Below are 144,179 nucleotides of genomic sequence, written 5' to 3'. Positions count from 1 at the left end.
CGAATTTAGCCAGGATGCCGAGGTCACACCGTTACTCTTTTCGAATGACATCCTGGAATTTTTAATGACCACAGAGAGTCAGGACCTGGGTTTAACATCTCATCCGAAGGACGGTGCTTGTTAACAATATAGTGTCCCCATTACTACACTGGGGCGCTAGGACCCACACAGACCACAGGGTGAGCACCCCCTGCTGGCCTCACTAGCACCTCTTCCAACAGCAACCTAGTTTTCTCAGGAGGTCTCCCATCCAGGTACTGACCAGGCTCAGTCTTGCTTAGCTTCAGTGGGAAACGGTCTTGGGCTCCAGGGTGATATGGCTGCTGGCAAATTTAAATAGTGTCTATGCATTCATTTGCAATCAAGTCAATGATATTGTAGATGTAGATGAAGTGACCCCAACTAAGCAAGCCAAAGGCAACAGCGGCAAGGAACCAAAACTCCATCGGTGACAGAATGGAGAAACGAAAAACATTGGGAGAAACGAGGCTCAGTTGAGGGGCCAGTTCTCCTCTGACCAGATGAAACCAGCAGTTCGATTCCAGGCTGCAGCAAAGTAAGATTGGTCTGGATACGTACTGGATCCAGGTGACTGCAGTGACCCTCTGATCTGGATATGGACTGGATCTGGTGGCTACGGTGACCTCGGAATAAGAGAAACAGACTAATATTAGCGTAGATGCCATTCTTCTAATGATGTAGCAAGTAAATCGGGTGTTATGGGAAGTGGTCCCGGTTCCGGTTTACCTAATTAATGCAGCCTTTGAGCCCTGCTTGGAGCGAGTCGTTGCTGCTGCTGCTCTTGTTAAATTTCAGCCTCGGGATCTGAATCTGGATCATAAATATACGGCTGAATCTGACTGTTAGCCATGGTTTGTTTTGGATGATGGTTTTTTCCTCAAGGTAATGTCACAGCTTCCAAACGCTCTCAAAGCAAAAGCCTACTCGCGCTCGTGATTCTTTAGCTCCGCCCACACTTCACGCCTCCAGTCGGTCGTGTTTTTCCGGGAAAAATCGGTACAGACTATCTTTCTCTTATAAATATAATAAAACTAAAGACTTTTTGGAGTTATGAAGGATGCAGTACTACTCTATAGGTACTCAAGATTAACAGGATATTGAGTGAAAATGAGCATTTCACCACCCTTTAATCTCTCGAGTCTTTGGGTTTTTCGAGTTGTCCGTTCATCACGTGACAGACCCATAAGCATAATAACCAATGCAGTCTTGAGCCGAAAAGAGAATTGATAATAATAATAACCAACTCCTTAGTTTTTTGTCCAGTTAGAAAAAAAAAAACAGAAAACAGTACTTCACATTAGTACAAGTATAATGTACTTACTTACAGTCCACCTCTGTGTTGCAAACATATCTACATATAATCACCATGGTCAGGACAATAAACTATATAAAAATTACACCTTTGTAAGGTATCAGTCAGCATTAGAACTGCTATGTGTGTGAGTGTGTGTGTGTGTGTGTGTGTGTTTATTTCTTTCTTTAATGGAAAGGTGAAAAAAAAAAATTTCATGACTGTACTCCATGTAGCCTAATAGTTAAGAATATCTTGGTGTAGGCTACTTGGTCCTATTGATAGATTTTGAGCTCAATCCGTCGAAAACCTCTTCTCAAGTATACAATTGATTGTTCATCAGAAACAGGTTGGGGAGACAGTGATAATTGTACAGAAGAAAATTCAAGAGAGACAAACAGAGCTTCAGAAGCTGAGAAAGTCTGCACAGAGTCACAAGGTATGTATAAGAGAAAAATAACTGTCAGAATGAAAGGTCTGATAGTGATTCTCTCTTTGTGTCATAACAGCGCTCCGCACAGGCAGCAGTGGAGCACAGTGAGAGGATCTTTACTGAACTGATCCGCTCCATTGAGAGAAGATGCTCTGAGGTGATACAGATGATCAGAGATCGAGAAAAGGCTGAAGTGAGTCGAGCTGAAGGACTCTTAGAGCAACTGCAGCAGGAGATTGATGATCTGAGGAGGAGAAATGCTGAGCTGAAGCAGCTTTTACACACAGACAATCACATCCATTTCCTACAGGTTTATAAAGATTTTATTATCACAGGCTGTACTGCATACTCTTTAATTGACATTTGATTTAAGACACCATTAAAGCTTTTTTTATATAATTGCCAATTGTTCTGATCAGTGCAAATGTTGTCAAGAGTGTGTTGTGATGAATAAGCCTAGCACTTATACTTTCATCTACTGTTTGTGATGTTTTAAATTTCTTGGACTGTACTAATTCCCTAATTCCCATTTCCATGATAATTTACATATTTGCTTTTGTTGTCTTCTTATAAATGTAGAGTTTCCCGTTTCTTTCTGTTCCTCCTGCATCTTCAGAGAGCACCACTGTCAGTTCTCTACTCACTTATGATGATGTGAGAAGCTCTGTCTCTATAATAAGTAGGAAATTTGAGAATTTCTGCAGAGAGGAGATAGAAAAGATACCTGGTGGAGGTAAAGTACAGACCCATCTTGTAAAACAGAGTTAATACATGAATGAATTTATATTGTGTGTCAATAAAATAATTATTATTGATGACATTCAATACATTGTTAATGATAATTACAACTCTGTTGTTATTAGTAGATTATTATTTGATTGATAGTAATATTAATAGATGAATATTATTAAAATCACACTTTAAATATCTGTTTGTTTCTGTATAGTGAAATACAGTATTATTCCCAATATCAAAATCCTCACACCCATCACTGAACCCAAAACAAGAGAAGACTTCTTACACTGTAAGTGTTCTAAATAATAATACAGATAAAGCAAACACAAGACAGATTTATACATATTTAAAGGTGACGTGTTAAATGTATCAGTGTCAAACAGTATTGCGTTAGGATTGTTTGAGTTGCCTGACAGCTTGAGTTCAGGGTTTGGAGATGCTACAAACTCCAAACAATGGAATTTTTTATAAGTTTTAAATACATTTTGAGAAAACCATTTAACCCGAAAACTTAATAATAGATCAGTGATCTGTTCTTGCTATACTTTTATATCTTTGATGGATTGTTGCTTTACTTAATGTTTTGACAGTTAAGATTTCTTCATTAAAATGCAGATTGTCTTTTTTTCTATCCATCAGATTACCATCAGTTTACTCTGGATTCAGAGTCGGTGCATAAAAACCTCTATCTGTCTGAGGAGAACAAAGTGGCTGCTTGCACTGCTACAGTGCAGCCGTATCCAGATCATCCAGACATGGTGATAATGATAATGATCAGTCCTGGAGATTGTTCTGCTCTCGCTCTGTATATATATTTAGTTACAATAACAAAAAATCTGAACTCCCTGTATTCCCCAGCTCCTGTAGAGTAGGAGTGTATGTGGATCACAGAGCAGGAATTCTGTCCTTCTACAGAGTCTCTGACACAATGATGCTCATCCACAGAGTCCAGACTACAATCACTCAACCACTCTATTCTGGGTTTGGCATAACTCAGGACTCAACTGTGAAACTGTGTCATACAGCAGTATAGATAAAGTAGAGCTTCTACAGATCATTACAAAATGACAGTTATGGAGTAAGAATATTTAATAATACTTGTGAATATATCGTGACAGTATCATTTTGCATTTTTATGTAAGAAATTTAACATTAACGGTCCTATAATACACCCGGCGCAATGCCACGCAAGGCGCAGCGCAAGTGTTATGCAATGTGATATGTATAAAACGTAGATAAAACTTACATAAAATAATTTCTGTAGCAAAAAATAACCAGTATATGTGTTATGCACATCAACATTCTGGTGTCAAGTGAAAATACTATTTAAATAAAAATATAAATTTGAATTATTGCTATGGGGAGTAAGTGTAGTGTAGTCTGTCATTGCTCTGAAGAATTACACTCAGTCTGGGGTATTGTTTCCAGAAGAAAATACTTTATTTCAATGAGAATAAAGCAGGAATATCAAGGAATATCTCACAAATTTAAAGTGGTCTCCTTATATACAGTGTTTACAGGGCGTTTTCCATTTATTTAATATAGTTTTCCTTATTTTTACAATTTGATTCCTCTCTAGAGAGAAGGGGCCGCCTAGACTTGTTATAGTACAGAAAAAGGCCCATTTGTATGTTTTTCCAGATGTTTCTCATATGAGGGTCTGTATATTTGTGTGGCAGGCAGATTCTTTACACCAACAGGCTATATGATTATATATGATATATATGGCTAGATTCATCTTTGATTGCTTGATTAATCTCATTAATAAATCATCTTCTACGTAAGTCAAATTAAATGAAACTCTATTTTTAATTACAATCTATGATTTTCATTTAGACAAATATAAAAATGCACTTTAAATAAGTGACAGTCTTAATTTCTTTTCAGTATAGCAGTTGTAGCAGTAGGCTACAACTGTACTTTACTTCCACCAGGTATCTTTTCTTTCTCCTCTCTGCAGAAATTCTCAAAAGTGCATGATATCATACGTTGTGTTCTTATAGTATTTCATAGTATTTTACAGTATCTAAAAGTTTGAACAATTTCAGAAGACAACACAAAGATGAAAAAATTAAATAGTTGCTAGCACTATTTTTCTTTGGATTATTGAGAAATTTGACTTTGTTTATTGAAGCACAAATACAAGCATGAAATGACTTCTAAAATCAGTGTTCTTAATGTTAAATAAGGTTTGATCGATAGATAAATGAAGCATTAATGCATTCAAGTCAATTTCATTACAGGTTTCCTACATATTTGTCAAATTCATTTATCAACCTGTCAATATTTTCATTCATGTAAGGCCGGAGTAGAACATGTGCTCTTCTCTGAAAAGAAAGCTTAGTTTGAATGTGGTAGTGTTGCACAGATGCCTTTTATCATTCTTGTAGATTTACTGAAAGCATAATTTGTTAAGCAACATCATGATAAGCAAATTTTTAATTTTACTAATCGTCTTTAAACGATTTAGATTTCATTTTGTTGAGGATATCTCTTGGCTGTCAAGGGAAGCACTTGCCTCCTTTTGATTGTATGTTTCCTGATTGTGGTGTGACTTTAAGGCACTAACAGCTTTTGTCATTTTCATAATTTTCAGTGCAACAGTTTTCATTCGCTTCTCTCTCTCCACCATGATTTTGTTCTCTTTTTCAAGCAAATTTCCCCCATTAGCAATCTTTTCCATCATAATAGTTTCTTTTTTCATGTTCTCAAGTCCAACAATGCGGTCCTCAAAGCCAGGACTTTTTTCCTCTTTCTCGGTTTTTATCAGGATTTCGAGATATTCGGCTGTGGAGAGAGATTTGGGCTTTAGTGCAATTTCATCTAGCCTTCTTAAGCAATCAGAGGACAATTTGATCAGTTTAAATAGTTTCTCCTCAATTCCATGGAATTCCTTTTCAAGAGCATCAAGCATTTGCTTTGTGTCCATGAACTTTCCTTTAGCTGTCATGAAGTTGTCTTTTAGCTCTTTAATGGATTTTGTCTCTGTTATTGTTTCATATGTCCACATGAAATTTTCCCTTGAATGAGCAGAGTGATGGCAGTTTGCAGGGCAGATAATGCAGTGGTCATTCTCCATCACAGCACAAGTTTGCACATAGTCTCCTTGAGGGAGGAAGCAGTTGGAGTGACATGTGAAGAAGCAGTTGTTGCAGTTCATGGTAAAACAGTTTACAGGGGTTCTTTTTGCTTTCACCACCTCTACCTCTTGTTCGAAATTCTTATTTTGTTCCATGTTCTCACTCTCATTTTCCAAACATTGCTTGAATTTTTTGATCTCACTCAGTTTAGAGAGACCAGCAGTTATTTGAGGGGTCAGACTTGTCATGGCTTTCTCAAGGCGCTCTCGTTCCTCTAAGACCTTTATAGTCATGGACAGATCTTTACTTTCAATGGTCCCCAGTGTCTTGAAAAAAGCCTTCATCTGTTTAAAGGTTTTGTCCCAGACGAGCTCAGTCAATTTATCTCCTCCATCATCATCATCATCATCATCATCATCATCATCATCTGAATCATTGTCAGAGGTTGTCGGCTCTTCTATATTTTTGTCTGCATACACAGCTGAATTGTTGAACTTGAAATGGGTGGGCTGTCCCTTTTTATTCTTTTGACAGGGCAGATCTGCTGCTTTGATGGCTGCTAGAACTGGGGTGTCTTTACCATCAGCAAATGTCACCAAAATTATGATATTCTCCATGACATCTTTGCCAAAAATGGATAAGACTGAGTCAAAGATGTACTTCTGGGTGGCACTCAGGCGGGGAAGAGAGGATTGGACAACGATGCAGATGGCATCAATGTGATCGATTCCCAAAGGGCTACAAAGAAAGCTTTTGACCTGCTCTGTAATAAGTTTATCATGTGCGAATCCTCTTGTATCACCAAATCCTGGCGTGTCTACAATTGTGAGAGAATAGGGAATTTGAAAGCCAGGCTGATTGTACAGCTCGTAAGATGAGACGATAGATGTCTGACTCTCAGCCTGTGTGCGATTGGTCACTTCATTGATCAGTTTGAAGCGATGTTTATCTTGCCATTTTACACCTAGTATGTAATTGACCATCACATTGATGAGCGTGGTTTTTCCTGCACCTGTTGATCCCAAAAGAAGAATTACTTTGTTTTTCACATCTTCCACCTTTCTTCCAAAAACTTTCTGATTAAAATTTACATTCGTTACTATTTTTTCGTGTAGCTTCAGTGAATGGATTGACGGATTGCCCTTTTTTATTGGTGAAGATTGATTCAAGAACAACCCACTCCCATCCTTTTTTGATTCTTTAACCTTAAAACTGGCCGAAAACAAAGCTTCAGGACTGGGTAGACTCTCTCCATCATTTCCACAGTTTGCAAAAACTCTGACTGTGTAAATTGTGTCTTCTTTCAGTGGCTGAAGAGTGCACTCCCTGTTTGTAGATTTCACAGACTTCCAAGGCCTTCCACTTTCATGATCCTTTGAGCATTCTCTGAACTCCAACACGTATCCAGTGACCAGAACATCCTCACCCACAGATAAAGGAACATCCCAGACTACAGTTGCTGAATCAGATTCTACTTTTTTTACTGTAGGTGCTCCAGGAGGAGCACATGGACGAGTCCTGAAGAATGATGTTGTTTCACTTGTCAGACTTACTCCTGGACGACACACAGCCTTGCAGGTAAAACAATATTCTTTATGTGGTTTTAACTGATTGACAGTGACTTGATCAGAAACCCCATTAGTATACACATCTGTCCATTCAGAGCTCTGTGCAGACTGACATGAAATACAGTACGAGTCTACACAGCTAACCCCACGGTCAGGAGGTTTGATTTGCAGATGTATGCAGTCATGCTCAACACTCAAGCAAACTGGCATTGGTGGTTTTGAGGGAAGCTCATACTGTGAACTGATGAGTCTACCTCTTTCATAAACGTGAACTGAAGAGGCAGTGCTGAGTTCATCTGGGATTGATGCAATGCAGAAGTCAATGCTCTTTCTTCCTTTATTGGCTTCTTTAAAATCTAGGAAGGCCTGTATGGTTGCCCTGGTCAATGTAGTTGCATCTCCTGATGAAAACCATTTCTCCGTCTTCTTTGAGGAGTTTTGATCAAGACTTATCTGCTCTCCATTGTTACAGGATTGTGTCTTCAGGTAATTCTCCAAGTCTGAGAGGTATGGTTCCTTTTTATTTAAGGAGGTGAGTGCAAAAGCGATCACATAGTTATTGGATGCTTTCAAGACAACTTTATCCAAGTCGTTGCTGGATGAAAGAACAGGGACATCTTTCATGATGTCAATGTACGATCTAACAACATTCATCTCTCGCTCTCGCTCACTTAGATACTTGGTTATTAGAGCACCCTTAAATGGAGATCTTTCTTTGTCATTAAGGGCATCAATAAGCTCCTGTTCTTCTTTTCCTCCGCCCCTTATGGATGGAAGAAGCCTGCAGAGATGTTTCTGAAAAACTATTTTGTACTCTGAACAGAGGTCTTTACATTTCCTGATCTTAGCTGCGATTTCAGGGAATTGAATGGAAATGTTGTCCCTCATCATATCTTTACATTGAATGTCACAATTATGCAGTTCATTCATGATCCGTTGGGCACGTCGTAATAGGCTAACACTGATCTCCCTGACTAACTGAGCGGCTGCTGAATCTAGTTTTCTCAGAGGGTAAAGCCACACTGTCATGGGCACAGCATTCTCTCCATGTTCACCCAACATTTTTGGTAGCTCTGAGTACACCTTGATGGCATCGACATAGGAGACTGGATTATTTTCCAGAGCAAAATCTCCATGAAAAGTGCAGCTGAACTTGTCAATTTTTTCTTGTTCCATTTCATTCATTTTTAAAGATGCCTGACCCTCTACTGATATTAAAGGTATATTTTTGATCAATTCTTGGAGGTCACCTTGTATTTTTTGATGGTTTTCATTGGACGAAACCTCACGATCAAAAATAAAGAATGCTTGAGCTCCATAAAGTAGAGCTGTAACAACATGTGTGGCCGAGCTCTCCTGAAATACATTGCAGTGCTTTACGTTCCCTGCCCCAAGATGCTCCATAGTCAACTGCTCAAAGCGTGAGGTTGTATAATACTGTAAGGTGACTCGAGACTGATGTTTTGATGACTTCTTGTTATTTAAATAGTCTGCTGATCCTTTCACACTGACTAATCCACACAGAAAGCTGGCTTCAAGAGATGCAGAGACATTAAGAGCTTTGGCTTTGTCTTCACTTGAATCTGTGGCAATAATTTTGAATTCAGTATTTGGTTGTGGCCTTACATTAATATTCTTCTGCAGCATCTCAGTGTCCCAAAGGGTTATTCCTTGAGGGAAATTGTATATTAATCATTAGTTAGCCCAAATATAAAGCATAAAATTAATAAAATAGACCATTCTGATTGTTTCCTCCCCTGTGTCATCTGTTAAGTTTGTCCGTTTTGCTTAAATTACCTGGAATGAGGACATCTCTACGGCAGTCATAAAGCATTCCCAACTGAAAAGGTCGGCCAAGACAAGCCAGTTCAGTTGTCTCAAGGTCAGACATCTTTCTAGTGAAAAAGACCTGGATTTATTATATATTAACTTACATACATATGACCGAAAACAATATTTTATTAACTACAAAACAGAAATTAAAAAAAAGTTCTACAGCATTCATTGGGTTATCCTTAAATATGAGTAAGATAATCTAGAGACAGTGTTGGTGAAAAGATACTGGCAGCTTTATATTTCAGGAAATATGGATTCAACCACTGTCTCAGGAATTTTGAATGTTGTTTGATTTTGCGTTCTACCAAAGCTTTGGTGTGAAGAGAAGATATTCAGTAAGTGTAATTATGATGATGCTCTGAGGTTACATAAGCAGTTCCATAACAAAATTGTGAAAAACTGCTTGTAACATTTTTTGTTACATAATATTTGAGTAAGTCTCATGTCATGTGTCTGGTGTATTTAGATTCCTAAAGACAGAGTACAATTATACATATTTTGCCATGGTTGGTCAATTGCTTGTCTGCCATCTTAAATAGTTTGGTGAATTTTTTTCAAACTCAGACAATGTTTGTTGGATCTTTACCAGAAATGTGTTAGAGCTTTTCATACCGGTGAAAGTTTAATCACAAGTTTTTGATTTACCAAACAATGTAATGCATTGAAAGTTCTATAGTAAGGTAGGGCTGGAAGATATGGCCAAAATATATATCACAATATATTTCTTTATTTTGGTCTATATAATATAATTCTGATATCGATACGAACACTATTAAAAAAAGCCTTGTAAAAAAGGGCAAGAATACCCACAGCAGATGTCTGTGTATTAAAAATTATATATAAAAAAAATTTGGCAAGTCAATGACACCTAATTTAAAACCATATAATATTTTAGAAATATAACAGCACAGAAAAAGTTTTTTTTTTTTTTTTTTAGCCTTCATAAAAACAATAAATGTGAAATTTGTCAAATAATAATTTCAGACTCACCTATTAATGTTAATATCTTTAACTTCAAACTATAGGCTAATATACTCTACAAGTCAAAAGTTTTTGAACATTAAGATTACAGTAACATTTTGAAATATTAAAAAAATATTTAAAAAATATATATTTGGAAATATTTTAAAATATCATTTATTTCTGTGATTTCAAAGCTATATTTTTAGCATTATCACTCCTTCTTTCAGAAATCATTCTTATATTCTGATTTGGTGCTCAAAAATAATGTATTATTATGTTGAAATCAGCTGAGTAGAATTTTTGTTCAGGTTTCTTTGATGAATAGAAAGTTTATAAGGACAGCATTTATCTGAAATAGAAATTGTAACATTATAAATGTCTTTTGATCAATGACAATGACAGATAATCTTTGGATCTTTCTATTCATCAAAAAATCCTGGGGGAACTGTTTTAAATATTGATAATCAACATATTAGAATGATTTCTGGATTATGTGATACTGAAGGCTGAAGTAAAGATGCTGAAAATTCAGCTTTGATCTCCAGAATAAACTACATTTTAAAATAAAGCAGTTATTTTAAGTAGTAAAAATATTTCAAAATTAAATCTGTTTTTTTTTTAATTAAATTGTTTTGTTTGTTCTGTAATTTTAATCAAATAAATGGAGGCTTTGTGAGCAGAATAATTATTTAAAAGAAAAACATTACAAAAAAAAAACATTCTTACTGTTCAAAAACTTATGATTATTCTTACAGATTGAAACAAATGTCCTTTAGCCGTATAAAGAGTATGAAAAGTGCTCTGAGTTGCTGCAGAGAAAAAACATGTTGCTGGAGAAGGAATTAAATGCAAACTGATTGTCTGCCAGCAGGAGGCACTGTGAAAGCGGTAGAACACGTTGAACTAGCGGTTCTTTGAACTGCGTCCTCTAGGGGGCGCTATGGGGAACACCTCACCGTGACCATGGGGGCAGGGTTTAATATTTTATTGAAGCAGCCCTGGGCGCCACCATTGGCCAGCGGACCCCCACCTGCTGTTAGCATTCCATTGACTCCCATTCATTTTGGCATCACTTTGACAGCGAATAACTGTCAAAAGGCATTTAAAGACTCAATTTGTCCATTAATTGTATAAAATGTGTAAAAGGCTCCATTACCTTATCTTACGTTATGGTCCCTTAGAAGCAGTTTTTGTAAAAACAGGCTAACGATTGCGTCATAACCTGCGACTCTCTGTTGCACAGTAGAGAAATTACTGTATGGACAGGAAGAGAAGCTCACAGACAATCTTTTACTGTGTATGAGGCAATCAGGGGGACGTGAAGGCATAAAGTCAAGGGAGATCATTAATCAGAAATCTAAATTTGCTCCTGTTCACATTCGCCTTCTCTGCAATATTAGGTGGGTGATTCAGATTTCTCTTGGCACAGCTATTAGAAGACTTGCAATTATCAGACAGGTTGCTCACGTGATATCTACGCCATTAAGCTCAGTTTGAGTCTGCGCAGTACGCCCGACCCCCAGGAAGTGCGTGCTTATAATTGACTTCACTTGTATCCGTTGAATCCAATGAGGTCGCTGTGTCCATTTCTTTTACTGTCATGACCCATGTCTGAAGCATACATTGAAAAAACACCATTTTGTTGGCCGGCAACAGCCTCTGACATCACTACTGGCGCGACTATAAACACGTCATTCTCTTTTTCGTCTTCACTGACTATTCTGTTTGAAGCGTGCATTTGAAAGAACCGGTAAGAGCACTCTTTATCTGTCTATCATTGTGACTACTAGCAAGCGTTTAGACATTCGTTACTCTTTCCGAGGAAAATAAGGAAAAAAAGCGTCCATCTGCTTCCCGCAGTTCAGGACCTGCCGCTGCTGAGGCACAGAGGAGAATGAGCTCGTGACAATTTCAGTTGGATCTGTCTGAATGGTTTAAAGAGGGACTTGTCACTTTCCTTTACGCGTTCGTAATGGCAGTGGACGAGAGAGAGCCTCGTGAGGATGATGTTATATTTTTAACACTTTCTGATACTGAGTTTAGTGCTCTGCTGGATTTTTACCCAGGAAAAGCAGGGGATGGTGAAGAAGCTGAGGCTGAGCCTTCTTAATCCTCCTGGCCTGCGTATGTAGAACTGTTGGAGGTTCTAGATAATGCCACAGCAAAGTTGGACTTGTCCAGAGATGTATAAAGTATTAGAGATGCAGACTTGAGTAAAAGTACAAGTGCTCTATCAAAAAAGTGACTTGAGTAGAAGTTGAAGTGCTCTTTAAGCACCACACTTAACCTGTTAAATGTCACCCCGTCCCGTATACGGGACGCCTACGTTGACTATACTATATTACAATCAAATCTAATCTAATCTTGACAAACTATATATCGTTGGAAAGGTCTAAGGCCTGGTTCACACGGGACGATTTAAAAATTGTCGGCCGACTTTCCAAATATGAGAGACCCCACACACAGCGATAAAAAATCACGGGTCTAACAGTTTTGGTCGTTCCATGTGTGGTGTGCAGCCACACGGCAATATCAACACATCACACATGAACCGATTTGACTCCCAAGCATTCCCAGGTCAGACGGGAAATCTCGCAAAATCCCTCGAGATCAAACGTGACTTCAGAGTAAACAATCATGGCGGACGAAGAGGATGCAGTGGCCATAGTTTGTGCTTTGTTTTTAACGGAAAAAAAACATAAGAAAAACAAGAAAAGGCGATGGTCAAAAAGGGGGAGACAACGCGAGCATGGACTATACTTGCTATATCATAATATGAAGATAAGTTGTTGTTTTATCTCATAGAAATGTTGTTACGTACTACACAGATTAATAACCGTTGAAATAAACATTCATATATTCGTTTCCATGTACTCTGGTGGACTGCAGTTGTGGATGTAGTTATGCCCATCGACTTTATTTGTATTTGTTATATTATATACGCCGGCTGTTTTGATTTTGTTTCCCGGTACTATCACTGCCTCGTCACCTCGCTTTCTGATTGGCTACACGCCACAGTCCACAGGCTGCGTGATTGTTTGTCCTCGGGGGACACCACACACGAGAAGAAATCGGGCCAAATAAATCCAACATGTTCGATATCCCCGATTTGAGATCAGAGCGGTCCCGAAATTCTTCCGAGCAGAGGAGAGCAGTCTTAACACACCACACACGGCAGGAATATTTGATCAGATTATTTTACGATAATCACGGCATCCTAAGTTTGTCGGAAGGGGTGAATCGGGGCTAAAATCGGCCTAATTATCCTGCCGTGTGAACCAGCCTTAAGACTCCCAAATATATATTTTACCAATATTTTTTGTTAAAAATTATGTAGGAAAAGTAATAGATTAATTTATGACAAGAGTGCACCCTCAGAAATCTACATTACAAAAGGAGCTTTGACCTTTGTTTAAAAAAAAAGACTTCCTCATTGCCTTTTTCTCTATCACATTTTAGAAATCATCAGAAGTTATATATCACTAGAAAACATAAAATCTCAAAATTCATCTTTTAAAACCCATTTTAAAATCAGACATTGCATTACCATGTAAATGGCACATCAGAATCATGTTACAAAATGTTTTCAGTCTTGAATTATAAAAATTTAGGTTTGTATCATGCACGTTCAAGTCTATCTTCAAAATTGTGAGTGACAATTAACAGGTTAAGTAGAAGTACTGAAGTATTCAACATTTTTTGTACTTAAGTATTGCAAGTAGTCTATTTAAAAATGTACTACTCAAGTACTGAAAGTAAAAGTACAAGTATTGTGTTATGTAGTTATTAAAGAAAGTAGTTAAAAGTTTGAACATATTGATGTTACTATTTCAAATGATTAACCTAAAGGACAATCACAATTCCTTTGACTGTAACTTTTTGTAAACAAAAAACGGTTACTAGTGTTAGTTCACCCAATTTGCAAAATTATGTCATTAATAACTTACCCTCATGTTGTTTCAAACCCGTAAGACTTCCATTTTTGGAATACGGTTTAAGATATTTTAGATTTAGTCCGAGAGCTCTCAGTCCCTCCATTGAAGCTGTGTGAAGTTATACTACTGTCCATATCCAGAAAGGTAAGAAAAACATCATCAAAGTAATGTGACATCAGAGGGTCAGTTAGAGTTTGAAGCATCGAAAATACATTGGTCCAAAAATAGCAAAAACTACGACTTTATTCAGCATTGTCTTCTCTTCCGTGTCTGTTGTAAGACAGTTAAAAATAAAGCAGTTTGTGACATCTGGTTCGCGAACGAATCATTCGATGTAACCGGATCTTTTTGAAACAGTTCACCAAATCGAACTGAATTGTTTTAAACGGTTCGCGTCTCCAATACGCATTAATCCACAAATGACTTAATCTGTTAACTTGTTTAATGTGTCTGACACTCCCTCTGAGTTAAAACAAACCAATATCCTGGAGTAATTCATTTACTCAAACAGTACACTGACTGAACTGCTGTGAAGAGAGAACTGAAACCGAGCCGAGTCAGATAATGACTCCTTCACGAGTCAAGAACCGTTTCTGTCAGAATGCGTCCAATTGGTGACACGAGGAGCTGATGATACTGCGCATGTGTGATTTAGTGTGAAGCAAACCGACACACAGAGCGTCTGAACTGAACTGATTCTTTTGGAGATTGATTCTGAACTGATTCTGTGCTAATGTTATGAGCCAGGGTAAACCGAAGGCTTGCAGTCAACGCCAATGACACCATTACGTCGAGCGCAAAAGAATCGGTGAACTGTTTTCTTCAACTGGTTTATTGAATCTAACTGTCAGAAAGAACTACTGGTGATCCGAAAACCGATGCAACCGGTTCTTGACTCGTGAACGAGTCATTATGTGGCTTGGCTCGGTGTTCATCTCTCTTCACAGCAGTTCAGTCAGCACGCAGTCTTCTTAATCGCTTGATTCGCTCAATGATGTGCCAGCTTCATCAAACCTGCCATCTACAGTTCTGGCAGTGGTTTGTAATGGAATTATTCGTAACATTTTTATAATTGTAACGAGTAACGATGCAGCACATAAAAAAAAATATCGGAGTAAAAGTATTAAACTCAGCGAAAATATGTACCGAAGTAAAAGTGGAAGTAGGAGAAAAAAATAATACTCTAGTAAAGTACAGATACCTTTTAGTACTTAAGTACAGTAGTGAAGTAGTTCTACTTCGTTACTATACATCTCTGGACTTGTCATGAAAGTTCGCTAAAAAGGTGACGCCGTGAGGCCACCTCGATGAGCATTATATTTCTGACCATAGATCTCCAGCTCAGGTGAGCCTTCCATTTTTGCCTGATCTCCATACAGAGATCAAAAAGAAATGAAAGAGGCCATTTCTTCTCACATCCATAGGTTTCGACATTAGAGTAAAATGTGCCGACATCGAGGAGATGCAGGAAAATGGAGAGAAAATGTGAGGATGCCCCCTGTAGAAAGAGCTTTCTTTCTGAGGGGGAGACATCCTCTCTTAATCTCCCTCCTTGCCATCTAAGCTCTTCAAGAAATACATCTCACTTAAATGGCAAGCATACACAGTAGCAGGTCAGGCAATGGCTTTATTACACACGATGGTAGTGCTCAAGCATATCATACTGATCTACTAAGAGACCTGGATAGAGACAGGGGCCTTTCTCCTGATCAGGTAGCCGAGCTGCGCTGCACCACAGATCTCTCTCCATGCTACCAAGTATTCCGCCTTCACCATGGGCAGGACTATGGCGGCCATAGTGGTAGCGGAGAGACACCTGTGGATGAACTTGGCAAAAATTGGGAAAAAAGAAAAGGCTTTCTTCTCTATGCTCAGGTTTCACCTTCTGAACTTTTCTGTATTTCTCTTGAGACAGTGATCGAGAAGTTCAGGGAGACGAAGGCGCACTCTGCTGCTTTCAGAGCCTTCATTCCACGAAGGTCCAGGTATGAGTCTGAACAACAAAGAGGTCCTGGCCTTTCTCGATCTGAGGATCAAAAGAGGACACAGAAGGCTAGTGTCGTGACTCGTGCTCCTCCACTACCTGCAGGCAGGGGTAAGAGGAATTGTGGGTCACGGGGAGGTAGGCAGAACCTAAGGGATGTGATCCAGATGAGGTAGCTGAATCAGAGCGATACCGAGGTATCTACTTGTTCTCGCATAACAGTCTCCTATGCTGGACCTATAATGTTTTTGGCTGGGTCTATGTTCATAGCAACCACCTTACTGATGGTCCGGACTAAAAGGAAGTGCCCCTTGAGCGGGGCTCCAGCACAGGAGGGTGGGTGAGTATGTAACCCTTTCTGTATATACTTATGTGTATTAAAATGCTGGTGGTTATGTGTCTACTAATAAACTCTGCGAGTTTCCTTTGCAGTGCTCACTTACAGGGTTTCCTAAACACTCGTCAGCACCAGCCATTCAGCTTCATGTTCCGGTATTAGGCGGCTGAGATTACAGGTTTATGTGGGAGCCCCCTTGATCATCAGGCCTGGCACACCACTGCAGGGAGAGCGGGAGAGAAGGAGTCGGTTTGAGGTAACCCGCCTGGTCGTGTTTTGCGGGACCAGGGGAGGTCGCCGAGGAGTGAGTGGTCGAGAGGAGGTTCAGCATGCTCTCCACCATGGCCCCCCTTCGACCCGGGGCACGTCTGCCGAGCCAGCGCCACTGCCCATGATGGCCACAAGTCCAGCGCCACGAGGCAAGATGGACGCCAGCACAGCTCCACAGCACAAAGTGGTCACCAGCCCAGCGCCACGATGCAAGATGGCTGCCAGCCCAGCGCTACTGCCCAAGATGGCCGCTGAAACATTTTTGGATGATTTCTCTATGCTGTCCAAAACCATAGAGATTCCCAGGAGTGTTCACGTCACGTCTGCTGATCCAGAGACTGGTCACGTCTGCTGAGCCACCACAGTACAAGATGGCCACCAACCCAGCACCACTGCACAAGGTGGCCGCCAGCCCGGAGCCACTGCAGAGGATGGCAGCTACAGTGGGCTTTCCAGAGTCGAGTAGGGTTCCCGTGGACCCTCCAGAGTCGAGTAGGGTTCCCGTGGACCCTCCAGAGTCGAGTCAGGTTCCCGTGGACACTCCAGAGTCAGGGCTAGTCACCGTGGACCCTCCAGAGTCAGGGCTAGTCACCGTGGACCCTCCAGAGTCGAGTCAGTTTCCCGTGGACCCTCCAGAGTAAGGGCCAGTCCCTGTGGACCCTCCAGAGTCAGGGCCAGTCCCTGTGGACCCTCCAGAGTCAGGGCTAGTCACCGTGGACCATCCGGAGTCAGGGCTAGTCACCGTTGACCATCCGGAGTCAGGGCTAGTCACCGTTGACCATCCGGAGTCAGGGCTAGTCACCGTTGACCATCCGGAGTCAGGGCTAGTCACCGTTGACCATCCGGAGTCAGGGCTAGTCACCGTTGACCCTCCGGAGTCAGGGCTAGTCACCGTTGACACTCCGGAGTCAAGCCAAGTCACCTGTGAAATTCATGGACAAGGGCAAATCACTATTGTTCTTCATGGGCAAGGTCAAGTCACCGACTATCTTCATGGGCAAAGGCAAGTCACCATTGATCTTCATGAACAAATACAGGTCACCAATGATCTTCATGAACAAAGGCAAGTCACCATTGATCTTCATGAACCGATGCAAGTCACCATTGTTCTTCATGAACCGATGCAAGTCACCATTGTTCTTCATGAACCGATGCAAGTCACCAATGATCTTCATGAGCAGAGTCAAGTCAGCATTGATCTTCATGAGCAGAGTCAAGTCAGCATTGATCTTCTGGAATCCAGTATAAACACCATGGGATTACCAGAGTCTCGTCACTTCTCTGTGGAACTACCAGAGCCTCCCCACGCCTCTGCTGAACTACCATAGCCTCTCCACGTTTCTGCTGAACTACTAGAGCCTCTCCTCATCTCGGCTGAACTACCAGAGTCTCTCCTCACCTCTGTGGAACTTCCTGAGCCTAGTCACATCTCAGCCGAACTCTCTGAGCACTCGACTGATCCTGTCGTGGCCACGGAGGCTACCCTTAACTTGTTCATGTTCTCTGTTTCAGACTTGCCCAACCAGACTTGCTCTCCTGTCAATTCGATCCCACTGTGGTGGTCTTCGGCGCCACCCTGGTGGGCTTCGTCTCGACCACACGGATGTGGTGGTCTTCTGCTCTGCCTCTGGGGGTGTTCTGTCCTGACCACACGGACGTGGTGGTCTTCTGCTCTGCCCTGGTGGGCTTCTGGCTCGACCACACGGATGTGGTGGTCCTCTGTGCCGCCCGGGTGGGCCTCTGTCTCGACCACATGGATATGGTGGTCTTCTGCTCCACACTGGAATCCTGTCTCGGCACTGTCCTGGGTCCCTGAACGCCCTGACCCACCCTGGTCTCCTGTTGTGTTGTTGTGGTGTTTTTTTTTTCACTTCCTGTCCCTGTTCCCCTCTGTGAGCCTGGCCCTAAGTCCCTCCCCGTTATCCTCCGCCAGTCCACCTCCCTCCTTGTCTCTCTGTTTTGTGTTTGCACTTCTGGTCTCTGTTCCCCAATTAACATGTTCCTCTTATCTCTGGTTTCCCCATTTTTCCTGGCCCTCTGTCCCTCCCCCTGAGCCTCCACCTGTCCACCTCCCTCCTGGTCTCTTGTTTTGTCAGTCTCGTCTTGGAGCGTCTGGTAGCCGCTCCGTAGAGGGGGGTATTGTCACAGTGTTTGGTTTGTGTTCCCTAGGTAACCACTAGATGTCCTCCTTCCCCAGGGTGTCTGTCACTTCATGAACCACATTCCCCACGATCTCGGTCTAATCATTGCACTCAGCCAATTCCCCATTAGCATTGTCATTTCCCTGTGTATTTATACCCTGTCTATCTTAGTATGTGTCACGGAGTCCTTGTAGTTTTCGAGCTACTTCTAGTCCTGTCCTTGCATGATTGTTTTCTGTTTGTTTATGTTTGGATTGCTACTCTGGTTTTGACCCCTGCCTGGACTGGATAATGATTTGGTTTACCCCAATAAAAGACATACCTACACTTGGATCTCTCTCTGTGTTTTCCTGTGTCCCGATCAGGACATTAATATTAGAGTGATTGACAGAGATACAGTAGAATATACTGTATGTGTGGTTTTCTTTTAAACAATGAACCAGATCATGAAAAATATTTATTAGCCTTAGAGTAAGGGAAGGTTGGGAAATGAGCCCATCCAAGGAGTGTGTGAAAGCTATGGATGTATTTTGAATATTTTGTAATGTTCTTTAATGTAATCTATAGTTTTTTTGTGGCTATTTTTTTTTTAAGTATAGGTTCTTTAGGCACCAGAACCATTTTAAAAGTATCGAAATGGCACCGGTATCGTAAAAAAACCCAATTGATACCCAACCCTAATTGCTTCACATGCTGTTTAGTTGTACATTATGATAATAGGTTATAAGTCACATTTACACACATGCTATGCAAATTCTGTAAATATAAATAATGATATTGTGATATTTCTACTGTGTTTTCTAACATGAATGTTTAAAGGATTACATAGCATTTTTAAGAAATATACAAGATGGTAAAGTGGGTACAGTTGATACACCCTTTATAGGTCGCCATGTATACAGTAACAATTCGATCAGAAAATAAAATTGTGTATGTCTGTGTGTATTGAGGTAAAAAGCAGAAAGTGTCTTAACTCTGCTCAGTCTACCCTTATTGCTTTGCTTATAAGCTTTTGACACATCTGTAGGCATGGGCCAAATACCGGTTCTAAGGTATACAGCGATTTGAAAATGTCACGGTTTTTAAAACCACTAAAATGTTTCATTATACCATCCCTGTGGTATGCACTGTTTTTTATGTCACGTCAAAGACTGAAAGTGTAGGAATCCCTCAGGAGTAGCATGACCCCTTTCCCTTACTATTGGTGCGAGCAGTCAGTCGTGTGTGTAGGACGTCCGAAGGAGGTTTACCCCTAAAACTTACACAATTGACAAACGGACGTTTTTTGTTTTATTTCAGACACTCTCTGTTCTGGACTTGCACAAACTGCATTGCAGCCATTTAAAAAAATATCACTTGTCTGAAAATATCAAGTTTGTAAATGGCCATGGCCAACAGAGGCCAGAGACACTGAAGACAACATATTTACCATAAAACAGCTTCTCAGATCATTCACTTAGATACCTGCAAAAATTATAATAAATAAAATGCCAGGGAAAATAGAAAAAGAATAGAGCAAACTAGTGTTAGAGGCCTTTTTGCTTTTGTTAATTGTACAATAAATAAAAAGAAAACAAATATATAGAATGCAAAAAAAAATTAGAGAAGTAAGTGTTAAGTTTTTTATATTTTATTTGATGCAGTTAACGTCTACTATGATGCAATTGTCACCTTATGGGTTTCTTCCAGCAACAGATATTTTAATTAATTTAAGTGTATAATATAACAGCATTGAAAACATGTAACAGCTTTATAATAATAATAATAATAATAATAAATAAAAAAATACTGGTGTCCTGGGAATGCAGATCAAAGGTGTGATTAAAATATCTTCATTATAAATTTGACTTTTATCTAAAGACTGTTAACAAATAATTATGATATTTGAATTTTGTTTCATAATTGACAAAAATGGTTTTAATTTAAGCAACATACCTTTTCACCGTGCTACAATACTCCAGAATGATTTGTCCCTTCAGGTTGTGGTTTTATATAATGATTCAAGGCCACTCCTTGCAACACTCTAATTGGGTAGGCAACAAATCTCACTCAGTACCTTCTTGCAGAATTTAGATCTGGAAATAAGCAAGCAGAAGCACAATATTACTACACTAATTTCTTTCATAAAATGCTTTCATAAAAAGTACTGATGGAAAAGTGTCTGATCATGTCATAGTAGTCTTCCAATAAGAGCAGGAAGATAACTAAACAATAGCTTATGCAACAGCAGACTTTGGTAATGTATTGTATGAACTCACATCCCAAAATGACAGAGACTCTCAAATGTCATTGCAACTGGTGTCTTATGATATGTTGCTTCAAAGTCCTTTGTAAACCCATATACTTATATTACCACAATCCTACCTTCCATAAAGGATAAATGAGTGATTGATAATTAACAGATGAACATTAAAGAGCATGGCAGTAATGACAATACCTGTGTAATGTGACTTAAATATGTCCTTTGACGCAATTTTCAAAAATACATCCGAGTCAATGTAATTAATTTCATTCAAGATTCAATACTTAAGATTTGTATTCGTCACATGCACGATTAAATAAAGTTATATAACCAGCAGTGAAATGTAAGTCAGGTCCGCTCCATGGACATTGCAATTATTAAAGAATACAACACAGATTCAAATATACATAAATATAGGTATAAAAGAATGAAATACAAACCCAATTCCAAAAAAGTTGGGACACTGTACAAATTGTGAATAGAATGCAATGATGTGGAAGTTTCAAGTTTCAATATTTTATTCAGAATACAACATAGATGACATATCAAATGTTTAAACTGAGAAAGTGTATAATTTTAAGGGAAAAATAACATTCAATTTCATGGCATCAACACATCTAAAAAAAAAAGTATGGACAAGGCCATGTTTACCACTGTGTGGCATCCCCTCTTCTTTTTATAACAGTCTGCTAATGTCTGGGGACTGAGGTAACATGTTGCTTAAGTTTAGGAATAGGAATGTTGTCCCATTCTTGTCTAATACAGGCTTCTAGTTGCTCAACTGTCTTAGGTCTTCTTTGTCGCATCTATCTCTTTATGATGCGCCAAATGTTTTCTATGGGTGAAAGATTTCTACGCAGCCATGATGTTGTAATTGATGAAGTATGTGGTCCGGCATTGTCATGTTGGAAAATGCAAGGTCTTCCCTGAAAGAGACGACGTCTGGTTGAGAGCATATATGTTGTTTCTAAAACTACCTTTTAGCATTGATGGTGCCTTTCCAGATGTGTAAACTGCCCATGCCACACACACTCATGCAACCCCATACCATCAGAGATTCAGGCTTCTGAACTGAGCGCTGATAACAACTTGGGTTGTCCTTGTCCTCTTTTGTCTGGATGACATGGCGTCCCACATTTCCAAAAAGAACTTCAAATTTTGATTAGTCTGACCACAGAACAGTTTTCCACTTTGTCACAGTCCATTTTAAATGAGCCTTGGCCCAGAGAAAATGCCTGCGCTTCTGGATCATCTTTAGGTATGGCTTCTTTTTTTACCTATAGAGTTTTAGCCAGCAACGGCGAATGGAACGGTGAATTGTGTTCACTGACAATGTTTTCTGGAAGTATTCCTGAGCCCATGTTGTGATTTCCATTACAGTAGCATTCCTGTATGTGATGCAGTGCCGTCTAAGGGCCCGAAGATCACGGGCATCCAGTATGGTTTTCCAGCCTTGACCCCCACAGAGATTGTTCCAGATTCTCTGAATCTTTGGATGATATTATGCACTGTATATTAGAGATCGACTGATATGGGTTTTTCTATAGCTGATGCCGATGTTTAGAGGTCAGGGTCAGCTGATGGCCAATATGTGCTGCCGCTTTTTAGGGGCGATATCTTGAAGTTTTCCCCTTCATTTGCATGCTAAAATGTCACACTAATAATAAGTGAATGCAGGGGCGTAGATTACGCAGGAGATGGGGGCGACATGTCCTCCCCACTTTTCATAAAAGGTAAATTCGTCCCCCGCACTTTTTTTATTGGAGACTTGTGTTCAAGACATGTTGAGATTTTAATGGAGCAGTGTATATAAATGCATTATGAATTAAAATTCAAAGAGACAAGATAGTCTATACACGATGTTCACGTTTCCATGGCAATCAGTTCACTCACTTGTCACGTCATCACACGCCACGGTCCCGCGCTGTATCCATTCACAGAGGTCGCGTCGAGTTCAAAGCGCCAAAAAACTTTTCACTCCTTTTTTGCGAAAAAGTCAATCAGCGTAAGTTGGCATGTGGTATCTGAATTGTTTTGCACACTGTTGAGTAACTCCGCCTGTTGCTTTTGTTGAATAATTAGCTAATTTTGATGGAAATTATAAGGAAAAAATAGCTGCTTGGAGAAACGTTCACTTATTTTCTTTGTATGTTCCGTAACTCTTTTATAACCTCTTTTTTTTTAACACGTATGTTATAAAAAGCCTTCAAATAAGAATAAAGATAATGTTCAACTGAGATTTTAAAGCGTTTACAGCTTGTTTAACTTTGCCAATTCTACATAATTGATTCAATCAAGTATCCTTGCATTGACTATCTGATAGGAACGATATTAATTTATGGGGTGCTCTTTCATTATTGCACTAATTTTACATATTTATGTGTTGTCAAGAATGAGCAAGAAACAGCCTAGGTTTGTCAGGGCAGAATCAGAATGACACACAAGAAAAAGAAACTGCACAGGTGAGAACAGATATGGCTTTTAACACCTGGCTGCTATTGCAGTTGTTTTTTTTTTTTTACATTTTATAAAATCTATTAATACACAAGTGTTTGTAATAAATCTAACAAGCAGTAAATTAAGAGTTTGAGGCAAAAGTCATAGTTAAAAGTGAATATGTGTTCCTCATACTAAAGTGTTTAAAAATAATTTAGAATTCAAATTATTTTTATTTTCTTCTGTATGTCACTATTCTCTATGTACATGCTTCAAACACTACTTTATTTTCAATAGACAGAGGCAGAAGAGAATTCAGTGAGAGTGAATGAGGCCGAAAGCTTTAGTGAGGCTTCAGACGTAAGGACAGATTATTTACAGCATTGTCTATGATAAGATATTTCTTATACATTTTAACTTAAGACTAATCAGTCTAATTTGTACTTTTTTGTAGACAGATCAGAGGGCATCTGGCATAGGGTTTGCTGCTGTAGAAGTAGGCAGGTCTTCTGTAACTGTATTAAAACCTCACCAGCCAGATCCTAAGACTGTTGTGTGTCAGGTGCTTCGGGACAGAACTCTAAAATGTCAGGCTCACTGAAACCAAGAGTTTGCATGGCTTCATTTTGAGCCTGGTATTGATGAAGCATTGTGCTTCTACTGCCACAAAGCCTTTAAAAACAAAACATCAGAAATTGCCAAAAATGTAGAAGAGTACTGTTACTTCTTCCAAAGTCAAAAATCTGGGTGCTATATTAGACAGCAACTTGTCTTTTGAAAATCATATTTCCCATGTTACAAAAACTGGTTGTCCTGCTTCTTAAATAAACAAGCTATAGGTAGTCCAAAATGGAGCGGCTAGAGTCCTTACCAGGTCAAGAAAATATGATCATATTCCCACAATTTTACAGTCTCTGCACTGTCTACCTATTAAGTTCCATATCAGTTAGAAATTATCATTACTTACCTAAGGCCCTAAATGGTTTAGCTCCTACATACCTAACTAGTCTTCTACCACGCTCATGGGCGTGTTAGTGGGGGGGGGGAGTGGACCTGACTACCCAGGGCCCCGTCTAGGGAGAGGGCCCTTTGAAATCCCATCAATTTTTTTTTTTTTTTTTTTTGTAGCCTAATTCGAATTAATTGGGCATTAATTGATGTCATTATTCATTTCAAAATATATTGATAACACCAACTGAGAGAATGAACTCAGTGCCAGACACTCTGGATCCCCCCACCAAATGGTTTAGTCCGCCCATAGACGGCAGCCGGCGGCAAACAAGTAACGCAGTGAGTCTAGAGTCTTGGAGCCTGATCATGATGCGCAAAAAGCCCAAATCGGGCTTTCAAAAAAAAGAAAGACAGGAAGGAAAAAGAAAGGAGGCAGAATGAGGGGAAGCAGCTGATGACTGCTTTCCTTCCAAAAGGTGAACTGAGTTTGCTTGTTATGCACCTATAAATAAAGTTTAAAGTTAACGTAGTCAACTCCAGACAGCTGCTGCTAATGTATGTATGCTAATGTTAAATCTTTAGCTTAGTTTGTCAACCAGGCTGCTTGTTGCTGTAAGTAAATTATAGGCCAGGCCATCTAACATCAGGTTGCCAACATTAACCAGTTTCAGAAACAACCAGTGGTTCTGACACACCAGCAGTAGCAGCACTGGCCAGTTTTCATTATGGCAGGCTTAGCTTATTTGATTGGTTTCTGAGGGTACAGTTGTCTCGTGTTCTCCTGTTCAAAAATAAATGTTTATAATTTAAAACTTGCATCAGTATCATGGATCAAAAATGTTAGTACACAAACCCGATGTAGCCTAAGGTTTAAAGGGGGGGTGAGTTTTTTATACTGTTAAAGAGTTGGATTCCCATGCTAAACATGGACAAAGTTTCAAAAATTAAGTTGTACGTTTGAAGGAGTATTTTTGTTCCAAAAAAACCTCTTCGGGTTTGTCACAAGTTTCGGAAAGTTTTTTTCGAGTATGGCTCTGTGTGACGTTAGATGGAGCGGAATTTCCTTATATGGGTCCTAAGTGCGCGCTCTTCTGCAGGAAGAACGCGCTCCCGTAGAGCAGAGCACTGAGAGAGGCTGAGCACAGCCTGATCAGAGCGAGAGCGTCGCGAAAAGTCACAAAAGAAGTGTGTTTTTGGTTGCCAGGGCAAGACAACCCTGCACAGATTACCAAAAGAGAAACAGCATTAAGGGACCAGTGGATGGAGTTTATTTTTACAGAGCATCAACGGAGTTGTGCAAGTGTTTTTGTTTGTTCCCTGCATTTCGGATTGCACATCGTTTATTTCTTAAGGATAATGCAGTCCCAACGGAAAAGGGTCACGATTGTGTGTTGGAACCACATGCGGTGAGTAAAACTGCTTCAAATATCTCTGTGTTGTTAACTTAGCTATCAACTTAGCGATGTTGTCATCAAACTGCACTTTCCACATGTACAGCTTAAAAAAAAAAAAAAAAAAAAAAGACGACATAAAGTGGAACTTAGTTATTTTCCAAAACCGCTAAGCAAATATATACAGTTTCAGTACATACCACATAGCATACTGCCTTCGCTGATGCTGCTCTTGTTAAATTTCAGCCTCTGGATCTGTGTCACAGCTTCCACATGCTCTCAACTCAAAAGCCTACTGGCGCTCGTGATTCTTTAGCTCCGCCCACACGTCACGCCTCTAGGCGCTCGTGTTTTTCCGGGAAAAATCGGTACAGACTATCTTTCTCTTATAAATATAATAAAAATAAAGACTTTTTGGAGTTATGAAGGATGCAGTACTACTCTATAGGTACTCAAGATTAACAGGATATTGAGTGAAAACGAGCATTTCACCCCCCCTTTTAAAGGTATTTGAGCACAAGTAGGCCAAATAGATTTAAACACTATTTATACTTGTTTATATTCAAATAATAGAAAAAAAAATCATTCAAAATTGCATTTTCATTTTGCTAACCTGCATCGTACAATGGCATGTGTCGGGTGCCCACTGACATTGAGAGTATACAGGGCCCAGAATTTGGTGCTACGCCCCTGACCACCCTACAACCCATCACGCTCCCTAAGGTCACAAAACGCTGGACTTTTGGTAGTTCCTAGGATAGGAAAGTCCACTAAAGGAGCTATAGAGCTTTTTCACATTTGGCTCCCAAACTCTGGAATAGCCTTCCTGACAATGTTCGGGGTTCAGACACACTCTCTCTGTTTAAATCTAGATTAAAACGCATCTCTTTCACCAAGCATTCGAATAATGAATCTCTTAAAATGTGAGTGTAGTTGCATCTGATCAAATGTGCATTTTTATTCATTAGCTTGGGTTAAACTAATTAATTTTACTTTGTTGGAACAGCAGCTATGCTAATGATGTCTCTATTTTGTTTCTATGTTTTTGCCATGGGATTTACATCCCGTGGGTAACTAGGATTTACACAAGCTCCAGTCTGGATCCAGAACACCTGAGATGAGATGATGCTGACCCTCAGAGGACCTCAGATGATGCAAACCCTGAATCAACAACAGAACTAACAAATATTGCTACAAGTATGACTGCTTCATATAATAATTATTAATTATTAATAATATTAATAATGTTCATCATCTGGCTGACTACGATTTTTTCTACAAATCCTGTCATACGTGTACAAACTGACAGTCACCACTTATAAGCTTTTACTAAATATTTATATATATACATAATTTTCTGTAAAGTTGCTTAGTAACGATTTGTATTGTAAAAAGCGCTATACAAATAAACTTGAATTGAATTGAATTGAATTGAATTGAAAAATTCAGAAACCACCTTTGTCATCTCTGTCTTTAAGAACTGGAAGAAGGCCAGGGAGAGGTTTACATTACATGCTGGATCAGAATGTCACAAGACAGCCATAAAAACACACATCTATGAATCAAGACCAATAGACGTTCAGCTGTCCAATGTACTGGCATCCCAGCAAGATGAGGCAAGGAAATGCCTATTAAAGATAATCAGTGCTGTGCAGTTTCTGGAAAGACAAGGTTTATCTTTTAGAGGCCATGATGATGAGGGAAACTTTAATCAGCTTCTAAAATACAAGTCAGAAGATGACCCTAGCCTGAGCAAATGGTTGTCCCTCAAAACTGATTATACTTGCCCGCAAATTCAGAATGAAATCCTCAATTTATTCAGTAATTCTATAATTCGTGGAATTATGGAAAAAATAAATTCACTTCCAAACTTGCAGTTTGTGTCATCATGGATGGTACCCAAGATTTATCAGGAAAGGAACAAGAATCAGTCTGCCGAAGATATGTTGATCACGATTTAATAGTCCATGAGGAATTTGTTGGCCTGTATGAAGTTTCTGTTACCACAGGAGAGAACCTGGCAAAGGTTCTGAAGGATGTACTGCTCCGTCTTAACTTATCCATCATTGGGCTGAGAGGGCAGGCATATGATGGTCCTGCGAATATGGCAGGAAAATATTCAGGGGCACAGGCCATCATCAAAGAGAGTCAATCACTTGCATTATATGTCCACTGTGGTCCACACTGTGTAAATTTAATTACACAGCATGCTTGCACATCATCTCCTGTTATCTGTGACTTTTTGCAGTGGGTTCATGAAGTGGGAGCATTATTTTGCCAGTCTGTGAAAATGAAGTCAATTTTCCAGGATATTTCAAAGTCAAATCTATTAATAATAGATCTCAGTGGATCTATTACAGCCATCAGACCTTTGTGTCCTACAAGATGAACAGTGTGCACCTCTGCCATTCGTGCTGTGCTTAAAAAGTATCATCCAATGTTACTCCCTCTGGAGGAAATGGCACGTGGTCATTCAGAGTCAGCTTGCAGGGCAAAGGGATTGTTTGATAGATTTCAAAAAGGCAATGTTTTGCTTGGCCTTTTACTTGTCTAAGAAGCGACAGAAGACCTTGAGTGTCTCAATGTTTCTCTTCAGAGACGCGGTCAGACAGTAGATGGAATGCTAGCTGCTGTCAACTGTGTGAAGGACACAATTGCAAAAACAAGGACAGAGGATGCATTCCAAAATATCTATAGGACAAAGCAACACAAATGTTTAACTGCCTAAATCTATCTCCAATTCAAATGCTCGTGTTCGAAACCCCCCAAAACATCTGTCTGGTCAGGGTTCAGCACACGTACCTACTTCTTCTGCAGAATACTTCAGGGCAGAATTTTTCAAGGTCCTTGATGTTGTTAATGTGCAGTTTCAAGAAAGATTTGAGCAAGAGAGTCTGCTTACGATCAGTGCTCTTGAAAAGGCACTATTGACAGGGGAGTCTGATGGTGGTCTATTGGAACAGTATCCAGAATTGCACAGGGCTTCACTGAGGGTGCAGTTAGCAATGTTTCAGTCCATGTATAATTTTCACTCATCTACTGAGGCGGCAAGCATTCTTCAGAATATGTTGCCAGAAGTCTGCCAACTCTTTGACCAAGTGGAAACACTTGTGAGGTTGCTCCTTGTTTTTCCTGTTTCTTCAGCAGAGGTTGAAAGCAGCTTCAGCAGTCTTCGAAAAAAAAACCTGGCTCCGAAGCAATAGCGTAGCCAGAAAAGAGACTCTGGGTGTGCATATGAAAATCTCGGTGTGCCACATTTATTGTCAGATTACTGTGCAAAATTATGGGATAGTATTTTTGTCGCACTGCTTCCATCCAACCATACTCCTAGTGGTTATTTTGTAGGTTGTGTCAAAATGTAGTTAATTGTTAAATGTAATAATTTTCTTCCAAATACGATAATTTTGAACTTCTGGTACGATACTTGGACATTTCCAATCTGGCAACACTCTCTGTTGATGTTGGGCCCGGGGAGGGAGAAACATCCTCATCAGGTGTAATGTTAAGGCCTTGTGTCCGGCTGTTCATCAAGCCGAGGTTTTTTGCTAAAAAAAAAATTAAGAAAGGAGCTCTGCGACAAATTGCAATGCAATCAAAAATTATCTGTTTATATTATAGACTGCTAGGGTCACAGTCAGCTGCTTTTTGCTGATTGGTTGGCAGTCCAAATGTCGGCAGATATATTTTAACAAAAATAATTTAATATGTAAATTACATTTTAACATTTTTAGCATTATTGCACCATATATTGGATTCTTATTTCTGTGCCCCTGAGAGTATGATTTAGAATGTTCAGTGGCGTCACAGAACTGCCAGATTCAAACAGCTTTCACGCATTGGCTGGCACTGAGCCAGAGACGGACACGCTCATCGCTTGTCATATATCACAATTAATATGCAGTGTTTTCAACCACATAATGTTTATTTTAGGTTTCATACATTTAAATATACATAATCACTAGTAAAACAATACATTTGTAGTTTGTAAAATACACACTGATGTCTATAAGCAGCAAAAACTATCTAATCAAATGTAATTTGCAGACGTGTTTTATTCATATATCAATCACACACAGCAGAACAATAAAGTTTACTCTATTCTTCATCCAGTTCAACAGCCACTTACTTTCATGTATTTCGGGAGAAACTGGGGAATTCAAGTGTTGTACGTTAAATCTGGCTGACAGGACTCTGAACTGCAGCGCTCATCTTGTTATAGATCAAGATAATTTATAAAGGTTTTTAAACGAAGAATCGGAATTTAAGATAGTTGACATGGTAATCAAGTTTGTGTATATATTTTAATAAAAACTAAATAAAACGAATACCGATACATCTGTTAGTGGCTGCGGTGTGTCACGTGACAATCATGATGCAAAAATACACAAAATACAATTTGAAATATGTAAACAATATACACACACACACACTTTTGAAATGATGGCTACGTCCCTGCCACTGTCAATATGTCAATGTGAGGTAGAGAATGAGAATGAATATATTTTGGAATGAGACAGAAAGCAGATTAAATCTTTACATTATTTTTATTTGATTTGTTTCATAATACTTTCTACACAGTCATTTAAAAAAATCATGTTCAGTATTTGATTGAAAGATTTTGTTCAGCGTCTTTTCAAATAAATGCTTAGCAGTGCATAAAGTATTTCAAATCCTCTTAAGTATAATGACAATAGATTTTGATTTGGTTTATGTTTTCCACAGATTATATTCTTGTCATAAAATCATTGATTTATTGTAAGTAAACTGTACACTGCAACTGTATTTTATAAAAATGTGTATCATGTATCAAGGTCACTTCAGCAGTGACAGAAACAAATCTGACCATTACTTATTTTAAGTAAGCATACATATGAAGGATCTATTCATCATATTAATAGTGTTTCGAAGTTGCGGTGGAAATATTATGAGTATTGATATTTGGATGCAAAAGAAAACTAATATGAGTGTACATTGCTTTTATACATCTAACATTATTTAAGATCTGACTTAAGGATGTCACAGTTTTCTTATTATCTTTGGGTTTTTAAGTTTTTTTTCTGTATGATAAATTGAACAACAGATGTCTCCTTTAACAATTTTTAATTGATGGTTGAACTGTTGGTTGAAACTTCAGTTGATACTGTCTTCTCTTTGTGAATTCTGTCTTTTTCTTTTTGTTCTCTCTTTCTGTTCTCCATGTCTATGTTCTTCTTTTCTTCTTCTCTCATTCTCTGAAACTGTTTTTCTTGATTAAGTCTACGAATCTGCTCCTCATATGCTTGTTGTTTTCGCCAAGCTTCATCGCGTTCTCGTTCTGCTCTTTCTTTTGCTCTTTTTTCTTGGTGATTCCCCATTTTCAGCGTCCTTCAGTTGAAATACTGCTTTATTTTTAGATAGGTGATGCTTTAAATAAAAAAGACAGAGAACTTTTGTCACAAAGTGAAGTAATGATTTTCATGTTTTTTTTCTTTTTTGACTGTTGTTAATATATGTTCATGAGGTTCAGAGGCATGCGGTGATAATCTGAAAAAGTAATAAATAATAATAAAAAAGAAGATTACTCCAATATAAATGTATTTTACTTTTTTCTTCCAGTATTTGATATGTAAATGGATTCTGGCAATGTGGAACAGCATTTATATCATTAACTGGAAAACAGTGATGAATATTTTATTTATGTACCATTTTTGTATATCAACCATTTACTTTAGCAAAAACTTTAATTACTTTTTTTTTTTCAAATTAAAGTTGCATCAAAGTTTCTTACATTGCTTAAAAATTAATTTTAAAATAACAATAATGTTTTAATATCTAGAATTTACTGTCAAATACTGTATTTGTAGCTTGAAAATCAAAAAAAAAGAAAATACATTTACATAAATTTGTATTAACACTTTAAGCAACATACCCAATTCTCCTTGATACTTTAGTAGTTTTTCAGTGTCTTTGCCCGTTCAGCACTCAGCTGGACTTTATAGACAGAAGACTGCACCTTTATAGAGGGGTGTGGTCTTGCAGTGCTGTGATTTGACAGTTGAGAGGTCTGTCACAGACTGACCAGTAGAACGGCAATGTTAAGGGACTTAAAATTAAATAAAATTTTTACAAAGGAGAAAAATCATTTGACTATTATTTGTGTGTGTGAGAGAGAGTAAGTGATAGAGAAAGCAAGAGAGAGTATTCAATGTCAGGCTTCTTTTTGCCTACAATTAGATCTCAAAGACTCAAAAAAAGAAAAGAAAAAACATTTTGTTGTTGTTTTAGGTTGCCAGTATACTAAACTTTAGGGTAATTTAGAATTTGCATTTTGAGAAGAATGGTATATGTCAAAATATTTACCTCTGGTCTCAGTGCATGTCTAATTAAAAAAGATTGTTACATGTAAAGGGAGCTTCTGATTTTGTTGAGCTGGATTTATTGTCATGCACTAATGTTGACACACTGCCATATAAAATTAACTGCAGATTAATCTTTATACCTTAAAAGAGATATGATACAAAAGAGCCTTGTCAGGACAAAACATCACAATTTAGCATCATATGTCATGGTTTATTGCCAGTGTTATTTTTCTGCAAGGAGTGTGTAAAATGTTAAACACACATATACACACACACTCAACTCAATTTGGCTCTACAAAATTATATACAAAATACACAACCCCAAAAGTGTACAAAATCCTTTATTCTTCATCACTTCAAATAAATGTTGCCTGTAAATTGCTTATAAGATTTTGTCACCTCTCTGTAGGCATGGGCCAATTACTGGTTCCAAGGTATACAGTGATTTGAAAACCATGTTTTTTAAAACCACTAAAATGCTCTATTATTCCGTTCGTGCAGCTGTGCTGTTTTTCATGTCCCTGAGATTATCAGGAGGACTATTCCAGAGTTTGGGAGCCAGAAGAGAAAATAATCTCCCTCCTTTAGTGGACTTGGATATCCTGGGTACTACTAAAAGTCATGAGTTTCATGACCTTAAAGAGCGTGATCAGGGCTGGATTAAGGTGGGTGCTATTGATGCTGCAGCATTAGGCCCATTCCTGAAAAAGGCCAAGATGAAAACAGACAAGAATTTTCCAGAAGCTGAACAGTTTTACTTTGCTATATTATATTAACCATTAACCAACAATTCTGAATGAAATTAGGAGTCCGAATTTCAGACGCCTATACACAGCGTAACTTATTATACAGTTAGCTACTTTATTCTATATTCTTTGCACCATGACATTACTGACGTAACTAGGGATGTTAATTTTGGTTATGTTTCCTAACTGTCAACGGAAGCTCATTACCAATTATTAACTGTTAACTGACAAGATTATATTAAATTAGAATTTAATTTAATTTAAGAAAGGATAAGTGTCTGTGACCTGTTAAAAATACAAACTGAAAAACATAATAAAGCTAGGCTATATATAGGCCTATATTATAAATATAACGAATAAATAGGCCTACACCAGAAATATATTTTTACTTAAATCATAAATTATTATAATTTTTTTTTTTTTAACTGTGCAAAGAGTAGCCTTGAATGCAGAGATTCTGTTCATTTTTGTGTTGTGCGAAATGAACCCAGACGGCAGAAAGTAGTATTCCAATTTTTCTTTAGGCTTATTATACAAAAGCATAAAGATTTGTTTTTATTGTGAATGTACACAATAAAAGCCTACCCTTTTACAATTCGGATTATCTTTATGAATAAAAAGAATCATAAAAAAATCAAGTGATTGCACCAGCGCAGCATGCAGCATTGCTATACATTGACAATGCAGCCTGTTTATTATCATAATAAAATACAGTCACTCAAACATGAATAAAACACACACACACACACTGCTCAGTTTAAATATGTAGTAATAGTCTTTCCACTGTGATTTTATGCAAAACATTTAGTTTTACGTGGATATTGGAATGTGAATGAAGTAGCCTTTATAATAATTTGGCATTTAAACATTGCAAATATGGAAACACTTGATTTTTCTGTCGAATGAGAGACCCAACATTGGTTTTCAGTTTCGTTTTAGCCTAAATGAATTCGTTTTGGCTTGTCATTTATATTGCTAGCTTCCTCTATTTTAATTTTTGTTCTTTTCTAAATAATGTTAATGGAAAGGATTTGTTGTGGAGTGAGGGGAACTAAAATAGCCAACCCAGAAAATAGCCTAGCTATGTTTACAGCGTTTATTATAGCCTAATGTTTGTAAACATTTTGCATCAGCAATAGGTATATATATATATATATATATGTATATAGCTATGCTTAGCGTATTTTAACCATATGCAGCAAACCTTTTAAAATATTTTTTTTTATAAATTACTGAAAATCAATAAATAAATTACTGTTTAAACGGTTGCATTAATCAGTCAAAATTAGCTGATAAAGTATGCTTCCTTTATGCGCACTCAGAAACCAGTGACTGTGAACAAATCAGCAGAGCTTACCATGTAAAAGTTTTTTCATCATTTAATCTTTTGGTAACACTTTCTATGAAGTCTTTATTTATAATACATTATAGGGGCATTCGTTAGGCATTATAATGAATGCATAATGCATTATAAAAAAAACTTATAATATGTTATATCATCTCATGAATATTTCATGAATTAAAACAGTTTTAATATATTATAAATTTTACTTATTTGTGGTTATAGCTTTTAAGAGTATGATTATTTATAACACAATAAAACAAGTTGCATCCACTTTTTCAATGGATTATATTTCTCAAAGTTATAATGTATTATAAGTCGCTTATCTTGCCATTTGATGCTACTTTACTTAAAGCGGTCAAAGACCACTTATAAGTAATAACAATGAATAAAATAAAAAAAAGTCTCTCAAACAGCCATAAGATCAGATATCAGATCAGATGAATGTGTAATATGACACATTTGCTTTGAACTATTTTTATTGTATTATCAGTTTGATTATTTTGATGACACTCTTTAGACAGCTGATGAAAAGGACCTCTGCAACTACATATTAACTAGCAGTCAATAAAGTATTAGTAGGTCTGCTACTGTAAATGTATGCTAAGACTTTATTTTGATGGTCAACAAACATAAACTGAATATAAGTGTCTTTGCAAGTACATCAGCAAATTCTACCATATAGATTCTACTATTCTTGAGCATACTACTCTAATGAGAGTTAAATGGCATGTAGTTGCAAAATTTCTTAAAGATGAATTAAGGGAACCATCAATATAAAATGTAACCATATAAAACATTTCATTTTTTATTTTTATTTTTTAATTGGAGTATTAGGCTCACATCAATTAACATTAGCTCCACAGGCAGGGACGGACTGGGACTAAAAAACAGCCCTGGACTTTGACTAGGCCAGGCCCAAAGCAATCGGCGCACGTAAACTCGACAACAACAACAATAACACCTGACATGAGTGTCACAAGACTTTAATTGTGGCTCATGATACTATACCATCCAAATTATAGCAATAGCACTGACGTTGACTAGATGTTGAGCTGGAGTGTATGGGATTATTTTCCCGCCAAATGTATTGCAGTCACAGATCGAAAAATAATAAGCATTAATAAAATATTTAAAAACACGTGTAAAATAATAACGCACAAAAGCGAAAAACAAATGCAATTTTTTTTAAATAACAAAAAGCACAGTCATGGATCGAAAAATAATAAGCGTAAATCAAAAATGTAAACGCATTTAAAATTAATATTGCACAAAACTGAAACATGAATTCAACATTTTCCAAATCTCAAACAAAATCAGGTTTCCTGCTCATATGTTATTTTTTTGTGTGCTTGTGTTTTTTTCCCCTTTGCTTTTGTTTCCACGTTCTGCGCTTGCGTTTCTAAAAGTTGCAGTTTGAGTTTCATGTAAATCAGGGGAGGCTTCAGCGTCAGCATTGGCCACAAGTTGTAGATTGACAGCTGCGCCTCTAGCCAATCAGTTCAAGGGGGAGTTGACGTCACTCCAATGCGACTTGTGGCTGCTGTGGCAGGTGTGTGTGTGTGAAGTAGAGGGTGATGGTGACACGGGAGTGGATTTTCAAATCTCTCCCGTCCCCCTCCCGCAAAAAAAAGATCCCTTCCGTCCCAATCCCACGAAAAAAACTGGGGGGAAATCCCGTCCCATTTCCCGGAATGACTCATGATCTCTCCCTCTCCCATGTTGTATTTATTTATTTTTTTCTGCCGGAATATGTCAGTTACAGTGAAAAAATACAACACAGATCACAGCATGCCCACTTTAGTTAAATAAGTTTTTGTTATTTTATTGAACTGAAAGCAGTCTTAAACAATGTACATTGTGCATTTCACACACATTTTCTATTTTATTATTTTTCATTTGAGCATAGACATTGCTCTCTGAGAGTGGCACTCTCTATAGATTTATTTTTCATAGATGGAGTTTCTCACTCAAGTTCACATTTTAAGAGCAAGTGAGAGCACTGGTTCCTCCATCTGTCCTGCTGTTCAGTGTCCACACACACTTCAATAGCGCACATTTATGTAGGTCAACATTAGATTGAACGGCCATATAAAGTTATTACTACATACATCTTTTCGATGAAAAGCTATATTTGAGGACTATGAATGATAGGTGGGCTTTTGGATGTACTGCCCGATGTAGGCAATTGTATTACTACATAGACCAGCCGTTACCGATCTCTCCTTTATCAGCCACACCAGAGCAAACAGGAGGACAGCATAAAGACACAGGGCGAGTACAGTTGAGTTCAAAATTAAAATATAAGCCTATAGTTTATACTTTATTTATTTAAAAGGTAGGCTATATTTGTGTAGAAAGTTGGGGATCAAAGTGTTATTACGATTCCAGGTCCCACCAACATTTTTTCCCGTCCTGTCCCAATCCCGTGATAGTGATTTTGTTTACAATCAATGTCAGTCTCTAGTGTGAAGATGGATAACCAGCGTCAGCAGGCAAATCCCGGACGATCTCAGGAAATTGGTCTTAAATATTTTGTTAGTGGGTGACAGAAACATTCCCTTCGTGTGATATATAATGCGCATCTTGCCAGTAAAGCCGGTTGTGTAATCAGCGGTAAATCTCCATCACCTGCGCGCTTTCACAAGGAACATCATTAACGTTCGACTTGAAGCAGCTGCACAGAATGATCACTGCAGGGTTGCCAACTCTCACGAATCTGACTTCAATCTCAAGCTGAAGTCCAAGCATGAGTGTCACGCCAGATGCATGAGAGTTGGCAACCCTGCACACTGTATGACATCAAAGTACCGCGCGAGCGATCCGAATGCATTGGATCCATGTGCTCTCTTATCGCTCGCGCAGTAGCTACTTTATGTCATACAGTGATCATTCTGTGCAGCTGCTTCAAGTCGAACGCTAATGCTGCTCCTGGTTAAAGCGCGCAGGTGATGGAGATTTACCGCTGATTACACAACCGGCTTTACTGACAAGATAAATTAAATATTGCGTGTGATTTATCATGCAGCCCAACTGCCTAAAATATAAAGTATTGGTAAATAAACCAAACTAACAAGACACGTGTTAACAGGATATTGGCCTACTCGGACTACATAGTGATTGCAGAAAATATCATAATACACAAAGGGAATGTTTCTGTCACCCACCAACAAAATATTTATGGCTAATCACCTGAGATCATCCGGGATTTGTCTGCTGACGCTGGTTATCCATCTTCACACACCTGCCACAGCAGTCACGAGTCGCATTGGAGTGACGTCAACTCCCTGGCTAGACTGATTGAGAACTGATTGGCTAGAGGCGCAGCTGTCAATCTAGAACTTGCGGCCAATGGTGATGCTGAAGCCTCCCCTGATTTACATGAAACTCAAACTGCAACTTTTAGAAACGCAAGCGTAGAACGTGGAAGCAAGAGCAAAGGGGAAAAAACCACAAGCACACAAAAAAAATAACATATGAGCAGGAAACCTGATTTTGTTTGCAATTTGGAAAATTTTTAATTCATGTTTCAGTTTTGTGTAATCCATGACTGCCCTGTTTGTTATTTAAAAAATTGCATTTGTTTTTTTCGGTTTTGTGCATCATTATTTTACACGTGTTTTTAAATATTTTATTTATGCTTATTATTTTTCGATCTGTGACTGCAATACATTTGGCAGGATTCTAATCCCATAGGAGTGGGTGTATTTCTCTGCTCTTGGTCTAAACTCAACCTGAATAAACAAACGATGGAATGGATAAATAAAAAAAAAAAAAAGCTTTTATTCCAAGATAGCATGGAATAATTTATATAATATGCTGTTATAACAGCATATTATACAATCTATTCCATGCTGTCTTAAAATGAATTTTTTACTTAATAATCTTAATTTATGCAGTAATTAATCTTACTGCACAGATAATAATACCACATCTCAATGAAAATACACCATTACAAATGAAACTTCTGTATTCAAAATCTTCAAAATTTGTAACTATTAACTGTAATGTTAATTTTAAGCACAACATATTTCTTAATATTAGCTACTGCATGTTACATTTTACAGCTAAAATGTTGAAGTTTAGCTGTTTTAACTAATGTAATCATTAAAAATGTAGCAACCTGAATATCACTTCCTAACATCAGCCCTAGCAAGTAACTTTCTTTCTCCTCTCATGTTCCATACTTGGATCTGGATTTGCCTGTGGAACCAGCTCATCTTTCTGTCCCTCATCATCATCACTGGTGGCATGTTGTTGCATAGCTGTCTGGCTGCTGGAAAATATTGCTATATATTTCAGTTAGTTTGGGACATTTAGCGGCTTCGGTATCTAAATTCAGCATTTTTTTTTCTCGCCTTCTCAGCCCCAGCCTTTTCTTTCCGTTTTTTACCCGCGGCTGTGTTATGCATATTGTTTGTTTATTTCTATGCTTCTTCTATCTAACATTAACGTCTTTGCTGTTCGTTTCTTCCTACTCTTCCACTTCTTCTTCTCTTTACTTGGCGGCCACGGCCAATGCAGCTGGCATCCAATTTAAAGGTGCATTGCTGCCAACTACAGTACTGGAGTGTGAAACAGATTAGTGGGGGAAAAAACAGGTGATGACTGCATGCTTGGCAGGTGTAGGGCAAGCCTGCCGGCCGTCATGGAGTACCGGCCGATCTGTGATTCTCCAGATCACACAGATGGCCAGTCCGCCCCTGTCCACAGGAAACACTCAAATAACACTCAACATCTAACCACTCATAAGCTGTAATAAGATACTGTGCAGATCTTAATTAAACAATGTCAAGGTATGATATAGTCCATTATTCTGTAAACAAAGATTTTATTGGAGTTTATTATGTGTTATAAATAATCATACTCTTAAACTTATAACCACAAATACCTGAGTATCATGATGTATCATAATTGTTGTCATGATTATTAATGAGTTGATATAACATATTCTAAGTTTTATTTATAATGCATTATGCATTCATTATAATGTCTTAAGAACAGTGTTTGGAATAACGGCGTTTAAAAGAACGGCGTTAACGACGTTATTTTTTCAGTAATGGGGTAATCTAACTAATTACTTTTCCCGTCGTTACAACGCCGTTAACGTTACTGAACGTTAAATGCAGTGCGTTACTAAGCATTGATTTAATAAACTATGCAATCCGAACGCCCCCCTGGCTCACACTCTCACACACACAGCGAGTGAGGAGGTGGGTTAATAACGAGATAAGCGATTTTTAACACACATGCCGGCACACATGCCGGCACACGCGCCAGCGGCGCCAAACACACACATACACACACACACACACGCAACAGCTACACAGAGATTCACAGCAGTAGCAGAAATGGCGAGTCAGGAGCAATCCGATGAAAAGTTGGCATTTTCAAGGTGGAGATATAAGCACTACTTCAAATTCATTGTGGTCAAAGGCAAGAACGTTCATGTAATGTGTACATGTAATGTGTGACACACGCATCTACGTTACAAAGCTAGTGGGACAAGAACACTTTTCTTACAAAGATAATACTTGAAGTGCAGGATAAAACTCTTGCGTCTGTTGACGTGCAATTAATATTGAAAGTTATGTACGAACACCTGTCTGTTCTACTCATTTCAACTTGACTTGTGAAAACTGCAAAAAAAAAAGTAACGAGTTACTTTTATTATAGAGTAATTCAGTTACTAACTCAATTACTTTTTGGAACAAGTAGTGAGTAACTATAACTAATTACTTTTTTAAAGTAACGTTCCCCACAGTGCTTAAGAATACATTATAATCAGTGCCGGCCCGTCCTACAGGTGATACCAGTTGTCGCCTAGGGCCCCCCCTTGATTTGTGGGCCCCGCGAGCGATATCAAAAATATATATATATTTTTTTCACACTTGTCCACATGCAATATGAGTGCTCATGTGACAATTGTAACGCATATGTAATAGTGATGGGTCATTCTTTAATGATTCATTCATTTTAATAGACTCTTAAATGTGACTCTGGAAAAACAAGTCGTCCCGGGGAGCAATTCTGTCATGGTTTTCGGTTTCTCTTCTATCTTTCCGAGTCCCTTAATGCTGGGACCATTGTCCCCTCCTCCTCACCAGCTGGTGCAGGATTTTTCTTTGTAAAGAAAAAAGAAGGGTCTTTGCATCCTTCCATCGACTATTGTGGGCTCAATGATGTGACCATTAAGAATCGCTACCCCTTTCCGCTCATGTCATCCGCCTTTGATTTGCTACAGGGGGCAAAGTTCTTCACCAAATTGGATCTTCGTAATGTGTACCATCTCATTCGTATTAAGGAAGGGGATGAATGCAAGACTGTGGTTAACACACCGTTAAGGCACTTCGAATATCGGGTTCTTCCGTTCTGACTCGTAAACTCTCCGATCTATCAAAAAGTTTGTATATGTGTATCTTGACAATATATAGATTTTCTCTCCATCTCTCCAGGTTCACATACAGCAGGTACGTCGAGTCCTTCAACGCCTTCTTGAGAATTGCTTTCCGCAATTCGCCAGCGCTTCTAGTGGCCCACTCTTGACCGTGACTCGCAACGTTTTATTGCTTCATGTACGGTCTTCGCGCAGACCAAATCTAGCAGTTCTCTGACGGCAGGCCTTTGGCAGGTTTTGGTCAATCACGTCTTTAAGATACACGGTCTCCCTACTGACGGGATCTCGGACAGGGGACCTCAATTCATGTCCCAATTCTGGAAGGAATTTTGTCATCTCATTGGCGCATCTGTCAGCCTCTCCTCTGGGTTCCATCCCCAACTAATGGCCAGGCTGATCGCACCAATCAGATCGTTGGCCGCCTTCTGCAAAGCTTAACCTTTCGCAATCTGTCTTCTTGGTCAGAGCAATTACCATGGGCAGAATATCCCCATAATTTATTATACGTCCACTATCGGTCTCTCTCCATTTAACTGTTGAAAAAAGTTTGACGAGACTAGGTGGTGTTTCTTCTCATCATGGCTAAGTAGCAGCAGGCAGGCCGAAGCACGCTGGAACTGCGCTCAAAGAACAGTGAAGACTAAAAGCATGGCTAGAAGCAAAAGCTAGGAAGCAAAGCTACAAGCTAAAAGCTAAAAGCATACTAAAAGCATGCATGACTAATAGCAGAAAGCATAGCTAAAAAATAAAAGCAAGATTTTATGGTGTCCTAAGTATTTAAACTGGCCTGTTGGCCACACCTCAAATGTTGTCTTGACCAATCAGATATTGTCTTGGCTCGGGGGTATCATAAATCATATGTTATCTTATCAAGCATGTGGTCCGAATTTTCCCGCTCTTGCAGGGTCTAATTTTGGACATGATTCCTATAACAAGAATATGGTACATTTAACAAATAACTGATGGTCATGACTGTTTCAAGCTAACAGATTCGAACACATACATATGAAACATGAATATGTATCCTTAAGCTATCCAATAGTTATTAAAAGACATACACAATAAGTGATTATAAACATGATAGTCATATGTGTGGGTTACATATAAATGAATATGGAGTGAAGCGATGGACTGATATTCATATTCAAGTCTTTTTGAGTTCATTTTCGTCCATATATATATGTAGAGAAGACAGTTTCTGTGCCATTATCAGACAAAGATTTCTGTGGAGACCAAAGGTTAAAAGGCCCCCCTTAGGAATTTCAGTCTGGTTCTGCTAGGCGGGGGAAGTCAAAGGATCTTGTGTAGTACTCTCATGGGTTTACACGTGATGTCCGGCATTGCCTATGAATTACGAACAACAAATTTGACAATCTCTTCTCCGAATTGAAATTGTCAATAATTGTTCTAGTGGTGTTAATGTTGAAAGCTGTTCTGTGGTTGGTTGGTTGGTTGGTTGGTTATCTTGCTTGGGACTTGTGGCACAGAAGGTTTTATGACTTCTTGTTGCCTTACTGAGGAATTCGGCTCGTGTTTCAACCACAGTCCTAATCGACTCTTTAATTTGTCTGATTCGAGTCAGATCTGCTACAAGTCATTCCTTAATCATGTGACAGACCCATAAGCATAACCAATGCAGTCTGAGCCGGAAAGAGAATTGATTAGTTCATCTTATGTCTAGTTGCTGTTTTTAATAGATGTATTTCTAATGTACGCAATGCACATTTATGCTATTTTAATTTGAAATGAAATGGCATCCAAACGGTATCTTTCCAGAGCCAATAAAAGGAAGAAAAGAAAAGCAGAGGAAGAAAAGCAAGCTCAAAGTAAAGGTATTTATTAGTGTAGTATTAAGACGTGATTTAATAAATGTGATGATGCCTATGATCACAGACATACTTCAGTGATATGTGAGAGAAAAATAGGCACATTCAGCAGGTTTCATAAAAAAATCTATTCATTATCCATCCCACTAATTCATGGTAAAAAAGATCTCCTCCTCACATATTTCATGGTTGTCACTCTAAACAGCAAGTCCTGATAAGCACTCCTCAGCCATTGTGAATCTCAGAAATGTTTTGATTAATTTGAGCTTTGAAAAGCTTATTTCTGCACTGGCTACAGTAACAGGTAAGTTCAAAGCAATTCGAAGAGCCATCCAGAGATTGGGCAAGATTTCTGTCAAATGCTGAGAGTGAATAAATGACAGGAGGCTTAGCAGGGTCATACTGGTTGACTGCAGTTGCATAACATACAATATGTGAGACTGTGTCATATGATGAGGTGATTAAAGATTTTGCAGCCAAGAAGGCACGCAATGTAAAGATCTAAGCAATCTGTACCCTTGAACCTTTGAATAGCCAAAGCAACATTTCTCAGTTGTAAAGTTTTATTTACCAGAATGGAAGCACAATTAACATGTTTGCTTACATACATAAAAATAGTTAATATAACTCAAGATTCGGTGTCATGTCAAATACCCTTATGTATATTTTTTAAATATTTAATTTATTTGTATTTTATTTTAATTAGTTTATGTAAAATTTATTTTTATGATGTTTTAATTATTTGTGTTTCAAGTTTAGCTATTTAATTTAATTTCTCAAACACACTTCCACTTTCATTTGCAATATTTTACAATACTTTGCAGTACTTGCAAACGTATTTAATCTGATTAAATATTAAATTAACATATTAACATAAATTAACTGATTAACATATTAAAACATGTGTTACATGTTTAATTTGTTACAGGTAATAAAAATGTATACACTTAAATATTGAAATTGTCTTTTTTTGTGCTTTCTTCTCACTGTTTTTACACCAGTGGGCTCTATTTTTTTTTATCTCACCTAGGGCCCCACAACCCTTCTGGCCGGCACTGCTTATAATGTATTATAAATACGGGCTTCATAGAAAGTGTTGCCAATCTTTCTTAGACATTTCCAAACATCGAAATAGGGTTGCGAATCTATCTGTGCATGATGATGTCCAATGCCTCCAGCTAGCAGAGCTTCTCAAAGTTGGGAATAGTCAAAGAAGAGCTGAGGTCCTCAATGGGGCAGGAAAGACTAAGCATGCTGGTGTTTATGAGCATTGAGCATGAGCTGCTACACAGCATTGACTTCACTGACACGTCCAAAGAATTCTTGTTTGCTAAGGCTCGAAAAACAGCAATAGCCTGTAAGTAATCAGCACTTGCGCAGTAGTAAGAGTGACAATATGCATAGGTTAAGTTGATCTGGGCCTGGTTTCCCGATAACGATTGATCTTAGCACTTAAGAACATTTTCTACGAGTAATATTATGATCGTTCGTTATTGTTTCACGTGCGTTTCCCAACAATGCACGTAAAGCAATTGCACAGTAGCTGTGCTTTAAGTGCTATTTAGGAGTCGCTGTCCGTTAACCTAATGCTGCGTTCCAGACAGACAACTTGGATATAAAAACTATAATACAATACAATATTATATTATATTATATTATAGTTTATATATACTTTTCATAATAATATATACTAAAATTTATGTACTTTATATAATTATATATTATGTTAGGTAAAATTTTTTAGCCTGAATGCACTGTAAAAGTCGATTTGGATAAAAGCGTCTACTAAATGCATAAATGTATTTAAATGTATAGCTTGATGTTAATCTCGAGTTGTTAGGATAATATGTTATTATTGATATTCATGTTCAATAAAGGCTGGCTGGTTGCGTCACTTCTTGGTTGCTCTGAGTCAGCATGTAGGCCTACATTAAAGGTGCTGTAGGGAACTTTTGTAAAAATATATTTTTTACATATTTATTAAACCTGTCATTATGTCCTGACAGTAGAATATGAGACAGATAATCTGTGAAAAAAATCAAGCTCCTCTGGCTCCTCCCAGTGGTCCTATTGCCATTTGCAGAAAGTCATGCGCTCCCGGTAAAAAACAACCAATCAGAGCTGCGGTCCGTAACTTTGTTTGTGTTCAAAATGTAGAAAAATGAACATAATAAGCGAGTACACCATGAATCCATTTTCCAAACCGTGTTTTTAGCTTGTTCTGAATCACTAGGGTACACCTATAATAAGTGTTTATATTCGGACTATTTTAGATTGCTTCGGGGGTACCGCGGCGGAGTAACCCAATACCTTTGTGATTCTTCATAGACATAAACAGAGAGAAGTAGCTCCGGCTACAATGTTCTTCCGCAAGACGCAAGCAGTTCTGTTTATTAACCGCTAGAGCGTCAAAAGTTCCCTACTGCAGCTTTAAGTGATGAATGCACATGCACCAGTGCTAAAAAAAAAAAAAACCTTTTTGCGCTGCAGCATCAGGCCCAATTTGGTCTTAATCCGGCCCTGTCCTTACCTAACGGCAATTATATTATAACTTCTCTATTATCTAACAATAAACATTAACTATAACATGCTTCATAAAATTCCACTTCTGGACAGATTTCTGAGAGCTCAACTAATGTGTGAAAATGTTATAAAATTATGTAACTTCTTCAACATTCTGGCGAGTACTGTATGTTTGAGAAAAACTGAAATGAATGGGCTTCAATGCTGGAACTATTGGTTGTTTGGAACTATTGACTGCTCAATCCTATGGAACCCTATTGGAGTGTCACAACTCTATTTCTCAACGGCTCTGACTGATGCTAAAGTCAGAACAATCTGTTTTTGCTTGAAATTGGGTTATTATATCAAAACACATTTTTGCAAAAGTACTTTAATTAAAAGATAAACTAAAATGACCTGGTACAACTGAAACAAGTATTTTCATATTTCAACATATAAAAATATTTATCTATTTAAAATATAAATACTTTTTTATATAAATAGTTTTATTTACCTTTTCCAAATACTGCAATCATTTTGTCTTAAACTTTTTTTCCATTTTGGATGCAAATGTTATATTTTTCAGTAAAATATGACTAGGACATGTTCTTGACACATTTTGCAAGATTAACCCTTTTATATTCCTATTTAAAACATATACTTTCTATGCTGCTTCATTCTTCTCTTCTCTTGACATTGCTTCCTATTTTTTTTTCTCCCATTCCATGCTTGCTCACATCTGATCTCTTGTCAGGAGAGAATATCTGATGCATTTCAGCAGTGGATCAGATGGCGATATTGTTAATGCATTCATTGCAGACACATTTAAACTCTATAAAGTGAGATGATGAGATTATATGAAGAGTGTAAGAGTAAAAAACATGACTGCACATGACATATCTCTATTCTCTGTGCATTTTCTGTTTGGACAAATTCATTTTCTTAACGAACATCTCAGGAAACGGAAGGAAGACAGACAACATGTGACCTGACCAAACCAAAATAAATAATCTCTCAAACTCTCAAAACAAATATACACATCAAAATAGACCATTTAGTCTCTATGTCCATTGGGTTTTTCAGTTCTATGAGTTTTACATCCATTTGTTTTCTTTTATTTTGAATTCCATCTCTGATTCATCATGTGGAATTGTTCCTCTCCTCTCAAAAAGTGCCGAGCCGCTGCCATCCTGTCACGTACATTCCTCAAAATCTCTACTCAAACTGTTTCAGATTTCACAATGTCCTAATTTTGCTAATAATTAATAATCATTTGACAGAATTTTACCTACATGTCCATTAGCTTTAACATACAGTATCCTTACATCCATAAGCCAGATGGGAATAGGCTTCATGAGACATTTTCTGCCTGGTTTCCCTGTTGGCATGTAAGTTAACATTGAAAGTTTCTTGTGTTTGGTGGTATTGTTTATTTAAAAATTTCATTTTGGTGTGCCACCCCAAGATTTACTGTGGCCTCATCTGGACACCCCATTAATTTTTTCTGGAGGTGCCACTGATTATAATGGCAAGTAGCCAACTTTTTACAGTTCATATCATCTGATATTATAGTTTAAAGGGTACTTTAAAACGTGATCTTGGGTTGCGATGCATTTTGAATAAACATTGGGGTTGATTTTGACTTAAATGTAAGTAGAATAATTAGTTTTGCCTTCATTTTAATGTAATACAAAATATTTTTTGTCAGCGATGGAAATATGCTATGCTAGCTCAATAAGACTACATGCAGTAATTTGAAGTAAGACACAGATGACATTTAAATAAAATAATAATAATAAAACATTATTTGCAACAACAGATGTTGTGCTTGATGATGTACAGACACCCTTTGCGAGTTTCAAATGCTAACAAGAGACATTTACATTAACATTTACATATCATTTGTATGTCCTACACCTTTCAAAACTCACTTCAAGGGCCCTATAAGCATAGCTTCTATATATATTCAAAAAAAAATCTCAAGGGGACCTTCTAGCTTAAATAAAAATCAATAAATAAATAAAAAAAGTAACAGTACTTCGGATGGTCAGTTTCATTAGCTACGACCAGATTCTCTTATGCTCTTCAAGGACTCAAAATGCAGTTTGCCCATTATGTGAACAGGTGCTGGAATGCATTTCTAGCCATCTAATAATAGTTTGTCGCCATCTGCCAGTGCACTTGTGGTAATACATTGTATTGTGGGGGGGAAAAGTCAGATTAAATCTCTGATGGTGAGGACAACATGAGAGCTAGTTTAAGAGAGAAAAAAAACGTATTTATATATTAAAGTAGTTTATATAGTTATATAGTTTTTTTGTCAATATTATAATGTATCATCTTATGAGCTTATGAACAATATTATTTGTTAGAATATTCTGTTTTGATTTAGTTTACTTCAGAGCTATTAGCAAATGTGTGACCTGTTGCCCAGACTATAGTGGGCGTGGCAGATTATGCACATGATTATATATTATTACACTTCAGTTATATGTTGACATATTAATATATAACAATCAATATATATTTATTATAAATCTCTAATATACAAGGCAATGTCAATTTTATTAGAATATATTTATTAGATTTAATTTATTGTTATGTCATACATCATGGACCAAATTTATTTTATTTTTATTTATTTGTTTTGTAACAGGAAGTTTTCTATAATGTATTTCCATAATACTTTTTTATTTGTTTATAATTAGCATCAAACAAACAATATAATTTTATTCTCAATAATGATTGCACAGCCCTCAATTAAGTCATTAAACTAGGTACGTAAATAACTATTGAACAAAAGAAGTAAGAAGGCACATTTCCATCTTGTCTTCCATCTTGAATACCCCCCAGAACACACTTCCTTACTTATATTAGTTTTTTGCTGAAAAACAACAGTACAATATTTATTTCCTAATTTTCCACAAATTCCTCCTGAGCAGACATGGGACAGTCTTTTACGATTAAATGTTTCTCAAAGATCTTTAATTTCAAAAGTCTATGGCACTATCCAGTCATATTTCTAAAACCTGATTATCACAAATTTTTCCTTATACAATTGATGTCTGTGACAGATGCTCTGGTTCGCCCTGTAATCTTGAACATATGTTTTTCTTTTGCCCAACTCTAAGAAATATCTGGCAAACTTATTCTGACACCATGTCTAAAGTGCTCCTCAAAACCATTGATGTTTGTCCGCAGGGCCGCTGCTGGCCAAATGGGTGCCCTAAGCAGGATTGTATTGTTGTGCCCCCCTCCTATATATATATAATGTCATGTCCACTGTCTGATCACCCCGTTCTTGTGTGTGTGTGTGTGTGTTTCTGTAAATGTCTGCATTTCGTGCGCACATGGTGTTTTGTTTTGGTTTTGATCGCTCGTCTTGCACCTATCTTTGGCGTTCCTCCCTCCCCCTCATTATCACAGTTTCCGTTTCTAATGGTTTGCCCTCGCTCACCTGAATTCAATGTCTGTTCATCTCTTGCTCTATTTATTCCCGTCTGTCGCGCCTATCGGTGCCAGATCGTTGTTCGGCAACAATCCCCGTGTATCCACTTTGTCTGATCCTGTCAAGCCGTGTTCTGTCGTGCCTCTGTTTGCTGCTATTGGTTTGTTTTGTTTTTCTTTTTCCCCCCTCCCTCATTTCCTAGACCGGGCACCGGCATTTCCCAGAAGAGTTTTTGCCATAGACAGTAAAAGAAATGGACACAGCGACCCCATTGGAACTCAATTGAGACAAATGAAGCACAGTTTTAGCGTTTTTTAGCACTTCCGTTTCTGACGCGCAGACTCAAACGAAGCTTGACGACGTCAGCAACCTGTCTGACAGATGTAAACCTTCTAGTAGCTGTGCGTGAAAACTGCCATCGTTAATCTTGCAGAGACGGCGAGCTTGAGCGGGGAGTTCTTTGTCGTGAGTGAGCAGGAGTAAGTATTCTGATTAATTATTTTGTATAGTATTTTAAAATGTAACGCCAGTACGCCATATTAAGTAATTGCCTGCGAGCTTCTCCTCCTGTCTGTACGATAATGCGACAGAGAGCCGAGTGGTTATGACGCAATCGTTAGCCTATTTTTTACAAAAACTGTTTATACGGGGCCATAATGTAACATAGAAGGTAATGGAGCCCTTTATACATTGTCGTGTATCTTTAGAAATAAATAATGGACAAACAGAGTCTTTAAATGCCTCAGATGTAAAGTTATTCGCTGTCAAAGTGACGCCAAAATGAATGGGAGTCAATGGGAATGCTAACGCAAGTGAAGTTCTGCTAAAAGATGGCAGCCCCCACCTGACTTCAACTTCCGGTCGAGTTCCTTGCCCCTTGGTTTTTGCACGGTCGCTGGCTCGCTCGTGGCTTCCTCCCCTCTCCGCTATCATCGCGGCCGCGCCGTTGAGCGCCCCCTGCCGGGTGTTTTTGCAAGGACATTTGAAGTCTCTTTTTCTGTTGGACATTTTTCCTAATTTCCCGGCCTGTTTTTGTTCATTGGAGGAAGTTTTTTCTTTTGAGGTTTTTGAATAAATTGGTCCTGCACCGTAACCTGCATCTGTGTCCAGTTGTGTTCCTGACAGAACGATCTGGCCAAGATGGACACAGCAGGAACCTGAGCCCCGATGCAATAACCCACCACCCTATGATGGGGACCCCAATTCCTGCCGGGCCTTCTTGTCCCAGTGTTCTGTGGTGTTTGCCTTGCAGCCACGCACATACGCACTTGAGATGTCCAAAGTGGCTTTTGTTTTGACTCTTCTGACCGGCAAGGCCAGAGACTGGGGAACCTCCGTCTGGGAGACCAAAGCTCTCTGTTGTGCTTCTTTTAAAGATTTCCGCCAGGAGATGGAGAGACTGTTCGACCGCTCTGCAAGAGGTCAGGAAGCGGCTGACCAGCTAGCACGGCTCCGTCAGGCGGGTCGCTCAGTGACGGACTATGCCATTCATTTTAAGACTCTTGCAGCGACCTGCGACTGGAATGAGGGGGCCTGTCGAGCTATGTTCCGTGCTGGGCTAGAGGATGACATCCAGGATGAGCTGGCCACTCAGGACCTGCCACGTGACTTTGACGATCTGGTTAACATGGCGTTGCGCATCGAGGGTCGCCTTCACCGCCGTCGTCAGCGCCTGGCAGTTCGTGCACCCTGGAGGACTGAGGAGTCGTCATCTGTCTCCCCCACAGAAACCACTGAGCCTGAGCCTATGCAGGTGGGGCGCCTTCGGCTCACTCCTCAACAAAAGCAGCAACGCCTCGCCCTAGGACTATGTCTGTATTGCGGCAAATCAGGTCACTTCGCAGTGGGCTGTCCACTAAAAGTCAAGGCTCACCAGTAAAGAGGGGGATCCTGGTGAGCGCTACCCCTTTATTACATCCCCCCCTCCTCTCGCACTCTCCTTCCTGTCTCTATTCAGTTTGGTGGTGTCCTTAACTCCTGTACAGCACTGGTTGACTCGGGAGCTGAGGGCAACTTTATGGACCTCTCTCTAGCCACCCGTTGGGGAATTCCTTCCATTCCTCTTCCCAAACCTATTCCTGCCCGTTCATTGAATGGCACTTTAATAACCACTGTCTCATATGCCACTCCCCCTGTTAATCTTATAGTCTCGGGCAATCACCGGGAGGTGACCACGCTGTACCTTCTTGAATCCCCGAGTGCTCCCATAGTTCTGGGGCACCCGTGGTTGGTGCAACATGGCCCTCACGTGGATTGGTCCAACAACTCTGTCCTGTCTTGGAGTAAGTTTTGTCTTGCGTCTTGTCTGGGTGCTGCCTCTTTTCCTGTGTCTGTGTGTCCTGTCTTGAAGGTGGAGGCTGCTGATTTGAAGGGGGTCCCGGTGGAGTACCACGACCTGTGCCAGGTGTTTAGTAAGTCCCGGGCCACCTCCTTACCTCCACATCGCCCTTATGACTGTGCCATCGAGCTCCTCCCAGGCACTTCTCCGCCCAAGGGTCACTTGTTTTCCCTTTCAGGCCCTGAAAGAGAGGCCATGGACAAATATATTAATGAATCCCTCAAAGCCGGTCTCATCCGACCCTCTTCATCTCCTGCAGGTGCTGGGTTCTTCTTTGTCAAGAAGAAGGACGGCTCCTTGCGTCCTTGTATAGATTATCGAGGCCTGAATGACATCACTATTAAAAACAGGTACCCCTTGCCTCTAATGTCATCTGCCTTTGAGTTATTGCAGGGAGCCAAGGTCTTCACCAAGCTAGACCTTCGGAATGCCTATCACCTTATTCGCATACGTGAGGGGGATGAGTGGAAGACAGCTTTCAACACACCTACGGGACACTTTGAGTACCGGGTCCTACCATTCGGTCTGACCAATGCCCCAGCTGTCTTCCAGGCCCTGGTTAATGAAGTGTTGAGAGACATGGTGAATCGCTTTGTCTTCGTGTATCTTGATGATATCTTGATATTCTCCCCATCTCTGCAGGTACACACTCAGCATGTTCGCCAGGTGTTACAACGGCTGCTGGAGAACCAGCTCTATGTTAAGGCGGAGAAGTGCGTCTTCCATGCCCAGTCGGTTCCGTTCCTGGGGTTCGTTGTTTCTGCGGGGGAGATCAAAGCCGACCCCTGTAAGGTAAGGGCCGTTGCCGAGTGGCCAGCTCCTGACTCTAGTAAAGCTCTGCAGCGGTTCCTGGGGTTTGCCAACTTCTATCGGCGGTTCATCCGGAACTTTGGTCAGATTGCTGCACCTTTAACGGCACTCACCTCTCCCAAGGTACCGTTCAAGTGGAATACTGGGGCACAGGAGGCCTTTGATAGATTAAAGTCCCGTTTTATCTCTGCTCCTGTCTTGTCTATTCCAGACCCTGAACGGCAATTCATTGTTGAGGTGGATGCCTCCGATGTCGGAGTGGGCGCGGTCCTATCTCAGCGGTCGCACGAGGATGGAAAGGTGCATCCCTGCGCCTTCTTCTCCCACCGCCTGAGTCCCCCAGAACGGAATTACGACATAGGTAATCGGGAGTTGTTGGCGGTCAGGCTGGCTTTGGGGGAGTGGCGTCACTGGTTGGAGGGCGCGGCTCAGCCCTTCCTGGTCTGGACGGATCACAAGAACCTCGAGTATGTCCGTTCGGCCAGGAGGCTGACCTCTCGACAGGCTCGCTGGGCCCTCTTCTTTGGCCGGTTCAATTTCTCACTGTCTTACAGGCCCGGGTCAAAGAATGTTAAGCCCGATGCTCTTTCTCGTCTCTTCGAGGCTCCTGGGGGAGGGGAGTCAGCAGACACTATCTTGCCCAAAGGGGTGGTGGTGGCATCCCTCTCTTGGGACATCGAGAGACGAGTAGAGGAGGCCCTACTTAAGGGGCCTGTGCCGAAGGGGTGCCCAGCGGGTAATCTGTTTGTTCCCACCAAGTTGCGCTCTGAAGTCATCCAGTGGGGTCACTCATCCAGGCTAGTCTGTCATCCAGGAGTCCGGAGGTCGCTGGCTGCCATCCGTCAGCGATTCTGGTGGCCATCCATGGCCAAGGATGTCAGGCAGTTCGTGGCTGCCTGCTCGGTGTGCGCTCAGAACAAGACTTCCAACGCGCCTCCCGTTGGTCTGCTCCACCCATTGCCCATCCCTTCCCGCCCCTGGTCACATTTGGCCCTTGATTTTGTCACTGGCCTTCCGGAATCCAAGGGTAACACCGTCATTCTTACGGTGGTGGACCGTTTCTCTAAGGCGGCCCATTTCATTCCCCTTCCCAAGCTCCCCTCAGCCAAAGAGACTGCTCAGGTGATGGTTGATCATGTATTCCGGATTCATGGTCTTCCGGTCAACGTGGTCTCTGATAGGTCCCCAGTTTGTCTCTCGGTTTTGGAGGGAATTCTGTCGGCAGATCGGGGCCTCTACGAGTCTGTCTTCAGGATTCCATCCCCAGACCAACGGGCAGTCCGAGCGGGCAAACCAGGATTTGGAACGTTCTCTTCGCTGCCTGGCATCCCACAGTCCCGGCTCCTGGTGTCAACAGCTGTCCTGGGTAGAATACGCCCATAACTCCCTTCCTGTTTCTGCCACAGGTATGTCCCCATTCCAGTGTTCTGTCGGTTATCAACCTCCCTTGTTTCCCACACAGGAACCCGAGGCTGCGGTCCCGTCTGCTTTGGCCTTTGTCCGACGGTGTCGCCGCACCTGGAAGAGGGCCAAGGCGGCCTTGGCCCAGGCTAATAGGCGGACTAAAGCAGCGGCCGACCGTCACCGAACTCCTGCTCCCCGCTATGTGTGTGGTCAAAGGGTATGGCTCTCTACCAAGGACCTGCCTCTCAGGGTAGCCTCACGCAAGTTGGCACCCAGGTTCATTGGCCCATACCGGATCACGAAGGTCCTGAGTCCGGCGGCGGTGCGGCTCAAGCTCCCTACCACGCTTGGTCGGGTGCACCCTGTTTTCAATGTTTCCAGGGTTAAACCTGTGTTCTATTCCCCTCTTGTTCCATCTGCCCCAACCCCCCCTCCCCCCCGTCTAGTGGATGGCTCCCCGGTCTATACGGTGCGGAGGTTGCTAGATGTCCGACGTAGGGGTCGGGGCTTTCAATATCTTGTGGACTGGGAGGGCTATGGCCCAGAGGAGAGGAGCTGGGTTCCGGCCCGGGACATCTTGGATCGGACACTTGTTGAGGACTTCTACCGGCGACGAGGTGAGCCCCTTCCTGCGGCGCCTGGTGGCGTCCGTCGGAGGGGGGGTACTGTCATGTCCACTGTCTGATCACCCCGTTCTTGTGTGTGTGTGTGTTTCTGTATATGTCTGCATTTCGTGCGCACATGGTGTTTTGTTTTGGTTTTGATCGCTCGTCTTGCACCTATCTTTGGCGTTCCTCCCTCCCCCTCATTATCACAGTTTCCGTTTCTAATGGTTTGCCCTCGCTCACCTGAATTCAATGTCTGTTCATCTCTTGCTCTATTTATTCCCGTCTGTCGCGCCTATCGGTGCCAGATCGTTGTTCGGCAACAATCCCCGTGTATCCACTTTGTCTGATCCTGTCAAGCCGTGTTCTGTCGTGCCTCTGTTTGCTGCTATTGGTTTTTGTTTTTCTTTTTCCCCCCTCCCTCATTTCCTAGACCGGGCACCGGCATTTCCCAGAAGAGTTTTTGCACGGTCGCTGGCTCGCTCGTGGCTTCCTCCCCTCTCCGCTATCATCGCGGCCGCGCCGTTGAGCGCCCCCTGCCAGGTGTTTTTGCAAGGACATTTGAAGTCTCTTTTTCTGTTGGACATTTTTCCTAATTTCCCGGCCTGTTTTTGTTCATTGGAGGAAGTTTTTTCTTTTGAGGTTTTTGAATAAATTGGTCCTGCACCGTAACCTGCATCTGTGTCCAGTTGTGTTCCTGACATATAATGCATTTTAATTCATTTTAAAGGCTATTGGTGGCTTAGGTCTGTTTTTATAGGAACAACAACCACAACAAAATATTACAGTATATTTATACGTCTTTGTAAATTATTATTTGAAGTAACAAATCCATGGTTAATTTGCAGTAACCATGGCTACAAGAAAATGATTTGTGGTGTTATTGTTAAAACCATGGCAATTTATTTTTTTTATTATTATTATTATTTTTTTTTTTTTGTGTTCTGTTGTTGTGTTATATGTTCACCTTATGTATAATAATAAAACAGAACACACACTTACACACATACACATATCTGGTCACATGTGGGGACACATTTGATTTGATAAAAGCCATTTCTTTGAAAAAAAAAAAAAAAAGAAAAAAACCATCGCTAATTTTCGTAAGGGAACCTGAAAAAAAAAAAAAAAAAACTTTCACAGGAATGTGCCTGAAAGTGATAAACGGGCCTCGTTTTTACCTAAATGATTTATAATTTATTTTTATATATAAAAAAATGTATAAGGTGTGGTTTTAAAACAAATTAAATTTAATATTAATATAAGAGTCACCTAAAGGGGAATCCCACCAACCCGTTTTCTGAAACTAAATTCAGGCACAGTGTACATCGGTTAAGAATCAAATAAGTAACACACATAAAGTAAATAAAGTGAATGTAATACACATAACATCTTTGAATTATGTTATTTAGAAGTCCTCAAATCAAGTATTCTGAAAATGTTTTTAAATAGTTCACTGAATTATATAGCGTAGTATTAGCAAGCTAGTTTTCTAGCTAACAAACTGTTAGTGAGCAATAGAACATGTTAGCATGTTAAATGCTAAGCCTGCTCCTGAAAGAGAAAGTTCACCCAGCAAAGAAAATTCTCTCATCATTTACTCACACTTATGTCATCCCCAGTGTATAGGATTTTCTTTCTTCACATTAATACAAAGAAAGATTTGTGAAGTTTTGTGTAATCCACATAATGCAAGTGAATGGCTGCCACTCGTTTACTTGCAATATGCATAGACGCATAGAAATATATTATTTTACTAAAATTTTTGTGTTTATCTGAAGAAAGAAAGTCATATACCTCAGGTATGACAGTAAGTAGAAGGTGAGTAAATGATGAGAGAATTTTCATTTTGGGGACTCATATTTAAATACAGTTGTCACTCTGGAAACCTTTCTGTGTTTTGTGTCCATAAGCATATGTTGATTTGTTATTAAAGTTAGCCGGTTCCCGCTCCTCCTTCCCTGAACAATAAAAGCTGTCTTTTATGCATCATATTTGTTTTTATTTCCATGATCATTATACGGACGTACTGTACCATTCTACTTGTTAATGTATATTTCAAGTCATGTTGTCATAGCTAATATAGCCTGTAGCTTATATCAACATTTGTAATAAATATAAAATAATGATAATGCATAGCCAAATGTTATATCTGGAACAGTTTTAATTGTACAATTCACAGAGTTGAGAACATTTCTTTTAAAACAATATTATTACTAATAACAAAAATCATCATTATCATTTTAAAGGGCATATGTAGCATTAATTATAACAATTGCATATAAATTTAAACAGTAGTAAATTGTCAGGGAATTGTGAAAAATTAACGTACTGACAAGCATTGTGGTGATACAGTACAATGTCTACCATAACAAAAATCCATATTTCTTCATTTCAAAATGTTTTATGCAATACGAATACAAATTGAAGGAAAAACATGAAATCATAAATTGTGTTTTTATCGAATTAGTAAATTACAGAATTTAAATGTTTGCATGATTTCAGAAGACCAAACTAAAGACAATTAATTATTTTACATTTACCTGCAGTATGTTTTTCAGATGCTTTTATCCAAAGTAACTTAAAGAGCATTTAATAAAAAAAAAAGCACATATACATGTATGTCGTTGACAAATTTTACTTTATCATGAAAAGGACAAAAATCAGCCTAAAGTTACTCTTAAATTCCGTATTCTTGATGTTCTCTTTTCTTGATTAGGTTCGATCCATGAATGAAGGCTATAAGTAGTTATAAGGCGCTAACAGCTTTCTTCATTTTCAGAACTTTCAGGGCGACAGTCTTCATTCGCTTCTCTCTCTCCACCATGATTTTCCGCTCTTTTTCAAGCAAATTTTCCCCTTTAGCAATCTTTTCCAGGATAAGAGTTTCTTGTTTCATGTTCTCAAGTCCAACAATGCGGTCCTCAAAGCCAGGACTTTTTTCCTCTTTCTCTGTTTTTATCAGGATTTCTAGATATTCGGCTGTGGAGAGAGATTTGGGCTTCAGTGCAATTTCATCTAGCCTTCTTATGCAATCAGAGGACAATCTGATCAACTTCATTAGTTTTTCCTCAATCCCAAGGAATTCCATTTCAAGTGCATCAAGTATTTGCTTTGTGTCCATGAACTTTCCTTTAGCTTCCATGAAGTTGTCTTTTAGCTCTTTAATGGATTTTGTCTCTGTTTTTGTTTCATATGTCCACATGAAATTTTCCCTTGAATGAGCAGAGTGATGGCAGTTTTCAGGGCAGATATTGCAGTGGTCATTCTCCATCACAGCACAAGTTTGCACAGAGTCTCCTTCAGGGAGGAAGCAGTTGGAGTGACATGTGAAGAAGCAGTTGTTGCAGTTCATGGTAAAACAGTTTACAGGGGTTCTTTTTGCTTTCACCACCTCTACCTCTTGTTCGAAATTCACACTTTTTCCCATGTTCACACTCTCATTTTCCAAACAATGCTTAAATTTTTTGATCTCATTCAGTTTGGAGAGACCAGCAGTTATTTGAGGGGTCAGACTTGTCATGGCTTTCTCAAGGCGCTCTCGTTCCTCTAAGACCTTTATAGTCATGGACAGATCTTTACTTTCAATGGTCCCCAGTGTCTTGAAAAAAGCCTTCATCTGTTTAAAGGTTTTGTCCCAGACGAGCTCAGTCAATTTATCTCCTCCATCATCATCATCATCATCTGAATCATTGTCAGAGGTTTTCAGCTCTTCTACATTTTTGTCTGCATACACAGCTGAATTGTTGAACTTGAAATGGGTGGGCTGTCCCTTTTTATTCTTTTGACAGGGCAGATCTGCTGCTTTGATGGCTTCTAGAACTGGGGTGTCTTTACCATCTGCAAATGTCACCAAAATGATGATGTTCTCCACAACATTTTTGCCAAAAATGGATAAAACTGAGTCAAAGATGTACTTCTGGGTGGCACTCAGGCGGGAAAGAGAGGATTGGACAACGAAGCAGATGGCATCAATGTGATCGATTCCCAAAGGGCTACAAAGAAAGCTTTTGACCTGCTCTGTAATAAGTTTATCATGTGCGATTCCTCTTGTATCACCAAATCCTGGTGTGTCTACAATTGTGAGAGAATAGGGAATTTGAAAGCCAGGCTGATTGTACAGCTCGAAAGATGAGACGATAGATGTCTGACTCTCGGCCTGTGTGCGATTGGTCACTTCATTGATCAGTTTGAATCGATATGCATCCTGCCATTTTACACCTAGTATGTAATTGACCATCACATTGATGAGCGTGGTTTTTCCTGCACCTGTTGATCCCACAAGAAGAATTACTTTGTTTTTCACATCTTCCACCTTTCTCCCAAAAACATACTGATTAAAACTTATATTCTCTGCCATTTTTTTGTGTAGCTTCAGTGATTGGATTGATGGATTGCCCTTTTTTATTCGTAAAGATTGATTCAAGAACAACCCACTCCCATCCTTATTTGATTCTTTAACCTTAAAACTGGCCGAAAACAAAGCTTCAGGACTGGGTAGACTCTCTCCATCATTTCCACAGTTTGCAAAAACTCTGACTGTGTAAATTGTGTCTTCTTTCAGTGGCTGAAGAGTGCACTCCCTGTTTGTAGATTTCACAGACTTCCAAGGCCTTTCACTTTCATGATCCTTTGAGCATTCTCTGAACTCCAACACGTATCCAGTGACCAGAACATCCTCACCCACAGATAAAGGAACATCCCAGACTACAGTTGCTGAATCAGATTCTCCTTTTTTCACTGTAGGTGCTCCAGGAGGAGCACATGGACGAGTCCTGAAGAATGATGTTGTTTCACTTGTCAGACTTACTCCTGGACGACACACAGCCTTGCAGGTAAAACAATATTCTTTATGTGGTTTTAACTGATTGACAGTGACTTGATCAGAAACCCCATTAGTATCCACATCTGTCCATTCAGAGCTCTGTGCAAACTGATATGAAATACAGTACGAGTCCACACAGCTAACCCCACGGTCAGGAGGTTTGATTTGCAGATGTATGCAGTCATGCTCAGCACTCAAGCAAACTGGCATTGGTGGTTTTGAGGGAAGCTCATACTGTGAACTGATGAGTCTACCTCTTTCATAAACATGAATTGAAGAGGCAGTGCTGAGTTCATCTGGGATTGATGCAATGCAGAAGTCAATGTTCTTTCTTCCTTTATTGGCTTCTTTAAAATCTAGGAAGGCCTGTATGGTTGCCCTGGTCAATGTAGTTGCATCTCCTGATGAAAACCATTTCTCCGTCTTCTTTGAGGAGTTTTGATCAAAACTTATCTGCTCTCCATTGTTACAGGATTGTGCCTTCAGGTAACTCTCCAAGTCTGAGAGGTATGGTTCCTTTTTATTTAAGGAGGTGAGTGCAAAAGCGATCACATAGTTATTGGATGCTTTCAAGACAACTTTATCCAAGTCGTTGCTGGATGAAAGAACAGGGACATCTTTCATGATGTCAATGTACGATCTAACAACATTCATCTCTCGCTCTCGCTCACTTAGATACTTGGTTATTAGAGCACCCTTAAATGGAGATCTTTCTTTGTCATTCAGGGCATCAATAAGCTCCTGTTCTTCTTTTCCTCCGCCCCTTATGGATGGAAGAAGCCTGCAGAGATGTTTCTGAAAAACTATTTTGTACTCTGAACAGAGGTCTTTACAATTACTGATCTTAGCTGTAATTTCAGGGAATTGAATGGCAGTGTTGTCCCTCATTATATCTTTACATTGAATGTCACAATTATGCAGTTCATTCATGATCCGTTGGGCACGTCGTAATAGGCTAACACTGATCTCCCTGACTAACTGAGCGGCTGCTGAATCTAGTTTTCTCAGAGGGTAAAGCCACACTGTCATGGGCACAGCATTCTCTCCATGTTCACCCAACATTTTTGGTAGCTCTGAGTACACCTTGATGGCATCGACATAGGAGACTGGATTGTTTTCCAGAGCAAAATCTCCATGAAAAGTGCAGCTGAACTTGTCAATTTTTTCTTGTTCCATTTCATTCATTTTTAAAGATGCCTGACCCTCTACTGATATTAAAGGTATATTTTTGATCGATGCTTGGAGGTCACCTTGTATTTTTTGATGGTTTTCATTGGACGAAACCTCACGATCAAAAATAAAGAATGCTTGAGCTCCATACAGTAGAGCTGTAACAACATGTGTGGCCGAGCTCTCCTGAAATACATTGCAGTGCTTTACGTTCCCTGCCCCAAGATGCTCCATAGTCAACTGCTCAAAGCGTGAGGTTGTATAATACTGTAAGGTGACTCGAGACTGATGTTTCGATGACTTCTTGTTATTTAAATAGTCTGCTGATCCTTTCACACTGACTAATCCACACAGAAAGCTGGCTTCAAGAGATGCAGAGACATTTAGAGCTTTGGCTTTGTCTTCACTTGAATCTGTGGCAATAATTTTGAAGTCAGTGTTTGGCTGTGGCCTTACATTAATATTCTTCTGCAGCATCTCAGCATCCCAAAGTGTTATTCCTAAAAAATAAATAATAATAATTTTAAAACACACACACACACACACATATATATATATATATATATGGTAAAGCCATGTGTGACAAACTAAGGACACTCTTCCTTTAAATATAGGAATTAAAAAGTTAAGTAACAGTGAGGCACTGCTAATCAAATACCTTTGATTCACTGATCATCAGCAAGTGTAAGCACCTCTATAAAAGCAAATGTTTTGGCCGTTTGCTGGTCTGGAGCTTTCAGATGTGTGTTAACAATGCCAAAGAGGAAAGACATCAGCAATGATCTTACAGAAGCAATTGTTGCTGCCTTCAAACTGGAAAGGGTAATTACGCCATTACCGAACAATTTTTGAAGTCCATCATTCCACAGTGAGAAAGATTATTCACAAGTGGAAGACATTCAAGAAAGAAACCAATCCTCCCTCGGAAATTGCAGAGAACCAAGTAAGTATGGCATGTTTGGAAGGGTTGACAGAAGAAAGCCTCTTCTCTCTAAAAAACATGGCAGGATAGCTTAGGTTTGCAAAGTTGAATCTGAACAAACCATAAGACTTCTAGAATAATGTCCTTTGAAGAGACGAGACCAAAGTGGAGATGTTTGGCCATAATGCACAGTGCCACATTTGGCGAAAGCCAGAATAGCATATCAGCGTCATATGAAAAGTCAAGCATGCTGGTGAATGGCTGATGTTTTAGGCTAGATTTGTGGTGACAGGACCAGGGCACCTCACAGTCATTGAGTCCACGCCTGTATTCCAAAGTATAGAGTCAGATGTGAGGCTATCCGTCTGACAGCTAAAGCTTGGCCAAAATTGGGTCATGCAATAGGACAATGATCCCAAGCACACCAGCAAATCTACAAAAGAACACAAGAAAAGAATTAAGGTGTTGCAATAGCCCATTCAAAGTCCAGACCTCATCCCAGAGCCCTAATCACAAAATACTGTACACAAGCTATATTGCAATATTAGTGATAACAGAACTCCTTTTCCAAACATTTCAACATCTGTTTCACTCTACTTCCTGTATTTATTAAAACGATTGTCATGGCAGACACCCAAATCCACTATAATGTTTTTAATAATACTGTTTCTGTGTCACAGAATGTAGTTTAAAGAGTTTTTAGGTGAATACTTGTTTAGACAAATATTTGAAAATTTCCTTCAATGTTTTCGGAGATGTGAACTTCAGGGCGTCAGAGGCCATTCAGCACTCATGAATCCACCGAGAGCAACCTCACCTTGCCCAGATCTAATGGAATTTGCCACTGGCTCTGATGTCTCTAAAGTGGTTAAAACTTGAGATATAATTTGTTTTTATTAAATCTAACGGCAATCTTTGGTCTCGTTAATCTGTTATTTGTTTATCTCACTCTGACTTTTATGAGTGAGTCAGCAGTAAAGACTTTTATATTGAAAGAGATTGAAACAGTGCTGTAAACAAGGTAATTATTTTTACTTTCAGCAATAGCTTGTGATATGCAGCCTACTACATTAACCTACTACAAAGATAGCCTATTGCTTTCCTCATCAGACATTCCAACTCATGTTCTATTGTGAATATGATATTGAGCTGAAGAATGAATGCTGTATCATATGCAGGTAAACAATCGCTCAGTCATTCTCTTTGGGGAAGTCGTGGCCTAATGGTTAGAGAGTTGGCCTCCCAATTGAAAGGTTGTCCCGGGCCGGCAGGAATTGTGGGTGGGGGGAGTGTATGTACAGTTCTCTCTCCACCTTCAATACCATGACTTAGGTGCCCTTGAGCAAGGCATCGAACCCCCAACTGCTCCCTGGGCGCCGCAGCATAAATGGCTGCCCACTGCTCCAGGTGTGTGTTCACACAGTGTGTGTGTGTGTGTTCACTGCTCTGTGTGTGTGCACTTCGGATGGGTTAAATGCAGAGCACAAATTATGAGTATGGGTCACCATACTTGGCTGTATGGCACTTTCACTTTCGTCACTTTTCTCATAATACTCGACTCCACATAATACATTGCTTTTACAGCAATACAATAAGTTTTTAATGAACATTTTTCTAATTAGTAATGAGGGCTTGAGCACAGCTGTTAAACTTTCAAACTGAGATTTGAGTTTGTGGCAGAAATCAGTAGTTCTGCAAAAAAGAGGGGTTTTGGAGACATAGAGTTTACAGTAACCGCATTTATTTATCAGTGTCAGAACTGTTTAATGTTACAAAATAACATTACAAAATAAAAGCTCTCCAAAACTCATATATAACAAGTTTTGTCTGTGATTTTGTATAGCTCTAAAAAGGAAACAAATTTCCACAGAGGAGTTTCAATTAAACTGACAGTCCACCACCACAGAGTGTCACTGGTCCAATGTCAGGACTGTCTGATCTTGCATTACAAAATAAAAGCCCTCCAAACTTATCCAGGTATATGACCAATTTTGTCTTTGGTTATGGATAGCTCTAAATATAATACTCTGTTTTCACAGACCATTTTTAATTTCAAACTGAAACGAACAAAATTATTAATGAAACAAATAAAAAAGTAACTAAATTTTATTGAAAATTTGAAAACGATATTAAAATTAAAGAAAAACATCCAAGCCAGTGGCAAATTCCAGAAAGCTGGAGGAGCCTAAAAATCATCAGTGTCATTCTGTGACACAACAACAGTAGTATTTCCAAGATTTTAGTGGATTTTGGGGACTGTGAGTAAATGCAAGTGGAGTGATACAAATGGTGAAGCTGTTAACGTGGTAATATTGGGTGAATTTCAGATTGAAGGACCTGAAAGAACTGTTGTTTAAATGAAATATGTTTGAAGGCAAAGTTAAGAAAGCAGTTGCTAGCAAGCAGCAAGTTCAAACTAGACCAATATTTGGGATACTGTACAGTCATACCACTTATTTCATAGCATTTCACCATATAAATGATTATTGTGATAAAAGGTATTGATGTAAGATGAAACACTCTTAAAATATTATCGGTTTGTTAGTTATCTTATAATCAATTACAGTGTACAAAGCAATAGTCTCAAAATGGCAGCAACTGTCCCAGTGCACCAGAGAATATTATAATATGATCATGTTATTATTTGAAATAATAATAACAACAATATATTGTCATAATATTAACATAATAAATGAAATATATATATAAAATGCAAAAATATTGATGTAAATGCCTAAACTTTTTGACTATGTGTAGTTTTTGTTCATTTTGTCATGGCAGAAGAATCAGTAGCATGTTTAGTTAATTATAAATGAAGCTAATTTAAAAGATCTTGGAAATGTTTTTACCTGGAATGAGGAGATCTCTTCGGCAGTCATAAAGCATTCCTAATTGAAAAGGGCGGCCAAGACAAGCCAGTTCGATGGTCTCAGAGTCCGACATCTTTCTAAAAGTTGAAAAAATAAGCCTTAATATAGCCTTATATAACTTTAGATCATTGTTTTTTTAAATGTGTTTAGAAGTATTTAGAAGTATTTTTTTTTCTTTCAGTTGGTAACCAAACTTGAAATAATTAATTGAATAGAACCTGATATAATGAATCAACTCAGAATCGAGCAATTTTCATATCTGAAAAGTGGATTTCAATAGGCCAGTATTGTGCTCAATGGAATTTTTATTCTCGTTGTTTTGCTTTTATATTTGATTGGTTGAGGTTTTGATATAAATAAATAATATACTGGGCAGTGTGGGCAATATACAATACTGGCCTATTGAAATCTTTTCCACTTATATATTTGTAATTTCATTTTGTTACTATTAATGACTCTTTTTGTATACAATAAATGCTATACACTTAAAGGGCATTTTAACAGTAGTAAATTTAACTGTTGAGGGCATGGTGAAAAAAATTCAGAAATAACTTTAATTTAACAAGAAGAACAGTTGCTAGTTTTCAGAAAACAAATTACTGAACATAGATGGATTTTTCACCTCTATAAACACCTTCAAATATAACAACAAATCAATAAAATTATGAAGTCTATATACAGTAGCAATTATTTAGCAATTACTAGATCATTATATGTAAAGGAGACCTAATTTCACTTATGCCCCAGCATTTCAGAGATAAAATCATTTAATAGTGCATACCTTTTTTATCCAGTATATTATTTCAGAATGATTGTCCTTTTCAGTCCGAGTCTCAGTCACTGATCATTGTGAACTGATTGCTGGGGTTTTATAGAGTTAAGTAAGGCCACACCTTCAAACAATGTGATTGGGCAAGTGACAAGTCTCTTAAATACAAAATAAAATTATGTAAACAAATATATATATGTGAGTATAAACTAAGGTTTCTAGGTCTTTATATGTACAAAGATTTTTGTACTGCAGTCACAACTATATAATTTCACAAAACAACTGAAAAAAAAAAAATAGTTATGTTTAAATGGAGTAATATCTGATCTGGTCACACTTTTAATTAGCTTTAGTTGTTATTAACTTTTAAATCTCCATACTACTGATTAATGAGAGTTTTAGGCCTGTATTTGTTTCCCTTAAAAAACCTGCAGTGTAAAAATTATTTAACTGTTTGCAAGATTTTTGGTTACATCCATTGAAATTATAACGATTTCTATAGTTGATTTTGTTTATGAGTAAGTCTAGACCACCATAAATTATAACGATTTCTATAGCTGATTTTTTTATGAGTAAGTCTAGACCACCATTTTTACTTTACTCAAAAGGTACACTCTGGTTATTCGTCCTTTGGCATTTACATAACAAAACAAGATTTGGCTTATTACATTTTTTTAGTAGGTCAAAACAACAGCTACTTGATCATGCAAAATATTTTTCAGATATATGTCTTGAAGGACTTGTGATGTTGTGATGGACTGATATTAATGTGCTTTTGAGCAATATCCCCTTCCCACACTGCCCTTCAAGGTAAAGTCAACCAAGCAAGAGCTTGTGTGCAAATATTTTTCTTAAATGTCTGTATGTTTGCTGATGTATGGTTTCCTGTTTCATTACTTCTGGATTTTTGTATTATAAAAAAACTTTAATGAAGTTGGATTTAAAGTTTCGTTTTGAGCCCATGTGTCACTGTAACAATATCCAAGTTTTGCTTCCTTTTTCCTGAAAGTCATGTCAGTTATTTTATATATATATTTAGATCATCTTGCTCTGTTCCTGTGAGTACTTTTGCTTCCTTGTTTCTTGAATATCATTCCACTGATTCTTTACATTCCCAATCTGCATTCATATCATATATACTGTACACTCTCACACACAAGCTTCTGGAGGACACATATGTATGAAGTAGTGGATTAAGTTGAGGGGGTGTAGTGAATTTTCTTTTCACATTTTTTGCTTTTGTTTTTGTGTAGGCAAACATCAATGCATTAAATTTTAAGCAAGCAGCTATTGGTAGCCAGTACAAACTGAATTACAGAGATGTGATATTTATTATTTTTGGCTTATAAAAAAAGACTACTGTTGCTGCTGCATTCTGGATTAGTTGCAAAGCCTGGACAGAACAAGAGCCTGTTAAGCAGTTGTGTAGCATGTTCTGAGGGGGCCTGATCTTCCTAATGTCGTATAAGGCACATTTGCAGGACCCAGCAGTTTTAGCAGTGTTGTCTGTGCAAATCAGCTGATCATCAGTCACAACTTCAAGGATCCTACCTGTCCTGGAAAGTGTTACGGTTGATGCCCCTAGCTGGATGGATGGTTGAAAAGTGTTGGGTTGGCTGAAATCACAGGCTGTTCTGTCTTGGCAAAGTTTTATTAGCGAAAAATGTCTGTTAGACATTCTGATATGCCAGTATGGTCAGATTATAATGATGGAATTAGAGGTAAAGCTGTGTCTCCTCTGCATAGTAGTAATATGAAAAGCCATGTTTCTGAATGACAGATTCAGTGATGCCATGTAGACAGAGAAGAGAAGTGCTCCAAGAACTGAGCCCTGAGGCACCCCAGTAGCAAGATGTTGAGACTCTGACACCTCACCCCTCCAAGATACCTTGAAGGACCTATCTGAGAGGGAAGACTCAAACCACTGGAGTGCAGTTCATGAGATGCCTTTTGTCTTGAGGGTTGACAGGGGGACCAGGTGGTTAATCATGTCAAAAGCAGCAGACGGATCCATCAAGATAAGTTTTGAAGATCTTGAAGCCGGTCTTAGGGCTTAAACAACCAAGAGCAAGGCAGTCTCAGCTGAATGTCCACTTCTGAAGCCAGACTGGTTGCTGTCCAGAAGTTTGTGCTGTGTGAGAAAGGCAGAGACTTAGTTGAACTCAACATGTTGAAGTGTTTTTGCAAAGAAAGGAAGAAGGGATACCGGTCTGTAGTTTTGTGCTGGGATAATAGTGGGTTTCTTAAATATTGGGATTATCTAAGCCTGTTTAAATGTTGAAGAAAAGATAGCACTTGTGAAGTGATGTGTTAATATTCAACTGAAGGAAAAATGGCTTAAGGGGATGAAATGGAATAGGATCAAGAGGACAAGTAATGGGATGATTGGAAAGGAAGAATTTGGAGACTTCTGCCTTTGAAAGTGGAGAAGGAGGTCTTAGGTGGAGGATGAACCAACTCCAGGGTAGCCAAATCTATTAACTACTATGTCTTTTTAGGCAAGAACCAGACATGAGTGTCATGTAGGCTAATAAAATATGTTTAATGAGACTTAAAGTGTTTAATGTGGTTACAATTGAATCATTATGAATCATTGATCATTATATAACATTTCCTTCCAACTGTTATTCAAACGTTGAATAAATTATGTACAGTAATTGTTTTGTTTGGCTAATCGAAGCTGCGGTAGATTGTTTTTTCAAGCTAAAATAATTTTGTAAATGTAATCTGTAAAACAAAAACATGTTTGATTTCACAACCTATATATTCGGTTATATACTAGCTAATGTAATTTAAAATACATTAATGGTCACTATAACAAAGTTCAAATGACATAAATCAAAGCGCGATTTTGCCAGAAATATAATCAGGCTCTAAAAATAATATCCATTCAAAGTTTGTTGAGCCAATGGGATCACTCAGGGTCCTAAGTGGACCCTATTTTGAGGGGGTACTCGATTTCTCATGACACCGGAGTTGACAGCCAAGGATGGTAAAATACTTATTTCCAATCATTAAAAATAAGCAGACTGGTACCTCCACCTCTTCCAATCAGATGAGTGGTGTGGGGAAAAGAGAATTCTGCAGGAGTAGCAGTGATACATGTCTCTGTCAGGACAATGAGGTTGACCCTTGAGTGACTTAAAATCTACTTTGTTTACTGCAGACTGGCAATTCCAGAGATCTATAGGAGAAGAAAGTAGTTGATTAGCAGACACAGGCAAAATGATATAAAAAATAGGGATCTGAAAGTTCTAAGTAAAGGTCAGTCATAAAAAGTGAAATGCATGTGAAACAAGCTGCTATTTCAACATCTGCTTATATTGACTGCTTCTCTCAAAGAGAGTTCACAAACGCACAAATTCAGCAGGGGATCTAATAAATACTTTCCCGTCTCCTTCCTGAAATCACCATATACTGAGCTTACAATGCCTTGTTTTACAATGCATAACCTCATCTGCATTTATTTTTTATTCATATTCCCAACCATATGACACCATGTTTAACACCCTCAAAAGTTTAAGACATTAAGGAAATATGAAATACGGACTATAAATGCCATTTGTGCCATACGCATTTCATTGCCAAAAATCATCCAATATTATTATGTTTTAGAACAAAAACAGTGGGCTATAGAAAATAAAATTAAATAAATCACATTGTGTTGTTTTGAAGCCTGAAATGAAGATGGAAACAGCTTTTGTTTTATCCAGCTGTATTTACTCAGTGCAACTTATAACATCCGAGTGAAAGATATAACACCAACATGTCAGAAGAAAAACAAAATCACTCCGTGGGAAATAGGACAGTATTTTGTAAAACCACCGTTTGCTTTAATTTTAGTTTAGTTTAGTCATCTAGACTTTGCAATATTTGCAAATATTTGCGCCGCTCGTGGCTGGTTTAAACGGGGTAAAAATTAGGAAAGGGCTCCAGATCACATTAGTGAAACACTGATTGTTTGTTTGCTTGCTTTAATTTAATACGGATGCATTTTTAAACGATACAGTATGATGCTGGCTGAAAGTGAAATATAATGCATTGCTGACTAGAGTGGATCCAGCAGTAATGAGTGTGAATAAATGTTCTCTTACTACTATTGCATTGTGTGTTCCAGACCATTTGATACATACTGAGTATTTATACATTCTTAACCCAAATGACCCATGTTGTATATCACAGCAGCATCCATCTGTTATTTTATTGAGCAAAATTGATAGCCGATGAGTCTTGAAAGCGCCCTGCTTATAAAAACAGACCTTTCTGCAGGAGGGCTCAAAAACAGGTTATAAAATAGTCTATTAATTCTTATGATGTTTTTTTATGTAAAATCACACTAACATTATAAGGGAACCTTCGAGAACGAATTTCATCACCCCTTTAAAGTTTCATTTTGAGCCCATGTGTCCCTGTAACATTATCCAATTTTTGCTTCCTTTTTCCTGAAAGTCATGTCAGCGTTTTTTTGTATTTATATCCTCTTGCATTATGTCTATGAGTACTTTTGCTTCCTTGTTTCTTCAGATCATTATAAATAAATGTAAAAGTCTGTGAAAGTGATTTTGTGCCTCTTTGGAGTGGCACTTTTAATATATATATATATATATATATATATATATATATATATACAGTGGGTACAGAAAGTATTCAGATCCCCTTAAATTTTTCAGTCTTTGTTATAATGCAGCCATTTGCTAAAATCATTTAAGTAAAAACAATTCCTCATTAATGTACACACAGCACCCCGTATTGACAGAAAAACACAGAATTGTTGACATTTTTGCAGATTTATTAAAAAAGAAAAACTGAAATATCACATGGTCCTAAGTTTAGACTAGGGCTGTCGCGATATACCGGTATTGACGATAACCGTGATATTCAAATAAACAATTATCGATATCGTGTTAATTTAGTGTATGAGGATATACCGGTATTAGTGATAACTGCAATATTTAAAATGAACAGTGACTACGTTTACATGCAGCCAATAACCCGTTCAAAACCGGGATATTAGCAATAACCCACTGAAGCAGACAGACTGGCTAAACCGACCGTCTGCTAGCTGCCTCCCGTCACAGAGGTCAGTTAATTCTCAGCACATAGAGACTCTTTCACCTAGATATCACACTATAGAGACTGTGTCTGTTCCACGAACTAGAAAATACAAAAAACGTCCAAACCAAGTTAAGGTTAACAATTTAATTGAGGTTCAACAAATAAAAAACAAATGCAATATGGATAAACAAATGATAAAGATTGGCTTATTGAATATCAGATCCATTTCTACGAAAACACTTTTTGTAAATAATATGATAACTGATCATAATATAGATGTGCTCTGCTTGACAGAAACCTGGCTAAAACCTGATGATTACATTATTTTAAATGAGTCCACCCCCCAAGATTATTGTTATAAACACGAGCCGCGTCTAAAAGGCAAAGGGGGAGGTGTTGCTTCAATTTATAATAACGTTTTCAGGATTTCTCAGAGGGCAGGCTTCAAGTATAACTCGTTTGAAGTAATGGTGCTTCATATAACATTATCCAGAGAAACCAATGTTAATGATAAATCCCCTGTTATGTTTGTACTGGCTACTGTATACAGGCCACCAGGGCACCATACAGACTTTATTAAAGAGTTTGGTGATTTTACATCCGAGTTAGTTCTGGCTGCAGATAAAGTCTTAATAGTTGACTAGTAAGTCAATTCTCAAATAACCATTATGATGAGTTTTGTTCCACCCGCTTAAATGATAAAAGTACTTGTGCTGTAAAACCTATTAAGACTGTGTCTGTTCCCCGAATAGTGAGGTCAAAATATAAATATAAATATAATGTAGGATCTAGAAAAAATCTTATCGTAATTAAACCAGAAAAATGTAAAGTAAATGAACAAAAACAATTTTTAAAGTTTGGGCTCATAAATATTAGATCACTCACACCAAAAGCAGTTATTGTAAATGAAATGATCACAGATAATAGTTTTGATTTACTCTGCTTGACTGAAACCTGGCTAAAACCAAATGATTATTTTGGTCTAAATGAGTCTACTCCACCAAACTACTGTTATAAGCATGAGCCACGTCAGACTGGTCGTGGTGGGGGTGTTGCAACAATATATAGTGATATTCTCAATGTTACCCAGAAAACAGGATACAGGTTTAACTCTTTTGAAATACTAATGCTAAATGTTACTCTGTCAGACATGCAAAAGAAATCTAATGTATCTCTTGCTCTGGCTACTGTGTATAGACCACCAGGGCCGTATACAGAATTCCTAAAAGAATTTGCAGATTTCCTCTCAGACCTTCTAGTTACAGTTGATAAGGCGCTAATCATGGGAGATTTTAATATTCACGTTGATAATACAAATGATACATTAGGACTTGCGTTTACTGACCTAATAAACTCCTTTGGAGTCAAGCAAAATGTCACCGGGCCCACTCATCGTTTTAATCATACACTAGATTTAATTATATCGCATGGCATCGATCTTACTGCTATAGATATTGTACCTCAAAGTGATGATATTACAGACCATTTCCTCGTATCGTGCATGCTGCGTATAACTGATATTAACTATATGTCGCAGCGATACCGTCTGGGCAGAACTATTGTTCCAGCCACCAAAGACAGATTCGCAAATAACCTGCCTGATCTATCTCAACTGCTATTTGTACCCAAAAATACACATGAATTAGACAAAATTACTGACAACATGGGCACTATTTTCTCTAATACATTAGAAGCTGTTGCCCCAATCAAATTGAAAAAAGTTAGAGAAAAACGTACTGTACCATGGTATAACAGTAATACTCACTCTCTCAAGAAATTAACTCGTAGTCTTGAACGCAAATGGAGAAAAACTAACTTAGAAGTTTTTAGAATTGCATGGAAAAACAGTATGTCCAGCTATAGACAGGCTCTAAAAACTGCTAGGGCAGAGCATATACACAAACTCATTGAAAATAACCAAAACAATCCAAGGTTTTTATTTAGCACAGTGGCTAAGTTAACAAATTACCAGACGCCACCTGATTCAAATATTCCACCAACGTTAAATAGTAATGACTTTATGAATTTCTTCACTGATAAAATAGATAACATTAGAAATACAATAGCGAATGTAGATTCTACAGCATCTAACACTTCAGTTTCATCCATCGCACCCAAACATAAACTGCAGTGCTTTACAACCATAGGACAGGAGGAGCTAAATAAACTTATCACTGTATCTAAACCAACAACATGTTTATTAGATCCTGTACCCACTAAATTACTGAAAGAGCTGTTACCTGTAGCCGAAGAACCGCTTCTCAATATCATTAACTCGTCGTTATCTTTAGGACACGTCCCAAAACCATTCAAGCTGGCGGTTATCAAGCCTCTTATTAAGAAACCAAAACTAGATCCTAGTGTACTGGCAAATTATAGGCCTATTTCAAATCTTCCATTTATGTCTAAAATTTTAGAAAAAGTTGTGTCTGCTCAATTGAGCACCTTCCTGCATAAAAATGATCTGTATGAAGAATTTCAGTCAGGTTTTAGGCCCCACCATAGCACAGAAACTGCACTTGTTAAAATTACAAATGACCTGCTCCTTGCGTCAGACCAAGGCTGCATCTCATTTCTAGTCTTACTTGATCTTAGTGCTGCGTTCGACACCATAGATCATGACATACTCATAGATCGATTACAAAACTATACAGGTATTCAAGGGCAGGCTCTAAGATGGTTTAGATCCTACCTGTCCGATCGCTACCATTTTGTTTACTTAAATGGGGAGTCATCTCATTTATCATCAGTAAAATATGGAGTGCCACAAGGATCCGTCCTAGGTCCCCTTCTATTTTCAATATACATGTTGCCCCTTGGTAATATTATTAGAAAATACGGAATTAGCTTCCACTGTTATGCTGATGATACTCAGCTATATATATCAACGAGACCAGATGAAACTTCCCAATTATCTAAGCTAACAGAGTGTGTTAAAAATGTAAAAGATTGGATGACAAAGAATTTTCTCCAATTAAATTCGGATAAGACGGAGATATTAATTATTGGACCAAAAAACACTACACAGAATCTTGTAGATTACAATCTGCAACTAGACGGATGTACTGTTACTTCCTCTACAGTCAGAAATCTGGGTGTTATATTAGACAGCAATTTGTCTTTTGAAAATCATATTTCCAATGTTACAAAAATTGCATTCTTCCATCTTAGAAACATTGCCAAGCTACGAAACATGTTATCTGTTTCTGATGCAGAAAAGCTAGTTCATGCATTCATGACCTCTAGACTGGACTATTGTAATGCACTCCTAGGTGGTTGTCCTGCTTCTTCAATAAACAAGCTACAGGTCGTCCAAAATGCAGCAGCTAGAGTCCTTACGAGGTCAAGAAAATATGATCATATTACCCCAATTTTACAGTCTCTGCACTGGCTACCTATTAAGTTCCGCATCAGTTACAAATTATCATTACTTACCTATAAGGCCCTAAATGGTTTAGCTCCAGCGTACCTAACTAGCCTTCTACCACGTTACAACCCATCACGCACCCTAAGGTCACAAAACGCTGGACTTTTGGTAGTTCCTAGGATAGCAAAGTCCACTAAAGGAGGTAGAGCCTTCTCACATTTGGCTCCCAAACTCTGGAATAGCCTTCCTGATAATGTTCGGGGTTCAGACACACTCTCTTTGTTTAAATCTAGATTAAAAACACATCTCTTTCGCCAAGCATTCGAATAATGTATCTTTTTAATTGTGAGTGTAGTTGCATCTGATCAAAGGTGCATTTTTATTCATTACCTTGGGTTAAACTAATTTTACTTTGTTGGATCAGCAGCTATGCTAATGATGTCTGTATTTTGTTTCTATGTTTTGCCACGGGATTCACATCCCGTGGTAACTAGGATTTACACAAGCTCCAGTCTGGATCCAGAACACCTGAGAAGAGATGATGCTGACCCTCAGAGGACCCCAGATGATGCTAACCCTGAATGAACAAACAGAACTAACAATTATTCCTAATTGTGTGACTTAATCATATAATAACTTAATAATATTGATAGTTCATCGTCTAGCTGACTACGTCTTGTATTATTATAATTTTTAGTTTTTCTAAAATCCTGTCAAATGTGCACAAACTACTAGCTACTACTAAATATTGTAGAAACATAATTTTCTGTAAAGTTGCTTTGTAACGATTTGTTTTGTAAAAAGCGCTATACAAATAAACTTGAATTGAATTGAATTGAATTAATAGTTGGTGATTTTAATATCCATGTCGATAATGAAAAAGATGTATTGGGATCAGCATTTATAGACATTCTGAACTCTATTGGTGTTAGACAACACGTTTCAGGACCTACTCATTGTCGAAATCATACTCTAGATTTAATACTGTCACATGGAATTGATGTTGATAGTGTTGAAATTATTCAGCCAAGTGATGATATCTCAGATCATTATTTAGTTCTGTGTAAACTTCATATAGCCAAAATTGTAAATTCTACTTCTTGTTACAAGTATCGAAGAACCATCACTTCTACCACAAAAGACAGCTTTTTAAGTTATCTTCCTGATGTATCCGAATTCCTTAGCATATCCAAAACCTCAGAACAACTTGATGATGTAACAGAAACTATGGACTCTCTCTTTTCTAGCACTTTAAATACAGTTGCTCCTTTACGCTTAAGAAAGGTTAAGGAAAACAGTTTGACACCATGGTATAATGAGCATACTCGCACCCTAAAGAGAGCAGCCCGAAAAATGGAGCGCAGCTGGAGGAAAACAAAACTAGAGGTATTTCGTATTGCTTGGCGGGAAAGTAGCATATCCTACCGAAAAGCATTAAAAACTGCTAGATCTGATTACTTTTCTTCTCTTTTAGAAGAAAACAAACATAACCCCAGGTATTTATTCAATACAGTGGCTAAATTAACGAAAAATAAAGCCTCAACAAGTGTTGACATTTCCCAACACCACAGCAGTAATGACTTTATGAACTACTTTACTTCTAAAATCGATACTATTAGAGATAAAATTGCAACCATTCAGCCGTCAGCTACAGTTTCACATCAGACAGTGCACTATAGACCCCCTGAGGAACAGTTCCACTCATTCTCTACTATAGGAGAGGAAGAATTGTATAAACTTGTTAAATCATCTAAACTTACAACATGTATGTTAGACCCTATACCATCTAAGCTCTTAAAAGAGGTGCTTCCAGAAGTCATAGGTCCTCTTCTGACTATTATTAATTCCTCATTGTCATTAGGATATGTCCCCAAAACCTTCAAACTGGCTGTTATTAAGCCTCTCATAAAAAAGCCACAACTTGACCCCAGAGAACTAGTTAATTATAGACCAATCTCGAATCTCCCTTTTCTGTCCAAGATACTAGAAAAGGTGGTATCCTCACAATTATATTCCTTCTTAGAGAAAAATGGTTTATGTGAGGATTTCCAGTCAGGATTTAGACCGTATCATAGTACTGAAACTGCTCTCCTTAGAGTTACAAATGATCTGCTCTTATCATCTGATCGTGGGTGTATCTCTCTATTAGTTTTATTGGATCTTAGTGCTGCGTTTGACACAATTGACCACAACATTCTTTTGCATAGACTTGAACACTTTGTTGGCATCAGTGGAAGTGCATTAGCATGGTTTAAATCGTACTTATATGACCGCCATCAGTTCGTAGCAGTGAATGAAGATGTATCATATCGATCACAAGTGCAGTATGGAGTACCTCAAGGCTCAGTTCTAGGGCCGCTACTCTTCACGCTTTATATGTTACCCTTGGGAGATATCATCAGGAAACATGGTGTTAGCTTTCACTGTTATGCTGATGATACGCAGCTCTATATTTCCTCGCAGCCCGGTGAAACACACCAATTTGAAAAACTAATGGAATGCATAGTCGATATAAAAAATTGGATGACGAGTAATTTCTTACTGCTTAATTCAGAAAAAACAGAGGTGTTAATCATAGGGCCTAAAAACTCTACTTGTAATAACCTAGAACACTGTCTAAGACTTGATGGTTGCTCTGTCAATTCTTCGTCATCAGTTAGGAACCTAGGTGTGCTACTTGATCGCAATCTTTCCTTAGAAAGCCACGTTTCTAGCATTTGTAAAACTGCATTTTTCCATCTCAAAAATATATCTAAATTACGGCCTATGCTCTCAATGTCAAATGCAGAAATGTTAATCCATGCATTTATGACTTCAAGGTTAGACTACTGTAATGCTTTATTGGGTGGTTGTTCTGCACGCTTGGTAAACAAACTACAGCTAGTCCAAAATGCAGCAGCAAGAGTTCTTACTAGAACCAGGAAGTATGACCATATTAGCCCGGTCCTGTCCACACTGCACTGGCTCCCTATCAAACATCGTATAGATTTTAAAATATTGCTTATTACTTATAAAGCCCTGAATGGTTTAGCACCTCAGTATTTGAGTGAGCTCCTTTTACATTATACTCCTCTTCGTCCGCTACGTTCTCAAAACTCAGGCAATTTGATAATACCTAGAATATCAAAATCAACTGCGGGCGGCAGATCCTTTTCCTATTTGGCGCCTAAACTCTGGAATAACCTACCTAACATTGTTCGGGAGGCAGACACACTCTTGCAGTTTAAATCTAGATTAAAGACCCATCTCTTTAACCTGGCATACACATAACATACTAATATGCTTTTAATATCCAAATCCGTTAAAGGATTTTTAGGCTGCATTAATTAGGTAAACTGGAACCGGAACACTTCACATAACACCGTACTTTCTACATCATTAGAAGAATGGCATCTACGCTAATATTTGTCTGTTTCTCTCTTGTTCCGAGGTCACCGTGGCCACCAGATCCAGTCTGTGTCCAGATCAGAGGGTCACTGCAGTCACCCGGATCCAGTACGTATCCAGACCAGATGGTGGATCAGCACCTAGAAAGGACCTCTACTGACCTGAAAGACAGCGGAGACCAGGACAACTAGAGCCCCAGATACAGATCCCCTGTAAAGACCTTGTCTCAGAAGAACACCAGGACAAGACCACAGGAAACAGATGATTCTTCTGCACAATCTGACTTTGCTGCAGCCTGGAATTGAACTACTGGTTTCGTCTGGTCAGAGGAGAACTGGCCCCCCAACTGAGCCTGGTTTCTCCCAAGGTTTTTTTCTCCATTCTGTCACCGATGGAGTTTCGGTTCCTTGCCGCTGTCGCCTCTGGCTTGCTTAGTTGGGGTCACTTCATCTACAGCGATATCGTTGACTTGATTGCAAATTAAAACAGACACTATTTCAACTGAACAGAGATGACATCAATGAATTCAATGATGAACTGCCTTTAACTATCATTTTGCATTATTGAGACACTGTTTTCCAAATGAATGTTGTTCAGTGCTTTGGCGCAATGTATTTTGTTTAAAGCACTATATAAATAAAGGTGATTGATTGAACCCGGTCGCGCACGGCCATGTAAACACCAGCAAAAACCCAGATATGGTTTTTTAAAAACCGGGATATTATACCTGGGGTACCCCTTTTCTAACCCGAATATTTGGTCTTGTAAACGCGTTTCGGCATATCCCCATCAAAATGTTTGTTCTGCGCATGTTCTATTTGCAAGGAATCTTGGTCTTTTGAGTCTTTGGATACAGGAAGAAGAATCGGAAATGACGCATATTGCATCTTACGTCCAGACGCTAACCGTGCGTCGCCGTTTACATCGGGATATTGGCGACTGATTACACATTCCATGTATACACGAGTAACTCTCTCTTCTCACGCATGTAAACGGGTTATCCCGAATGTTTCAGAAACCCGAATAGTGACCTTAACCCGACCATAACCCGAATTTTAACAGCTTGTAAACGTAGTCACTGATGACACCACATGTAAATACTTGGTAACAGTACCTGGTTGAGTGCCCAGGTGGCAGTATCGTGACTTAACTCTGACACCTGTCACACAAGAAGAAGACGCAGCACTCGCAGCTACTCTGAGGAGAGCTGTGTTCATCAGAGTAAGCTGTTATTATTTTACTAGTCATAGACTGGGAAATATTATATAACCTATTAACAGCGGTTTTCTGTGTTCATATACTTAAATAAAGGATGATTATTTTAATAAGTACCGCGTTTTCTTTACTCGTCTTATTTTTGTATTTGCAATAAATACGGCCTGTGAGTAGTAACACTTCATTTCTTTCTTTGTTCAAATCTATGAACCGTTACACGATTAAAACGGATCTTGAAAAACTGAGCGACCACATTGCTACATTAAACTCTGTAAAATGTTAAGTTGGTCACAGTGCCATGCACTTAATAATGCCTCATCTGTGGTCATTCTTCAATAAGGTTCATTAGTTAACATTAGTTAATTACATTAGTTAACATATATAAATAACATAAATAATAATGAACAATATTTCCACAGCATTTATTAATCTTAATTCATGTTAATTTCAGCATTTACTAATGGATTGTTAAAATCACAAGTTGTGTTTGTAAACATTAATGTACTATGAACATGAACATTGAATAACTCGGTTTTTATTAACATTAACAAAGATTAATAAATTGTGTAATAAATGTATTGTTCATTGATCATTCATGTTCGTTAATACATTAATGTTAACAAATGGCATCTTATTGTAAAGTGTTACCATTAATATTTATTCATCGTACTGTTGAACTTGACAGTATTTTCTCTCTTGTTATTTCATAAGAGCTTCAAAGAAGACGGAGAAAGCCAGAGTCTTGTGCCCTGCGTTTATCAGTATCAATATTATGCTCGTTGGGTGAAAAAGAAAAACTCAATAAACAAAGTAAAAAATTATTTGACTGATATCTTCCCCACCCCAAGGTTTCTATAGATATCACGATATATCGACATCGTGAATTCTTATGGCCACAATAACCGTGATATGAAAAATCTAATATTGTGACAGCCCTAATTCAGACCCTTTACTGTGACAACTCAGGTGCTCAGGTTTAACTCAGGTGCTCTCCTTTTCTTCTGATCATCACTCTGCACCTTCATTTGAGTCCAGCTGTGTTTGATTATACTGATTGGACTTTATTAGGAAAGCCACACAGCTGTCTATATAAGACCTTACAGCTCACAGTGCATATCAGAGCAAATGAGAATCATGAAGTCAAAGGAACTGCCTGAAGAGCTCAGAGAGAGAGAATTGTGGCAAGACACAGATCTGGCCAAGGTTACAAAAATAATCTGCTGCACTTAAGGTTCCTAAGAGCACAGTGGCCTCCATAATCCTTAAATGGAAGGCGTTAAGGACGACTGCTGCAGGAACAGGACGACTGGTTGCAATCAAGGGAAAGATGAATGCGGCCAAGTATAGGGATATCCTGGACGAAAACCTTCTCCAGAGTGCTCAGGACATCAGACCGGGCCGAAGGTTCACCTTCCAACAAGACAATGACCCGAAGCACACAGCTAAAATAACGAAGGAGTGGCTTCACAACTCCATGACTGTTCTTGAATGGCCCAACTAGGGCCCTGACTTAAACCCAATTGAGCATCTCTGGAGAGACCTGAAAATGGCTGTCCACCAACGTTTACCATCCAACCTGACAGAACTGGAGAGGATCTGCAAGGAGGAATATGAGGAAGATTGCCAAATCCAGGTGTGAAAAACTTGTTGCATCTTGCCCAAAAAGACTCCTGGCTATATTCGATCAAAAGGATGCTTCAAATTTTGAGCAAAGGGTCTGAATACTTAGGACCATGTGATTATTTCAGTTTTTATTTTTTTTTAATACATTTGCAAAAATGTCAACAAATCTGTGTTTCTCTGTCAATATGCGGTTCTTTGTGTACATTAATGAGGAAAAAAAAAAATAACCTAAATGATTTAAGCAAATGGCTGCAATATAACAGAGTGAAAAATGGGTCTGAATACTTTCCGTACCCACTATATATATATTGTATATGTTTAAGTGTAATTTATTCCTGTGAATTTTCAGCATCAGTAAAGATATGTTATGGTAAAAGTGGTGATTTCTATTTGGAATAAATGCTGTTCTTTTATTTGTATTTCTTTGACTTTTTATTCTTCTTTCACAGCAGTATGTCACTGGGGCTCGTACCCCAGTCAAAAGGGTCTAGCAATGCCCCTGATTCAGATGCTCTTGCTCCGTGCAAGTGGACCAAATTTTAGATAGATATTTTATATTGTTTTGGCTTCAGTAAAGGAGAGACATATAAAAGAGATTAAAAACATGTTGAATTTGTTAAATAAAAGTTTCTTATGCATTGACTCTGTCTTTTTTCTTTTCTTCTTGTTATTGGATATATATTTTGTACTTCACAAACCGTAATCATTTTCACACTACATGCTACATACTATTTCTACCAAGTGCTTAGCAGTAGATACTCTGCTTCCAGAGCTTTTCAGTATAATAATGTTGTGCAAAAGAAAAACTGAAATGGATTGTATTGTCATTTGGCTATTGATCAGAAGCAAGTAAATTTCCCAAATAATAAAACATAACTGTCTTTTATGATTTTGAAGTGTATTTCAGGATCAATTCCTAGGTCAATGCCAAAACAAATCTGTTGATAATTTCTCATGCCTGTAAAAAAAAGTAAAAAAAAAAAAACATTCATACTCTTCTTTGGTTCTTTTTATTTTGATAACATTTTTTTAACAAAAAGTTTACAAAGTTCTTTACAGTAGACATATGGAAGAAGAAAAATAAAATCTTCACAATGTTTTAGGTGATGTGCATCTATCTTTCTGTATGATGAATGGAAATTAAAAATGTATCCTCCTAATAAACCACAGAGATGATTTAACTAACTGTGATAGTGTTTTCTTTTTGTGCATTTTGCTTCTCCATGTTAATTCTTTTCCTTTCTTCTTCCTCTTTAAATCTGTTCTCGCTGTTGATTTTCTTCTTCTCTTCTTCCCTCAATCTCTGAACATTTATTTCATTTTGAGCTTTATTGTATTGTTCCTGGAGTGCTTGTTTTTCGGCTTGGATACTGCATCGTTCCTCCGCTGCTCTTTGCTCCTGTCTCGCTCTCTGTAATTCTGTTTCTAGTTGTAATCTTTGAAATTGTCCCTCCATTCTCCTTTTTCCATCCTCGGCACCTTCAGCCCTTTTACGTTCTCTATCTTCACCAGAGTAATCATTTCCCATTTTATGTGTTTTGAAGATGGAAAGCTGTTATGCCGGGAGAGAGAGAAACATTTGTTCAATAAAGTATTAGAAATCCACAAAGTACATTCAAACATATTGATAAAAACACACACATACTGTTAAATAAGGAATGTAGATATGTACTCCGACGACATATCTCGAATTTGGCCAAGATTTGCATTGTTCATGGAAGCCCTCTGTGAATTTCTTACTTTAAAATCCCCATGAAATTAAAATGACTGTTTTGTTTTTAGTAGAAATACTGTTTTCATTTAAATTATTTTTTAATTCTAATATAACTGTTCTGAAGAAAGAAAACTGTGCCATATAAGGCATTTATTTCTGAGGTCTTTTAAAAGTGCATGTTTTACTGTTCTACATCTGTCATAAAAGTGAGCGTGTAATCTGAGATTGCCTCTGCAGTATTTTGAATATGAATATATTATAATTATTATTTATCATAAATGCACGAATTTCCATTATCAGATTGATTCATTCCAGCATTTTCACAATCGTAATTTGAATGTTATTTTTTTCTTCTCCTCAGGGTATAGAAAATCAATAGCTCGTTGGACTACTTTTTACAGTAAGAGATGTTTAAAAGATTTGTTCACTTAAATCTGTTATCATACAATAATCCAACCACTTAATACTAATGTATAGTAAGTATTTATCATAAGGTAGGCAATATAAGTTTACTATTTTATTATGAATGTTTCTTTCTTCAGGTTTTGCTTCTGCTTTCCATATCTTAAAGGAGTTGTTGAAGCTTGTGTTATGAAAAATTGGTTATATGCTAAACATCTATACAGGTGTTTTGTTCTAAAAGTAGAAGCAGCCATGCTTAATTCTTATTACTTATTATAATATCATTATTACAGTTGTCAAAAATGTGATCTGTGGATCTAGCAGTACGGTTCAAACAGTCATCAGAAACTCATTTCTAAAAGTAAAAAAAAAAAGAAAAAACATACCGGTTTATTCTTGATACTTCAGTAGGTTTCGTGTCTCGGCTCATCCAAATCTCAGATACAGCTGGTGTGTGAGTGTGTGTGTGAGTCTATAATCTTCCAGACCAAGGCACTTTTATACAGTGCTGAGGTCAGGCAAGGCTGTGATTTGACACATCTGTCACTGATCGGCCAATAAGATCACAGTGTTGTGGAGGAGGAGTGAGAGGTTGGTTACATTCACTTTCAGATCAATATTGTATTCTTTATTTTAGGTGTTTTAACTTCTAATTTTTGTATTTGCTAAAATATGTAATATAGATATATATATATATATATATATATATATATATATATATATATATATATATATATATATATATATATATATATATATATATATATATACTTAAATGGAAGTGTTAAGCACTATGTTGTTGTTACAGAGACTCTATAATAAAGTGTAATCCTTTTTTAGAGAAAATGCATTGAGGGAACACAACAAAGGGAATAGTTTTTTTCAGGAGATAAAAGTGTAGAAGGGTCCCATGATCATTATACAGGTTTTTATTTTATTTTTATTTTTTTATACTAACTTGAATTTCTTCACCTCCCAGTGGCATAAGCTCCACCTACTTTAAGTCTCCGGGTTGCAGGATAAGTAAACTTGGAGAAGTAGCTCCGGCTAGAATGTTCTTCCACGGGATGCATGGAGTTCTGTTTATTAACCGCTAGAGCGCCATAGTGTTGCATATTTTGAAGTGTTGAAAAAAATGACCCACTAGAGGGCGCCAGTTCCCTTAAGCGACTTAAAAAGTCCTTTGAAAAATCCATTGAGTTTAACAATACGAAATACATGCAAGTCATCCATAAATGTATAAAAAAAAGATGCCCAAACACAAGACCTCCATAAATGTAAAAGTTATGAAACATTCTCCGTCTGATAGATAAACGAATGATAAAAAAATATTAATCAACAGTAACACCAAAAGTGTAGTTGATATACTAATAGTTTTAGTTAATATTTAGAATTATATATATTTTTTTCTGTTTTAATTTTATTTCAAGTACATATATTTTACTACAGTAACTATGTATCTTTGTTTATTTGTTATTTATTAATTAATTTACTTGTTTAAGTTTTAGTTAACTATAATAACCCCACCAGCAATACTAGCAAATTATGTTATAAATAAGTTATAAATATATAAGTCCCAAAAGCTAGATTCCTTTCAGAAAGCCACCATCCAGAAAAAAAAGGGCTGGGTTCAAAGGATAATAATAATAATAGCTAATCTTTTTTTTAAATATGTATTTATTTATTTATTTATTATTATTAATATTATTAGTAGTGTTTTATAACTGAATAACATTGTTAATTAAAGGCACATTAACAGATTGAGACAGAAAAAAATATGTCTATTAAATATTCTTATAATATACAAGTGTGTGTGTGTGTGTGTGTGTGTGAAAGAGAGAGAGAGAGAGAGAGAGAGAGAGAGAATATACTTCACAGGGTGGGTCTCCATGTTGTCAGTAGCAGATTTACAAATATAAATATCATATATATTTTTGTCAGGTAGAAAGCCAAGAGTGTGTGTCTAATTAATTATAGTGAGGATAAACCCTCATGAGTCATTGCCTCTCCCTCCCTCTAAAACACACACACACACACACACACACACACAGAGAGGACTGCTTTATAGCTCATCTTGCTTCCATTAGGACAATTACAGTGTGATGCATATGAACTAGAACATGCTGTTCTGTTACTGAGCTTTCTGCTTACTCGACAAAAACACTGCTGAATTATGACTTGAGGGCAGACATATCGACATGATAGTGTCCCGACCTAATGTTTCTGAATGGCAGTCACTGCAGGACCAATAATCATTTTAGAGGAGTAATTTGCATACGATATAACATAAACTAGATGGTCTCCTCATGAATAGAGATAGATAGATAGATAGATAGATAGATAGATAGATAGATAGATAGATAGATAGATAGATAGATAGATAGATAGATAGATAGATAGACAGTGAGGGTGTGGGGTAGTGAGTCCTGTCATATCTGGTATAGTGTACTATTCAGTGCATGTATCAGCACTAGTGTGTATCCCATGGCCGTGGGCGAGTCACCGCAGGTTAATTGTATAAAGTGTTGCACTGAGATGTATTCTAAGAATTTCAGGATGTTAATGAAGAACATTGTCATGCCAGCAGCATGCATGTGGGTTGTCAGGATTCTTGGTAAAGGTTTAGCTTTCCTGAGAAAATAAAACAAGTCTCTTTTATAAGGCCAATGTTTGATTTAGATGACAGAACATCAAAGCGTATCATCATGGAAGATCTCGTATGAAAACAAGGAGATACTTTAGTTTATGCATTGCAGCTCTGACAGCTTCTATTGGTACAAACTCTTGACTAGTCAGGGTAGTGCCATATTTAATTTTGTAATTAATGAAAATACTTGGAATTAGTGCTCTGCATTTATCCCATCCAGGTGAACACACACACACCAAGAACACACACAACCGGAGTAGTGGGCAGCTATTTTTTTGCTGCGGCACTCTGGGAGCAGTTGGGGGTTCAGTGCCTTGCTTAAGGGCACCTCAGTCGTGTTACTGAAGGTGGGAGAGAGTGCTGTACATTCACTCCCCCACCCCACCTACAATCCCGGCTGGTACGAAACTCGAACCTGCAACCTTTGGGTTAAGATTTCCCACCTCTAGCACTCAAACACCCACTCAATCTTCTGTTCCCACAGACTTGGGGCCTATGATCACTAAATAAGGCATTTCTTTTAAGGCCACTTAACTGGTTTCTTGTGTTGTATAAGGCGAGCCCAGACTGGAACCACATTTATTATTACAGTGGATGTTCTAAAGTCTAGAATAATAACAGAACAAGAGAATGTCTCAAGCTTTAGGTATGTACGTTTGTAAATCTACTTCTAGGAACACCTCCAGTACAAAACAATTGCTACAATAAAGGAATGTGCTTCTAAGAAAAGTACAAAACGCCCCCTTTAAACAAGTCTGATCAAGTGTGTGGCTGTACAGATGTATGTCTTTAATGGACTGACTGGATTCAAAGATGTATCCAAACACTCAACAATTGGTCTAACACAAATCTGTATATTGTGCTGAATTGTTCTCATTGTCCCTGGTGGTTGTATAAACCCAGATGGAATCTCAAAATTCTAATACACTCATTGAAGAGAGGACTTATTTGTGTGTGTGTGTGTGTGTGCCTGTCTGTCTGTGACACATGCAGGCAAATAAGCACATGGACCTGTGAAGATCATTAATGCAGTAACTTTATAACACATTTCAATTTGGCACACTCTCTCTTTCTCGATTTGACTGATTGTTATTTACTTCTTTTATTACTCTGATAACAAAAGTTCTTTTCACAGACATCCGCAAAACCACAAAGAAACAAACCACAAACCTGCAGAGCCCTGAACAGGACAAAGACAATGCCAGGCCCACACAACAAGATAAAATGATGATGCAACATTTATAATGTCATCAATTTTGCAATGTTGTTCCATTATAAAGAACATTTCTCAATCATCCATATGTGTAACAGAACTATAAATTCTCACATTCAGTCATGCACCCTGGCTGAGCATTTACCTCTTGTGTCTTGTACTTCTGTACTTCTTGATATGAGGGATCATGGGGAAAATAGCACACTGACACTATAAAACTACTGAGGAAACTTCTTGTCAACAAATTCAGCCTTCAGCCTACAGTCATTTGACTAATTCACATATATGTGTGTGTGTGTGTGTGTGTGTGTGTGTGTTTTACTGTACTATTGGGTCATTTCATCAATATTATTGTGTTTGCTCTGAAAGAACATATTTTACTGAAACATTGTAATGTATGAATGCCACATGGAGACTTTGGAGAATACAGAGGATTTTTGTGTGATATTACAAATGAATCTTGAACTGACTCAGTTAAATGGATTGTTTGCAAAAATGTTGTTAAATATTTAGTGTCACAGCTTGTTCTTCACACATTTCACTACTTCCTATATCTTATATTTCTACTGCCTTTTCAAATTATGATGTGCCAAAACAACTTCGACTCAAACTTGAACTCAAAATCACACTTAATAGGCCTATAGTTGGTGTGTATAGTTTGTGTGAATTTGTTTAACTCTTTTAGGGCATAGGCTTACTGGTTATTGGGTTTAATTTTAAATTTATTTAAGACTGTCATTTAGTCTGTATGATTTTGCATTTTAGTTTGTATCTATTTGTTTTTGTTGTGCATTTGTGATGTCTTCCTGTTACTATGCAGTCATTTCCATGAATTACCATGAGAATAATCTCTGTTATTTTGAGTAAGTTACCAAATACTATCTTTGACAGAATAAAAGGAGCATGTGTGCTAGCCTGAGCCTAACCTGTAATCACAGAAAATATGAGTCACCAGTGTACACACTCTCCCCTCTGTGTGTAAGTGCATGTTAGTGAGTGTATGTGTGTGTGTGTGTGTGTGTGTGTGTGTGCGTGTGTGCGTATTATCCAATTCACATAGCCTTGATAAGGGGGAAAATTATGACTGTAAACAGACTGACATGCCTCGATTACGAGGTAAAAAAATTATGGGTTTGAAGATAACAGAGTAAGAGTTCATGTTTCCAGGATATTTAAATTGAGTAATCCTGACCACAGTGTTTTTATGTGTGAAAAAAAAACATATGTGCAAACACCTCTACTTCCTCATTTACAATGAAATGTGCATGACTATATACCTAACCAGAAATAGCGCCAAGTACAACCCACCAATCAGCACACAGTGAGACACAGCGATAACCAATCCCCAACCAGAACGGCAGACGAACGCGCCCATTGGGTGGAGTTGATGCGGTAGGCGTGGCACTAGCCGGTCGCTTCTGATTTGTCCGCTGGTGACAACACTCAACGTGTTTCGCTTGTTTTGAAATTGGAAGTTTGCAGCGCTTCTGTGCAGACGAGCGTCCGCTAAAGACAAACAAACTGTTGCCTCACGTCCGCGCGTGAGGACTCGGCGGGAAAGCGCCTTTTTCAGCTGGAAAGAATATGGATGTTATTCCCATGTGTAGTATTTTCCAGGAGCTACAGAGTGTCCTTGACACGGGATACCTGTCCGCAGTACCATCTCTAGAGGAGTACTGGCAGCAGGTAATATAAACTACGTTTTATTCATTCAATGCTTTGATCAAAGTTATGAGTAATAAATCAATCGTTGAAGAATTAATTTTTATATAATCATTCCCAAGCTTATGTACAATGCAAATATAATTTGCTCTTATCCCCACCAAAGTGAGTGAAGTGAAAAGTGAGTGACTATATATATGTGTGTGTGTGTGTGTGTGTGTGTGTTTATATATATATATATATATATATATATATATATATATATACACACACACACACACACAAATCTATATATATATATATATATATATATATATATATATATATACATGCATACATACATACATACACACAAATACACACACACACACACTTATATATATGTGTGTGTGTGTAGAGGAGTGTCACTTTTTACTAATTTCTCCAGGTAGGCTTGCTTATTTATTCATTTATTTTACAATTTTTACATATAGGCATATTACTTAAGCCAGGTCTTAGTTAAAAAAATGTGGCACGGTGTCATATTATGGCATAAGGTGTGACAGAAGCCATAGGCTTGTCTGTTATATTTCAAATATGAAGTTCACTCAAAAATGCTAATTCTATTTCTGAAAGCTCATGTCATTTTAAACCTTTTCTGTGCCACACTAAGTAGTTTTGCTGTGTCTCTGAGCTGCTTTTTTCCAAAACACTGTATTGTACCAAAGAAAGTCTCATGTGAGGAGCATACAGAAATTTAGGCAATTATTCAGTAATTATTTGAGTATAGATTACTTTTATGTTACCTCTATGCCATTATCGGTGTTTGTCACTGATTGCCCTTGATTCTCTCTTACAGACATGTCTTGAGCTTGAGCGCTATCTACAAAATGAGCCCTATGTCTCTGCAGCTGATCTGACATCAGTATGTGAGTCTGACAATCTGTGGAACCAGTTTCTGCGGTGCTGTGGGACTGAATCGAACCAGTCCCCGACAGAAGCTTCCATCCCCAAGCAGGACGGGATTGCTACGGCTTCCCATTCACTGTTCGGCAGCTGTAAGAAGATCATTGCGTCTGCTAATGTGCTCACACACACACTGGATCACAGCAGATCTGAGCAGCAGCATGCAATCACACACACACCCCCAACGCCACCCTCCTCACCCTCATTCCCTCTCATGGAGGTTAAAGTAGATACAGAAGGGGCAGGAAGGGGGGAGATCACAGGTGAGGGGTCACCTGAAGGACGAAGGAGAGCTCATCGCTGTTACTTCGATGGCTGCAGGAAGGTGTACACCAAGAGCTCTCACCTGAAAGCACATCAACGCACACACACCGGTAAGCATCTATAGTTCTACCTGTATTTTGATTTACTGTTGCCACAACAGTTTTCTCAGCTTTGGGAAACAAAACCTTTCCCATTTGGATCATGCTGAAAGTCACTCTGGCGAAACTGTCCTAAAAAGCCTTAAAGCCTTCACAGAATCATAAAAGCACGAACTGACTGTCCGTAAATGTAAATGTTTCCTCTTTACAGGTTCAATGCATTAGTGTTATTAGTATTATTTATAAACTAGGGTTTTATTCTCAGAAATACTCAGAAACCTATTGTATCATATTTTTTTAATACCTAATAAAATATTTAATAACTCATTATCCTGTTTGCAAATGACAAAGGCCTCTAAATTATCAACATGATCAAAATGTTACTGAAAACCAGTTGTACACAACCTATGACATGCCTTCTGTCATCTTTGTTGTGGTTGTTCATGAGTCCCTTGTTTGCCTGCTGTTCTTCAGAAAAATCCTTCAGGTCCCACAAATTCTTTGGTTTTCCAGCATCTTTTGCATATTTGAACCCTTTCCAACCAATAACTGTATGATTTTGAGATCCATCTTTTCAAACTAAGGACAACTGAGGGACTCTTACGCAACTATTATAAAAAGTTCAAGTGCTCACTGATGCTCCAGAAGGAAACACAATGGATTGAGAGCCAGGAGGTGAAAGTCTTTTGAATTTGTAGATCAGGGTAAATTGAGCTTATTTTGAAGTTTTTTGTTTCTGGAGCATCAGTGACCGTTTGAACCTTTCTTTAAATGTATTTGTCTTACCATTGTTTCATATGTTAGGCTTTACATTGTTAAAGCCTTCAAAAAATGTTAACAGACTAAGTATTGGCAGAACTAAAATAATTCCCATGAAATGCATTAAATGATTAACTATGAATGTTGTATAATTTGCTTAAAAGTGTTTGGCAAATGTCATTGTCGGATGTTCCCTTGCAGAGCTACTGTTGTGTCACATTGAATATTTAGCATGCAGAGGTGGCTGTGACCTCCTCCTCTGGAGGCCAATGTTTGAAGAATGTGTGTAAAAGCAGTTTGGTGACTCTATACATTCCTGAAATGTGCATTTGTCATGATACGTTCACACTCTATAGGAACATAGATTACCAAACTTGTGTGCATTAACCCTGTTCCCACACTGGTCATCTTGCATGCAGTCTAAAGAATGTTTGCAAACTGACTTTACTAAGAACTAATAAAGATCTTAAAGGAAGCTTAGATCACTTTGGAGAGGGGCTTGCTAGTAAATGTGCTTTGACAAGTTTAATCTCTTTTTCTCACTATGCTTTCATGTCAGCTTTTACACACAAAAAAACGACAAATTTAAACTCAACAAAAATCTGACACCATAAATTTGTGTGAGGATCCCAGCACAAATTGATGTTGTCATGCAATTTCTATGTCCATTTGTCATTTGAATTTTCATTTAATCTCTCCTCATCCATATTAAATAAATAAAAAATCCCCTGCAGGTGAGAAGCCGTACATTTGTTCATGGGACGGCTGTGAGTGGCGCTTCGCTCGAAGTGATGAACTAACGAGGCACTTCAGAAAACACACCGGCGCAAAACCCTTCAAATGCAGCCACTGTGACAGGTGAGGGTGTGTGTGATCAGACACACAGATTCAAAAAGATTTGGAGCTATAAGTAATCATTTTAGTTTTATTGTTTCAGGTGTTTTTCTCGTTCTGATCATCTGGCGCTGCACATGAAGCGACACATCTGAATGCAAATCCCAAAGACTTGCACAGAATCTCAAAGACCTGCACAGCTGGTTTTCTATGTATCCACTGAGTTTCAGTATTGCAGATTTTGCACACTCTTGGTAAACGCATGCTTTCAGCTGAACATGGGTAATAGTGTTCATTCCCATGCTGGTGACTTTTGACTTGTTCAATTCAAGTTATAGCCTAGCTATAAAGGGATTGAAAATGCAAGAAACCTGGTACTGAATGCATGTTAACATATTTGCTGGCTTTGCATATCGCTGTGAATATGTCATAATTAAATCAAAAATTATATTTTGCAACAAAGCTAACTAACACTGAATACACTGAAATCACTTCTGCACAGCTAATGATTTTATATCCAGAGCAGCTATATGTGCATATAGTTTTATAAGAAGGCATATTTGTGACAAATAAAAGTGTTTATTGCTGTTAATTACACTCAGATTAAAAAAAAAAACTGTCACTGGGACAGTACCACTTCATAAGGTACATACAGGGTATATATAAGGTACAAATGACCAGCTTAATCCAGCAGTTACAGGTACATTAGTCCAGATGTTATCACAAAAACGGTTTTTACCACAAAATTGTGCATTAGTGCCTTAAAATCATTCTCTTAAACTTAATGAGTAAGTTTAAAGCTCTACGGCTCAGATGAAGCTCTTGCATTTGTTGTCCAGATGTTTAAAGCCCTGCAGATGTTAAAGAGCTGAGGATGTTCACTCAGGGATTGATCATATGAAAGCTGTTAATGTCTAACTGGAATTTGCAGTATTTTTGTGGAATTTTAAAATGTTCTCCAATATTATAAAGTGCATATAAAGATTTTTCTATTAAGAGTGAACTAAAAAATATCATGATATTTTCATTCAAATATTGTTTTGATATATTCATATTTTCATTCAAATATTTTTGTCTAAAGAGACTGATGCACATGTTTTTTGCTTTTTATTATTATTATTATTAAAAATGTTACTTTTTGTTTGTGTTTGCTCTTTATTGTTATTTTCTTTTTTTAAAAACAGACAATATATTGTAAGATTTTTTTATTATCTTTGTAAATACATTTTATACCACAATAATAATGATTTTTTTTTAACTCTGTTTTGTGGTTTCTTTATTATATGATGTGCAAAACAATCCACATTGGATCTTCATTTTACAGGCCTGACTGCACGCATGTACGCATTAAAGATAAAGGTGAGATCCTGTATCAGAACAAAGGACTGTGTAAACTACAAACAGACTGTTCTGGAACATTGTGTGGACAAAAATATGATGCGCTGTGTTCAGTGTTACAACAAAAGTTCATGGGAGTGTTTAACAGACATTGACCTCTACATGAACTTAAAACAGACATCAGTGAGATGAAGGACATGTGACACAAAAACACTGAGTTAAACAAAGAATTAAATGACCAGAAATTAAAAATTACTTTAAAACAGAAATAGGGCTCTCAGTAGAGTTCAGTTCTGGAAAGAATAAATAATGTTCTAAATTATAAAAGTAAGCTATAAAATAAAACTTCAAATTTATTAATATTTAGAAAATGCTAAATTCATCACATATCTGTATATATAATGAAAACATAACAGTTGCTTTTTGTATTCCATATTTGATGTATCAGTTGGGTAAAACTTCACATTAGATAACAATTTATAAACCATGATAAATCTTTATAAGGACAAAGTATAAAATATATATAAAAAATATATTTTTTAAACTTTTTAAAAGATATTTAACCCTACTTAGTAACTCCATATATTTCCAACGAGTGAAAGTTTATATAGGCGCTCCTTCCATTTCTAAGTACTTGACATTTGTGTTTATGAAGTGACCTCTGTTCTTACTGACACCTGCTGGTCATTATAAGAAGTGTTCGTTAACGTGATCAAGTATTTTAAAACCCCGCATTCCTTTGTTGTAAAAGTCTGCATATTTTTCCAAACCACATTTTTATAGGATATAATTGGCACTTTTTTTTAATTATTATTTATTGTACATACTTTTATTATGTAAAAGCGGTATGACAATCGACTGCGCTCCTCTTATCTTGCAGCCAATGAAAAGCAGCGTTGTTTGCATAGACAGTAAGGGTTGTTTGCGGTTGAGGTCGCGTCTACTGCGCATGCGCAGTGTGCAGCGTGGGACATGGAAGGGCAGAGCTTTAATCATAACGGAAACATGAATCTAGCAACACACATATATCTGTTTTAACTTGTAAATTGCTACGGCAATCTCAGTAATTATTAGAGACGGTAGAATTAAGCATCTAAAATGTTTCGCCATAGCAAGGTATTAATTACGAAACTTAAAAATTTGAGGTGAGTAACGTTAGTAATGCTACACTTGTCAGTTCAGTTGAATGAAACTTCTGTCCTTTCGTGTCAAATATATGCGTGGTCCTTTTTAGGCTGTTTGTATTTTAATTGGGATTTATGTATCGTCCAGGTCCTTGTTATTGTTGTCATCACGTTTATAGGTATAAGTTTGAGTTGTTCTGATGTACTGTAATCCTGTGGGGAAAGCTCAGTCATGCTGATTAGTGTGATCTGTAAGTCTGATGAATGAGGGGTTTGTAGTTTCCAGGGTTCATGGAGATCAAGGGGAAGCTCTGCTGTAGAGAGAGCCCTGCAGTACACAGTGGGACAGAAGATCAGTGGGTTCACTGTTCAAGAGGTAAAGAAATCCTCAAAATACACACCTTGCCTGTATTGTTTCTGTTTCGTCTTACAGTGAAGCAGGGATTCACCTTCCAGTCTAAAAGTTTCTATAAAACCTAGATAAAGTAATTACATTGCAATGCACTACCTCTAGTGGTTCGATTTAGTTAATCCTGTAAAGCCTTGCAAATAAAATAATAGTCAGAAAATTTTTTTTTTTTCAATGTTGAACTTTTAAACAAAATTTAAAAATGTAAATTAAATTAAATTTATGCATTTAGCAGACACTTTTATCCAAAGCGACTTACAGTGCATTCAGGCTATCAATTTCTACCTATTAAAAGAAAACAAAAAGTTTGTTTATGTGATTTTTGTAAAGTATCATATTTGATACATCAGGCTTATATGGCTCAGTTTTGATACATGAAGAATATGGAGCTCATTTTCAACAAGGACAAAAATGACTGAGAGTATAAAAAAAAACATTCGTAAAAAAGGCCTTAGAAATTAACATATCAGATATGATACTGTAGTATTTATAGGATTCATTGTGTTCTAAACTATTATACAATGCAACTGTCAGATTGGGAAAAAGTAAAATGATAGTCTTCCAGACTGGAAAGTATGTCTGTCAATGTGACCAGTGCTAACACTGAGTGTGATTATCTAGGTAACAGCAGTGCCGGATTTGTTCCTAACCTCCATTAAACTGTCCCATGATGCCACAGGAGCTCAGTATCTGCATGCAGCCCGAGACGATTCCAACAACCTCTTCAGGTACAGTGTGTGTCTGTCTGATGAACATTCATATTCTTAGGATTTTATTTGGACCCAGTTATATACCCCAGTGATGCTTTGTTTGTGTGTTTTTCATGTGTTATTATAGTGTGCAGTTTCGTACCACGCCGATGGACAGCACCGGTGTTCCTCACATTCTGGAGCACACGGTTCTGTGCGGCTCTCAGCGCTTCCCCTGTAGAGACCCCTTCTTCAAGATGCTCAACCGCTCTCTCTCCACCTTCATGAATGCCTTCACAGGTACCTCCTGAAGTGTGTTTGTGTTTAAGTCAGCATGTGTGTGTGTGATTGTATTTCTGAATATGTTGATCTTTCCCAACAGCGAGCGATTACACGATGTACCCGTTCTCCACCCAGAATGCCAAAGACTTCAAGAACCTTCTGTCAGTATATCTAGACGCTGTCTTCTTCCCATGTCTCAGAGAACTGGACTTCTGGTAAAGGCTATGACTCAGAAACATAGTCAGGTTGTGTAATTAATGGCACGTAAATTGGTTTTGAAAAAAAAGTTGTTATTGGGTTTTTTCAGGCAGGAGGGCTGGAGACTGGAGCACGAGACCCCCACAGACCCCTCGAGTCGTCTGATCTTCAAGGGTGTGGTGTTCAATGAGATGAAGGGAGTGTTTGTAAGGAAACCCCTCTATGCTCTTCTGATTTAAAAATATATATATATCTGTGATATCCATAGAGATATGTGCATAATATTTAACTGATGTTTTACACTATTGTTTTAAATGTTTGGGGTCCGAAAATTTTATCTGAAAAGAAAGATATACTTTTTATTCAGAAAGGTTGCATTATATTAGTCAAAAGTTAAGGATATTTATAACAATATAATGTTCTTTTGGAAATTCTGTACATCAAGGAATTGTGTAAAAATATATCACAATTTCCATAAGATATTAAGCAGCCCAACTGTTTCTTTACATCGATATTGATAATATTTAAAAAATAAATTAAACCAGGAAGCAGTTATTTTAAATAGTAATAATTTGTCACGTTATTACTATTTAAAATACTATTTAAACTACACAAGTGTTGTAGTTGATCGAAAAAATAAATAAAAAAAATTAATATCTTGCCAACCCCAAGCTTTGAATGGTAGTGTAGATATTATGATTATGATACTAAATTATTAAAATTTATTTTTATTTTCATTTTAGTATTATTAATCTGTTATTTGTTTTCTTTTGTACATTAAATTGGCATTTTTGCCATTACATTTGATGTCATTATTTTGGTCATCCCAAGTATAAAAATATATAATATGTGTATAACATCATAATAGCAGACATTATGTCTCAGTATAAAAATAAATATCTGCTTGGTATGCAGAATGAAAATCTAAATATGTCACTGAATCTTTCCTTTTAAAACTCCTATTAAAACAAGAGTTACAATGCTACTGAATGTCAGATTTATACTGATCTGAGTTTTAAGACTGACAGTCTCTTCTGTTTCTCTTGTTTGTGTAGTCTGATAATGAGCGTCTGTACGCTCAGCACCTGCAGAATAAAGTCCTGCCGGATCACACATACGCTGTTGTGTCCGGAGGGGAACCGCTAGCTATTCCTGACCTGACCTGGGAACAGCTCAAACACTTCCACGCCACACACTACCACCCCAGCAATGCACGGTACACGGTACACACACAAAACTCTCAGACCCTGTAAATGAATGAGTGCATAAAGCAGACGGTGCTCACTGGCTGTCGTGCATGGTTTTCGCAGGTTCTTCACATACGGGGACTTACCGTTGGAGCAGCACCTGCAGCAGATAGAAGAAGAGGCCCTGTCTAAATTTGAGAGAACAGAACCAAACACTGCAGTTCCACCCCAAACGCACTGGGACAAACCGGTATGTTACCCAATACACACATGAGAAGGACCTGTGGAATAAACACAGAATTAGTGATGAGAGAAATTAAGCTTTTTGAAAATCTGATGCAGTTGGTTTGCAAAATTATTCACTGTTTCGCTTGAATTTGAAACACCATATGCTGGCGGTACCTGCTGGTCAAAATGTAAAATGGACACCAAAACATGTAGAATTACACCTCTTACAAACCAATTGCACATTTTCAAGAAAGTCTAATCTATTTAAATATGAATGCTTCTGTCAAATACGTTTTTTTTTAAATAATTTTATGCTGCTTTTTTGTGTATTATTAGGCAGACAAACTAGGTCAATTAGAAGGAATTAATTTAAATATTCTCCTTTTTGTATAATGCCTTGCACACATAAGTATTTTATTTCATTAAACCAATAAAAAATGAACTTAAATTATAAAAGTGTCAGGGATCATTTAAAATGCCTGTTCATAAGTTCACCAAATCTATGCCTTCTATCGACAAATCGAAGGCATGTGTGATGTAGTGAAGCCTCATTTGATGAAATCACGCAAGTTCAAAACAAGTTCCCAACCACTGATATAAAACAAAAGATTTGTAATCGGTTCTAAACAGTGTGACATATTGTCCCTGTTTGAAATAACGTGACTTAACAAGTTTGAAATGAGCTCTGAACCACTAATCTGATCTGATCTGAATCAGTTTGACATAACAAAGCTTCGTTCGCTGGAATTACGTGACTAGCAAGTACTAAAGTACAAACACACTGTTAGAACTGCTTTGTAAGGTTTGTCGTGTTTTGTTCTTGTTGCAGAGAGTGGATCATGTGACTTGTAGGCCTGACGCACTTGCTCCTGATCCCATGAAACAAAACACGCTCTGCATGAGCTATCTGCTGGGAGAGTGAGTGGATAAACATTCATGCGATTTCATTTTTTACATTTGTGGTTTAACTGTTTAACCGCTTGTCTGCGTGTTTCAGCATCACAGACACATTTGAGGCGTTCACTCTGAGCCTCCTCTCCTCTCTGATGATCTCTGGTCCAAACTCCCCCTTCTACAAAGCCCTGATTGAGCCAGAAATCGGTTCTGACTTCTCCTCTTCAGTGGGGTACATTTTTTGACGATAAAATCAGGTGATCTCTCAGGTTATTAAGAGTGGAGTTTTATAAATGTGTGAATCACGCAGGTTTGATGGCAGCACTAGACAAGCATCTTTCACCATCGGGCTTCAGGGCATGATGGAGGACGACACTGAGACGGTCAAACACATCATTGCTCAAACCATCGATGACATCGTTAGGTGAGTGTTGACTGGCTTTTTGTTGCTTTAAATCAAGCTTTTCTAGTGTACAGATGTCTGGACTGACTATAAAGATCTGAGTTTCATAAAAAACCCACTAAATTAATAAATGTAAATGAACTGCTGTTTCAGAACTGGTTTTGAAGAGGAGCAGATTGAAGCTTTGCTGCATAAGATCGAGATTCAGATGAAACATCAGTCCACCAGCTTTGGTCTAGCTCTCGCTTCAGTGAGTAAACTCCCTCTCACACACACACACATACCAGTGTGATTTTACTATCATTCAGAGTAAATTTTTAATTAGTTTTTGTATTTTATGTTTTCAGTTTGATTTTAAAGTTTTAGTAATTTTGTGTCATTTTTATAAAATTTGTATTAAGTAGTTTTATAGTTTTTTTTTATTTCAGTTATTAATTTTTTTGTAATTTTAGTTTGAGTTGTGTAATGTAAACCAAGTAATGTTGCATTAGAAACAAGCTAAAATAGAAGTTATATAATATATATATATATATATTAGTGCTGGGCAACGATTATTCAAGATTAATTACATCAAAAAAAAGTTTTTGTTTAAATGATATACGTGTGTGTACTGTATATATTTATTATGCAAATAAAAACACACACACATTTAGTATATATTTTACAAATATTTTTTCAAGTGTATATATTTATATAACTGAATTTATATAACTTGCATATAAACATATTTAACATATACACATAATATATATATATATATATATATATATATATATCTTAGTTAACTCTTATAACCTTGACACGTACACAAAAAAAAAAATATTTTTATTTTATCTTGTACAAAACTACTAAACCATGTCTCTGATAGCTAATGTTGTTCTAAACATTGTTGTTGTTGTTATTAACTAAAACTATTATAACTGTCTTTGATAATCGAAATAAATATATAAAATATATAATATTTTTTAGATATAATATTTTGGTTTTATGAGATTTTATTGGATATTGGAGGGTAACCTTCAAAAACCTGCTCACAATTGCTTAAAATATAACATACAAAATAATGATAATACCATTATAAATACCATCTTTCAGTATATTGCATCCTGTTGGAATCATGATGGTGATCCAGTTCAGCTGCTGAAGATCAGTGAGAGTGTGTCCAGATTCCGGCAGTGTTTAAAGGAGAACCCTCGCTACCTCCAGGACAAAGTCCAGCACTACTTTAAGGTAATGAAGACCTCAAACTAAAAACACTATTAAATTAAAAATGATTGTTGTCATAATTGGAGTGTTTTAGAAAAACAGCATTTTTAACAGGATGTCCATTTTTTATACATGTTTGCTGAACTAAGCAAAGTTTTACTGTGCTTGTTTCAGGATAACACCCATCGACTGACCCTTACCATGAGTCCTGATGAGAGATTCTTGGAGAAACAGGCTGAAGCTGAGGAACAGAAGCTCCAGCAGAAGATACAGGACCTCAGCGATGCAGACCACAAAGACATCTATGACAAAGGTACGATCATGAGACCAGGAAAGACAAGAATAATGAGTCTTGATCTGTTGTAGATGGTTTAATGTTGCTGTTGTTGTTGTTGCTTCAGGTTTGCAGCTGTTGGCCGTTCAGAGCACGACTCAAGACGCTTCCTGTCTACCTGCATTAAAGGTGTCTGACATCGAGCCCATCATTCCCTACACACCGGTACAGCTGGGAACCGCAGGTCAGTCGCACATGCACACATATAACAAGCACAATCAAAGTTAAAATTTTAGATGCAAATTTTTTTTTTACTGGGTTTACTAAATTTCCTGTCTCTTTCTAGGCGGTGTACCTGTACAGTGCTGTGAGCAGCCTACCAATGGCATGGTGTATTTCAGAGCCATGTGCAATCTCAACTCCCTCCCTGAAGACCTGAAGATCTATGTTCCTCTGTTCTGCAGCGTCATTACCAAGTATGAAAAAATTTGTGGTTCATCACTGCTACATTCTGTAACATGGAGTTTATAATATGCATTATATATCAGAAACCATAACGCGGCAGCAAGAAACATTTTTAATGAGCCAAAAAGAATACACGTCACACCTCTGTTTATCAATTTACACTGGCTTCCAATAGCTGCTCAAATAACATTCAAGGCATTGATGTTTGCCTACAAAACCACCACTTGCTCTGCACCCCTTTACCTAAATTCATTACTTCAGACTTATGTGCCCTCTGCAAGTGAATGTCGCTTCATTGTGCGATCCTAAAGAAGCACAAAGTCACTTTTACAGACTTTTAGATTAAATGTTCCCTTCTGGTGGAATGACCTCCCCAACTCAATCCGAGCAGCTGAGTCCTTAGCCATCTTCAAGAATCGGCTTAAAACACATCTCTTCCATCTTTATTTGACCCTCTAACTTTAACACTCACTATTCTAATTCTATTCTTAAAAAATCTAACTACCTTTCTAATCTTTTTGTATTCTATTTTCTTTTCTATTTTTCTTTTCTATTTCTATTTTCATTTATTATACAATTTTGTATATATATATGTGTGTGTGTGTGTGTGTGTGTGTGTGTGTGTGTGTGTGTGTGTGTGTGTGTGTGTGTGTGTGTGTGTGTGTGTGTGTAATATATACAATATACTGCATAAACACTGCAGTTTTTGGAAATGTGACGTTAAATGTGACATCCAGCAGTTACACTTACTGACAGATGCAGTTATATATTTAATATATGGGTGTGTGCATTATGCACATTTGGTATAATATTGGCAAATGCAGATATTTATTATTCCGTAATTTCATATTATAAATCAGGCAAAATTTCTACATCTAGTTCACAAATCTAGTAAATACCATTAATAATAATTAAAATGGTTCATAAGTAATGATTTAAAATTTTATACCAAAAGTGTCAAATGCCAGTATTGTGCAGTTTTAATTTTTTGTACCATTGTAAATATTTTAACTGTTTTGATCAGTTTAATGCACCTTTGTTATGTAAAACTATTAATAAATAAACCACACTGACCGCACAGATTGGTAATGATGGTGTAATCTCAGGTTGGGTTGTGGAGAGCTGGATTATCGTCAGCAGGCCCAGCGTATTGAGCTGAAGACTGGAGGCATGTCTGTATCGCCGCAGATCATACCAGACACTGATGATCTTGATCTGTATGAGCAGGTATTGCTATTTCTTCATCGTCTGTCATGTGATTTTACATAAATATGATGCATATGCACTTTTAAAGTGGGGGTGATTTGATACAGTAGCTAAAAGTTCAGAACTGGTAACCAGAAGGTTGTAGGTTTGAAACTGTGAATTGTTCTTGAGATTGAGCTGTGATGCTTGTTTTTTAGGGTATTATCCTGTCTTCTTCCTGTCTGGAGAGGAATCTACCTGACATGTTTCAGCTTTGGAGTGACATATTCAACAGGTTAATCTTTTTTAAAAGAGACAGAAAAATAAATCTTTAAATCTCTGTGCAAGTGTATTGATTTTAAACGGATGCGTCTTCAGCCCTCATTTTGATGACGAGCAGCGTCTGCGTGTGCTGGTCATGATGTCAGCTCAGGAGCTGTCCAATGGCATCTCTTACTCTGGTCACATGTACGCGATGACACGTGCGGCTCGAACCCTGGCACCCACAGCAGACCTGCAGGAGACCTTTAGTGGGATGGACCAGGTGTGTGCTGAGACGTGCTCCTCGTGATGATCTCCAGTCTTCAACAGCTCTGTACAGAAAATTGTCAATTCATGATATTTAAATTTCAGGTGAAGTTTATGAAAAGAATAGCCGAGATGACTGATCTGACTTCAATTTTGAGGAAACTTCCCCGGATAAAGAGACACCTGCTGAATCCCGAGAACATGAGGTAAACAGCAACCACGGTAAACAAACAAATAAAAAAAAGAGCTAATCTTTTTGAAAATAGAAATGACTAAACTGTATAAACTAGATGTAGGATTGGTCACACAAGACTTTCCCATGTATGTTTGTATATTTATATACAAGTAGTTTACATTAATGGACATAATGGAAACGTTTCTACTGGAAAAATATTGGAATTTTTATCAAATATCAAACTATGTGTAATTTTACAAAAAAACTATTTTAAATGTTATTAGTCCATGAACATATCCTGTTTTAGTATAATAGTTTTGATTAATATTTTGACTATAGTTTAGTATGACTATAATTATTTTTATACATTTATATTTTAGTTTTTTTAACATCAAGTTAAACAAAGACTACTAAAGTTATTAGAATTTTTACTTCAGTTAATGTTTATTTTATTTAAAGCAAAGAAAAGTTACCATAATAACCCTACCATAAAGTTACCATAATAACCCTACTGTTACGGCATAAAATGGTAAATGAAATGAAAACCACAGTAAATGAGATAAACTACTGAAATAAGCTACTTGAGGCTGTGTTTCGGGGGGGGGGGGGGGGGGGGGGATGGGTATGGTTATTAATTATCATAAAATTACTTACACATGGTCTCAGACAGATTACTTTTTTATAGCAGTGCATTTTGCAAAAATTTCAGCTTCATTTAACTTATTATTAGTGATGTCAAAGATTATTAGAATTCAAAATAAAAGTTTTGTTTACATAATATATGAGTGTGCATCTTGTATATTTATTATGTATATATAAATACAAACACACGCATGTATATATTTAACAATAACATGTTATGTTTTTATATTAAATACATTTATATATAATACAAATATAATAATATAAATGTATACATTTAAATATTTTCAAAATATATACTGCGTGTATATGTGTATGTGTATGTATTTGTGTCGAAATTAGGAAAATATGGAAACTGTAGAATGTAGAAAACTGAACAGTAAAAACAGGAAAAACTTTATAAACTAAATTAACAAAATTAAATTTTTATTGAGTAAATGTATGTGTACAGTATGCAGGTTTATGAATGTGATAACGATGTCATGGTTTCAGGTGTGCAGTGAACGCCACGCCACAGAAAATGTCAGATGCAGCTGGAGAGGTGGAGAGGTTTATAGCTAATATAGCAGCCAACAGGAAGGAGCGCAAACCTGTCAGATCAACCATCGTGGAGGTGAGACGCAACACTTTTCTTTTTAGAAGACACAACTTTTCACAATAAATTAAGCTGTAATGTTTGTTTTCCCCTCATAGAGAGCGTTAGGTCCTCAAGCTGGATCATCTGCAAGTCGTAAACTTATCTCAGTAAGTGAGTTTGTACAACATAACAGCAGCATTCAGGTTTGATTGATCTGTAGCGTTCTCACTAAACTCCCTCTTCATCTTGCCAGGAGCCTAATTTTAAACCCTGTCAGATGAAGACGTATTTCCAGCTTCCGTTTAATGTGAACTTTGTCAGTGAGTGTGTGCGGACAGTCCCGTTCTCACACGCCGATTACGCCAGGTACAACAAACACACTCTTGGAAAACAATGTTTGCTCACTTAAGGCTACTTAATATGAGAATTTATATATATATGCACATTTATTTATTTTTACATTTTTATTTTTTCGATTTAATCATGCAGCCCTTTACTTATTCACATTCTCATTCTCTCTCAGTCTGTGTATTTTAGCAAGGATGATGACTGCTAAATTCCTGCATGGAGAGATCAGAGAAAAGGGTGGGGCTTATGGAGGCGGAGCTAGAATGGGAGGAGGCGGCCTTTTCACATTTTATTCCTATAGGTACCTACACCACATTTAATTGGATCTAATACAATGTATCTATTAGTGTATATGCTTTATGTATAATGATGTTTATGTGCCAAGTCAGTCATGTTTTATTATGTGATTGTAACGGTCATTTCTCAGAGATCCAAACTCCACCCAGACATTGTCAGCTTTCCGTGGCGGAGTAGAGTGGGCACGAGCGGGAAAGTTTACCCAGCAGGACATCGACGAGGCCAAGCTCTCGGTTTTCTCTGCCGTTGATGCACCTGTCGCCCCTTCAGATAAGGGTCAGTAATGGGGGCTGTATCTTGGGACACTCAGAGACATTTTAGCCCGTCTGTGTATAATGCACATTGTTTTAGGTTTCCAAATGTTTTTTGTCAGCTAAACTGCTTTGATCTAAAATATTTACCTAAAATATTAATAGTAAATATTTAACAATATATTAATTTAAAATGTAAAAATACGAAATCTTTAATTAAAAGGCAAGTTTTAAATTTTGTATTAATTTGTTGTTGTTTTTTTAGGGGTAAACCTGGTTTATATGTTTGTACACTTGGATATTTTGTGAGATTGTTGTTAACATTTTGGGAAGTGTAGGAGTGTGTAAATGTTGTGTTATGTTTTTGTTTAAACATTTAGGTGTTTGGATGTTGAATGTTTTAGTTTTCGAATGCTTCGATTTTTGATGTTCAGGTGTTTGGATGTTGTTTGATATTTGCTCTCTAGTTCACAAGGACCATGTTATTGTGCTTTAGGTTTGGGGCGTTTTTTAAACGGCATTACAGATGAGATGAAACAAAGATACAGAGAGAGACTGTTCGCTGTGACTGATAAAAACCTAATTGACATTGCTGGCAGGTAACAAAACATTTAAATGTATATAATATAAATATCTAATAAAATATAAAATAATAAAGAATATAAAAATATTTTGACTGCTGGTGCTTTATTTGTATAATATATATATTTTTTTCTTTAATGTTTTTTGTTGTTGTTGTTAAACCAGGTATCTGGGTGTCGGTCAGCAGACATGTGGAGTGGCTATTTTAGGCCCGGAAAATGAAAGCATCAGAAAAGACCCATCCTGGGTGGTCAAATAGACATTTTCCCCCCTCTCTTCTCATTATTAGGATTGAGAAAGACACGCACACGTTCCTGGATCACGCACAAACCAGTCATGTCCCATTAGAAGAATGTGTTTCTTCCTTACAGGAGTCGCCATGAGGAACAGAAGTGCTGAAACTACCCAAATTAAACTCATTAGTCTCTCATTAGTTCACTAAAACTACATTTGTTTACACGGCACATAAATGCTTGTATGGTTCCGCAGTGTTGTAATTTGAGTGAGATTTATAAATTAGTAATTATTTATGACAATTACAATAAATGTGACCATTGCTCTGTTCGAAATGCCGTACTATCATACTACTCTTACTATTTCTGCAGTATCCAGTATGTATGCTGTGCATAGTGTGCACATTTTCTGTATGCATCAAATACCCGGATGAGTGACCTACTATATTTACCAGAATCTGCTAAATATAACTCAAGTACACTGAAATCAGTACAGAAGCTGTGTTCGGAATGGCATACTACTATACAACTCCTATTATATTGTAGTATGCTGCGTGTATACTGTGAATAGTAAGTGAATGTTGTATGCATCGAATGCACGATTACCTGCTACATTAGCTGAAATTTTACGTATGCATCTGAAGACATTGCATGGGATACTGTTTCCCAGAATACAACGCTCTCCAAGTTAATGTTTCATCTTCATGTTCCCCCACTATTCTCTAAAAAATAGTAGGCAGTATACACTGTGTACTGGGCAGTAAGCTAGTATGCCATTTCGAACACAGCCCATGTTTAACTAGAATGATTTTTTAAATGTATTTTTTATTTAAAAAATTTAAATAATTTTAAATACCTTTAAAAAAATTAACCCAATTACTCTAAATCATACAATTATAAATTACTTATCTGAACAGCTGTGCTCTAAAAAAACAAAAATGACAAGCCACACTGATTACATTCTATAGGGAGTTTATGCAGCATTAATAACATTTATATATACACACACACACACACACACACACTCACATACATACACAAACACTAACAAAATCTGTTTTGCTACGATGTGCCTGCACTAACAAACAACACAGAACAGTAGCTTAGACAACTCCTTCAGACACCAATTCAACTAAATAAGGTGCAGTTGTGAAATGATGTCACTATATAAGCCAGTGGAACATTCATACAGATACCTCTGTAATGAAAATAAGCTCTATTACAATAAATATATGGAATTCTTGCATATTCACAAAATATACCACTTGGCCCCATTTAAGAGGGATAATTAGCTAATTGCTTGAGCGTATGGATTGTCAATCACAACACATTGAGCTACTATATTGAAGAATCTTGTGGCTGTAGGTCTATGGTTACAGTTTAATGTGATCTGTTTATGATTATGTGTTCTGGTCAAGACTATAGAATCACAGGTCTTCACCTTCAGTATTACTTGCAAGACTACTTTGACATGTGACTGCTGCTTTTAAGTGGCAGAGGTGTCTTTAGTTTTCAGATGAACGATGTGTTCAAGCTGGCCCGAATCGGACACGTCGTAGCTGGTTTTGTACTTGGCCAGAATCTTCATGAGTGGACGCAGTCGGAGCCACCACTGTTCCTTCGGGATCCTGTGACTGTAAAAAAAAAAAAATGATCAAAGGTTGAAAAAATAAAAAACAGGTCAAAGGATGAGACTTTGTTTTTTGTTTTTTTATTAAGGGAGTTTGTATAATTGGGAACATCAATTCCTTGCTCTTTTGAGTTCAAAACAATGAATGTATTATGAAGACATAGACAGAATTCCAAACTCCCTCTCAGGTCCACCCAGACCATTTATTACAGTTTTTTTTTTTTTGATTGCTAAACGACAGTGGGCACAACTGGAGTCACATGTGCAAATTCTAACTACAGTCTGCACAGCAGCAGTTCATGTGGACCAAACTCTAGTTCGTTTTTCATCACTTGAACACAGTTTTCAAAACTACACACTTATCCCATGACTTTACAGTTTTTTTACAGATGCTAGGACACATTTTTCAATACTTAGGACACTTGCGAAACTCTTCACACAGTGAGCACAACAGAATTCTATTTGGGCTAAACTGAGGATCGATTATCATTGCTTTGGCACAAAATGCATTCAATGACTACATCTCTCAAATTTCAGGAATTATTTTCTCACTCAGACACAACAACTGCCAAAACTCTTTGTATGCTTACATACTGTTTTCAAAACTGTTAAACTTATGTTCAAAACAATAACATAATACAAAACTGAATAAGACAGCAATTTGCTACATTTCTACAGTAATATTTGAATGAAATTCATTTTAAATCCTAAAATGAAATGCTATAAAAACTGTAACCACAACCTGCACAACACTGTGGATTTACAGCACTTTGTTCAAATGCTAACACACTGCTGTCAAAACTGTGAAGCACACATTCAAAACAGAATAGATTTCAAAAACTGCTGATTGCAAATTCAGGATTAGCCCTGAAAATTATTTGTTCGAATTACAGTTTGTACTTTTAGTTTCTACCTTTTTTTTCTCATTACTGTAATTCCATAAATTTCTACAGACTATTGAAGCAAACTGCTAATTTTCATTTACCTTAAAGAATTGTTATGTTCTAAAAATGTAAATAAATCATGTGAAAGAATGTCACTCCTTTCTATGAAGAAAATATGACTTTGTATGACATAACTGAAATAGTTCAAACTGTAAAGATGAAAATTGAGTATTTTCTGTATTGGTGTTTGATGTTAGTGTTTTTCCTCTCAGTGTGCTCCGAGTGACAGTGTGTTATCTCAGTGAGGGTTGTGTGTACTGTTTGGCTGTTCTGAGCCTGTTTTGAGCCATGTGTTAAGAGTTGTGTTGCTTGGAATGAGTTTTGCTGGTGATGTGAACTGTTTAGCCCAGGTGACTGTTGGTAGTGCAGACTGTAGTTAGAGTTTTGCACGTGTAGCTACAGTTGTGCTCACTGACGTTTAGCAATCGAAAAAAAAACTGTAAAATTAAAAACTAACATGTCATCTTTTTTACATGTTCTTGGCTTTTCAATGTTTAGGAACTTGGTCTGTCCTGATACTGAACTACACCAGTAAAATTATTTTACAGGTAAATTATAAAACAGAATTTTGAATTCTAAAAGTAAGAGAGATAATCGAAGAGTAAATTATGACTGCTTTTTGTGCAAAAAACTTTTTTTTTTTTTACACTACAGTTTTATTTCTTTATTTCTTTATATATTTTTAATTTTTTACTGTGATTTAAAAAATCATTATTTGTAATGCTTCAAGTTTGCAGGGCTGTGATTTGTGCATCAATATGACTATAATACATACAAAAATTTAATTAAGAAATATTACAATTGTTATATTTCACTATAAAAAAATTGTATAAGCATTTAAGAAAAATAATAATAAGAGTTTTATTGTATTGTACAACTGTAAAATTACAATTCTAATATTCATGGCTGACTTCAGAGGAAAAAGTAAAATGTTACAAAACAGAATCTTTAAGAGTAGCCTTGAAAAACGAGTATTTTTTGTGCTTAGCTTTGTGAAGCATGTTTGTTAGCATGCATGAGTGTTCTTACACAAAATCCGTCTCATCCTTCAGCTGTATGACAGGCTGAAAGACCAGAGCCCTTCGCCGCATCCCCAACAAACACGCAGAATCCTCTGTGTTCACAAACACACGTCCTGCAGAATACACAAAATATAGTATTGAACAAAGTCCACAAGCAGTGCAACAATGCCAAAGGTTTAACCATAATTACAATGCGCTTTAAGTGAAATGGAACAATACAGTTTTGAGTTCCAAATAACGTCTTGGTTACGTATGTAACCCTCGTTCCCTGAAGGAGGGAACGGAGACGTTACGAATGGGATCTCGCCTGAGAGCCCAATCACCTTCCAGTGGTACAAAACGAGCCAATGGTACACAAAGTACCTTGGTCTGAGGAATTTGCATTGCGAGCTCCGCCCCGCAGAGTGGGTATTATAAGGAGCAACACGAGCAACTCGCATTCAAGTCTTCGCTGAGGAGCCGAGCCAGTGACCCGGCCATTGAGCGGAACAGCGATGTGGCAAGGGGACGTTACGTCTCTGTTCCCTCCTTCAGGGAACGAGGGTTACATAAGTAACCAAGACGTTCCCTTTCAGTCGGTCACGTTCAATGTTACGAATGGGGTCCCTTACAAAACGCCACATGGCTGTCTTCCAGCGACCCGTGTGAGTGATAGCACCCTGTCGTGAGGCCAGCACGAGTGAGGGCCTATAGCTCACACAGAATACACTGGGTAGCATATTCCAGCTGGACATATGCTAGCAGGTGGGAGGACTTACAGAAGGCAGGTATCTACCAAGGTGGTGATACATAAGAACTCTGAGGTACCCAGCCCACAGGGTGGAAGTTTCAACGACAGAGCTGGCAAGGGGCTTGCCAAGAGAAAGACACATGCTGCGGAGAGACTTACTGTGGACATACACACGTGGGATTACCCAGAAAGGGGAATCACGACACATGGAGGCACCTAGTCCCACACATGGCAGACCAAAGGGCATGTACGCAAGTGTTGGACATCAACAGTGCTTGAGGAACCCAGGGTTCTAACTGAGGAACTCACCTGAGGGGAATAACGCATGCATCCAGTCCGCGGAGTGGAATGGCGCAGCAAGCGGACTGACACCGATGAGGTCCTTACTGGCCCGAAGGGGCGAATACCCAGGAGGACACGGGCTCTACAGGGAGATTATAAAATCTCGCGAATGTGTTAGGTGTCGCCCAGCCCGCAGCTCTACAGATGTCTGCTAGCGAGGCGCCATGCGCCAGCGCCCAGGAGGAAGCTACGCTCCTAGTTGAGTGAGCTCTCACCCCTAGGGGGCATGGCAGGTCTTGAGCCTGATAAGCCAGGACAATAGCATCCACTATCCAGTGGGATAACCTCTGCTTGGAGACAGTCTTTCCCTTCTGCTGGCCTCCGTAACAGACAAAGGGCTGGTCTGAGGTCCTAAGGCACCGAGTTCTGTCCACGTAGGACAGCTGGACAAAGCAGCGCCAGGGCTGGGTCTGCCTCCTCCAGGGGCAGCACTTGCAAGTTCACCACCTCATCCCTAAAAGGAGTGGTGGGAACTTTGGGCACGTACCCAGGATCTCAAGATAATGTGAGAGTTAGCCGGCCCGAATTCCAGGCACACTTCGTCAACTGAAAATGCCTGCAGGTCCCCGACCCTCTTCACCGAAGCCAAAGCCGTCAGGAACGCAGTTTTCAAAGATAAAAACTTTAGCTCTACTGAGAGCAAGGGTTCGAAGGGAGCTCTCTGCAGTGTTGATAGAACCACTGCGAGGTCTCAAGAGGGGACTTGCTGAGGGCGAGGCGGATTGAGCCTCCTTGCTCCTTTCATGAACCTGATGATCAGATCGTGCCTTCCAAGAGACTTACCTTCAACAGGGTCATGGTGAGCCGAAATGGCAGCCACATAGACCTTGAGGGTGGAAGGAGACAGCCTTCGTTCCAACCCCTCCTGAAGAAAGGAAAGCACTGACCCAATCGGGCATTTCCAGGGGTCCTCACGCCGTGAAGAACACCAAGTGACGAAGAGGTTCCACTTCAAAGCGTAGGCATGTCTGGTGGACATGGCTCTAGCTGAAGTGATGGTAGCCACCACCTGTGGTGGCAAGGTACCTAAACCTTCCGTGACCCATCCAGAACCCACACATGTAGGTTTCACAGATCGGGACGTGGGTGCCAGAGGGTGCTCCGTCTCTGAGAAAGAAGGTCCTTCCTCAGAGGACCTGCTCCTCATCCTCCCTGATCTTGCACAACGTCTGTGCAAGAAGGCTCACTGGGGGAAATGCATACTTGCGCAGGCCCAGCGGCCAGCTGTGTGCCAGGGCGTCCGTGCCGAGGGTGCCCTCGGTCAGGGAGTAAAACAACTGGCAGTGGGAATTTTCTGGAGAGGCAAACAGGTCTACCTGAGCGTCTCCAAAGTGTTCCCAAATCAGCTGAACCGACTGGGGGTGGAGTCTCCATTCCCCGGGGCGAGACTGCTGCCGTGAGAGCTCGTCAGCTGCACAATTTAGCCTGCCCGGAATGTGAATGGCACGAAGCGACCTCAGATGCTTGTGACTCCACAGGAGGAGATGGCGAGCGAGTTGCGACATACGGAGGGAACGTAGACCACCCTTATAGTTGATGTACGCTACGGTTGCAGTGTTGTCCGTACGGACCAGAACGTGCTTGTCCTTCAGCAGAGCCCTGAAGCAGTGCAGAGCAAGACGTACTGCTAGCAACTCGAGGCAATTGACATGCCACTGAAGTCGGAGTCCTGTCCAGGAGCCTGACACAGCATGCCCATTGCACATGGCACCCCAGCCCGTGGCAGAGGCATCTGTTGATACAACAACATGTCTGGACACCGGTTCTAGGGGCACGCCGGCCCGTAGAAACGAGGGGTCCAACCACGGGGTGAAGTATCGGCGGCAGGCCGGAGTCATGGTCACTCGGAGCGTGCCCTATTGACATGCCCATCTCGGGACTCGGTTGTGAAGCCAGTGCTGAAGCGGTCTCATATGGAGTAACCCGAGCGGTATGACCACCGCCGCGGATGCCATATGCCCCAGGAGCCTCTGAAACAGTTTCAGTGGAACCGCTCTCTTGCCCTCGAATTGTCTCAGGCAATTCAGCATTGACTGCACGTGCTCGTTCGTAAGCTGCGCGAACATGGCGACCGAGTCTATTTCCATACCGAGAAAAGAGATCCTCTGCACAGGGGAGAGCTTGCTCTTTTCCCAGTTGCCCTGAGACCCGGTTGGGTGAGGTGTCTGAGCACCAGATCCCTGTGCTCGCACAACCACTCTCGAGAGTGAGCTAGGATCAGCCAGTCATTGAGGTAGTTGAGGATACCGACACCTTGTTCCCTGAGAGGAGCCAGGGCTCCCTCCGCGACCTTCGTAAAGACGCGGGGAGACAGGGTCAACCCGAATGGGAGACCCTTGTACTGATATGCCTGCCCCTCGAAAGCAAACCGAAGAAATGGTCTGTGTCGAGGAAGAATGGAGACATGAAAGTATGAAGTAAGGGCTGTAAAAGCCGGACTTCATGTCGGCTGGAGGGACCGGCTCTATCGCGCCCTTTGCCAGCAGAGTCGCAACCTCCTCACTCATGACAGGGGCATCTTTGCCCACCATCGTCGCGTGGACACCCCGAAACCTGGGGGGACGCCGGGCGAACTGAATCACGTAGCCGAGCCTGAGCGTCCGGATGACCCAGCGGGAAGGCCTGGGGAGCTCTAGCCAGACTCCCAGGAACCAAACCAGCGGGGTCAAGGGGACTACAGGCGTACCCACAGTGGGGCAGCGTGGTGGAGCAGACAGCCCCGGCATGGGAGGCAAAGCGTCCCTTAGCAGGGGTGGAGTGCGGGCACTCATCTGACTCCAAGTAGCAAAGAGGGCATGAGAAGGTGAAGCGTTCTTGAGCCATCTTTGCACGGAAACTGGCAGGGGAGAAGAGAACGAGAGCAGCGAGGAAGCACGTCGCCAACTGTCGTTCGTGGCCTCTTGGGACCCGAAGGTGGAGGATGGCGTTTGGCATGTTTAGGGGCAGAGAAGGGTTGCGCCACCCTTCTGCACCCTCGGCGACGAGCAGGCTGAGGCGGTTGCGGCGGAGGCAGGGTGGAAGCAGCAGTGGGCCGCCGGGGCAGGATGTGTCTGATGGCCTCAGACTGCTTCTGGGCGGCAGAGAACTGCTGGGCAAAGCTCTCCATCGCATCGCCGAAGAGGCCATCCTGGGAGAAAGGGGAGTTGAGGAGCTGAGCCCGATCAGACTCCCTCATGTCTGCCAGGTTCAGCCATAGGTGGCGCTCCTGGACCACCAAAGTGGACATCACCTGACCCAAGGAGCGCGCAGTGACCTTTGTCACCCGGAGACCGAGGTCGGTAGCAGTGCGCGCCTCCTGCAAAACCCCTGGGTCAGCACTGCCCTCGTGCAGCTGCCGGAGCAGCTTGGCCTGATAGACCTGAAGTGAGGCCATGGCATGCAGGGCAGAAGCGGCCTGGCCCGCAGCTCTGTAAGCCTTGGCCACCAGCGTGGATGAGAACTTATAGGCCTTGGAGGGCAGTTTGGGACCACCACGCCAAGTGGAGGCGCTCTGTGGACACAGTTGCATCGCAACAGAACGCTCCACCAGGGGAATCCCAGCATACCCCTTGGCTGCCCCGCCATCGAGGGCAGTGAAGGTGGAGGAAGAACCAGGACGTTTTCGGGCAGTTAAAGGTGCCTTCCATGAACTAGTTACTTCCTGGTGCACTTCCGGGTAGAAAGGAACCAGTCATCCAGCCTCGAGCACTCGGGACAGGGTGGAGGATTCCACTCAAGAAAAGAAAGTGACGAAAGTGACGTGACATTCAGCCACATATGGTGACCCATACTCAGAATTTGTGCTCTGCATTTAACACATCTGAAGTGCACACACACAGAGCAGTGAACACACACACACACTTTGAACACACACCCGGAGCAGTGGGCAGCCATTTATGCCGGGGAGCAGTTGGGGGTTCGATGCCTTGCTCAAGGGCACCCAAGTCGTGGTATTGAAGGGAGAAAGAACTGTACATGCACTCCCCCCACCTACAATTCCTGCCGGCCCGGGACTCGAACTCACAACCTTTCGATTGGGAGTCCGACTCTCTAACCATTAGGCCTGGACTTCCCTCAAGCCAGATGCTCTCCGCTGCCCGTGAAAGCACGGCCGTCAGCTCGGGATCGGACTCGGACAACGCTGGCACTCCCGAGGGAGGCAACGCAGCCGAACCCTCATCTCCCGAGGACTCAAGCCCGCCTTGTGATGCGCCGATCGACATACGGTCCTCTTCGTGAGCCCCGAATGAGATGTCAGGAGCCTGAGAGGGTCCAGCAAACTCATCCAGGACCTCAACCGGCTGAAGCGTATGTGAGGGGGGTGTGGCCCGAGGAGCTTCGCTCGTCGGGGAAGCCCACACAGTAATCATCAGATCACCCTGGCCACCAGCCGAAGTTGCCCTCTTACAAGAAGAAGAGCTAGAACGGGGTGTGGCAGAGGGGACTCTATACCTTTTAAGGTAATCGAGTGTCGATCTCAACGCCGAGATGGTCATGTCCTCGCAATGAGAACATGAGCCATCCACGAACGCAGTGTCAGCGTGCTGGAAGCCCAGACACGTGACACAGCGATCGTGACCGCCACGAGGAGCGATGTATCGACCGCACCCAGAAACACACAGGCGAAATGACATCTTTAAAAAGACGCAAATCGGCCAGTATCTCTTTTGTGAGAGAAATTGCTCTTTTAGGGGTGTTGAAGTGCTCAGGGGAACGCGGGAGCTGTCGCAGGAAACCCAGACGAACTGTTGAATCGCGCCGTCACACCAACACCAGCTCTTGCTTTTAACACTCTGGTGATTGCAGCAAGCGATGTTCTCGGCTCCAAAGCGAAAGCTTGAATGCGAGTTGCCTGCGTTGCTCCTTATATACCCACTCTGCGGGGCAGAGCTCGCGATGCAAATTCCGCAGACCAAGGTACTTTGTGTACCATTGGCTCGTTTTGTACCTCTCGAAGGTGATTGGGCTCTCGGGCGAGATCCCATTCGTAACGTCGAACTTGACCGACTGAAAGGGAACTTACCTTCATCTGAGCCAATCGAGGAAAGCAAAATACAAAGAGCAAAATAAAATAACACTACGTGACAGTGAAGACCAAACATTTTTATATTAACTTTTTTTTTTTAATATTTTGTATATATTTGTTATAAAAATAATCATTACAAAAATACAAATATTTATGTATTTAATATATATATATATATATATATATATATATATATATATATATATATATATATATATATATATATATATATATATATATATATATTCAATCTATTAATTATTTAAAACATTATACTATACATATTAAATATTTGGAATATATTTCATATTTATCAGCATGCCATTTCCTGCAGCAGTATGTATGTTTTCTGTAGCTCTTGTACTTAAGATCAGCTATGACTTCACACAATCCCAGTCTGCTTCTTTCTAGCAGTGATTTCTCTTTACCTTCTCTGTAAGACTCTTTGAGCTTCTTGGAGATCCACTGCATGGCTTTAGCTGAGATCTTAGTGCCAAAGTTCCTGTCAAATGGGGAAGGAGAACCACCCTACAAAACATCACAATACGGCAGATGAACAACATTCTGATCACGTTCACAACTGCATTTGAGTGTGTGTGTGTGTGTGTGTGTGTGTGTACCTGCTGCATGTGTCCCAGGACGTTCTTCCTGCAGTCAAAGACTCCTTTGCCCTCTTCACTGTACAGCTGGTAGATGAAGTCAGTGGTGTAGTTCTCACTGGAGTTCTCATTCCTGTAAAACACACACACATACAAGACTACAATGATGCACATGAATGAACCCAGTGTATTGATGCTCTATGTAGGATATCTAGATCATACCTGATTACTAAACCTCTCTGGATGCTGGTCTTCATCTTCTCAGTTAAATGTTCGACGTTAGACTGAAAAAATAGAGCACTCATAAAAACTCAGCATGACGCTGATGTTCTCTCTCTCTTTCCTTAAATATTACACACTGCTAAATATTCCTGCCTGCGTGTTGGGACGGAGCAGACAGAGGACATGAAGAAGGGTACACTGTAAAGCCTGTGTTTGACAGAAGAAGGCAGACTTGACCTCTTATCCTCAAGAATAATTGATTCTGCTTTGGCTACTGAATGAAATACTACCACACTGCTTACTTAGCTATATGTAATTTTTTGGGGTGGGAAAAATCATACTTATTCAGCAAAGTTGTGTTCAATTGATCAAAAGTGACTAAAGAAAAGACTTTATAAAAGAATACAAAAAAATACAGTCGTTTTAACCTTTCCATTGATCAAAGAATCCTGAAAATGCATCATTATTTACACAAAAATATGCAGCACAACTTTTTCCAACACTGATAAAATTAAGAAATGTTTCTTCAGCAGCAAATCAGCATATTCAAATGATTTCTGAAGGATCATTTGACACTGAAGACTGGAGTAATGATGCTGAGTTACAAAAATTACATTTGAAAATATATTACAATAGAAAATTAGAAAGCATAAAATAATTTTAAATGGTAATAATATTTCAGAACATTACTGATTTTACTGCATTTTTTATCAAATAAATCCAGCCATGGTTAGCATAAATGGCTATTTTGTGATATTTCAAACATACATGTTCAATGCAAATTATGGGGAAAAAAAACATTTTTTTTTTTTTAACATAATTACACATAATTTCAGTCACCGTTTTGTTTTAGTTTTGAAAAAAAAAAAAATTGTTAGTGATGTGTTTGCCAGTGTAGATCACAAGATGATTCTATATATAAATGCAGAGCTATATTCAGTAGGACAGAGCTATATTCAATAACCTTGTCCATTCCACAAAGTTACACTGCAGGTGTACAATGCAAACTAAACGTACATACATATATACTATTATATATATAATAGTAAGGTACAGTGTCTCTCACCTGTAGGTCTCGGATGTCAAACGGCTCTTCATAGATGTAGGCTGCATCTGCTCCAGCCGCCAGGGCACCCACCGTCGCCAGGTAACCACAGTAACCACCCATCGTCTCAATAATGAACACGCGCCGCTTGGTTCCACTGGCCGACTGCTTTATACGATCGCACGTCTGACACACATTTTAATAGGTAAAGACTTAAACATAACAACTTAGCCAGTGCAGTTCTGACACAACCGTAAACACTCAGACATATAGGATATTACACAAGTTTATAACATCGGTATAGAAGCATGGTCCAAAATTAACTGGTCAATGGTGGGTGAATAATTTATATATATATATATATTAGATACATTAGTAACTTTTTTGAAACAAATAAAATATATTTTTCAATATTTCATAATGGCCTTTAAATAATATTTAATTAAGTAATTTAATATATATTAAATATTATTTCAATGAATCACCCCCCCCCCCCCTTATAATTTTGTCCCTGTGCCATTTACATGATAGCAGTCACAAAAGTAATGGAAGATGTACTTTATTACAGTAAAGTTTTTTTTTTAATTATACATGTGACTACAGCAAGTATTTAAATTATTATTAATTTAACTTGCACCATCTATAATTTTGCATGTTTTACTCACAGCTGGCGCTTGTTGAGAGTTAATTTTGGACCTGTGTGCAAGACGTCACATGCAAGCACAAGACACAGTGTAGCTACAACTATAGAGGACATGCATGTGGTTTCAACTCAATTTGGGTGCAGTTCCTTTATTTTTGATGATCCATGTTTGCAGTGCAACTTAGGAAAATATACGAACATTTCAGATCAGCACATAAATCTGTTCTTGTAGTGGACAAATGCAGTTCGGTATGCTATATAACCACACATAATAAACTCACATCTAAAGCTGTTTATCTCATGGTATATATATCAGGATAGAAGAAAAAACATTCTGTGTGTGATTTAGATTTAGAAAATTAGCAATACATCACTTGGTCACCAATGGATTCTCTGCAGTGAATGGGTGCCATCAGAATGAGAGTCCAGACAGTTGATAAATAAATCACAATAATCCACAAGACTTGAGTCCATCAATAAACATTGCATTTTTGCTTGCAAACAGCAATAGTTCTGTGCATATTTCTCTCCTGAATCAGACTAGATTACTTTTTCACTGGAGGAAGCAATATTACAGAGAGAGGATATTTAATATGAAACCAGTGGTTTTAAGTTAAAAACATCTTAATAATGTATTTCTTTATTTCAAACACACAGCTTTTCACTTCACAAGACATTCATTGATGGACTGGAGTGGTGTGGATTACTTGTGGATTATTGTGATGCTTTTATCAGCTGTTTGGACTCTCATTCTGGCGGCACCCATTCACTGCAGAGGATCTACTGGTGTGCAAGTGATGCAAATGCAAAATTTCTCCAAATCTGCTCAGATGAAGAGACAAAATCTTCAGCATCTTGGATGGCCTGAAGGTGAGTACATTTTCAACTCATTTAACCAAAAACAACATAGGGCACCTTTAAAGATGCAATCTGACAAATTCTCTTTCCATCTCACCGGTGTGCTGATCATCATCGTAACATCTATCATTCTGACTGAGGGTGGTGCGTCTTACCTCCACTATGGCATTGAGGGAAGTGTCAGCGCCAATGCTGAGGTCAGTGCCGGACACATTATTACTGATGGTGGCGGGCAGCATGCACATGGGCACGCAGAACTCCTCATACCTGCTGCGGGCATCGACCAGCTGCAGCAAACTCTCAAAGGCCTGCAGCAGTGCACATGCATTAGGAAAACTGCTCACTTATTCTCTCACTAGTGTACTCTTAATAGGATGGAATACATTGTCCTTTCTGGTTGTTTTGAGGGGTAAAATTGTTCCCGGTCTGCTCAAGACGACCAGATGGAATATAAAGTTGACCACCAGATGGAACTCCAACTCGTGACATGGGCGTGGCATTGGCTAAACAATGGCTGACGCAAGTTATTTAGATGATTTGGAAATAAACAAACCGACCAACCGAAAAGTGCGACAAACTGAATACACCTGCACAACCAGACTAACCTGCAGCACAACCAGACCCTAAACACCACATCAAGACACACATGCAGACAGAAACACACAAGACACCAGGCCTGGCCCAACACATCATGCCATTAGTTGCAGTTACATTTGATTTGACTTAATGTCTATGGACAGAATATGTTTCATGCATTTGAACTTTAAAATTAATTCCCAATTTACATTTTCCCTTTAATTTACATGTTTGTTTGTTCAGAGTATTTACAGTATATATATATATAGAACTGAGCTCAAAGGGCAAAAGATTAATAATAAATTAATACAATTTTATAAAATTACATGAGACTGTTTCCGCATAACATGCATTATAAATCAAACATAAAATGCAATTATATGTTGCAATTTTGATCTCAGAATGAATATGCTATGTTGTGATGATAAACACCTTGTGTTGAACCAGGCTCGCTATATAAACACACACAAAGGGTACAAACACACAGTTATAGAGTCAGGTGTGAAACTGGGTGACAGGTTGTGCTGTGTGACCACATGCGTTTGTCTCCAGACACACTGAATCAGTCAGGCTGCAGTGACCACCAACCTCCCCATCACACACACAGATCTCATCCTACCTACTTCATGCTACAATACTAAACTCTAGAGAACTGTGAGTCAACCTACTGAACAAAGTATGTTTACATGCACTTTAAAAGTTTCAGCTGGACAAAAGCAATCCGTTTAAAATGTCATAGTTAAAATAGTTTGCCTCAATGTTAAGTGCATGGCATGAAAGACAGAAGAGATGCACAAAAAGTATTTAACCATTTAAATACTGGCCATAACCAGGTCATGAACATTGGGGTGGATCAAACCAAATAAGTAATGATCTTTTTATTTAAAGGAATTACAGAATATAAAGGTAATTAAGGGAACAAAAGGAAACGTAAAACAGTAAAACAACTGGACTTTATTGTATTCAGTTTGAACTATTTGCAAATAATATTTATATTATTTATAATTGTTTTTTCTTGTCTTCAGTTATGTATTAACAATAGGCTTTTTTTTCAATACAATGAAATACAATGAAAAAGTGAAGTATTTTGCATCACTGGATATTAATGCCTTTTCTTTTACATTTCTATTCTTATAAAACAGTTGTCAAATGTTTAGCTCCTTATATATTACACTCTTTCGTTATTACAACTGTAGCATTGTGCATTGCATTTGATTTGAATACCCATCTCAATCATCTAGACATCGACAAGTTCTGTAAGTCCACTGGGGCAGGCCAGTCTAAAAATTAACATTTTAAACATTTTGCTCCTAAACACACATTAGTTGTCTTCGAAAGGTTTTAAAAAGGGGTCTGTGCAGTAATGTCACAGAAGAACAATTTGAAGTTCAGTTCTCCAAAGAAAAAACTTTCAGTTTACATTTCTTAAAATAACCATTTTTTTTCTTAGTTGAAAGAACTTTTTATTTATATAAATAACTTTTTTCCACTATAAAGAACCTTTAGTGCAATGGAAGGGCTGAATTGTTTTAGATGTAAATAAAGAACCTTTGATTTTAAGAGTGTGTATGCTTAGTCAGATAAAGCATTTATATGTATTGAACCAGAACATGTAAACATACTTAACACTGCATCATCTTACCAAGCACAAATTGACCTGTTTAACTATTAAACAGCTCACTCTCACCTTCCAAATGCGGCTCTACTTAAACTACAAAATGCAGCTCTACCTCACTCTGGCAAACAGCAAATTTACCTAAGGTTGACTCATACTGCAACCCAGAAAATGTTGTTTAACCTTCAGATATTTTAGTCTGACCTGTGTGTTTCCTGACTGGGAGGTTGGCCATCATCTCCCCTGACCTTTCAGCGTATCTCACTAACAGGACCGTGCTTGTGGCAAACAGACAAACTCGAGTGGCACAAGTGTGTGCCGTCTTACGTCCGTGATGGCGTTGAGGGCTGTGTCTGCCCCGATACTCAGGTCTGAGCCGGGGATATTGTTGGACACAGTGGCCGGGACCATCACCATGGGAACACAAAACTCTGCGTGTTTGGAACGAGCTGCTTGCAGCTCCATCAGCCCCAAATAAGCCTGCGGTCAGAGCAAGGTCTTATGGGTCACTGGCTAGAATTATGGGTAATATTAAGGAGAAGGAGGGGCAGAGAGCCATGCCCACTTTGATTATGAAGGTAGCAAGGTACTGTAAGAATTAATAAAGAATTTTTACTTGGTGTATGTGTTACATTCTTGCACTTTAAGATGTTTGACACTATAGTTCAAAAGTTTGGGGTGTGTAAGATTTTTTTTGGTCACCAAGGTTACATTTATACAGAAAGTAATACAGAAATTAAAATTTAAAATAAATATTTTCTACTTTAATATATTTTAAAATATAATTAATTACTGTGATCCAAAGCTGAATTTTCAGCATCTTTACTCCAGTCTTCAGAGTCACATAATCTTTTAGAAATAATTTTCATATGCTGATTTTGTGCTCAAGAAACATTTCTTGTTATTATTATTATCAATGTTGAAAAAAATGTTGTTCTGCTTTATGTTTCATTTATTATTCGGTTAGTAGAAATTACAAAAGAATAATATTTATTTTGAAATCTTTGTCACTTTTGACCAATTTAAAAACCCCTTAACTGTCACCCCGTCCCGTATATGGGACGCCTACGGCTACATTTACTTCACTTAATCTATATCTAATAATGACAAACTATATATCGCTGGAAAGGTCTAATAGTCTCCTTAATAGATATTTTACAAATCTTATTTGGCAAAAAATATGTAGGAAAAGCAATAGATTAATTTATGGCAAGAATGCACCCCAAAAACCTACATCCTTTGAAACCCATTTTAAATTCAAACATTGCATTACCATGAAAATGGTACATCAAAATCATGTAACAAAATATTTTCAGTCATGAATTATAAAAATGTAGGTTTGTATCATGCACATTCAAGTCTATCTTTAAAAATGTGAGTGACAGTTAAGGGGTTAATGTACCCCTTTTTTTTGTAATCTTACTAACCCCAAACTTTAGTAGTATATGTTACATAGACTTTTATCTATTTATTAAACTGTAAGATACTTTTTGTTTAAATAACAAAAAATCCAATAGAATGAGATGTTGTGTCTCTTAAGTATTAATTAAAGTGCTATATTTTACAAGCCAATGTATATCTGGGAATAAAGAAACACAGAAAATCTTTCACCTGTAAATGATAAATAATAAATGATAAAAACAGTGTTATCACTGAGAAAAGGAGTTGAATGGATTTGTTTTTTAGTAGAAAAATAGAATCAAAATCTTATTTTACTGATTTTTTATACAGCCAAACATATACCAAAATATATTATTATGTATTATATATTACATTACATACCTCGAAACCTCCAATAACCAGTAAAGCGTTGATGTTGTGAATGCTCATCTGTTCTGCAATCTTATCAATGTGCTTGGCTGGGAGAGTTCTGAAAATGATATTTTAGTGCACCAGAAAGCATCTTATTAACTGCATACAGGAATATCAGTGTCTTTTTTCATTGACAAAAGGCCTTTAGAAATATAATCATACCTTTTTGTTCCTAGAAGAGACCCACCCTGGCCTGTCCAGCCCCCAACATCACCCCACTTGATTTCTTTTATCTAAGAGAGAAAGCAGGGGTTGGGGGGTAGGGGTGAGAGGGATATTTGCTTGAATTTTAATTTCAGTATCTCTACATCTTTTCATCTTTTACACAAAGCAACAGAGAAATTTGTGAATCTGCTGGAGACACATACAATGAAATATAATTTTCCAAATAAGCAAGAAAAGGCCTTAAACAAGCATTTGAAGGGCAAAGATGCATTATCACCATTAGCAGCATTTCCTCTGAAAGAGTAACGTGGAATATAATGGATCTGTAATTCTGCAGGGTTAATTATGGCATTGAGCACAATGCAGCAGGGGATTGTGGGATGGAATTATGGGCTTACTGTAATCATGACTCTTTATCTCATTTGGGAAGGGACTGAATTACATACACACGTCCATATGCAGACTCCTGCCAGCAGATTCTTAGAAAAATTATTTATAACAATTTAATGTCATTTCCACCACATCTTAATCATGTATTGTATTTGACAAGATTAAACATTTTAAACAATTTTAGAATAAAACGCCATACTCCTTGATGGGGCTAATTTCATAAAATACACATAATATTTTAACAATTTTGTATAATTTGTCAAAATTAAATTACAACTTGATTGGAAATTTTGCACAATAAATGATAGTTATTATAATATTAATAATAACATATTCTGTTGGCAAGTGCTATTTATGTTGGTTTTTGATTATGCTGACTTTCCCTTGATGTTAAAAAAGCTTTTATTAGTAGTAAAAGTGTTTGTAAACATAAAAAGCTGTATATAACTAATTTTCTGAAATATAATAAAGAATTATTTCACTCTTTTGTTTAGATTATCATATCTTAAAATGTTCTATAATATTTTAAGAATGGCTTTTCCTGTTTTGAAGTTGAAAGTCTGGGAGAAGATTAAATCTATTAAATATCTACATAAAAAGTATTTGGAAAATATCAAAAATAAATGATAAAACATCATCAACACCCATAATTAAAAAAACACAGATTAAACATTATTGTCTGTTAGTTAGTGCTGTATTTACCTGTCCCTTAACGAATCCCTCAAATCCATCACTAACAGCAAACATAGTGTGGCCTTCGGTGATCCCGACCCTGACGGCCGAACGCACGGCTGCATTCATGCCAGCCGCAGGAGCCCCAACATTCAACACAGCCACATTAAATGAGCTCTAGAGAAGAAAAGAGAGCAACATCACACAACATCTAAATCAAACTCAACTCTGACCGAATCCTGTCATTCATGAAATTAGGCCTGCTTCTCAAAATGAGTCAGACTTGTGCAATGTTTATAAAGCAGAACGATTTGGAGTCTAATCGAACAAAGTCCTGGATTAAGCTGCGTTTGTGTGTTTGTGAGTAAATCACTTCAGAAAACATCATGACTATACAAAGATGATTCAGTCTCCCTTCACTCACATCCTTCATTCAAAAAATTCACAAAAATCGAACCTTTCATTGAAGTAGAAAAATTGAACATGGTGGGGAAAATATATTTTGTAAGTGGAACAAATCAATCAAATGCTTATTAGGAAAATAAACAGGAAAAGGAACTACAGAAACCCCAATCAGGTGAAAAAGCACTATTCAATTCTATGGTTGCACTTTATTTTACAGTACGTGTACGTACATGTACTTATAGTAGGGGTGTAATGGTATGCAAAAATCAAGGTTCGGTACATACCTCGGTTTTAAAGTCACGGTTCGGTTCATTTTCGGTACAGTAAGGGAAATAAATGCAAACATTAAACTGCAGGTTGTTTATTACTATAAACTTTTTTAACAATTTATTTACAATTTTTTTTAAATACTTTTTAATAAAATATATATAAAATAAAAAAGAATAAGAAATAAAATACTGCTGCAAAGTTCTCCACTAAATAAAAATACTCTCAGTCTCAAACCAATATCATATAATAAAATATAATGAAAAATAAAAATAAAATAACTATGGTTACAGTGCAGCATTACCAATCCCAGCTTGTAGGCCTGCTCATATTTTAAATATATATATAACTTTTCCAAAGTGTAAAGTCTGTTTAAATGCCGACGGGAGCTGCGTTTGAATTACAATCATTTTTTTCCTAGTTGTAGTGATGTTCACACTCGCGTGATGCCTTTTGAAAACCTTAGGTCGGTGACACACTGGCATATTGCACCAGTCAAACATAGTCTATTTTGCCGTCAATACTGTTGACGGTGTCCTTTATCAGTAGGCTTTATATTTAAGCTCAACATGAAGTATAGATATTGTTGTCGTGAAGACAAGATCCTGGTCTGTCAGTGCCTCGTGGCCTTTATGTCACCTACAGAAGCAGCAGCACGCCAGTGCCGCGTCGGGCACGATTCTGGTGTGTAAAGACACAGAAAAAACGAGGCAGCCGCCACGCTCCTGACACGCAGCAGAAACGCCATGGGATTTGCGCTGAACGCGGAGACTTCCGCCACTTAATATGTTCGTTTGGAAACACGAAAATGTACCTATGTTCCGCAATCAAAATATTGCATTCGGTCATTCGGTACACACGTGCACCGTACCGAAAGCCCTGTACCGAAACGGTCCGGTACGAATACACATACCGTTACACCCCTAACTTATAGTGTACTTACAGTGTATTTATCTAAGAAAGTTCTGGTAATACAAGGTAACTACATGGGGTAGAGTTAGGTTTAGGGGTAGGTTCAGGGTTAGTAACTAATTATTACATAGTTATTGTACTTACTATAATAAGTACATAGTATGTACACGAGGAACAGGACTGTAAAATAAAGTGCTACCCATTCTATTCTATTCCTAGATTCCATGTACATATACAACAACAGCTTTCCTGTGTTCCATCCTCATCCGCGCAAAAGAAAATAAATAAAGATATTGAGCTGTCAGTGTCACAGAAATAGGCAGAATCAGAGCAAATATGTTATACACAATATTATAAACAATTATAAGTCATTTTCACTTACATGTGGAAGTTCAGAGTCCATTTGGTGATTAGACAAGAGTTTATAAGTGTTCAGGTTGTTTTCGAAACTTCTAAAATTTCCAAAGAAAAACGAGAAAGGATCTAAAAATCATTCAAACATTTTCTGTTGGGTTAAAAGCACAAAAACTAGGCTGAACAGTTTTACTTTTGACATCTGCTCGGTGGTTTACCTGCCACGCAGCCTTACAGCTTTTTCAAATTGCTTTTCATCCATGGCCTTCTGGACCTCCTGTGTCTGCAATACAACAAAGAAACAGACTGAAAACTCCAGTATTCTCTGAGTAGATAAAGACAGAAGTGTGTAACATACAAAAACTAAAAACCTCATAGAAACTCCATAGTAAAATCTGTATATGAACATAAGTTAATCATATCTATATGAAGATTTTTATATTGTTATTATTTGTATCAACTATATATGACAAAAATATATATATATATATTAATTGTACATACATCTTGTATAATATAAAATACAAATATTATGTAATAATGTAATATATAAAACAATATGTTTTTCTAATGGGTTTTAGGATGGATATATTGTAAATATATGTCTGCATGACATATATGTACAAAAATAGATACATATATGTATGGGGCTAGATATATGAAATTGTTCCATTTTTGAATGTTTCTACTTAATATGATAATATATTTTATAAACTGACATTTAACATTTGTACATATATTTGAGAATGGGGAAATTGTTTTAGGACAATTCTCTGAAATAAAAATGCAATCAAGCTTATTTATTTATTTATGTTTGCCCCTCTAACCTCTTTTACTGATATAGATGTGGAAAGAAGACAGGAAACAGGAACTCATGTGAACTAACCACTAGGCCCGGCTCCAAGATTTAATCAGCTTCACCATAAACTTTAAAACCCAAAAGACATTCAGTAGCCATTCAGTACTTTCTCACCATCTGAACGCACTCCATCAGAGGAACCCTGACAGCCTGGTTCCCACACAGAGACACCACACATGCTGGAGTACCAGGAGACGCTTCTAACAGGGCCAGGACGGCTTCCACTCCCATACGACTCGCCTACGGAGGAAAAGAGACGAGACAGAGATCTGAATACACCATGTCAAAGTGATCTTGTCCAATTCAAGCAAATACAGTTGGGATTTATTCAGTTAGGACCATACCAAAATCCGGTCAAAGGCAGAGGGTGTTCCTCCTCTCTGGACGTGACCCAGAATGGTGACCCGCGTGTCAAACCCTAAACAGCGCACCACCAGCTGCAGTAGAGAGTCAACACACAATCTTCACTTCAAATCAAATACAGATGTTTCTCAAACAAGATCATGAATTTAAAAGTTTAATGGCAGACATACACCACTGTTTAAAAGTTTAGGGTTGATACGTTTTTTTGGTAAGACTTTTGCTCACCATGGCAGCTTTTATTTGATTTAAATTAAAGTAAAAAAACTAATATTGTGAAATATTATTGCAATTGAAAATAACGGTTTTCAGTCAAAATATGCTGAATGTTAAAGGGGGGGTGAAATGCTCGCTTTCACTCAATATCCTGTTAATCTTGAGTACCTATAGAGTAGTACTGCATCCTTCATAACTCCAAAAAGTCTTTAGTTTTATTATATTCATAAGAGAAAGATAGTCTGTACCGATTTTTCCCGGAAAAACACGACCGACTGGAGGCGTGACGTGTGGGCGGAGCTAAAGAATCACGAGCGCCAGTAGGCTTTTGCATTGAGAGCGTTTGAAAGCTGTGACTTTACCGTGAGGAAAAACAAACCATGGCTAACAGTCAGATTCAGCGTATATTTATGATCCAGAATCAGATCCAGAGGCTGAAATTTAACAAGAGCAGCATCAGCAACGACGTCTCTATGTGAAATGTACTGAAACTGTATATATTTACTTAGCGGTTTTGGAAAATGACTAAGTTCCACTTTGTCGTCTTTTTTATTTCTTTTTAAGCTGTACATGTGGAAAGTGCAGTTTGATGACAACATCGCATGTTGTTTACTTGATGTGCTTACGCGCCGATAGCTAAGTTAACAACACAGAGATATTTGAAGCAGTTTTACCCACCGCCTGCGGTTCCAACACACAATCGTGACCCTTTTTCGTTGGGACTACATTATCCTTAAGAAATAAACAATGTTCAAATCCGTCGTCAAACTGGGCCTTCTTTGTAAAACAAGCATCTTCGAAATGCAGGGAACAAACACAAACACTTGCACAACTCCATTGATGCTCTGTAAAAATAAACTCCATCCACTGGTCCCTTAATGCGTTTTTTTTTTTTTTGGTAATGCTGTGCAGGGTTGTCTTGCCCTGGCAACCAAAAACACACTTCTTTTGTGACATTTCGCGACGCTCTCGCTCTGATCAGTGAACGACTGTTGTGCTCTCAGTGCTCTGCTCTACGGGAGCGCGGGCTCTTCCAGAAGAAGTGCCTTAGGACCCATATAAGGAAATTCCGCTCCATCTAACGTCACACAGAGCCATACTCGAAAAAAACTTTCCGAAACTTGTGACAATCCGGAAGGAGTATTTTTGGAACAAAAATACTCCTTCAAACCTACAACTTAATTTTTGAAACTTTGTCCATGTTTAGCATGGGAATCCAACTCTTTAACAGTGTAAAAAACTCAGTATGCATGAAATAGCATTTCACCCCCCCCCCTTTAAAGTCCGCATGAAATCAAAATAGACTTGATTTACTTTACTAGCGCACATTGCTAGTATTGATGTAAACAATTAATACGTGCAAGTTAATCTGCTGGAATGAATTGTTTGTCTTGATAATCTTCATTTAATAAACATTTACTTCCGCTCTGGAATGGCATTTCTTTTCTAATGGCCTTGGCAGAATATTCTTAAACACATCCCTCCAAATGTTAGATTGCTATGTGAGAGACAGCGAAGAGAAGTGCATACATAAAACCATACCCTCTATTCAATATTCCATTTCAGATGGAAATACATCACTACACTGAAATAATCACGCTAGAAACTTCCGGTTCAAACAGACTTTAGAATGTAATTTATTTCTGTGATGCAAAGCTGAATTTCCTACATGATCCTATAGAAACCATTCTCATATGATGATTTGCTGCTCAGTAAAACATTCTCATTAATATCGGTGTTGAAAAGAGTTTTTACTGCTTAATATTGTTGTGGAAACCAGGATTCTTTGATGAGTAGACAGCTGAAGAGAACAGCATTTATTAGAAACGTAGTTTTTCTGTAACAATGCAAATGTCTTTACTGTCACTTTTGATTTTAAAGCTTCCTTGCTGAATAAAAGTGCCAATTATATATATAAATATAAAATAAAATAAAAACTCATTTAATCTTTCAGACCCCAAACTTTTGAACGGTAGTGTAGATGGATCTATTTTTGATGTCGGACTGAACTGGATTCCACCATGGATTAAAACACAGATGCATAAACAAAGCAATATTTCTAAAGGGTTTATTAAAAGCAAGCTCAGCAAACATAACCACAGGCGTGATTACTGTAAGAGAATCTGTACATACACCTGGCAGGATGCAACAAATTATTATAGAACCCATTATAATCATTGATGCTGTCTACAGTGGACCTGGCCTGTCGAAACATGATAAATCCCAGGCAGTAAACTGCTGCCTCGTTCTATTTAAGACGTACTGACACAAAACCTAAATGATTTGTAATGGTCGCTTTGATGTGTACAGTGTAGACAGACTTCAGCTGTTGTGGTGTGACAATTGTTGTATCCGGTGTAGACACGGTGTAACTTAAAGGCTGTTACAATCAGTCCAGTAAATGAAGGGAAGTATAATATTGAAACTCACACATTTATACAATAAGACAATTTCTACCCAAACTCAAATCCAATACACGTGTTTTTTATTTGTTGAGTGTAAGAAGAGTCATTTCTAAGCTCATTTTGCATGAATGTGCTGTATGGGCTGTAGTTGTGCATTACTCACATCCTTTATAAGTTCTGTGGTTATGGGTTTGTTGCTTTGGTCAATAGCACCTTCAGCTACTATGATGATATTAAGCCGTTTCTTATCAGCGCGATTCTACAAGGGGGGAAAAAAGCATGCACACACACACACACATCCATACACACATACATACTGGTGAGAACAGGGAGGAAATACTCACATCCTTCACTGCATTAGAGCTGATAGGGTTTCCAAGTCTGTTTGTGGCTCCCTCGGCCACTATGATTATATTAAGACGAGAACCTCGCAAACGGCTCTGTGGGACAAATACTGGAGGACTGAAACAAGCTGTGCGTGTGCATTCGAATGTATGCATGAGTGTGTTGTGAGACTGTGTTCTTGGGAAGCCTGGGAAACTCATGCTAGCCAAACCACAAGCTATTTTTAATTTGAAGGAGAATTATCAAGCTATTCTTTAAAAAAAGGTTTACTACACTATAAGCTAGCTAACTACATTAAAGCTGTAAGCTAATAAATTGTCTTAATACCAGATTACATAATTCAGTTGAAAAGAGAAGCATTTTTCTGCCACAAAAACAATAAAGAAATCAATTCTTAACAGCATCAAACTTAAGTTATTAATTAAACTAAAAATTCAATAAATTCTAAACTAATTAAACAACGCTAAATTATTGTTTAATTCATTTTGTTAATTTAATTGTTTATTTTGCTACAAAAAGAGAATGATGCACAAAGAGTTCCATGAACACAACCGAACGATGATTCAATGGATTCAGTGAATCATATTTTTTGAACCAGTTCATTTAAATGAATCATCCCAATGAACCAAAAACGTTAATTAATGACAACCACAAACACATGCACTTCCTATTATATGTTCTGTATTCATTTCTATTATAACAATATTTTACTTATTTATTAAATTTGAAATAATTTGTAAAAAACAAAATAAAAATTTAATAAAAGTAGTACTGTCTGTCACTTATCTGAATAATTGAATTATTTAGGTTAATAACCTCTGTATCAGAGTTAATCTGAGCATAGCAGTAGGCTTGTGTGTGCATGTTTATGTGTGTGAGTGAGTTACCTCTGATAGTTTATGACACATCTGTTCCTCCCAGCCATCATTGGGAGGCATTTCTGGAATCAGCACCCAGTCAGCTCCACATGCAAGAGCACTGACTAATGCTAGATACCTACACACACATACACAAACTGTTTAATGCTGATTTTTAAGTTTAATGCATGTTTCTAGTCGAGGGTCTTACCCGCAGTGTCTTCCCATGACCTCCAGCACAAAGGTCCTCTGATGGCTGTAAGACAAACATTATATGATGTTTTTTGATGACAGGATTTAACAATTCAAAATGTCTAATGTTTTTGATATTCAAAATGCATTTACATTACTAATCAAAAGTTTGAATAATTATGATTTTTTTTTAATGTTTTGAAAGATATCTCTATCTCTATCACTAGGATTTTCTGTGTATTGTCATTTTTAGTATACAGTACCTTTGTGCCGTGGTCATTATGGCGTCCACCACCTCTATGATCCTGTGCAGTGCTGAGTCAGTGCCAATGGTCATATCTGTCCCACAGAAATCATTGTCTATAGAGCCCACCATCCCAACGATATGCAGTACAGAATGAATCTGGGAAGCCTCTTCACTTATTTCACCTGGGGGATAAATATAAAAATGAATATTAAGCTATGCTTACAAATCACAAATCCTCATTCCATGTATAAGCCCCTCCCACTCTGCTACCTGATTGGACAAGCTCATCCAACAGTCCACTCCACTCCTCCCTGAAGAGATTAGCCCCGGTCAAACTGCCATCTCCACCAATCACACACAGGTTAGTGATGCCACGCTGCACCAGGTTCAGAGCCGCACGCAAACGGCCCTCGTGGGTGCGAAAATCCTTACAGCGGGCGCTGCCAATCACAGTGCCACCCTGCACACATACACAGTGGCATTAAGAAAATATAATTCAGATATAATAATTGATGTCTTTCATTGTGATATAGCAAAATATCTAAATAAATAATCATTTGTAATTTGTAATCCCCATTTCAAATCATTTCATCTTGTGTGATTATGATGACAAACTATTGATTTGGACCAGTTCACTGAAACAGTTCAAATGAACTAGTTTGCGGAAAAGAAACAGATTTACAGGTAATCATGTTGGAAATAAAATGTAGTTTCTTGCACAGTGATTCTTTCATTCAAATATATATTCAAGAGTCATATAGCAGGCAGCCACAGATGTATGAATTACCACAGACCACAGTTTCAGCTAAAGATCTTCTATACCGTTCTACTGTTAAAAATTTTTTGTCATTAAATCATTGATTCAAAAGATTTGTTCAAAAACAGATTCATTCAATAAGAGATGAAGTGTTTATGAGGGATTTAAAATGTTTTTTTAAAGAATAAATATTTTAATTAGACTGGATTTATTAGCTTTTTATCATAACCTCTAGTAAATTATTTAGTTTGTGTAATGTTTTTCCTTCAGAACCACAGGAGAATCATGACCTCTATTGAGAATCATGTAAAAAAAAATCTAAATCAATATCCAGAATCATGCAGCTCTACGCAACAACCCTGCAATGCGTCTTCTGTATGGTTGCTCATTTTTGTGTGTTATTAAGTGACTAAAGTGAAGTGACTTTAATTTAGCAATATGCTTACCACTTGTAACATACTGGAAACACTTTCCCATGATGCTTCTTTGATGTTGTCACCTCCATCTACCATGCCCTGGTAGCCCTGACAAAGAACCAATCATTGCAACATCAAAAAGGTGAATCATTTTCCTTTTACCAAGGCAACCACAGAATGGACACCTTTTTCTCTCACAAGCTTTCAAGTACGGTGTTTGAGATCCACAGAAAATAATACTGTTTCCCTAATGTCAATATCCTGAAAACATGTCAGAGAATTACATTAAAATTGTTGTATGACCTTGAGTCCTACGACATAATTAATACATTGTATTATTGTTTTATTATTATGGGTTTCTGCAATTTAGATCTGAGAAAAGAGAAAAATCACCTCATGGATGAAATAAACCTTTGCTCCCACATAGATTCCCATTCTGACCACTGCCCTCACAGCAGCATTCATACCTATATGAAGAAATACAAAATAAGAGAGAAAAAATGGCAATTTTCTAATTGTATAATCCATAGTATAGAATAGATCATCTTTAGGATCTTGAATGTGAAAAATTAATAAATGAAAGTGGAGGCACTCCTCAGAATGTTCCCTACAGTGCTGCGACCTGACAAGCTGAATCAAGCATCTGTTCCCCTGAGGTTATGTCCAGCCTAACCCATAGTGATGGGAGGGCTGCTGCCTGGAAACTGTTGCTAGGAAACATAGTGCAATCAGAGCCAGAATCCAACTAAAAGGTAAAAAGGGTCCAAAGTGGAAACTCTAGCAGTAGCTGTGTAATACAGAAGTGGTTCGAATTCATCCGCTTTCTATTTAATTAATTATTGAGCATAAAACTATAGACCAATTCAGAGTAGACGTCACAGTTATGTCACTTGCAGATGCGCGTGCATAGTGGTTGCAGAAAAGCACTGGGAACAAGTGGAGGTAAATGGGTAAAATCCATGGAATAAGAGAGAGAGAAAAAAAAAAAAATATATATATATATATATATATATATATATATATATATATATATGTATATATATAGTGCCTTTTGATGTCAAGATCGGAATGCAAGTAATTTGTATAGATCAACGCTACTTTTGCGTCATCGAAGGGTAACGCCATTTTTGGGGGAAAACAAACGGATTCCTGATACAGAACTTGCTCCAGGGACCTTTTGTTTTTCATTGTTTCTGATGTGTACAGGCCTGGCAGACACAATTTTAAACATATATTGTTTAGTCATAGCCTGCGAATATTTCAAACGTAAAATCAGTTTGGCCTTGGCCAAGGTAACGTTAGCGTTATAGCAGCTTCATATTTCTAACTACAACAAAACTGTCAATAGCTTAAATCAAGTGAAATATGATCCAAGTAAACCACCGACTCCTCTTGACATGGCCTCATCGTTTAGTTTATCATACTGTGAGTGTGTTAATGACAAAAAATAGGCTACTTGGTGATTCCACGAGATAATGGTAACGTTAGATGTCCATATTTGGCCACTGCGTGGGTTCATTAATCCAGTTTTCGACCATTTCAAAGGGACACCTCTGTAAACACCGTATCCAGTAGCTTCTTTATATACCTCTCACGGTCCTCGGCCGGCAAAGAGAGTGTGTATGCTTGTGCCATTTATGCTATAAAGAAATTAAAGCGAGTTCTGTATCAGGGGAATCCGTTTGTTTTCCCCAAAAGGGGCGTTACCCTTCGATGACGCAAAAGTAGCGTTGGTCTATAGAATACTGTGGTCAAAGACGCCATTTGAAGCTAAACGCTGACGTTTAAATGGAGATATTTTAGATGAAAACTGCTATGATTAGGCTACTCTACTTTTAAAGCAAATATTTGATTTAAACAATAGGTCTACATGATATTCACATTTGCTGTTCAATGATGTAGGCCTATTGTATTAGCCTTACAAACCTTACTATTAACATTTTTACATAAAATGTATTTATTTATTCTCACAATTCTTACTTTTTTTTCCCTCGCAAATGCAAGTTTATATATCCAAATTCAGACTTTATGACTCGACTTAACTCAAAAATAGTTTGTCAATTTTGAGAAAAAAACGAAGAGCAGAGGGGACAGAGAGGATGACGAGTTGTTTTTCTTATTATATGTTGGATTATAATCTCGGAAATGCGAGAATAAAGTCAGAATTTTGAAATATAAAATCAATTTTTTTATTGTTATTACTATTCTTTTATTCCAGTTGAAAACCGTCATTTTCTGCCATTAGATAGTCTCCGCACCACTGATCTATATAACTCTTTATAGACAAAAAAAAAACGTCATCCTTGTTTCTGATATGTAAGACTATATCCCACTAACTAACGTCAATTTCATTTGAATAACAGGGCTTATCGCTGAATGACAAGCTCTTGTAATTCAGAGAACGTTTTGAAAAGGACATCTAATCAATATCGGCAATCTTTTTAAACCTTACAATTTTATACTGTATCCATGTAATTCTCTATCCGTAAAGGCTTTTCGCTCCCGGGTTTTCTGCAACCATGATGCGCGCGCATCCTGCATGTTTACAAAACTATAATTGGTCTTGCTGCTCTGGGAAACGTTCAGGCGCATTCAAGAATAAACAAACAGTAAATAGGCAAAACTCCACACCTTTCCGTTAACTGAAATGAAAAGGAAGAAAGTCAGACATTGCATCACAGAGAATTACGCCACTCCTATGTTCTCTCTCGAGTTCAATCTGAAACACTCGCCACAGAATAAACAAGCGGCAGGTGATGTGCTTTTAAAAAGCGCATTCAGGCGTTTTATAACCCGCGCGCACTCACGCTTGGATGCCGTCGGGTTTTTTCCCACGTGATCACGGCATAATGGCAGTCTTGCGCTAATACTTGCCTGCCATCACGTAGGCATGCGCACACATTCTTCACCTTGATATATTCATCGTGACACTCTAACACTAGCTTCCTCTATTCTTTTTTATATTCTATTTGTTTTCTTTTTATTCATTAAATTATATAAAAGCCCTTGCTGCGTGTAATGCGTTTTAAAATAACTGAGACTTTTTTATAGCACTTGCTAGGGCCCGAGCACCCTCTTGCAATTGCTCCATGTATTATAGCCTATACTGTATCATTGGTCTTTTGTTATTTTGGATTGCTTCCATTGACATCATTTGTAAGTCGCTTTGGATAAAAGCGTCTGCTAAATGACTAAATGTAATGTAAATGTAAATACTGCGTCATGTAATCGCATAAATATTTAATTCCAGGTGCGAAACTCGCTACAGCGCACCAAGTTTGCGCGTTGTCATGACGCTCATCGAGTGCGAGACTATTTTAAAATTTGAAAATGTTACAATTTCAAGACGTGTTCCAAAACTAAACAATCTACATATTTCGGACTCGCTATGAAAGTCATTTGAGCGTCATTTTAGAGGCCCGGGACTGCGTCACCTTTCTCTTTTAACATCTTTTACACGGGCTCTGTATAGATGTGTAATGATTAAATCGATAGCTGTAAATAAGTCAGTCTTCCACTGCGAGCTTTGATATACTGATATGTTTGTTAAAAAATAATATATATACCTTGAGCATCTCCACCACTTGTCAGGACGCCAATGCACATCCCTGTTCCAGACAGGTTCTCCATGAATTTTTTGGTGTCCGGCATTATTACACAGATGTCTTTGCAAACAAATTACTGCCTTTAATTCCCCGGTGAAGTACGAACAATCTAAAGCAAGCTGGAGAGGATAAAAAGCTACGCCGATCAAGTTCTCCTCCGGTGTCGGACGTGCGCTGCGGTGCCTCGCGCGGTCCGGTAGGCTCACATCGACCGCCCCATACCGGATTGACAGCAGCGCCAGGCAATGGTCCTTCAGATCACGTCTCATCTGGACAGATCTAGACCAATTGCCTTCCGACGCTCGAATTAAAGAAGTGACAAGGAAGTCCTACATTGGTTTCATTAAATTTAGAGTTATTATACAACTCACAGTAAATGTAAGACGATATTCGTGGCTTGCTGCAAATAGAACAACAGATCAAGTTACTGATATCAAGGAAGTTGTTTCACCTACGAAATCAGTGAGAAATAGTTCCTGGTAATATAACATACAAAATGTGTGGCCTAACACAATCTAGTAGGCTACCTATCGATCACATACATAGCAAACTTAATCCAGTTAACAACAGGTGAACCTCTGGCTACTATGAGCATGCAACTCTCTAGACAGTGGAATTCATCCTGAAGCCACTTACACACAGAATCTGTGTGTGACATTGATAGAGAGTATTTTAGTGTGCGAGTGAAAGAGAGAGAGCGCGCGCGCAGGTTTGGGAAGACTTGAGGCAAGAAAAGGGCAACATCCTGCTGACAGTGACAGCGACACTGTCGTCATCCTGCTGGCAGCGACACTGAAGTTGTGTCCGAAATCACTCAATCATTCACTAATCCCAATTTAGTGTGGCATTTGAGTGCACTATCATAAAGGATTGAAATAAATGAAGTGAACGAATTCGGATACTGGCGTAGTTACGCTGCGTGTCAGAGAGCTGTGGGGCTGAAACAGAAACATCACATATGATGTAGGCTACGTTTATGTTACATGTACATTATTTTAGAAAATAATAGTAATAACAGCAACGATTTCACAATACGATTTACTCACGATTTTTTTTTTTTACATAATTACATTTATGACAGATTATAAAAAAGTGTTCAATTCAAGTTTATTTTTTATAGTGCTTTTTACGATACAAATCACTGCAAAGCAACTTTACAGAAAATTAAGTTTCTACAATATTTAGTAGTAGCTTATAAGTGGTGACTGTCAGTTTATGTGCATATGGCAGAAATTTCAGAAAAATTAATACAAGACATAGTTGTGACGAGTTGGGCGGGGCCGAGGGATATGGGAACGAGCGAGGCCGGTGGAGTGATTGGGAAATGAGCGACACCTGAGACCCACCACCGGTCTCGAGTCCCACAGAGGAGATGGAAGCCCAGCCGGCATTTCAAAGTTGAAACAACGTCAGGTACCATGGTTGAATCAACATTGAATTACCTTTCGATTTTGCAAATTGGATCAAAATTGAAATCCCGACGTGGATTCACCGTTGAAATCGCGACGTGGATTCACCACTGAAATCCCGACGTGGATTCACCATTGAAATCCCGACCAGTGCCGGCCCGAGCCTCTTGGGGGCCCTAAGCAGAATTTGATTTGGGGGCCCCCCTCCCAACACGCGGAGTCACCTGTGTTTCAAGATTATTGACACAAATGTCACGCTATAATGTTACATTATAAATGAATACAGTGAGGTGATGTATTAATACAAAATAAATAAATAAAAATCAATACTTAACATACTTCACTCTTAAACTTCTGAATACGGCATTTCTGGGGAAGTCGTGGCCTAATGGTTAGAGGGTTGGACTCCCAATCGAAGGGTTGTGAGTTCTAGTCTCGGACCAGACGGAATTGTGGGTGGGGGGAGTGCATGAACAGCTCTCTCTCCACCTTCAATACCACGACTTAGGTGCCCTTGAGCAAGGCATCGAACCCCCAACTGCTCCCTGGGCGCCGCAGCATAAATGGTGCTCACAGTGTGTGTGTGTGTGTGTTGACTGCTCTGTGTTTGTGCATTTCGGATGGGTTAAATGCAGAGCACAAATTCTGAGTATGGGTCTTCATACTTGGCTGAATGTCACTTCACATGTCCAAATGCAAATGTGCATTAAATGTGCAATCTCACAAATTTCAAACCAAAATTTCAAAACCACGAAACCAAAATAGACAATCCTTAAAATAATACAAAATATAATGTTACAAAAAATAGTTAAAAATGTAAATAATGAAAGCAAACATAAGAACAGCTAGGATTCAACAATGAAATTGTGCAACAATGACCTAAAAATTGTTCCTTCTTAGCTTTTATATATATAGGGGTGAAAATAGAACTTTAATCAAATAAAAAAGTAAAAGATATTATTTACTAATTTTACCATTCAACATTTACCTATGGCTATAACTTTATTATGACTAATTTATTTTATAGTCATATTCAATGTTGAAACCACCACTGACCTTATTTCCACAATATTTCAACGATGAAAGTTGGTCATGTGCTGGAAGTTTTTCAACCATTCTGATTTAAACGTTGAATCAACATTGTTTCAACGTTGAAACCACAACTGAACTTATTTCAACCATATTTCAACGTTGAAACCACAACTGAACTTATTTCAACCATATTTCAACGTTGAAGGTTGGTTATGTGCCGGCTGGGAGTATATAAAACTGGAGCGACGACAGTGAAGGACGAGAGAGGACCAGGCCTGGGCTTTTAGTTGTGTTTGCTTTTTATATGTGCGCATTGTGTCGTCCGTGAGGGGCTGATGCGCTGTTTTGTTTTTATTTTGAATTATTAAAATGTTGTTTGATTGTCCGCCGGTTCCCGGCTCCTTCTTCCGCCCCACTCGTCACAATAGTCAACCAGAAGATGAACACTATTAACAGCAATCATTATGTGATTCCATGGTAAGAAGCAATATTTGTTAGTTCTGTATGTTGGGTTCTTTTATTATTGCTTGGGCAAAATGCTGCACATTTATTTGTGACATTGAGATATGTCAAATAACAAAAATAAAACTGAAATTTTAAAACAAAACCCAAACAAAACTAAAAGAAATCTCTTATAAAAAAAAAAACCAAAGGCTTTCCTTTTAAAATTACAGGCAACCACTTTTTATTAATCACAATCGAAGCAAAGATAGTGTATATATACAGCATGAGCAGGTTTTAATCTAAATTAGAATAATTTTAAAAATCTGAAGCAAGAACAGAATGGTCTGAATCACGAGCGCTAGTAAGCTTTTGCATTGAGAGCGTTTGGAAGCTGTGACATTACCGTGAGGGAAAAACCATCATCCAAAACAAACCATGGCTAACAGTCAGATTCAGCCATATACAGTATTTATGATCAAGAATCAGATCCCGAGGCTGAAATTGAACAAGAGCAGCGGAAGCAACGACTACAGCAGGACGTCTCTATGTGGTATGTATATATTTGCTTAGCGGTTTTGGAAAATGACTAAGTTCCACTTTATGTCGTCTTTTTTTTTTTTTTTTTTTTTAAGGTGTACATGTGGAAAGTGCAGTTTGATGACAACATCGCAGTTTGTTTACTTGATGTGCTTACACGCTGATAGCTAAGTTAACAACACAGAGATATTTGAAGCAGTTTTACTCACCGCCTGCGGTTCCAACACACGATCGTGACCCTTTTTCGTTGGGACTGCATTATCCTTAAGAAATAAACGATGTGCAAATCCGTCGTCAAACTGGGCCTTGTTTGTAAAACAAGCATCTTCGAAATGCAGGGAATAAACAAAAACACTTGCACAACTCCGTTGATGCTCTGTAAAAATAAACTCCATCCACTGGTCCCTTAATGCTGTTTTTTTTTTTTTTTTGGTAATCTGTGCAGGGTTGTCTTGCCCTGGCAACCAAAAACACACTTCTTTTGTGACATTTTGCTCTCGCTATGATCAGTGAATGTCTCTGCTCTGCTCTACGGGAGCACGCGCTCTTCCGGGAGAAGTGCCCTTAGGACCCATATAAGGAAATTCCGCTCCATCTAATGTCACACAGACCAATACTCGAAAAAAACTTTCCGAAAGTTGTGACAAACTGGAAACTTTTGTTCCAAAAATACTCCTTCAAACGTACAACTTAATTTTTGAAACTTTGTCCATGTTAAGCATGGGAATCCAACTCTTTAACAGTGTAAAAAACTCAGTATGCATGAAATAGCATTTCAAAGGGTCAACTTGACCTAATTTACCATAATAATCAATGGATATTCAAAGATGCCACAATCCTGCACACCCGATGGTTGTAAAAACCAACGGGATTTAAATTCCTGAAGAAACTGGATAACCTTTCACAAGTGAGAATGCGTGAAAGGGGCTGAACCATAGATATAAAGATAGTGGCATCTTCAAATAAATAATTTATTATTATGGTGAATGACGTCAAATTGACCCTTCCAATATGGCAGATGGCTAACGTATAGCGGCCCATAGAAACAGTCACTAACAAGGAATCTATGTGTATATATCTATGATGATATATGACTAAAAATAGAAAGTGGTGGCCCTAGTGGTCAGCTCTCACTGTATGCAGCAAGAATCCTGCTCTTCAGCTTCCTTTGATAATCTCAAGACTCACGACTTGATGTTCTTTCTGAGGCCTCTTTCCCAGTCCATAAATCAGCCCTGCCATAAAACATCTTTAAAGCTTTGAAAGAGAGAATGACTTGTTCATGAAAAAGAGAGAGAGCAAGCATTAGGGACGTGAGTGTATTTGGATGTGTGCTCTCTTTTTTATCCTTATCAGGCCTAACTCTGTTTCTCAGTCTGCTTAAGGGTGGGACGTCTGTCTACAGCACAAAGCACTACTGACCAGCTCATAAAGCACTGAGATAAAGAGCAAGAGCGAGTGCAGCATGACATGCCTGAGAGTTGCTGTAGGTCAGACTGTGACAGTAATCATTATGTCCAGTACAAATAGGCCAGAGTACGTGCTGCTGTACATGCTCTTTTCTCAAACAAAGCAGCAAATAAATCACTTCATAGCTCTCAGACTTATTAACATGATTGTCACTATTAATATCATGATAGTTTCTCAAAATATAAGTCTATACAAATGTATATTCAGTAATGACCATTTGAGACCATATACATATAAATAACTAGACGCCTCATTGGACGCTCGACCGCACGTCTACGTCGCCGCCATATTGGAGCAGGCAACTCTCATAACTCTCATATCAGGACAGAAGAAAACATACCTGACTCATCGACAGATTGGACACCTACAAACCGTCACACGATAATAAAAACAGATCTCGGGGTGTTATCTTTCACAGGTAAGATTCAACCGTTATTTCTCGATGAACAATTTGTTGATAGCTTAATTAACCACTAATGTCAGACTATTAATAATAGATAGCGATATCACTAACGTAGTTAGCAGTGAAAGCTGAGACTCAAAGTTTAAATGAATTCTTATTTACGTTTATATCATAAACTAAAATGGTGTTATGAGCACAATATGTACAGTGAGTACTTTGACTGTCTAGATTAGTGATGGAGCTAAAGCATCACTACCGTTACTTATTTACAAAGATTAAGTGGCAACATTTTAGAATCATGGTCCATTAATGTTAGTTAATCCATTAATTAACATGAACAGTACATTTATTACTGTATTTATTAATCTTTGTTAATGTTAGTTAATGAAAATACAGTTATTCATTGTTAGTTCATGCTAATTCATAGTGCATTAACTAATTTTAACAAGCACAACTTTTGATTTAAATAATGCATTAGTAAATGTGGAAATGAGCATCAACTAAGATTAATAAATGCTGTAGAAGGATTGTTCTTGCTTAGATCATGTTAACTAAAGTAGTTAACTAACATTAACTAATGGACCATTATTCTAAAGTGTTACCGATTAAGTTTATCATCGCTTAATTTTAAGGATTTCATAGCTTTTCATAAAACTGTGAACTGATTCTATGTATTTTATTATTATTTTCTCTTCCCTTTTAGCCAGTTGCAAACAGGACAAGGAAAGCTGAGGAAAGCTGTTCTCTGCATTTCCAAGAGACAAGACTATACCTCCACAGACTAGTGTTGTGTTTGTACTAAACCCAGAGCAGCCATGAATGAATCGACAGATTGACCCTGCTCCATATACAACCCCCCCCCCCCCCCCCCCAGTTTCTCTCTGTAAAGATAATTTTTACAACAATATAATTTAATATAAATAATATAATTATCTAATTAAATGTTTCTGTATTTTTTTGTCAAATATTTGGAGGTGGATGTGCACACTGGTGGTGTTTGAGGAGATTCATCCTTCTATGTAAAGTGCTTTGAGTGACCAGAAAAGCACTATAAGGAATGATTAGTTATTAATAATTAAATATAACTAGTTTTCTCAGTCGATCACAATACTATAGACTGCATTTAAAAAGCTTTGCACAGGCTGTTTAATGCTGATAATTTACTATGTGTGTCTTTACACAAAAACTACATGATGTAAATAGCCTATAAATGAAAAACACAGGAACTCATAGTGAGTCCAGCTGCAATATAATTAATGAAATCATTGTGAAATTTTTATAATGATTATTAGTTTTGATTAATAAAAAGTTAATCATAACTATACTTTGATATTTTGTTGTACAAGGTAAACCTCACATACTCACACTCAAACATTCATATGTATTAACAAAAACAAACCACTGTTTCAAAATGTGTTTTCTGTATGAGTGTGCATTATAGAACAAAATATCAAGCATCATCAAGTTTTTTTACATTATTTGACTCTTTAATTGAATAAAATAGAAAATCTTTAGGGAAGCGGTGAAGAATTAATCTTTATTTGTCAGGTTTTGTCTTCACAACTAAACCACTCTATTCACAGAGAAAGACAAAACTGAAAACTGAAATAAAATGTGTTTCTTGAGGATTTCTCAGAGGATTATATATATATATATATATATATATATATATATATATATATATATATGTGTGTGTGTGTGTGTGTGTGTGTGTGTGTGTGTGTGTGTGTGTGTGTGTGTGTGTGTGTGTGGGCATGTTTTTGTGACATATCAGGACACAACTCTGTATAATGACATGGGTATGACACAGGTATTACAAGGAGCCATGTCCCCATTTTTCAAAACGCTTATAAATCATACAGAATGAGGTTTTTTGAGAAAGTAAAAATGCACAAAGTTTCCTGTGAGGGTTAGGTTTAGGTGTAGGGTTGGTGAAGGGCCATAGAATATACAGTTTGTACAGTATAAAAACCATTACACCAATGGGATGTCCCCATTTTTCACAAAAACAAACATGTGTGTGTGTGTGTGTGTGTGTGTGTGTGTGTACATGTATATATTATACTTTAGGAGCTCATTAATTAAACACAATTTGGAACTCATGTCCAAAATTTTTCTGTGTTCTGTCATTAGTTGTGTCTTAATTTGTTTAATAATTATTAGACAAATAGTATTTTAAAATTACATTTCACAATTATTTATTTTACTCTATAATTAACTATTAATTTATTCTTCAATTTTGTCTATTCTGTATTATTCCACCCTTGATATAACATATTCTTCTTGCTATTATTAATCTATTGTTGTTCAGTTATTTATTATGGTATTATTCATATCATACATATAATTTGTGCTATTATAAATCTATTATATCACGTATGTTATTGTACTCGCTTTTCATATTATTCACTTTACTTCAAGTTGTAGGCTACTACATATACTTTTTAATATAACATATCACTTTTACTATATTTCTACTGTGCACTGTATCGGTCTAGTATAACGTTATCGTGTTTTTATTCAGTAAAAACCGCAGCTCCCCGTTTAAATCCATGTTTTTTTAAGGCAGTCTTGCCCTGTCTAACATGGCGGACGCGTTGACGTATCGCAGCAACGACTCAGAGCGGCCAATGAGGCGTCTAGTTATTTATATGTCTATGTTTGAGACTCCATGCCATTACTTTGTTGGAATATACTGCAGACAGGGGCGTCGCACCCGTGGGGGATGTGGTTGTTTTAACACCCACACTTTTCCTGGTGAGAAGGTTCAACACCCGCACGTTTTCTGCAGTTTTTCTGCAGTTTTGCACAAACGACTTATTACAGTCGTTTCTCTGGCCGCTCAGTCTGCTCTGCGCTCGCTGCGGCTGCCACCTCTCCCCTTCCCTCTCAAATGACACCGGCTTTGAGTGTGATCGGCTGATGATTGGCTGTTCTGCCTTAAGTCCCGCCTCTCTTGAGGTGTTATTGGTCAGGCGGGAACTTAGGCGGGAAGAGTTTGGGAAGATGTTCTGTTATCGTTTTGTTGACATGTCGAGTGTTTTCGGTATTATATTTCGTTTTTTAGATTAATGCTTATTGCTATTATTGGGATACTGTTCAGCAGCTAGTTAAGTTCGGTTATGTAACGTTATGTGGCATGCAATGTATAACATAACTGTGATGAAGAAGGCAGGGAATAGCCAAGAGGGGGGAATATGGAGGTATTATTATGACAAAATGATTTGAATTTGAATAGTGTTAATTTGAATTATTTGCAAGTGTAATCTAACAAAATTGAATTTTAGGTGGTAGTTTAAATAGTTTTGAATTTGATTTTTTTAAACGAATAGGCCTATTGAACATTTGAAATTAACTTAAATGTTTTATGGCTGAATTTTATAGACATGTATTTTCAAACAGCTAGTTTTTTTGTTCTGAATTCTTATACTGCAAATATTCAGTTAAAAAAAAATCAGATTCAAGTTTTCAAGATGAAGAAATTCGGACACAGGTCATCCACAGGGAAGAGTAGACGATCTCACAAAAGTCGAACAGAGCATTTTGGTCAGTTGGGGACTGCGGAAGTTTTCCAGCGCGAACGTGGTGGTGGTTCAAGAGGTTGCCGCTCTCTGACTCTTGATCATGAATCGCCCGAAGGTAATTCTTAAACATAAATCATTTTGTGTTTATATGTTAGGTTAGTGTTCTCAGCACGTGATACATTTGTCTAAGCGGTCTCTGGTGTTTGTTTTAAAGTATATTTTGTGTAAAATTGATTAGAACGCCCCAGTACACAGACAGGACACGAGCGGCGCGACGCAAAACAGTGCTTGAAGCAACTGTTGCAAAGAGCTGGTACTAGGTCAGAAATATGATGGGGAATCCGTTCGCACCGTTCGCGTACGGTGTTACGGTGTTAAACAATGCAGTTTGTGTAATATTAATCGTCTGTAAGCTGATTTGCTTGATTGATTGCAGGCACACAGAAAAACAATAAGCAAATAACCTATGCTAGCCTTTGGATATAGTTTTTTAATCATATTTTTTTATGTGTTTAGCTTTTTATACATTTCATTTGTGGGGCATTAATTGCTGTTTGAATAATATGATGAGCTAAGTTAGGCTACTGGTGACTATTACTGCAATGTATTCATGACAATGCTTGAAACAAATATATATGCCGCCTAATAAATATAGCTATAAGCTAACTATCCTGTGTCATTTATAAAAAGTTTAGTTTTTATGCAGCCAGTGTTTCTGTTACCTAAATATGTCACATACATAGGCTACTGAAAACAATTTTCTTGCAGTGAAAATGTCAATATTGTAATCAATCTAATGCAGTCTTCTTGGACATAGGGCAGCAGCTACTCCTAGAATATTATTTTTAAATTTGGATAAGAAATGTGTCTCATCATTACCAATGTTATAATATGGCTTTGATTTGCTTTTGTGATTTTCCACATATATTGATCATCATCTAAAGTCACTGTCGGTTTCAGACTGGATGAGAGAGCTGAAGTCACTGGTACAGTAGCAGATCATTGTATTAACTGGACATACATGGAGGCTGTTCTCATCCAGAGAAAATAAATATCTCAGATACTCACCTTATTTTGTATTGCTTCATTCCATGCATACTTTAACACAACTTTCCTTTACTTTTCAATTTGAGTTAAATTCATAAAGCAATTACTTCTGTACTTGTCATAGTAACATTTAATGAGTATAATATTTATGTGATCTACAATATCGTTTTTTTAAATATAATTTTAAACAGTACACACTTAAAGATAACATGTTATTTATTAACCTGCATGCCATGTTACTATTAATACATATCAGAGAACTGTCAACAGTAAAGAGTGTTGTTAAATTATTGAAATATTAACTTTATTGAAATCTCAGGGGATATTAATTTCGGTAAGCTACAGGAGAACAGAGTTTGGCTGACAAAGAAACATTTGGGTTTCATTGTATGTAATAGTTGTAAAATGTGAAAAACATTTTTTGAATAAGATTTTCAAATGTTAAACATTATTTACACAATGGATCATTATTCACTATTCTTAAACATGACATGAGGTTGTTTTTCAGTGCCTATGATCAAACAAACACAATGTATGCTTACACATACAGATACAATGTATGCTTATGATAGTCATTATTATTATATTTATTAGTAGTAGTTCTTTCTCAGATTGTCTAAACCGTTAAGCTCTGTATTTGACTGTTAACTCAATGCAATAAAGAAAAATGTGTCCATTTTAAAAAGACTGTTCATTTAAATATACAAATTAACTCGCATGTTGTTTCAATGATGCATGACTTTAAAATCTTAGTAATAGGATAAAATATGTGACAAGTAAATTTGCATTTATAATAATAAATACATGGATGGGGTTGTGAAGGCTGGTAAAAACTGGTTATAAAAAATAAAAAGATAAAAGAAAGCATGACACGGTGCTCACACCGATTTTACTAAGATACATTTGTAGTGGTTTGTTTCAGGTTTTGTATACAAATTGTACTAGTCTCTCTCCAATGAAAACTAAGTAGTCTAATCAAAGCACACTATTATAAAAAAAGACCCTCAAATGAAATATCTAAAAAGCGAAATACACCAAACAGTAAAAACTATATTAGGTAAGATAGGTTAAATTAGCTTATCGATTGTTTTTCTTTGTGTCTGTAATCAATCAAGCAAAACATGAAAGACAATTTATCGTATTACACAAACTATACATTGTTTTGGCACTGTTGCAGTTAATGCTGATTAACGCTTTACATTGTTAAATAATCCATTAAA

The 144,179-nt window shown here is 38.1% G+C and overlaps 5 protein-coding genes and 2 long non-coding RNA genes across 15 annotated transcripts; 3 read left to right on the top strand and 4 right to left on the bottom strand.

Annotated features, from left to right (window-relative positions):
* Positions 1-1,529: 1,529 nt before the first annotated feature.
* On the top strand, positions 1,530-3,442 carry LOC113040241 (tripartite motif-containing protein 16-like). The gene is made up of 6 exons (XM_026198577.1): positions 1,530-1,535; positions 1,656-1,751; positions 1,822-2,055; positions 2,325-2,478; positions 2,692-2,769; positions 3,120-3,442. Exons 1-6 carry the CDS (start codon positions 1,530-1,532, stop codon positions 3,350-3,352), a joined length of 801 nt encoding a protein of 266 aa, XP_026054362.1. The 3' UTR covers positions 3,353-3,442.
* Positions 3,443-55,527: 52,085 nt separating this feature from the next.
* LOC113113724 (uncharacterized) lies at positions 55,528-64,013 on the bottom strand. Of its 2 annotated transcripts, XM_026280161.1 has the most exons (3): positions 63,939-64,013; positions 63,137-63,234; positions 55,528-59,865 (listed from the first exon to the last, which is right to left on the bottom strand). In XM_026280161.1, exons 2-3 carry the CDS (start codon positions 63,228-63,230, stop codon positions 56,120-56,122), a joined length of 3,840 nt encoding a protein of 1,279 aa, XP_026135946.1. In that variant the 5' UTR covers positions 63,231-63,234; positions 63,939-64,013; the 3' UTR covers positions 55,528-56,119. The 2 variants fall into 2 exon arrangements, with proteins under 2 accessions (XP_026135946.1, XP_026135955.1); XM_026280170.1 differs by lacking the exons at positions 63,137-63,234; positions 63,939-64,013 and adding an exon at positions 60,024-60,554.
* Positions 64,014-68,746: 4,733 nt separating this feature from the next.
* LOC113110493 (uncharacterized) lies at positions 68,747-76,938 on the bottom strand. The gene is made up of 3 exons (XR_003293162.1): positions 76,824-76,938; positions 69,930-69,935; positions 68,747-68,894 (listed from the first exon to the last, which is right to left on the bottom strand). It is a non-coding gene; the product is annotated as an uncharacterized LOC113110493 (long non-coding RNA).
* A 2,639-nt stretch (positions 76,939-79,577) lies between these two features.
* On the bottom strand, positions 79,578-81,161 carry LOC113110485 (uncharacterized). The gene is made up of 2 exons (XR_003293158.1): positions 81,076-81,161; positions 79,578-80,125 (listed from the first exon to the last, which is right to left on the bottom strand). It is a non-coding gene; the product is annotated as an uncharacterized LOC113110485 (long non-coding RNA).
* Positions 81,162-85,988: 4,827 nt separating this feature from the next.
* Positions 85,989-89,472, top strand: klf6b (Kruppel like factor 6b). The gene is made up of 4 exons (XM_026280148.1): positions 85,989-86,235; positions 87,050-87,530; positions 89,012-89,135; positions 89,215-89,472. Exons 1-4 carry the CDS (start codon positions 86,134-86,136, stop codon positions 89,264-89,266), a joined length of 759 nt encoding a protein of 252 aa, XP_026135933.1. The 5' UTR covers positions 85,989-86,133; the 3' UTR covers positions 89,267-89,472.
* Positions 89,473-91,396: 1,924 nt separating this feature from the next.
* LOC113113668 (presequence protease, mitochondrial-like) lies at positions 91,397-102,965 on the top strand. Of its 3 annotated transcripts, XM_026280063.1 has the most exons (27): positions 91,397-91,594; positions 91,853-91,949; positions 92,604-92,710; positions 92,820-92,971; positions 93,054-93,168; positions 93,261-93,357; positions 94,207-94,367; positions 94,462-94,588; positions 95,396-95,484; positions 95,564-95,692; positions 95,771-95,884; positions 96,017-96,113; positions 96,959-97,093; positions 97,244-97,382; positions 97,471-97,587; positions 97,690-97,819; positions 98,915-99,035; positions 99,212-99,288; positions 99,372-99,537; positions 99,627-99,727; positions 100,831-100,951; positions 101,032-101,082; positions 101,169-101,281; positions 101,439-101,564; positions 101,691-101,836; positions 102,308-102,410; positions 102,559-102,965. In XM_026280063.1, the coding sequence occupies exons 1-27, from the start codon at positions 91,548-91,550 to the stop codon at positions 102,650-102,652; spliced, it is 3,072 nt and encodes a 1,023-aa protein (XP_026135848.1). In that variant the 5' UTR covers positions 91,397-91,547; the 3' UTR covers positions 102,653-102,965. The 3 variants fall into 3 exon arrangements, with proteins under 3 accessions (XP_026135848.1, XP_026135855.1, XP_026135863.1); XM_026280070.1 differs by lacking the exons at positions 91,397-91,594; positions 91,853-91,949; positions 92,604-92,710; ... (1 more) ...; positions 93,054-93,168; positions 93,261-93,357 and having other exon boundaries at positions 94,246-94,374; XM_026280078.1 differs by lacking the exons at positions 91,397-91,594; positions 91,853-91,949; positions 92,604-92,710; ... (4 more) ...; positions 94,462-94,588; positions 95,396-95,484 and having other exon boundaries at positions 95,567-95,692; positions 95,817-95,884.
* A 616-nt stretch (positions 102,966-103,581) lies between these two features.
* On the bottom strand, positions 103,582-133,358 carry LOC113113690 (ATP-dependent 6-phosphofructokinase, platelet type-like). Of its 6 annotated transcripts, XM_026280090.1 has the most exons (24): positions 133,055-133,358; positions 129,882-129,955; positions 129,519-129,596; positions 128,586-128,775; positions 128,332-128,497; positions 128,088-128,132; positions 127,907-128,015; positions 126,838-126,933; positions 124,038-124,130; positions 123,808-123,933; positions 123,053-123,117; positions 122,863-122,932; positions 120,927-121,073; positions 119,832-119,902; positions 119,640-119,727; positions 118,185-118,337; positions 115,822-115,974; positions 114,187-114,351; positions 113,121-113,182; positions 112,920-113,031; positions 112,728-112,827; positions 112,297-112,302; positions 106,230-106,335; positions 103,582-104,260 (listed from the first exon to the last, which is right to left on the bottom strand). In XM_026280090.1, exons 1-24 carry the CDS (start codon positions 133,137-133,139, stop codon positions 104,113-104,115), a joined length of 2,508 nt encoding a protein of 835 aa, XP_026135875.1. In that variant the 5' UTR covers positions 133,140-133,358; the 3' UTR covers positions 103,582-104,112. The 6 variants fall into 6 exon arrangements, with proteins under 6 accessions (XP_026135875.1, XP_026135885.1, XP_026135903.1 ...); XM_026280100.1 differs by lacking the exon at positions 112,297-112,302 and having other exon boundaries at positions 133,055-133,357; XM_026280118.1 differs by lacking the exon at positions 118,185-118,337 and having other exon boundaries at positions 133,055-133,356.
* Positions 133,359-144,179: the final 10,821 nt, after the last annotated feature.

Source organism: Carassius auratus, chromosome 2 (genome assembly GCF_003368295.1).
Source record: "Carassius auratus strain Wakin chromosome 2, ASM336829v1, whole genome shotgun sequence".
Classification (NCBI taxonomy): domain Eukaryota; kingdom Metazoa; phylum Chordata; class Actinopteri; order Cypriniformes; family Cyprinidae; genus Carassius; species Carassius auratus.
The sequence above is the reverse complement of the archived record's forward strand: the minus strand, read 5'-3'. Positions and strand labels throughout refer to the sequence as shown.

Coding starts and splice junctions, on each gene's coding strand:
- LOC113113724 (XM_026280161.1), bottom strand. CDS start 63,230: ATGTCGGACTCTGAGACCATCGAACTGGCTTGTCTTGGCCGCCCTTTT. Junction 59,866..63,136: donor AAGAGATCTCCTCATTCCAG/GTAAAAACATTT, acceptor TTTATTTTTTAG/GAATAACACTTTGGGATGCT.
- LOC113113668 (XM_026280063.1), top strand. CDS start 91,548: ATGTTTCGCCATAGCAAGGTATTAATTACGAAACTTAAAAATTTGAG. Junction 94,589..95,395: donor AAACGCACTGGGACAAACCG/GTATGTTACCCA, acceptor TTCTTGTTGCAG/AGAGTGGATCATGTGACTTG. Junction 97,588..97,689: donor GGTACAGCTGGGAACCGCAG/GTCAGTCGCACA, acceptor GTCTCTTTCTAG/GCGGTGTACCTGTACAGTGC.
- klf6b (XM_026280148.1), top strand. CDS start 86,134: ATGGATGTTATTCCCATGTGTAGTATTTTCCAGGAGCTACAGAGTGTC. Junction 86,236..87,049: donor TAGAGGAGTACTGGCAGCAG/GTAATATAAACT, acceptor TCTCTCTTACAG/ACATGTCTTGAGCTTGAGCG. Junction 87,531..89,011: donor ACATCAACGCACACACACCG/GTAAGCATCTAT, acceptor AATCCCCTGCAG/GTGAGAAGCCGTACATTTGT.
- LOC113113690 (XM_026280090.1), bottom strand. CDS start 133,139: ATGCCGGACACCAAAAAATTCATGGAGAACCTGTCTGGAACAGGGATG. Junction 118,338..119,639: donor TGGTTATTGGAGGTTTCGAG/GTATGTAATGTA, acceptor CTCTGACCGCAG/GCTTATTTGGGGCTGATGGA. Junction 115,975..118,184: donor CCCTCAACGCCATCACGGAC/GTAAGACGGCAC, acceptor GCACTGCTGCAG/GCCTTTGAGAGTTTGCTGCA.
- LOC113040241 (XM_026198577.1), top strand. Junction 1,752..1,821: donor AGTCTGCACAGAGTCACAAG/GTATGTATAAGA, acceptor GTGTCATAACAG/CGCTCCGCACAGGCAGCAGT. Junction 2,770..3,119: donor AAGAGAAGACTTCTTACACT/GTAAGTGTTCTA, acceptor TCTATCCATCAG/ATTACCATCAGTTTACTCTG.